The 102,076-nt window shown below is 43.3% G+C and overlaps 3 protein-coding genes and 2 long non-coding RNA genes across 61 annotated transcripts in view; 3 read left to right on the forward strand and 2 right to left on the reverse strand.

The window, feature by feature from the left end:
* Window positions 1-1,807, forward strand: part of CELF3 (CUGBP Elav-like family member 3) — an 11,204-nt gene extending 9,397 nt beyond the window's left edge. For 8 of the 50 annotated variants that reach the window (XM_040626638.1, XM_040626640.1, XM_040626631.1 and 5 more), the window contains exons 9-14: window positions 81-146; window positions 286-291; window positions 441-496; window positions 554-578; window positions 850-933; window positions 1,680-1,807. In XM_040626638.1, the coding sequence (XP_040482572.1) occupies window positions 81-146; window positions 286-291; window positions 441-496; window positions 554-578; window positions 850-933; window positions 1,680-1,807 (365 nt within the window). Of the gene's footprint in view, window positions 1-80; window positions 147-285; window positions 292-437; window positions 579-849; window positions 994-1,679 lie in introns of all 50 variants that reach the window. The other 42 variants (XM_040626656.1, XM_040626657.1, XM_040626649.1 and 39 more) reach the window with 10 other exon arrangements.
* Window positions 1,808-7,732: 5,925 nt separating this feature from the next.
* SNX27 (sorting nexin 27) lies at window positions 7,733-72,825 on the reverse strand. Of its 5 annotated transcripts, none has more exons than XM_040626744.1 (13): window positions 72,177-72,822; window positions 50,106-50,337; window positions 34,574-34,766; window positions 32,933-32,997; window positions 30,932-31,036; window positions 25,178-25,256; window positions 23,177-23,340; window positions 20,895-20,984; window positions 15,428-15,484; window positions 14,983-15,132; window positions 14,581-14,709; window positions 14,129-14,188; window positions 7,733-8,150 (listed from the first exon to the last, which is right to left on the reverse strand). In XM_040626744.1, the coding sequence occupies exons 1-13, from the start codon at window positions 72,485-72,487 to the stop codon at window positions 8,094-8,096; spliced, it is 1,692 nt and encodes a 563-aa protein (XP_040482678.1). In that variant the 5' UTR covers window positions 72,488-72,822; the 3' UTR covers window positions 7,733-8,093. The 5 variants fall into 5 exon arrangements, with proteins under 5 accessions (XP_040482678.1, XP_040482682.1, XP_040482680.1 ...); XM_040626745.1 differs by lacking the exon at window positions 7,733-8,150 and adding an exon at window positions 9,380-13,230 and having other exon boundaries at window positions 72,177-72,818; XM_040626748.1 differs by lacking the exon at window positions 30,932-31,036 and having other exon boundaries at window positions 72,177-72,825.
* Window positions 72,826-72,871: 46 nt separating this feature from the next.
* On the forward strand, window positions 72,872-79,855 carry LOC103667509. Its single transcript, XR_569770.2, has 2 exons — window positions 72,872-73,519; window positions 79,204-79,855. It is a non-coding gene; the product is annotated as an uncharacterized LOC103667509 (long non-coding RNA).
* Window positions 79,856-83,870: 4,015 nt separating this feature from the next.
* On the forward strand, window positions 83,871-87,190 carry LOC121102009. Its single transcript, XR_005833997.1, has 2 exons — window positions 83,871-85,935; window positions 87,161-87,190. It is a non-coding gene; the product is annotated as an uncharacterized LOC121102009 (long non-coding RNA).
* A 7,949-nt stretch (window positions 87,191-95,139) lies between these two features.
* The window catches only part of TUFT1 (tuftelin 1), a 44,864-nt gene continuing 37,927 nt past the window's right edge, over window positions 95,140-102,076 (reverse strand). For 2 of the 4 annotated variants that reach the window (XM_008695649.2, XM_008695651.2), the window contains 5 exons: window positions 101,399-101,493; window positions 99,177-99,282; window positions 98,006-98,089; window positions 97,274-97,374; window positions 95,140-96,704 (listed from right to left, as the gene is read on the reverse strand). In XM_008695649.2, coding sequence (XP_008693871.1) covers window positions 96,638-96,704; window positions 97,274-97,374; window positions 98,006-98,089; window positions 99,177-99,282; window positions 101,399-101,493 — 453 coding nt within the window. In that variant the 3' untranslated portion in view covers window positions 95,140-96,637. The remainder of the gene's footprint in view (window positions 96,705-97,273; window positions 97,375-98,005; window positions 98,090-99,176; window positions 99,283-101,398; window positions 101,494-102,076) is intronic. The other 2 variants (XR_569771.2, XM_008695650.2) reach the window with 2 other exon arrangements.

The raw sequence follows: 102,076 nt of genomic DNA on the forward strand, positions 1-102,076 counted from the left end.
CCCCCCCCCCCCCCCCCCCCCGCACCTGGCCTTCGCCCTGCGTCCTGCCCCACCCTCACAGTCAGCGCTGCTCTTCCCAGCCCAGAGCCCCGCGGCCCCCGTGGACCCCCTGCAGCAGGCCTACGCGGGGATGCAGCACTACACAGGTGAGGAGCCCAGGCCCCCCGACGGGAGGGGCAGTGGGGGACAGAGGCTGGGCTGCCGGGCGCCCCGCCCTGCCAGCCACCTCCTCGCGCTTCCTGACAGCTCCTACGGGTCCTGCCGTTAGGGGCGGTGCTCCCAGAGTCCCAGGTGGCGCCTTCTCGGACACCTTTCAGCCCTGTCCACCGCACTGGCCTGGGCTGGGGGGAGGGAGACGGGGCTGGCCAGAGGTCCCCGGGAGCCGGGGGCGGGGGGGATCTGGGGACGTCCACTAGCTCTCCGTTCTCCCACCGCAGCAGCCTACCCAGCAGCCTACAGCCTGGTCGCGCCCGCGTTCCCGCAGCCTCCCGCCCTGGTCGCCCAGCAGCCCCCACCTCCGCCCCAGCAGCAGCAGCCGCAGCAGCCGCAGCAGCAACCGCAGCAGCAGCAGCGGGAAGGTGCGGCCTGGGCGCGCTCCTCCCAGCCCAGAGACTTCGGGGATAGGAGCGCCCTTGTCCTGGGCCAGGGCCTCCCTGTCGCCTGCTCCAAGCCTGACTCTGGCCCCGTGTGTGGGAAGAAAGCAAGTGGGGAAGAGGTGTCTGGCGCCCTGGCCCGCATGCTGGGGGCTGGGACTGGAGGGTCCTCTCAGGGCCTGCTTTCTGTGGGGCCCTTGCCCCCTGAGTGTTTCCCAGTTGCTGAGCTTTTCCTCTTGTCTCTGCTGCCACCCAGGCCCTGACGGCTGCAACATCTTCATCTACCACCTGCCCCAGGAGTTCACGGACTCGGAGATCCTCCAGATGTTTGTCCCCTTTGGCCACGTCATCTCAGCCAAAGTCTTTGTTGACCGGGCCACCAATCAGAGCAAGTGTTTTGGTAAGAATATGACGATCCAAAAGATAAAATATGGCACATTCTTGCCAAAGTCCCAGCGTGGACAAGGTCCGAGACAGCTGAAGGCATTTATGGTCACAGCGGGCCCACACTTTGAAATCCAGATTGTCCCAGAGTCGGAAAGAGCCTTTCTTACACCCTCGGCAGCCCGTACCGGCTGCTGTCCAGGCCCAGCTCTTCCTCCAAAAACTGCAGCTTCACCTTTTCTCCTTGAGCCCTGGTCAGATTCATGCTCCATGACGACTGGAAGAGGCTCGGGAACGGGGTGTTTGGTTCTCAAAAGGAAGTCTTAGGGAGTGGAGTTTTTTGCCTTTGTGTCTTTGAAAAGTTGCTTCAGGGGAGAAGGAGCCCTGTCCTCTGCACTTGAGAAGTCATGAAGGGCCACAAGTGGTGTTCTCAAAAGGCAGGTCAGAGTTATCCGGGCTGAGGAAGGGGCTGCCCTTCAAAGAGTGCCGGAAAGAATGTCCTAGTGCATGTGAGTGGCTGGACCACATTCATTTACTCACCCTATCAATCAGCAGCTACCCGTCGAATGCCTACCGTGCGCCAGGCATTCAGGATCCCAGGAGGAAGTAGGGTGGTGCCGGGGAGCCAAAGAGCAGGCTCTGGCCCTCAGCACAGGCAGGTGAGGTGCAGTTGGGCTGGGCCTTACGCCCCTCTCACCTCAGGCTTTGTGAGTTTCGACAATCCGGCCAGTGCCCAGGCTGCGATCCAGGCCATGAACGGTTTCCAGATCGGCATGAAGCGCCTCAAAGTCCAGCTAAAGCGGCCTAAGGATGCCAACCGGCCCTACTGAGGGCCCCCAGGTGGGTCCTGCTCCCATCCTGTGACCTCTTCAGCTCCCTCACACTGAAGCCAGGGCCCTCACTCGGACCGCCCCCACCCTTGCTCCCCCAGCCTCAGGGATGCCCACCCCACCTCCACCCCAACTCTGGGCACTTGAAGCAGGGATCTGGTATAGCTCCTTCTGCTGTGTTTCAGTCTCCCGAGTCATTCTCTCTCTCTCTCTCTCTCTCTCTCACACACACATACATCCACGTGTGCGTGCGCACACACACACACACACACACACACACACACAAACACACACACGTGACCCCAGAGAGAGCCAGGTCTGTCTAGATCTGTGTCCCCTCCCCGGTCTTCCTCAGTATCTGGTCTCATTTGTCTGTGTCCATGTGTTTGTGTGTCTCTCTCTTTTTGGTTTTCCTCTGGGTCGGAGTGGAATTAGGGGAGTAGAGTTGGGGAAGTAAGGGGACTGGTATAAGGTACTGGAGGGTTCTAGAATCATGGCTCCTGGAATAACTATCCTTCTGAGAGGTGGGGACATCAGATCCTCAGTGCCCTGGACTCCAGGTAGTATAGACCCTGGACTGTTATGTAGTATAGACCCGTGGGACAGTGGAGCGTGCATAGAACAGACTGGGGGGAGTCCAAGCTTCAGGCCTCCCAGGAGCAGCTTCGGTTTAGGTGGAGGAGGCCAAAATGCTGGACTGCCTGAATTTCACTAAATGGGTCCTCTCCACCCCTTTGCCACCACTACCCTAGCCTCATGGCCACAGAGCTGTGAGCTTTGGTGACTTTTGTGTTTGTTTAATCTCCTTTGGACCAAACCCCTGAAAAAAACACAACCCAAGAACAATACCCACATCTTCTGTTTCTCCCCCTTTCCCCCCAATCCTGGCTGCTTAACTCCCCCCACCCTGGGGGCCCCCCAGCCCAGGGCCCGTGTCCATTGTCGGCCGAAGCCCCCATCCCCGGACCCCTGCTCCGGGCCCCTGTAAGTTGCATGGAACGAGCGTGTTGTCTTTGGAGCCGATTGTTTGTTATTTGGGGAGGGGGCCGCGGAGGGAAGCGCCCCGCAGCCCAGGGTCAGGGCCGGGGGCAGCTCGCGGGATGTGCTTGGTCAACAGTGGTTGGTGACTGTGGTCTGTGTCTGTGCATTTCTCTCTTGCTTTCTTTGTTCCTTTCTGAAAAGGAATGAGAGCACTCTAGGGGCTGGGGTTCTCAGCCCTCAAGTCTGCAGCCCTAAGCCCAGCCCCAGGTCCTAGTCTGGCCGCCTTGCTCTTCCTCCAGGTGTCTGTCTGTCCACTGCCCCTTCTCCTCCTTTCTCTTAGCTATCTCTGCCTGCCTGCCTGTTGTCTCACTCCTTTGCTTTGTCCCCTCCAGTCCCTGTCACCATATCTTCCAGCCTTTCTTTCTCTCACGGGCTATGTGAATATCTCCTTCTGAATATCCTTTGGTTTCTTATGTCATGGGGCCTCTCCCTCCCGTCTCCGCCATCATTGCCCCTTGTCCAACAGCTGGGGGGCTCCATCTGGACTGAGGCCTTTCCGATGACCTGCCTTCCCCAGGTGGCCCCATCCTATCCTGCATCAGCCAACCCAGCTACCTCTTCCCTGGCAGGGCCTGTGACCTGCATTGGCTGTGTCTTCCCCACAGCTTCACCCATGTCTCCTTCCTTCACAGGTCTGGAGACACCAGAGGATGGGGCACCACACGCCTCTCCCCACGTCTGGTCCCAGCCCTCTCTGCACACCTGCCCGGGGCCTCAATGGGGCTCTGGGGCAAAAGCTGCTTCACAGCCCTGGGGGAACAGGACACCGGCCCATTCCCACCACCCCGCCCCTCCTGAAGGGCCTGTTTCTTCCCAGGTGCCCTTTTGGCCTTTGTGAGGGAGCAAGGGACAGGCTCAAAGGCTCCGGGGTATCTGCCTTCTGCTGGGGCTCCTGTGCTGACCTTCTGTGCCCAGCTTTCGCACTTGCCTCCCCCACCAGCGGGCCTGTGGCCCCCGGGAGGGCAGAGGGGCCTCCCACAAGCTCCCCACCTCACCCTCACCCCAGCCTCTTCCCCACATTAGGGGTTTCTCAGAAGCTGGTTCTCACACTCCTTGCCACCCTCAGCTAGAGGTAGGATATCCCTGAACCTTGGGCTCCCAGCCCTAAAACTCACTGCCTCCCCCATGGGCCCCCTCTAAGGAGGGTGTGGGGGAGCCCTGAGGGCTGCCTCTCCACCAGTCAGCCACAGAGACCCTCCTCCTTTCAAGAGGAAAAGACCTCCCCCAACCCCTAAAAATGTTTACAGTCTCTGCTGGTCCCCTCCGTGTAAATACCACTACCACCCGTGCGTTATCCGGCCCGGCCCGGCCCGGACGCTGCCATCTCTCTTTCTGGGAGTTTAGACAATGTTTCCCTTGGATTTTTTCTCTCTCTTGATTTCTCCCTTTGCTTTGGGGGTGATTGGGTATTTGGGAGGAGGGGTGTGGGGAGGGTTACAGGGGTTTATTACCTGATCATTTTCTTTAGGAAGAGGTTTTAGGGGAAAGGGGTGGGGGTGGGAATGGTAAGGGAGACTGGGGGTCCATTTCAGACACTTCTCTATGCTTAACTTATTTATTTATTGCATTTTACTTTTAAAGAGTTGGTCTTTTCTGTCTAAATAAAGAAGAAAGTTTAAAAGCATCAAATGAGAGTCTTGGAAAATTGAGGGTAGGGCATTTTGCGCACTGGGGAGGGGAGGAAGGGAGGGAGGTTTGGGAGAGAGACCTGTTGGGAGGGTCCAAGACCTTTGAGCAGGTCCAGGCCTTGACCATGGCTTCATGATCCCATTCTTCCACCCTTCCTTGGGGCTTCATCCTGGAGTGCTCTGCAGCACTAGGCAAAGAGGGAAGCAAGCAGGCCCGCAGGCCTCTTGTATCCAGCCCTGTCACTCTGAAGGCTGGGGACTTGAGTCTCATGTTCCTGATCTCCATTTCTCCCTTGTTCATGGGGGTGAGCTGTCCCTGCACCCACCAGTGGGGACACAGGGAGCTAAGCTTTGCTGTGATTCTGTTGTAGGCCCTTAATGTACATTTCCTCCTTTAACCTCCCAACAACTCTGTGAGGCAGGATAGAATTTTACAGACAGGTTAAAAAGGGCTTGGGAGGGTAATTGACTTACCCAGAGTCACAAAGCTACTAAGGGATGGCTGCAGGAAGGAGGCCCAATATGTCAGACTCCAAAGCCCGTGATTCTCTCGTCTAGCAGGCTCAACTACCTGTTCTTTGACCCAAGGCAAAGATCCCAACAAGTACCAAGCAGGCTGTGGCAGCGATTCCCATCACGCAGAAGGTGGACTGCAAAAGCCCTGAGGTCCCTCCGGTTCAGTCCTTAGATTCTTCTCTGTGAACTACTTTGGGGATCGGTTCAGGGGGCTCACACAGGGGTAGTGTGTGACTTCACAGCATCTGGGCCACTTGCTTTCAGCAGCAACCTGCCACCTCACCCTCATTGCGCCCCCCACTTTAAACTTGCTTACATAACTTCCAGCCCAGCCAGCCGTAGGCCGAGCTGTCCCACCAGGATGCATGAATCCTTACCACCCACCCCAGCTCAGCCCCATACTTTGGCCTTCTCTTAAACTGCCCCAAACTGAGAGTAGTAAAAAGAGAAGCAACATGTGAAGTACCATAGAAACATATCTGTGGATATTGTTTCAGGGAAGAAAGTCTCTTAGATGGGCAGATATCAGAGATGGGGCCTTATTCAGAAGGAAGAGAATCCAGCCAGGAGCATCTGAAATCTCAAATATATAGGTGTGTGTGTGCGTGTATGCGTGTGTGTAAGGATAGCAGGAGTTGGTATCAACACTAGGAATTTTCCCTTGAACTGTCTCGCTGTGGCCTCACCACAGTTTCTGGGTCAGGACAGAGAGATGGAAGGTGAATTTTAGACCCAAGAGCATCTCCCAGGGTGACATACTGACTGGTGGGTTCTCCTGGGATGTGGGAGTTGGGAGGCAAAAGGACTTGGAAGTTTCCTCCTCCTGGTATCTTCCCTGATCTCAGGCAGCCCCTCACCAAACACTGAAGAGTATTTATTGTCACTGCTCATTGCTGTGCCCCTCCCTGCAAGGCTGCCGCCACATTTTCTCCAGAGAAGCAGTAGATAGAAGTTGAATGATGAAGAGGGAGACACGGAGGGGTCTTCTGGGGGAAACAAAATATTTTGGGGGCAGGGATTCTCCATGTCCTTTTTAAAAATGCTTTTAACCCCAGTATAGTTAGTGTTATATTAGCTTCTGGTGTACAATATAGTGATTCAATAATTCTGTACATCACCCAGTACTCATTATCTCCACGTACTTTGATGGCAAAACGTAGGACACTCGGAGACAGAAGCAGCAGCTCCGAACTTGTATCTTGTATAAACTGATTTCTTAGGCATCACATGAGCTTCAAATATAGTAAAAAGGGTATAAAGAAGGGTAGTTCTGTTAGCTCCCGAAGGTCACTACCACCTCTTCTGAGCAGGAGAGGCCTGAGCAGTACTAAAATGGGAAAGCGGAAGAAATAAGAAATGAGGACAATAGGATCCCCTAATTCAGACCAAGCAGGATGAAACTCAGCTGCTTCTGCTAAAATGATCAAGTTACTGTTTCAATGGTAATGGCAGCCTAAAGAGAAGGGAAAAGGAAAAGAACTTCTTAAGGCAGAAGAGTGGGGCTGACAGATTAATAGCAGGATTGGGAGAAGTCTTCCATTTATAGAAACGAAAACAGACATTTAGAAAAATATCCTCAGTTAGGGGGCTCCAGGGATGAGAGTGTGGCCGGGAAAAGCCCTGGATAATTCCTCCAATGCATCCCCCACGCCCTGGCCATATTTTGAGAGCTTAGAAACGCACAAACGTCAGGCAAGGTATTTTCATTTCCTCAGTGTAGACCCCTCAGAGCCCGTTCTGACTTGCAGGGTTTCCTTTGTCTTTTCACTCTCCTGCTAAAATGTCAAGACCTTCGCGGTCTTGGCTTCTAGTATTTGTGACTGCGGGCATTTCCACTTGTGGCCAAGACATCTCTTCTCCGAGTCTGACAACTTGAGTCGCCCTGAGCCAAGTGTCTGGTCCTTCGAAGATTCCCATTCTCTGGGTCTACTTCCCTGAGTAATCGGGCAGCTTCCTCTTGCCCCCCACAAATCGGGTTTCCCTCCAATATACTGCATCCTCTCATCCACTCGATGAGAATGACTCCCAGTTGGGTGTTTCTAAATGAACTTTTGTCCTGAACTCAGTCTGGGTAGTGCCTTCCTCCCTCAGTCTTCCTCACAAGTATCTAGCACCACTATTCGTCTCACACCTCCTATCCAATCCAACTGCAAAGCCTTACTTGTCCTCTCTCTCAAATACATTGTTGACCTTCGCACATCTGTCTCTCCGTCTCCATGGTCACAAAGTCCGAAGTCACCCTCGTACCACCAGAGCCCTCTGGTAGCCTCATCTGTCTCTACGGTTCCCTTCGTGCCCTCCTACAACCTGTTCTCCATAGAAGCCTTCTACAAATCCATTCACAGACAGATGCTGAGTCTGTCTTCTGCCTTTTTTACCACTCTATTCCCATCACCCTCAACAGTGCCCAGAACATTAGAAGGTGCTCAACAAATAATTAAAAAGTAACTACTGGATGTCTATATATCTAGATTTCTCACCCATGCCTAAATCATAATAGGTCCAAAGCTAAAACATTTCTATTTTCTAGCCACCTAGACATGAAACCTCAGGAGTCTTTACTCCTGACACATGCACTAATGTTATTACAAAAGATTTTACTTCCACAATTTTTTTCTCACATCCATGTCCCTTTCAATTATCACTGCCTTCACTTCCCAACTAATCATAGCAGTGTCCTAATTGAGCCTTCTATATGTATTCTGGAGCGCCAAAAAACAAAACTTTTTTTTTTTTTTAATGTAGAACACTTTATCCTGGCATTCAAGGCTCTTCAAACATCATCCATCTTATTCCTACACATCCCGATGTTCTAATCAAATAGGACTACTCATTGTTCATCTGGACAAGTTTGATCCTTCCCCTCCCCCCAAGGCTTTTCATTCCCAATTATAAGTGTCAGGCACATAACAGCTCAATAAGGTTTGCGGAAAACGTTGTTGTTGAAATCCTGCTCGTCCTACACGGTTCACCTTAAATGCCACTTTCTTCACGAAGATGTCCTTAGTTGCTTTCATCCAGAGGTCTTCTTTCCCCCTTCTTCCTAGTCCTTATGGCACTTCAACCTTCCACTGCCACGTATTATGTCATTCGTAAATCTCTCAGTTCTCCGCTGGGCTGAAAGCGGGGATGAGGTTCTTACTTTGCCTTCGTACCTGCTGTGGTATGGAACAGGGTGCCCTGAGCGTGGCAGAGAGCCAATCAGTGTTTGTTGACTTAAATTTTTGTCATTCAACTCTGGGATTCCACTTTCTATTTCTCTACAGATTCTTTCCTTGTTAAAGAAAAAAATTATTTCCCCATTATCAGATTTATCAGATTCCAATTATTTAATGCCGATGGCTGAGTGAATGAAACCCTGAACCAATGTCTCTCCCCAAACTGCATAAGAAATGTCAAACTAGTTTTTGCTTTTATAGTCTTCAATCAAGGAGCAAAAGCATATGGTCAGGGGTTATAAAAATAAAAAAAGGTTTACAAAAATAACAAAAATATCTGACCTAACACAAATGCTGAGCTTTTCAGAGCAGATTCAGCCCATGAATTAATGTACAGAGAGAAGCAGGTACTCTTTGGAGTAGGTCATTAGGCCACGGCACCGGATTCCTCTGTAAAAACAAAGTTCACCCAGGACCACCTTTATTCTCAGGGCTGTGGGCAGAGGAGGGAATATTATTGCCTATTATTATGTATTATTATTATTATTATTTTAAGATTTTATTTATTTATTTGACAGAGAGAGAGACAGCTAGCGAGAGAGGGAACACAAGCAGGGGGAGTGGGAGAGGAAGAAGCAGGCTCATAGCGGAGGAGCCCGATGTGGGGCTCGATCCCATAACGCCGGGATCACGCCCTGAGCTGAAGGCAGACGCCTAACCGCTGTGCCACCCAGGCGCCCCTATTATTATTATTATTATTCATTAGGTTCACATTCAGGAGATCAGTCTCCCGAGGTATTTGTAAAATCAAATAGTATATGTCATGTTGCTGGGGTAGGGGGACAGTGCTAAGATGTGTCCCAAGGGCTCTGCTAGGCTCCATCTGAGTAAGGCTGAGGGAGAGGAGTCCTGTGAGTCTTACCACGGATTGCGGCGGGGGGGGGGGGGCAGGGGGCTGGCATAATCAACTCCGACCTCTGAAAGAGGAGGAGGCATTTAATGGAGCCACTGGAAGCAGAACTTTAGGCGAGGGGCCTTCCAGCTTCTCATTCTCTTGCCCTTCTCTAGCTCCTGCCCTCAAAAGACTGCCCCACTAGCTACTTGGGAGAACCAGGCAGGTGTTCCTTCCCATTTTCAGACTGACCTTTCTAACTCCAATCTCAAAGGTCCCTCTTCACTTCTTCCCATGCAACCCAAAGGATGTGTAGTCTAGGAAGGCATAGACTAGATTCATCAATAAATCAATTTATTTAAAAGAATATGTTACAATTAATTACACTAAGTGACATAACCAAACAATTTTAGAGTGGTTAGCTCTAGAACAAGGAATGAAAGAAACACTGTTAGCCATTATGTGTCTGTGTATTTTCTCTTCACATTTCTTAAATCACAAATAAAAAATACAAGATACTGCAGTGAAAATACAATTAGAGTTTCTCAAATAAATTAAAAGTATGCATGGCTTGGGGAAAACTGAAGCCCAGCTCACTGGCTTAAAAAGGGGGCATGATATAAAACTGGTGTCCAATTTAGCAGTTGGCCAAGTGCCTCCAGCCTGCAGCACTCCCCTCTTTGCTCCTGCCCTTCCCTGGAACCCTAAACATTCCCCACACTCAAGATTATTGCTGAGGAGTGAGCTGCTGTCCTGGTATGAGTGAGGCCTGGCATGACGTGCTCAGGGTTAGGGGGAAAGGAAGGCAGGAGGTGAAACTGGAAGACAGGAGTCGAAGAAGCAAATCCACTGCCTCTCTTCTATCAACCATGTTGTCCTCCCTTCAAAAGGAAGCTAATGGGACACAATCAATCTGGTGAGGGAACCTAGCAGTATGCTGGGCTCCAACAGCCCAAATGGTCTCTAGACTGAACTGATCCAGCCAGAGAGCACAATGGAGAGAAGGGGGGGCACAGTAGTCCCTCCAGGTCTGGAGACTTCAGGTCAACCAGGATGCAGTCTCCGCAAGGAAAACTGCCTCCTAGGAGCCAGGCCGTAAGTTGGCAAATTCTGAGAGGAGAGAGAGGTGTCCCCTCCTGTCAATGCCCTGTACTGCTGCTCCAAGCACTAGGTCTGGAGCTACAAGAGGGGATAACCAAAGCTACCGGCCCGGGTGATGACAGGATGAAACCAGGCAGGCCAGGCCTAGGAGCTGCCCTGAGCACATATCTGGGCTGAGCTTAGGCTGAGGGCAAGGGGAGGGTAGGAAAATGGAAGAGTAAAGTAAAAATACAGAGAGCAGAGAGCCCAAAGCATGGCCCAAGGAAACCCTTCTGCAGGGACAGGTTTCTCAGGGCCTGCATTTTCTCCTGATCTATATAAAACTCTGAGCTTTTACCAAAGAGGACAGAAACTGAGTACAGAGGGGAGGACAACAGGAGATCAGGAAGATCCTGCTGGCTCTGCTGGGGCAAAGCAGAGGGGAGGGAGAGCCCCTCCATTTCCCAGAAACAAACTGCAAAAGAAGACTGAGCAGAAAGGCTCCCTGGGCAGAACCCAGGACTAAGAAAGAGAGCAGGGATTAGGGAGAGGAAGTACAGAGCAAGGGGGGAAAGGAGTGTCACACTAACACTGCTTCATGCAAAAAAGAGCTTGATCCTATGGAGCCACAGTGACCCTTGCCCTGGTCCAGGAGGCCGCCGTGGGTGGAAGAGGGGAAGGTTCCGTCCTCCATGGGCTCCCTCCTTCCCCCTCCTTGCTACAACAGGGTGCTTTGTTAGTGGTACAGCCACAAGTGGGGGCTGTCCCTAAACAGATTCTGCCCACAGGCCAACACCCATGGGGCCCTCGCCCAGTCTCCAGAGCACCAAGGGAATGAAAGCTCTGCCACGAAGGGACCAGAGCAGCATCCACCCAGTCCAAGGGGCCTCCCTGCTACAGGTATCCCCCGTGGGGGGGGGGGGGATACATCTCACAACGTGAGGTCAGGATTTGGGATATTGCACGGACTCCAGATTTGTTCATTCCTCTCCCACTCTGAGGGAATATGGGCAAACTGCTGCTATGTTTACAGTCTGAGCAAAGCTGGCGCCGAAAGCCTCTTTAGCATCTTGGAGCGGGGAATCAGCATATTTTCCTTCTAGGGTCCTTTGGCTCATTATTAAATTCATTTAAGCCAAAAGTAGTTAATCCTGTATCAAAACTTTCAAACCAGGGATCACTCTCTATAACGTAAAACATTCAGCATCCCTACGTTCTGTATTCTCTGATTCCACCTAGATTTGGAGAAGGGGAGGGGAGACAAGTGTCCTGTATGATCCCACACTGTCCTGGGGCAAGCAGTTGCCAGGATAACAGAGTGAGAGAGAAGGAAAAGTGGCCTCACAACGATCTGCAAAAACAAGTCACCAAAAAAGAAACTTTAAACCACCCCACCACTGCTCAGTAGAGTGACTAAACCAAATATGGTTGCCTCCCAGTTAGACAAAGCAAAAGATGCCACCCAATGGAGGTTTTTGTTTAGAAGGTAGAGAAGGGAAAAAGAAAAGAAGGCTCACAGAAGTGTTTTAGTTGCATCAGAGCCCAACTTTGAGCTCCCAATACAGTATCTTAGAACCTGGGGTTGAGAGTGTCGCCCCACCTGGTCGGCCCGGCCCCTACGTCCTGAGATGCAGCTCTCAGGTCACAAAAGCTCAAAGTGCAAGGTGAGATGAGGAGCTCTTTGAGGGACAAAAAGGTTTTCCTTCAGTCTCCTTTTCATTAAAAGTTGAGATCCAACTCAAATCAACCATATTCCTACTGGTCCTTCCTGGGTCCTAAGCTGGCTTGGATGGGCACTGGTTTGGTTGGCACAGACCACTGACTCATTCCAAGTTTCCCCAAGGCCTTGGGGATATTGTCAGATCCCTCCCCAATACGGCTCTTTAAGGAAGTTGCAGAGAATGTAACTGGTTATGGGTGGTTATTGGTCAGGAATGGGTAGGGAAAAGCTTAGATACTTAGGGCATTTCTTCCTTCTTTTCCCCCTACCTAAGTCCAATCTTTGTGCCTAAAGGTATTGGCTTCAACTCTGGTCCCTAGTACTCTGTCTGCTTCAGAAACAGCAGGGAAATGGGAAATTACAACCACAAAGTATTTCAGGTTCCTGCGGCATCAACCTCCTGAGCTGACCCTCCCCTCCATTCTAGGCCAGTGGAGGGAGAGCATTCGAGGGGCCCTCGGGAAGTGAGAAGGAGATGTGGAATGTGGCTAGAAAGCCATGAGTGGAAAGAGAGAGAGATGGACCAGGAAAGTTGTCTTGGAATCAAGGACCACACCAAGTCTTTAGACTCTCCCTGCAGATCTGCAAGCCTTGCTGCCCTTGAGAAACACATCTCTTTCTCCTCCCCAGCAGCCTCTTGGAAGATAAAGAAACTATGCTCCTTGCTCCTCAGACTCTATGGCAACCCATGAGCCAGAATCTTCACTCAATACAAAAAAGGGGGGAAAAAACCCAAGCAGGTTGTAAACTTTTCGAGTCCTTCACGAGGAGAGGTATTTTCCTGGTAAAATATTTTTTTTCCTTTTTAAAGTTTGTTTCAAAATAAAGAGAGCAAGAGAGAAGTCATGAATTCTAGTGAAAGGTGTGTAAAAACACAAGCTAAAAAAGGTACTGCCATCAATATGAAATTTAAAAAGAAATATATATATGTATATACGTGCAGCTAATTTGTGTATATATAATTTTTACATACATACATATATATGTCTGAACAGTGCAAATGGATGGAGTTCATAGTTCCAGTTTTAAAAATATAGTACAAGGAGAGTCTGTTGGTATGAGGCCCAGGTGAAAGGACAAAGATACCTTTGGCGCATTGTTGGGCTTATTTTCCTGTCTTAACTCAGCTGACTCCTGGTGCTGACCAACCTGTTGTTCTCTACCAGCTCAATTCCAGAGACATGAAATTCAGAGGGACTATTAATAGTATTTAGTTTAGGGCTTTTGAACATAATGACTTTTTTCCTTTTTCTCTTCTTTTGTGTTAATGGTTACTCTGTCTGACACAGGAGACGAAAGGGGTGAGAGGATGAGGGTGAAGAGGAGGGGGTGAGGAAAGGCTAGGTGGCCACATCCCTCTGCTGTGACCTCGCCATCTGGAAAATGTTCTGAAAGGAAAACAGAGACCAGTTACTGGGAAGCCTGAGGTGTCTGCGTCTCCTCCCACCTGGAAGCCACCCTCAGACAGAAACAGAAATATGCATGGCTAGATGTCTCAATCTGATTGGCCTCCACCTCTGCTATAACTTCCCATCTAGAAGCACAGCCTTTTAGACCCAGAAAGGAGCTTGGATATTAATTATCTGGTTCAGCCTTCCCATTTTATAGATGAGAGAAGACAAGAAAACTGAGATCTAGGGAGACTCATTTGTCCAACGTTGCAGGGAGGAAAAAAGCTGGAAAAAAAATCCTGATTTGATTCTCAGAGCCCAGTATTCTTTCTACTATACCAAAAATATAAATTTCTATAACCCTGACTTTATCTGCTGAACTTCAAAAACATTGTCTTTGAGAATCAGTAGCTAATTATTCAGAATCTTCCAAATTCTGCTCCAGCACTAGCATATACGGACAGCAGTGAAACAGGAGCAGAAACCTTCCCACACATACGCATTAGTGGTTAGCCCAGACAGGTTCTGTCACGACTCGTCTCGTCAGAACAGCTAAAACTGAGGACAGCTGCCCTTTTGGGTCAGGAACAGGCAGTGATTGTATTAAAAAAACAAAAGCAAAACAAAACAAACCATAGCAGAGGAGGGTCCATGAAGTCATGGGAGATGGAACAGCCTACAGCCGGGCTACCCAACGGACCAGGGGAGAAGCAGGGCTGCTTCTGCAGTCTGTTCAGCATCCAAAGGCTGGAAAATAACCTCCCTAGAATAAAGTCTCTAACTAATATTCCTATAAAGACTCAGATGGAACTGAAGGTCCCAGGTATCTATCTGGCCATATCATTTTCAATACACAAAAAGATGAAAAAGTCAATTCAAGATTGTTTAGAATTACCTCTTTTCTCCACTTGAGTTCACAGAACACCCTCTCGAAGCATTCATGCATATAATTAAACTGAAAAACAAAAACAAAGCAACATAGCAACACTGACTTCTCAAGACACACCACAGGGCCATGCCTTTGAACTCCTGCCCTCTGTCACCCCACCTCCCAAATGTGGCTCAGCCTAGAGAAAAACCCTGACAAGCACCACAAAAAAAAAAAAAAAACACCCAGGCCTGGGTTCATCTACTATTCTCTGGCTCCTTCTAGTGGTAGTTTTGAGTCAAACGGGACGTGAAACTGCCAATCCTAGTCAGCCCTCCAGGAGAGACAGGAAGATGCCGGGGGCTCTAGGGTTCAGAACACAACTGCTACCTCTATAGCTCTCCCCATTTATGCCTTCAGCTTGAGAACCTCAAACCCAATCTACTTTCCCCAAGACTGTTTCCCTGTCTACCACTCACGTATGGTGTGAAGATTTTAACCCATCGAGGCTTCTTCTCTCCTCGGGCATATTCAAAGCAGAATGCCATTCCTTCTTCATCTGTATCCCATCGCTGCATCTCGTCCCATTCAAACGCTATTACTTGGTTCTAAACAACCGAAACAAGAGTGTAAGTCTGAGAATGCTGAGGAGCTTAGCTAGGATGGTTCTGAACCAGACAGAAGTGAAATGATTCAAAGAAAAGGCTTTGACAGAAGAGTACGAGTCCGCGTGAGTAGCCAGGAAGGGAAGGATTGGTGTGGACCCAGTGCCGATTTACCTGCCCCGCCCAAAGAGCTCTGATTTCACCTCCCCTCCCAGCACGCGAGTGAGCAGCAGTGTCCCTAGCGCTCCCAGTCCCAGCCCCACGCTGAACTGTCACCTCCAGCTGTCCTTCTTCAGTGCAGGCATGCAGTTTAAAGTGCGTGATGCTGATGGCTGTGATGACGTGTCCCTTCCTCCTGGAGTCACAGGCACAGTGGGGGAAGATGATTTCATTGTAGCCCTCACAAGTCCTTAGCATGTTGAGGTACTAAAAAAAAGGGGGGGGGAGTGAAAACAGTGTTACTGTGGTTCACTGTGGTACTAAACCACCATGAAGGGCTGCTGGTGTGGCGCCACAGAAAGAACGAAAGGAATCCTCTCACCCAGCAACCTGAAGACCATGCCCTGGTCTCACACCCAGCCCTGAGAAGAGCCGTGGCTTGGAGCCGATCCTTCGTTCCACTTCCAGGGGCTACCTCTGTACTTCCAACCCCACCTCCTTTCTCCACCTCGTAAGTACACAAACGAGCCAGAAGAGGTGCTCTGTCCACAGGGGAACTCACAATGCCAGGATGCCTGCCTCTCCTTTCACTTGCCTCCGGGGTGGGAATCAAACCGATCTGCATGATTAAGGAAAGGGATCTCAGGTCTCCTCCCAAATCAAGTTATAATAAGGATCTCCGTGAGGAGAAGTAAGCGACCCCAAATCTCATACTCGTAACATGTTTAAGCTGAAAGAGACTGTTAAAGCTAGACCCAGAGTCTCCCACAGGAGACCTGCTTAAGGTCACAGGTGGCACAGTCAAGATTAGAAGCCAGATTTAATTTCTTGGCCACTGGTCCTTTCTCCATTGCCAACTAGTCCCCAAATCAGTGCCACCCTCCCCTGGTCTCCAGTACCTATGCCTCCTTAAAAAGCACATGGCCCAAACGGAGTGGCATATACAACCCTCAGAAGTATGGTGGTGTAAGACTGATTCAGAAAGGACTCCAACTCAGTTTTGTCCTTTCCCCTCTACAATGAAGACTGGCCTCTCTTTCACTCAACTCACTATTCTGAGTTGAGAACAGAGAGTAAAAGATGAGTGGGAAAGAGAACAGAAGAGAAATAGGGAAAAGATGACTTAAAAAACAAAGATGCATGGACTCTGACCCAGTTTCCTTTCAGGGACTGACCAGGAAATAAGCAAAGAGCCCTGAGTCCCCGCACACAGGAGAACAGAGCACACTGGGGACATGCAGGGACTGCTGGAAGGAAAACAAAGGCACGGCACACTAGCTATCTGCACGAGATGGCAGGAAATGGAACACACTGCAGAGTCACCTTCTGCCTAAGAGAGAAGAGACAAAGGGATGTAGGCACAAAAAGGACCCTGCGCAACTGTAGCTCTGGTACCCAGGAACGGCACCCAAGACCGTCGCTACTGCCCCAGAGACTCTCTGGAAGGACTCAAAGGCCCATGGAAAAAAGTCACACCACATGTGCCCTTCCCTACTTTGTATTTATTTCTGTTTAGGTAAAATAATGGCAACTTCAAAGGGGAAAAATTATAAAATGACACCAAGAACACAGCGACAGGGTCAATTCAAAAGTGCCACAATACCTGATTTGCGTCACTTTTCCTTTCTCATTTCTCCTTCATCACCCTACTCCATCCGCCTATCTCATCATCCTTCCTGTACTAGGGATAAAAGTAGATATTGCTTGGCCCTGCCATTAGCACTATGACCAAAAAGCTATCTCTGGCCTCTAAACTTTGGTATATAGGACAGGCAGTGCCATGGAATAAAACTCTTCTGCGGTTATAAGCAGAAACAAAGGTTGGGACAGGAAGCAGGACGAAGAGTGGCCACAAGCCTGGGCCCAGACTACCCTAGGCTTGAATCCTGGCTCCGTCACCTTGGGCAAGGTACTTGCACTCAAGATAAATTGCTAAACCCCAGGAGCCTTAGTTTCCTCTCCTGTGAAAAGGATAATAGTAATAGCACCTACATCACACAGTTATTTGTGACCATTAAAGTATTTAGCATAGTACTTAGTACATAATTAGGTATTCAATAAATGACAGCTTAAAAAAGTAATTTTAAGGACTCCATTATCCTCAGCCAGAGGGCTCAACTATTTCCTCTTTCAGGAATGCCCTGTGAAATGATGTATATGGAACTTACTCTTAAAAACTGCAGGGGAAAAAAGCACATGTGTGAGACAGATAAAGCATGAACGGCAGAAAAGTGGAACTTTGCTGAAACTGGGTAATGAATACATGGGGGTTAAATGTACTATTCTTCCAACTTCTTTACTTATTTGAAATTTTCTACAATAAGATACTGAAGGGAAAAAGAAGAGTGCCCTGTAAGCAGGCCTCCCAGTGCTCAATCCACGGCATCCTCCTAACAGTCGTGGGAAAGTCTGCATGCTCAATAAGCAGCAAATTCTGCTCAAAGATGCTTAGAACCTCTGCAAATGCTGGAACGTGTCACGCAGCCTTGGGACTGGTTCTGTTCACGTCCTTTACCAAGAAAGCATTACATGTAACACATTTGCTGAGACTTCTCCTCTTTGAGAGGCACCACTACCGTTTTAAGAATATTTCTGCCATATTCCTAATAGGGAGCTTTATTTCTTCAGAAGAGAAACACGTAGACAATGGGAGGGATTAGGAAAAGACATCAGATGAGGCATGGAGCTATGCATACCTTGAACTCTCTCTCTGTGACCTTGTTTAAGTTACTCTGCCCGGGGGCTTCCTCTCTGCCATCTGGAAATAAAGCTTTGCCCCGCTATAGGGAAAAACATGCTTTGAAGTCAGACAGAAATAGGTTCAAATTCTAGTTCCACTTCTGACAAGCTAAGTGATATTAGTTAAGAATCTTCATCTCTCAGACTCCACTTCCCCGCACACCTGCATGGTTGTTAGAAGGAGGAAATGAGAATGTACATACTGTGCCTCGGACAGTACCAGGCACACTACATGTGCCCCTTCTCACCTCTGAATCAAAATGCTGATTTTTCCCTACATATTCAAGAATTTAGTCCTTGAAAGCAAAGAACCTCTAGGGGACTTTCTAATAGTGTTAAGTTCCAAAAATAGCCTGAGTGGAAACTAAGGGCACCGGTGGCCTCGGTGTGACATGGGAAATGCAACGTTTTCAAAGATTCTCAGGTCAGGTAGTATTTCTCAGCTTTAGGTAAATCTCTACATGCCTAGATTTGCACAAAGCATAAAGATACGAGCTGTCCTCTGTAGTTGGAAAACCAGGGAACTTACAGACTGTTTAAGAATTTTGGAGTATTTTGTCAAGAGCCTACTTGATAGCTGGCAATCTGAATATTCCCATTTTATAGAAAAGAGACTAAAACTGAGAAGTTTGTGAATTGTTGAAGGTCTCACAGTGATTTGGCAACTAACAGCAGTGATTTGACCTAATCTTAGGCCTATCAACAATATTTAGTTGCTATCAAGATGCATGGGCTCAGAAGGGTCCATCTGAGTTGGAAGTTTCAATGTATTGAACATGACCACTGGGTAGGCTAATGTCCTTGAACACTAATACTTGAATACATGAAATTATACTTAAATAAAATTCACGCTTTTCAAACTTTGGTGGGATTTTATTTAAAATCTAATTGTAATATTATAGGGCTAGTACACATTTCTTTGTGGCACTAGGTTTTCAAGACAACAGAATTCCATAAATGTTTAAGCATATCTTACACTCAATTCCAATGATCCAAGGGGGAAACATCAACTGTACTTAAGGTTTGTTGTTGTTGTTGTTGTTTAAGATTCATTTCTTTATTTGAGAGACAGGACACACAGGTGAGCTTGGGGGGGGGGGAGGGGCAGACGGAGAGGGAGTGAGAGTCCTAAACAGAGGCACCTACGCAGGGCTTGATTTCATGACCCTAAGATCACAACCTGAGCTGAAACAAAGAGTTAGATGCTTAACCAACTGCACAACCCAACTGCCCCTGTACTAGAGTTCTTAACTTGAGTGATTACGAGATACAAATTTGAGTCTAAAAGTAATTTTGTAATAGATTACCAAGCTGTTAAATTCAGATCTTATATATTTTGCCATAGGACAACCCAAACCTATTTATATATTTTCAGCACCTTCTACTGTGCCTGGCACACACCTGGTACTCAACAAATATTTGTTGATGAATGCATAAATGGAAGACAGTGTGTACAGAGTACTACATGTGCGAAGAAACAATATGTATTCCATATTGGAATTATTAGAAGCCCTTATGAAATTACTTTGACTTGCTGCCTTTGGCAAAGGCAAAGAAGTATTCCAGAGGCTGATGGTCCCTTTAGTATTTGGTCCTTTTCACCAAAAAGATGCAAATGTGCTCGTCAGAATCACGCATTGATATACAGAAGACAATGCCATGATCTTAAAGAACAACTGGAAATCGAGTTTTGTGTTCTTTTTAAGATTTTATTTATTTGAGAGAGAGAGCAGGGCGAGGGTCAGAAGGAGAGGGAGAAGCAGACTCCCCGCTGAGTGTGGAGCCCAACAATGCGGGGAGGCCTGACCCCAGGACCCCAAGACCAGGACCTGAGCGGAAATCAGATGCTCAACCGACTGAGCCACCCAGGTGTCCCAAAATCGAGTTTTAAAATCCAGTTCCTCACATAGTAAAATTCCCTTTACCAAAATTCTGCCAAGAATTAATTCTGTTTAAAAGATTTTTGTCTATTTTAGCCTGTTGATATGCAGAACATTGGTAAATGGTTCCCTGATCTCTGGCAGTTTTCTAAGACAAACAGATTTATTACTTTTGTCATATAAGCGATAAAATAACTATCCCAGCTATAAGATTATGGGCTGCGTTCAATGGTTGACTTGTTTGTATTCTTACTCCAACCCAATTAGTTTAGAAAGAGAATATTCCCTCATAAAAAGTGCACACATAGAGGGTACAAAAGAAAGTTAGTGACCTATCAGCATCATCACCAATGCAATAACTGTCTTGTGTGAAATCATGAAAAACTGTAATTGGAAAACTTCCAACTATATGTGAATTTGCCAAGAAAGAAATTTTAAAATGCTATGAGTGAAAGTTTATGTAAGTGTTCTTTACAAATTTTACTTTTGACAATTTCCATCCCTGTATTTATGGCAGGTGCAAACCGAAAACTCATTTTAAAACATTTAAGGAATTTTGTAGGCAGCCCCTCTCCAACAGAACTTTCTGTGATGATGAAAATGTTCTGTATCTGGGCTGTCCAACACGGCAGGTACTAGCCATATGTGGCTATTAGACACCTGAAATGAGGCTAGTGCACCTGAGGCATTGAATTTTATTTAAATGAGTTTAAAATTAAATGTAAATAGCTACATGAGGCTAGCAGCTATTGAATCAAACAGCACAGCTCTAAGATACCACACTAACCAAAGGCACCACCGAGCACACATGTTTTAAGCAACTGCAGAGAAGGAAGTCATAAAAACAAATAATTTTGCAATTGCTAAATCACAAATAAAATACTTTTTTTTTCAAATATTTATTTGAGAGAGAGAGCAAACGAGCAGGGCAGATGTAGGGGCAGAGGGAGAGTGAGAAGCAGGGGCAGAGGGAGAGGGAGAAAGAATCTCAAGCAGACTCCCCTCTGAGTGTGGAGCCCTGGGCGGGGCTTGATCTCACGACCCTGAGATCACGACCTGAGCCAAAATAAAATAATTTCTAACGTTAAAAATAAAAATTCAACTTCAAAAGAATTGATATTTACATATTAAATGTTTTGCACATCTTTTGTTTTAGAACTTTTTATCAAAGTAAATACTGTTTGGTTATTGTCAATAATAAAGTTAAATACCCACACGTGGCAAAATATCTTCTTATATGCTAAATGGAGGAACATAATGGGCTTTACATGAAGATCTATATCCCCCTCCTTTTTTTTAAATTAATCAAGCCACTGAACAGTTGTAACGTCTTTCAAAAATCGCTAGAACAACAGGTTTAAGAGATAAGAAGGGGAACGTTATAAAGAGATTATGGGAACATAAACCTACCATGACCATTTTCCTTTGTTCATATAGCTTCTGTAATTGGTAGGACTTTTCCTCTGCTTTGATGTAACCTTTTTTCACATCATCAACAGCCTGTCACCACAAACAAGGGCAGGGAAGAAAGGAACATCAAAGTCATTATCGAGCATATTCTTGATAAAAATAAGGAGACGCAGCTTCATTTTCAGAAAAATTCTTATCCATTTAGACCACCATCATCATCACCAGTGAACTCTGCCACAAGGATGTATTTACTGGAATAAGTAGCGTTTACCGAGGGCCCAGTATGTGCTCAAGAATTGTAGGCACAAGAGGGATCTTGTTTCTCCTGTTAAGAGATTTAAGTTCCAGTTAATTTATACAGGTTGAAGCAATTAGAGAACACTGAAAGACACTATATAATTGTTAAAGGTAACTATGAGGTAGCAAAGATGTATGGTTTAGATACTGAGAGATACACAGTAAGAACAGCAGAGTTTTTGGCTAATCATAGTTATCAGGGAAGCCTGGCTGGACCCCAAAGGTTAGGCTGAACAGAGAAAACTACAAACGGAAGTCAGGAAACAGGAATGCATCTGAGCTTAAATACAGTTGGGAGACAGATCTGCCTGATTTAAATAAAGGGTACGTGTCAGGGGACAACAAAATAGAACACTGGATGGGTAAGTTAACAGATTATGAAGGATCCCAGAAAACAGGCACAGAAATTTAGATTTAAGGACAGCACTAAGGACTACTGGAGCTAAAATAAGCAATAAAAATTTGTGTTATTTTTAAAAGACAGACTGATTTGTATATGAGTGCCAAATGAACCAAGGTACAGAGAGAATGAAATAAGGGAGACTGATGATGTTATGGTGCTTTAAGCATGAAGTGAAACAAGACTGTAAGCTAGGGTGGTCGCAACTGGAAGACAGGAAGTGATCAATCTGAGATGGTACATGGACAAAAATCCCCAACAGCACTTGATACAGGCATGAAGGTACCTAGATATAATACGCTTATTCTTATTCTCAACTACGCCTGGTTCAGCTATATGAAACGTGCATCTCCTTCCCAACCTCACTCTACCCCAAGAAAAACTTTAAAAATCGAATAGAAGGGAAAACTCATCTTTGGGAGAGGAAAAAAAGGAAGGAAAAGAACAAACAGAATCATTTGTCCAGGGTACTCAGAACCCAACCTCAGTGATCTGCTACAAGGATGACTTTTGCAGGCACCAGGTTGGGGCCACTTGAACCTTTAATGGAAGATGGCTGATTTCTTTAAAGTAAAAATTATTCCCCATAGCCTTTTAAGGGAAAATATTTACATAACACAATGAGTTCAGAGTTGAAGTCAAGAAACTAGTTCAACTTCTAGCTCTGTCACCTAGCAAGGTACGCTTGAGTATGGGTCCAGGCATGGTATGGGGTGCGAATGCAGGAGGAAATGGAGCTAGAATCTCATCATCTATAGTAGGAAATTAAGAGATACCACTTGAATCTGAAAATTCAAGTAGGAGCAATATAACCAAGTCATGACAGAGACATGGGAGTAAATATAAAACAAAACAAAATAAACAACAACAAACCAAAGCTAAAGGGGGTGAAAATGGCTGTCTAAGAGGAGTGGAGATAAAGATAAGTGGAGTAACTAACATTTTTCATAACCTGTGTAGAACTATTTGATGCTTTAAACTCTATGTATGTAAATTTTGATGAAAAGTTTTTTAATAGGTACATAGCCATATGCTCATTTCCTGTTGTTTAAAAAAACAACATCTCAGGGCGCCTGGGTAGCACAGGCGTTAAGCGTCTGCCTTCGGCTCAGGGCGTGATCCCGGTGCTCTGGGATTCAGCCCCACATCAGGCTCCTCTGCTGGGAGCCTGCTTCTTCCTCTCCCACTCCCCCTGCTTGTGTTCCCTCTCTAGCTGGCTGTCTCTGTCAAATAAATAAATAAAATCTTTAAAAAAAAAAAATCTTTACTTCTTAAACTTACTTATCTTCCGTTAAGTGGGACAGAACATTCTATTTTATTTTATTTTATTTTTTAAAAGATTTTATTTTTAAGTTATCTCTACACCCAACATGGGGCTGGAACTCACAACCCAAATATCAAGAGTTGCATATTCTACTGACTGAACCAACCAGTTGCCCCATGACAGAACATTTTAAAAATGTAACTTAACTAAGATATAGGAGGCAAAGCAGTTTATCCAAGGACTCACCCTGGATTGTAAATTACATACTACATATAAGCAGAAAAAGAAATCAGGCCTTTCCAGGAAGATCAATTCACCTACCTGATGAAAAAAGTAGGTAACAGCAAGATCATTGTCATTTAAGAGGATTTCTTCTTCTGTGGTAAAAAGCCACTTTCGAATGGTTAGGCAGGTGCCTGGCACAGCTGATGTGTAATTCTGGACGTAGAGTTTATGAGGAAATTCATTAGGTGCCAGTTTACGTACTGAAGAGAAGGCCAAAAAAAAAAAAAAAAAAAAAAAAGAAAAGAAAAGAAAGAAAGAAAGAAAGCTAAAGTGAAAAGATATATAACGAATTTCCTCAGCACAAACTGTGTAAGACAGATCAAGTATGGCAGTCTATCCTTAACCAGAACATTGTCTTAGAACCATCAGGGAGCTCTCCTATGGGACCACAGAATAACCATTTCTCTAGCCAAATCTATCCTTCTTCTTTTTTCTTTTTTTTAAATGTTTTTTTATTATATTATGTTAGTCACCATACAGTACATCCCCGGTTTCCGATGTAAAGTTCGATGATTCATTAGTTGCGTATAACACCCAGTGCACCATGCAATACGTGCCCTCCTTACTACCCATCAAATCTATCCTTCTAACTATGACTATGGCAATCGAGCGTCAAACTGATGGAAATCTATCACCTGTATGACACACCCTTCAGCTAACATGTTGACTGTGCAGACAGCATCTATTCCAAAGTCAATTAAAATACCTTATCCATGATCTGTAAGTTACAGCAATGTCCACTGAACATCTTTAAAGCAAGCCTCTCCTCTTACCCACCCACCTATGGTGCATTCACAGTCTCTCACGTGGCAATTCTCAATGAACTGCTTCTCTTGTTAAGAGCTAAAAGGCTCTCCCCACCCCCCACCCCCAACTCTAAGACATTCATCAAGGTGAAAAGTATCTTCCCAGTAATGTTTCTTCCTCTTCCTAACAATGCACAGCATTAAACTATCACGTTTAATTTCTATGTTACTTTTCTTTGGAAAGGCTCAGAGTTTTCTTCTCAATGTTTACTTGACTTTGTAATACTGCAAAAGACAGATTTAATATTTCCCATTTTATTTGTTAACTAAAGCTTAGGAAAAAAGGATAAGATTAGACTCCAAGTGCCCTGGTTCCCTAGCAATCCTCTAACATTTATATCTGTCTAGTTAGACCATAGGGAGTTGGGAAGATGTAGAGTAATAAGGAGACAGCTGCTTCAGGAGGAATCAACCTTGTTCTACCTTACCAGGGACGGCGAGGTGACCCAAACCTACCAAACTCTCCCCCTTTCCAGATAAGAAAGGTGGGATCAATCAATATTATCTGTCATTTCTGGCCTTAGCATATATATATATATATATATATATATATATATATATATATATATATATATATGATGTGGAAAAGACCCATCAACTATAGGAAACCTATGGCATTAACAGCAAGCACTCAGACTTCCTTCCCTTTCTGATCTCAATGCAACCAGTGTGACCACCATCCCTAGTTTTTATAAAATAACATATGAGAAACTTCCTGTCACCATGCAATAGAATTTCTTAGAAAGAGAATATCTATTTACGTGGAAACTTAAATACATGCATGAAAGCAAAGGCTTTTAAGCAAAGTATCTCTTTCTAACTCCTGAAAATAAAAAGCTATTCTTAATTATCTACAAAAAACATAAAAGCACACTAAAACAAGTGTGGCTAAATCGAATATCCCTCTTTTTGGCTATTTCATTGGAATATATTAATTTTGAAACTCTGATTTTAAAAAATGTTATGAAGTATCAGTGCTAGGTCTAAGTAAATTATACTTACGAAAGAGGAAAAAGGATTGACAGTGATCAGACACCCTTTTTACTTGGGCTTAATAGGATTTGCCTGGTCTGCTTGTAGGAGACAGTCCTAATGAGTGGGTTCTCCCCTTCTGCAAGCTCTTATATTCTAGGCAAATATTTTCAGTCTGACAGCTTCTGGGGGCTTCAGTTTGATAGTATTAGAATAAAATACCCACAAACAAAACTTAAATCAGCTGACTGGCACTTACCAAAGGAATGATTGATCACTTCAAATAAGGCAAAGTAATTCACCGTCGTACTGTCCATGCCAACTTTTGCTGCAATAGCCTATAGTGTAAACAGGACAGATTCATTTTAGGGTAACTAAATCAGACAATACTATGGGAAGAGATAGGTGTGTGCGTGTGCAAGGGGAGAGAAGGGAGGAGTTTTGCCATCTTGGTTTCACATGAACTAAATTCATGGTCTACAGCTATTCTTCTTTGTATGTATGTGTACATGCACTCACGCACACATATGTATAAAATAAAAGGGGAAAAATACCTGTAGTATTTGACCCAAACAGTTATGATCTCTAAATATGAGTTTCCCCCTTCAATTCAAGCTGGTAATAATCTCTCCTTAAATATCATCTTTTCTCTCTAAAATATGACTTCATCCCACGAAGGTCTTTTTTTTTTTTTTTAAAGATTTTATTTTTATTTATTTATTTGACAGAGATAGCCAGCGAGAGAGGGAACACAAGCAGGGGGAGTGGGAGAGGAAGAAGCAGGCTCATAGCGGAGGAGCCTGATGTGGGGCTCGATCCCATAACGCCGGGATCACGCCCTGAGCCGAAGGCAGGCGCTTAACCGCTGTGCCACCCAGGCGCCCCGACGAAGGTCTTTTTTAACACCACTTAGAAGTCATGTGCTTGATAAGAACAGATCTTAAGAAGAAAATAAATTCTTAAATATCCACTCTTACACATTTAACTATATTTAATACGGGCTGTTAACATACAAAATCTTTATCTTTGGTTCTTGAGCTTAAAATAGGTTGTCAGTTTTGTTCATGCTTCAAAATTATTCTTATTTATTTTTTGGATGATCCATGCCTCGGGCTGGGGACTTCCATTTCCTAAGAATTATCACCATGAATATCCACATGAAGACAGTAAAATGTTGGGACAACAGAAGCATATTAAACAAATATTAGAGGGTGCCTGGGTGGCTCAGTCGGTTAGGCATCTGCCTTCAGCTCGAGTCATGATCCCAGGGTTCTGGGATTGAGTCCGGCATCCGGCTCCTTGCTCAGTGGGGAGCCTGCTTCTCCCTCTGCCTGCCACTCCCCCTGCTTGTGCTCTCTCTCTCTCTGGCAAATAAAATCTTTTAAAAAGAAACAAAACAAAAACAAACAAAAAAAAAAGTATTAGTCCTTCTTTCTAGGAGCTCATATGACAAAAAACAACTGAAAGACTCCATGTGCAAATAAATGAAAACTGAAATTACAGAGGACAACAAAACTCAAAAAACACAAAATAGTACCACAATTCTTTTTCAAGATCAATCCCAATATAAATAAGGTAGTAACTGAACAAGATAAAATTGTTAAATATTAGTGTCTCAGTAAACCAAATATAATTATATCCTTCTTCCCAGATCTACTCACATATCAAAACTAAGTTCATCGCTAATGTGAGACAGAAACTGGAGATTATAAATGTTCTAAGTCACCATTCTATACTGTACTGAACAGAAACTGAAATGCTTTCAAGGTTTGGAAAATGGCTTATAGCTACAAATCTCAGGATGAGGAGAAAAGTGCCAAAGAAATAAATAAGTAATTGGCCTTGCTAGGGAAACACTGGGAAAAAAACCAAAAAAACAAAGAATACAAAACATGAGCAACTTATAAAATTAACATTTTCCTTGCAATCATTGCACCGTTTTGTAATTTCAGAAATACCTCAAATTCTGCACATACCCTTTGCCATGGTATATAGTACATGAGTAAATTATGGGCAACAGATTTGTTTCTTTGCTACAAAAGAAAAATAAACATTAATATCCAGAAATCTGCCTCCGAAAGTCTTGATCAAATCAGGATTAAAGATAAACAAAAAGGCCTAAAAGTAAGGATTAGATCTAGCACCCAGATCATGACCTTTAAATATAATTTCTCAGAACAGAGAACCCAGAAATGGACCCTCAACTCTATGGTCAACTAGGGGCGCCTGGGTGGCTCAGTCAGTTAAATGTCTGCCTCTGGCTCAGGTCATGATCCCAGGGTCCTGGAATTTAGTCCCGCATTGGGCTCCCTGCTCGGCGGGGAGTCTGCTTCTCCCTCTCCCTCTGCCTGCTGCTCCCCCTGCTTGTGCTGTCTGTTTAAAAAAAACAAAACAAACAAAACAAACTCTATGGTCAACTAATCTTCAACAAAGCAGGAAAGAATATCCAATGGAAAAAAGACAAGTCTCCTCAACAAATGGTGTTGGGGTGTTGGGAAAATTGCACAGCACATGCAGAAGAATAAAACTGGACCACTTTCTCACACCATACGCAAAGATAAACTCAAAATGGATGAACGACCTAAATGTGAGACAGGAATCCATCAAAATTCTAGAGAAGAACACAAGCAGCAACCTCTTTGAACTCGGCCACAGCAACTTCTTGCTACACATGCCTCCAAAGGCAAGGGAAACAAAAACCAAAATGAACTATTAGGGACTTCATCAAGATAAAAAGCTTTTTGCAGAGCAAAGAAAACAGTTGACAAACCCAAAAGACAAAAGACAACCGACAGAATGGGAGAAGACATTTGCAAATATTTTATCAGATAAAAGGCTAATATCCAAAATCCATAAAGAACTTATCAAACTCAACACCCAAAAAACAAATAATCCAGTCAAGAAATGGGCAGAAGACACGAACAGACATTTCTCCAAAGAAGACATACAAATGGCCAACAGACACATGAAAAAATGCTCAACATCACTCGGCATCAGGGAAATTCAAATCAAAACCACAATGAGGTACCACCTCACAGCAGTCAGAATGGCTAGAATTAACAAGGCAGGGGACAACAAATGTTGGCAAGGATGCAGAGAAAGGGAAACCTAACCTTACACTGTTGGTGGGAATGCAAGCTGGTACAGCCACTCTGGAAAACAGTGTGGAGGGTCTTCAAAAGCTACCCTATAACCCAGCAATTGCACTTCTAGGTATTTACCCAAAAGATACAAATGTAGTGATCCAGAGGGGCACCTGCACCCCCATGTTTAGAGCAGCAATGTCCACAATAAGCCAAACTGTGGAAAGAGCCCAGACATCCATCAACAGATCGATGGATAAAAAAGATGTGATATACATATAAACGGAATATTACTGAGCCATCAAACAGAATGAAATCTTACCATTTGCAACGACATGGATGGAATTATTACACTAAACAAAATAAGTCAGTCAGAGAAAGACAATTATCATATGATTTCACTTATATGTGGAATTTAAGAAACAAAACAGAGGCTCATAGGGGAAGGGAGGGAAAAATAAAATAAGATGAAATCAGAGAGGGAGATAAACCATAAGAAACTCTTAACTACGGAAACAAACTGAGGGTGCTGGAGGGGAGAAGGGTGGGCCGATGGGGTAACTGGGTGATGGGCATTAAGGAGGGCACGTAATGTAATGAGCACTGGGTGTTACATACAACTGATGAATCACTAAACACTACCTCTGAAACTAATAATACACCTAATACACCATATGTTAATTAACTGAATTTAAATTAAATTAAATTAAAATATATATATATAATTTCTCACTGAAAGAAACCAGGACTCCTTGAGGGAAGTGGCTGATTCTAGATCTAGGATGAGAAATATACAAAGATGAGGCCAGAACATCTTGTTGTACCAAAAAGCAACAATGCTATCACAAATAAGTAGCATCAAAAGAATACAGAAGCAGACACGAAGGAGCTTCCCTGGCCAAAAATGGAATAATCTGAGCATCAAAGATAATATATGATTAAATCACATTAAATACCTAAAAGCCCATGATAATAAAATAAAATAAAATAAAATAAAATAAAATAAAATAATTATCTCATTGGACATCACTGGAATCAACTAGGACACCAATTCTTTACTCTGAAAATTGGCAATAAAAAAATCCAATATTTATCCTCCCTTTCCTACAAACTCTATTTTAGGTTTGTAGGAAACCTATGTAACTACATAGCCCTAGTTAATAAGGAAAAGTTCTTTACAGAAGAATTCTACCTAACAAATATGAAGAAATGACAGATTCAGAAAACCAGTACTTTGCAACCCTTAAAGAAATCAATGGTTAAGGCAGCAATCATCGATACATACACTCATCTGATTATACATCAATGGAAAACCTGACAATAGAAAGCCCAGATTATCACCACCTAAACCCACTGATTACTATTAGTATCACTAAAAGTGGGATAACCAGATACTCTGTAACTTCTGTTGAGAAGCAATAGGATGGATATATATATCACCACTTATGAAGTATTCTTTTTTTTTTTTTTAAAGATTTATTTATTCGACAGAGATAGAGACAGCCAGCGAGAGAGGGAACACAAGCAGGGGGAGTGGGAGAGGAAGCAGCAGGCTCCCAGCAGAGGAGCCTGATGTGAGGCTCGATCCCAGGACTCTGGGATCATGCCCTGAGCTGAGGGCAGACGCTTAACGACTGAGCCACCCAGGCGCCCCACTTATGAAGTATTCTTATTAAAAAAAAAAAAAAAAAAGCTGAACCTGAAACTAATCGAGCCTCTAGAGCAAACTTCCATTTATGCAAAATATCAGGAGAAGATGGACATAAGAAATGACACAGATAAACAGATAAATTCAGAATGTGGGACACTGTATAACACAGACCCAATTTCGGCAACAAACCAATAACATGGAAATAAAAAGTTGGGGAAGGAAGACTGCTTTATATTAAAACAAACATAAAAACCAAACCTGGTTTAGATCCAGATTTTAACAAACCAACTATAAAAAATCATTTTCAGACAGTTGGGAAAATTTGACTATGGATTTGATATTAGTTAATGCGTAGAAAATACTGTTAATTTTTCAGGTCTTATAATGGCTTTGTGTTTATATAAGAAGAATGTCATTTTTTTAGAGATTTATCAATATAAATCCCAAAAGTACACAGGTCCAATAAAATGGAGTTTGCTTTAAAATATTTAAACTAAGAGGCGCCTGGGTGGCTCAGTCGGTTAAGGGTCTGCTTTCCGCTCAGGTCATGATCCCAGGGTCCTGGGATAAGGCCCCATATCAGACTCCCTGCTCAGTGGGGAGTCTGCTTCTTGCCCTTCTTCTCCCTCTGCCCCTCTCCCCCTGCTCATGTTCTCTCTCTCTCTGTCTCAAATAAAATCTTTTTTTAAAAAATTAAACAAAGGAAAAGGAAAAAAGGATAGGTAATACAAATGTGGCAATATCTTGATGATTATTAAATATGAGTGATGGAAGAATGGAGGTTCACTGTACTGTTCTGTTTTCAGGTATGTTAAAGTCTTTTACAATTAAAAAGAAGGGGGCTAGGGGCGCCTGGGTGGCACAGCGGTTAAGCGTCTGCCTTCGGCTCAGGGCGTGATCCCGGTGTTATGGGATCGAGCCCCACATCAGGCTCTTCCGCTATGAGCCTGCTTCTTCCTCTCGCACTCCCCCTGCTTGTGTTCCCTCTCTCTCTGGCTGTCTCTATCTCTGTCGAATAAATAAATGAAATCTTTAAAAAAAAAAAAAAAAAAAAGAAGGGGGCTAATCACAACCACTATGACCCAGGCTATATACTGTACCTTTCTTTCAAGGAGGGCAAAGTACTTTCACATTAATAGTAACATCAACAAGAGTAGCTAAAATTTAATAAACTTATTATATGCCAGATAGTCCAAGCACTTTATATGTATTAACTCATTTAATCTTCCTTCGCTTTATACAATCCAACGTTGAGTCTACTTGTTCAAGTTTAATTTACCTGATATACTTGGTCTGTAGTACTGTTCTTTTTAACCCTGACTGTAACTGCTGTTCCATCTGGTAGTGCTACTCTCAGCTCTACGTCGGAGACACCATTGTAGTTCTGGGGGAAAAGACACAGAGACAGAATTTATGACCCAGCATATCCTCACTCTCCTTGTAACGTGCTAGCTAAACAACAACCTAAACGTGATAGAAAGCAAGTTCCAATGAAAAGGGGTAAAAAAATTAAAGTCAATACATTTTACAAGTCAGAAAGCTGACTTCAGGCTGCAGCTGAAGTTAACCTTTAAGATGAACAGGGAGGAAAGAAACATGTTAAAGCCAATGTGTTCACATTTCAAAACAGAACACTTGTGTGAAGCAGTCTAGGTCAAACACAGATGAGATTTTTGGCTTACTTCCAAACATTCAGAACTTGCAAATGAGAAAAGAAAACAACTGAAGGCAGTAGTTTTGAGAAACATTCTCTGGTTAGGCACGCTAGATTGGCTCAAGTGGTACCCTAAATTCTTTTGTAAACCCTGAAGTAATCATGATACCTCTGACAGGAAAAATGGATGAAATGCAGGAATCTGAGTTAGTATAATGCCCAATTTTCTTCTAGAGAAGAGTAAACAATTCTTACCCCTTAATTCAAAAGATCCTTCTTTCTTATTGCTTTTCATGATTAATATATTCCTCTAACAGATTTTTTTTTTTTTAAAGTAGGCACCATGCCCAGCGTGGAGCCCAACTCGAAGCTTGAACTCATCACCCTGAGTTCAAGACCTGAGCTGAGGGGCGCCTGGGTGGCTCAGTCGTTAAGCGTCTGCCTTCGGCTCAGGGCTTGATCCCGGCATTCTGGGATCGAGCCCCGCATCAGGCTCCTCCGCTATGAGCCTGCTTCTTCCTCTCCCACTCCCCCTGCTTGTGTTCCCTCTCTCGCTGGCTGTCTGTCAAATAAATAAATAAAATCTTAAAAAAAAAAAAAAAAAAAAACCTGAGCTGAGATCAAGAGTTGGATGCTTAACCAACGGACCCACCCAGGTGCCCCTCCTCTAAGAGATTCTTGACATTCTAAGTTTTATTAGAGAGAAACAACTATTTAAGAGCAAGTCAACTTTCATTTACCACTTAAAAAATATTCATCATCTAAAACCATCCTAAGCATTACTTCATTATAAGCCCTTGTCTGCAAGAAACTTATAATCTAGTTGGGAAAATAGATATACACATATAAAATAATTAGTAGATAATGCACTATTTAATACAGCAGCATTACATATTCATTCTTCTACTCCATTAACATTTATTAAGCACCTACAATATGCTTGACATTATGGTAAGGCACTGGGAATATAAAGATGATCAAGATTTAGCCCTTGTTCTGGAGTTCTAATGTATAATAGCATGGTGATCAGACTTAACAATACTATATTGTATATTTGAATTTTGCTAGGAGGGTAGATCTTAAGTGTTCTCGCCACACACACACACACACACACAAAAGGAAAGAAAGAAAGAAAATGGTAACTATGAGGTAACAGATACATTCATTAGCTTGACTGTGGTGATCTTCCACCATGTATACATGTATCAAAACATCAAGTAGTATACTTGAAATACAGACGGATCTTATTTGGCAATTCTATCTCAATAAGACTGAAAAAAAAAAAAGACTTAGCTCTTACCTATAGGTAGTTCACAGTCTAGTGATAATTTGATGATATGTATAAAAAATTAGAGAATGAGAGAGCAACAAGGTGATGACTGGGTGGTCCTGACTGCGAAAGTTCTTAGTGGAATGAAAAACCAATGCCCTGAGTATCAGGGAAAGCGTCAAAGAGAAGGTGAACCTAGCACTAGGTCTTGAAAGATAAGCAGCGTACAGAAGAAAGGGAAATTGAAAAACTAGTCATTTGGGGAATTCATGGCAATTCAATCTATAATCGATATCTTTATTTTCCCCCACAAGGAGCCAAGAGGTAAACAGTCACTGAAGGGAGTATTCACATACCTCATCTGATTCTGATAGGAACTCCTGCATGATGTCACTCTCACCAATGACTCGTATTGAGCACACTGTAGAAAGCAAAAATAGAATCTGGCATGAGGCCCTAAAATCAAGACTTTAAAGTCAAGAACATATCGAGTTTTAAGTGTAAATCTTCAGTAGCAGGCAATGCAGAGGTGATATGCCATTCCTGACATATGACATGTTAAGGCACAACAAACATTCACATAAATATGAACTAGAACAGAGGAATGATAGGATGTTCAAAGATGTAGCTTGCTAAAAATATTAAACATAGCCAAAGGAAGTCACCCCAAAAAAGAGAAAGTTCAGTAAATTTAACTTTGCAATCTCATGTGAACTAAGACCAAGTCAGACAACAGAGCAAGGATACAGTCAATTAGGAATAAAGCAAACACAAAACTGAAATACAAAAGGGAAAATGTCTGCTTGGCTTAGGAATCAGTCCAGTCAGAGAACCACAAGCAGTTAAAACCACTTTGGAAAAAATGTGTAGGTAATTAAGTATTAAGCTCAGCACATCTTCTCACCTCACTAACTTTAGCTTCAAGAAAACCAAAAAAACGAAAAAGAAAAAAAGGAAGGGAGGAAGGAAAGCAGGTAAGTAGCTACTTGTCTAAATCTAAGAAAGTTAATTTCCTGACACTCATGAGAATGTTAAGTTATACTGATGATTTTACTTCATTTCATCAAAAAAAATTTATGCCCTTTTTCATTTCCCAAGGGCTGTGTTTAGAGGCCATTCCATGTTAGAAAAAAGCTAAAAACAGATGAGGAAGTCTCACTAACTTCTACAAGGGAAATACTTTTTTCTTCAGGGATAGGGCCCTATACTAAAGTTAAAAAAAAATTCAACTAGGTCAATTAGTTCCTATACAAGGACAAAGAATTAATAAATATCACGTAAGACCATTATTCTATTAAATTAGTATTTTTTTTAAAAAAAAGCCTGTTGCACAGCTGGCAAATTACATAACTCCACAATGTAGTGAAGCCAGATCTCTTCTCTGAGCCACAAAATGAACCATCTTATTCTGGAGATCCAGGTCATTTCTCCTTGCCTTTCCAATAAGCAAATGTTTCAACATCCACATCCCAGATTTCTGATATACTATTTGGAAGTCCTGAGATAACAAGCAGGTTTCAATACTTCAACCTATAATCTGCTTAGATCAACAGCACCTTAGATTACCTACAACTTGGCACCTGTAAGAGGAAAAAGGAGTTTTCAAGTAGGATACGCCAGTGAACTGAGAATCATTTTAACAAAAATGTTTTAAATAATGTCCACTTAGTTTCCAAATCAATGCAGCATGTTGATGTGTCTGTCTGTATGTGTTTGCTGGCAAATAATACAACCCTATAAATAAAGGTCCCTAATGCATCAAAAACTACACACTTTTCTGTTGTTAAGTGCTCACCAAGTCAATGAAATAGACTATTAATCCCTGGACATTTCAGTCTCGGCTTCAAAGCTCAGATCATTCAACATCAACGGTCAGAGAAATGTGATTTACTTTCACTATTGAGTTTAAGGAAACTTAGCTACGGAGTTTAAGAGTTGTAGCATATACCTAGACTCCATGTCTACTTAAGATAGTAGAGTTTAATAGGCCAGCTTACCTTTTTCTAGATATTCTTCCAACCCCCGACGTCGGGCATCTAGTTGCTGTTCTGATAAAGAGAACGGCCACTTTCCTGGAAGTCGGGGAAATGTAAAGTTGGCAAACTCTCTCTTCAGGTTCTGGTGTAGGATGGCAAACTCCCGGTACCGCTTAGAACACAGCTGCCTCCCTGCCATATAAACATTGTATACCTGGTGAGGGGAAAGAACAAAAAAAAAAAAAGAAAGAAAGAAAAGAAACACAAAAAAACCTACTTACTACAAATTAAATCACAGAATCATCTAAAGTCAAGCTCAAATACTGGTAAAGTATCTGCTATGTACTTAACAGAGATTGTGTTCATGGTCACTGTAAAATAAGACTTACTTTTAATAAACATGCGAAAAATGATATGTACAACAGAGTGTTCCTCCTTTCAAGTGGCCCATGATTTTATTTTTGCTATTAAAATTACCTCCAACACGTTGTTTCAAATATCTTCAAAGGCAATTATCAGCTTTTAAGAGTGGATTTTATTTTCAGAAATTTAAGTCATTCAAAGCCAACGTGGTAAATCTAGTGAATGAACAAGCAAGCAAACTTAGAGATGTACAAAGTGAGGGTTGACTAGAAAGCAATGTGACTGATATCTGTGTGTGGCCCAAACCTCAAAGGAAGTTCTAAAAATGATGTAATAGTATCATTTTGTTAGCAAAATGTTTTCGTTGCAAAAACTCCTTTCCTGAAGTCAGATATCTTTAGTTTTGTTCTTCCTTCCATCATTAAAACAGGGTTAACAAAAAGTTGAAGAATAAATGTATTCTAAGGACGACCCTGTAATTACAGAGTTAATACTCCTCAAGAAGAAATGGTTAGATTTTTGTCTGTTGGTCACAGATACATGCCAAGCTTCTAGAACAGGGTGTGGAACATAGCAGGTACTCAGTAAATATCTGATGAAGAAATAAATGGATATATGTGAAATTCTTGAATATGTACCCTCATAAAGGAAAGTGACAGAACGTACAATCCAAAAACATCTAATAATCCAAGTTACTTTGTATTCTCAGAATATAACAAATGAGGCAGAGATGGAAAAACTGGCCCCAAATCACATTTACTGGTTTTGCAAAAATCATTCCAAATTTTAATTGTGCACAAAACAGATCATCTACTCAAGGAATCAAGAGTTAATCACTGAGACTGTATAGGCCAAAACCTTTCCTTCAAAGCTCAAGAAGTATCTTTCCCATGCTTCTGTGATTTAGGACGTATGAATTAAATGCAAAAATAAAATAATTTATTCATTCAAGACTTCTCTCCCATAACTCTCCACCTGTTTCCTCCCCAATTAAAAGCAAAGCCACTAATCACTATGAAACAGTCTCCAAGGATGTCTATGATCCTGATCAATGAGCTTTCTTCCTGTGATTATCACTCAAAGTTGTAATGAATCACATATATTAGCAAGTATTCCCATCACTGCCTCCTGAAGTACAAATGCATAAAACAGAGAACAGCATTCCCCTTAGACAAGACCCCAGTTCTCTTCAGGGCAGGCAGTCTTATGAAGTCTTATTCAGTCAATCTGGTCTTGTATACTTCCTTCTCAAACTAAACTATCCAAATTTCTCAATAACATCACCATTCCGTTGCTTAAAAAGCAAGTCCATAACACTATGGGTGATACATATCAGCCTGAGTTCCTCATACTAGGTAGGAAGGAAGGGAGGGAGGTAAAACTAGCTGGTGACACTGCTGGTTCAAAGATATTCCCCAATGTCTTTTTCCAAGGAAGAGTAGAGTAGGTCTTTGATAATGCACATGAAGACTACGACTGCTTTCTCCCAAGGTGATCACTTGAGTGACCTCAAGTCCAGTAAAACATTTCCTAGGGTAAAAAGAATGCTACAGCCTGAGAGGCTTTTGTGATAATTTCAACAAGAAACCTGAAAAGTTGATTCAACTTTCAGTTTCTTTATAAAGTGAGAAGAGCAATATCAACTAGCCTCTCATCTACCTCCCCACCACTCCCAATTTAAATGTGGCGTCAAGGCAACAGAAATACAAATAATCCGGATGCTTGACAGTTCTGTAATACTTCAATGCAGGTCGGAATGGCTTCCACAAGAGCCAAACCATTTTTAAATTACTGTGTTTAGCAAATGAGAAACATACAAAAAGATCACCAAAGATTGTTTTGTTCTTCACTGGTCCTTAAAATTAACCAAGGTCTACTAGTATTCATATTTCCCTGGTTTGGACACACTTGTCCGCAAAAAAAAATGACTGATTCACTGAGTGCATGCTGAGGTCTTCTGCCTAAAACTCAAGAATGTCCACAGTCTATGAGAAATGCCCATAGTCTCGGGATGCCTATGTGGCTCAGTCAGTTAAGCGTCTGCCTTTGGCTCAAGTCATGATCCCAGGGTTCTGGGATCGAGTCCTGCATCAGGCTCCTTGCTCAGCAGGGAGCCTGCTTCTCCCTCTGCCTGCCGCTTCCCCTATTTGTGTGGTCTCTAATAAATAAATAAATAAAATCTTTTAAAAAAATGCCCATAGTCTCATTACAAACGAGAATGTCTATCAAAAAATATATTCTCTGGACTTGAAGAGGAACATAATCAAATAGGAACTAAAGAAATACACAGGCAGGCAGTGCTTCTAGGATCTTTCTACCTTAATTTAAACCCTACAACTGGCTGGCTCCTCAATGGAATTAGATGAAGTTAGTCTAGCTTGCAATAGTACACTAAATTTTATGATCACTGGTCACTTTCTTCTCCAACTGACCATATCCCAAAAGACTTCAAGTTGGAATGTTCAGACTGCAAAGCCAGTTGTCTGAGGTAACAAGTTTCTTTCCTTTCTTTCCATTCCTTCCTTTCCTTCTTTCTTCCCTTCCTTCCTCTCTTTCTTTTGTTTCATACTGGGGGGGTTATTGAGGGCTTCCATTTTCACTCCTCAATAGATTGTATGTATTTATCATATGCTTCTTCACTCATTATTGTATCCAATTCTGAAGGATTACTGAGTGTTACCTTGATCAGCCAACCATCTTCGTAAAGGATTTGTTGACAAGTCTTGGATTTTCTGCAAGAGTTTCATTAATTTCAGTTACTTCTCCTGATAGAGGAGAGTAGAGTTCAACAGGGAAAAAATATGGGTGGGGAAAGTATAAAACTTATCTCTCAGTGATCTAATTTTGTTTCTCTGGATTCTGCAGGTCAAAGTTTCACTAAAATTCAGCTTCGAAATAATTTCTAGTATGTAAATGCTGAAAATCCACGCCATGCCATTTCTCTCTCTAGCCTCATGACTTAATTCTATGTAATGAATGCCAGAAGATGGTGACTGACAAATTCTTTTCTTTCGCTTTTTTTTTAAATAGGCTCCATGCCCAATGTGGAGCTTGAACTCACAACCCTGAGATTAAGTCTTGTGCTCTACTAAGTCAGCCAGGTGCCCTGTAACTGACAAAATCTTACAATGAGTACAACCCACTGCAGGGAAAGCAATTCTATTAACATTTGGGCTCTGTATTCAGTAGCAAAACTGAAATTCCAGATATCAGAGATCTCCATTTTGTTGGTTCCTTAGACCCCCCACCTATAGATTTCTTAAGGCTTTGAAATGGTAATGTCTCATCCTATGTAGGATCTGAATACTAAAAAGTTCTCATTTTCTCAAATCTCTAGTAAGTGACAGGAGTTGTGCTATTAAACACACAGAAGAGAATCTCCTTACATAATGCAAAAGTGATTAGAAAAAAAATAGAATGATGACATTTTGGCAATATCACCCAAGTTCAACTTCCAAAAGTCAAATAGATGCTGTCCTGGTTCCCGCTATTGCTCTGGATGAATCTTCAATGTACATTATGACCAACAAATTGTTTCCAACACCACCCTATTTAATCTTATGTTTAGCTGAAAATTCATCTTAAAAAAACTACATTATTTGCCATTCACAAGCTGCTTATAAAGTAAAAGGAGATACAGCACTCTTAGTTGATTTCTGGGTAAAATGTGTGTGATCCTTAACTCCAGGATTTTTCCCAAATGCTGAAGTATTTAGGCTTTTTCTTGAAACTAAAATGCATAAAAGCCACAATATGCTCTTAAATAACTTAGGTTTCTTGTGTGTGCGTGCATGCACGCATATGTGTATTTTCCCTAAGATGGATCATATATGGTCTCTGTTACTTTTTTTTCTTTATTTGGACCTCAGGTGTACAGAACTGGATTAATCATAATCCTTGGTTCACAACACAGTCTCATTATGGCAAGCTCTTTGTTTGGATATTTAATCAGTATTTTTCACCTTGCAAAAAGTACACTATAAGCTAAGACCCTAACAATAATTTCTTTTTTTTTTTTATAGATTTTATTTATTTATTTGACAGAGAGACAGCCAGCGAGAGAGGGAACACAAGCAGGGGGAGTGGGAGAGGAAGAAGCAGGCTCCCAGCGGAGAAGCCTGATGTGGGGCTCGATCCCAGATCACCGGGATCACACCCTGAGCCGAAGCCAGCCGCTTAACGACTGCGCCACCCAGGCGCCCCACCTGACAATAATTTCTAACCATAGTCCGCCACCTTGATGCCCTCTCCCTGCTTCCCTGACCCCCAAAATTAACATATTCAATCATGTTCATCATTCCCTTGCTTTTCTTTTTATGGTATTTTTCTGTATGTATAAGTAATCCTTAAATTTTTATTTTTTATTTTAATTTTTAAAGAGTATTTTAGTTTTAATGGAATATTACAAAAAGAAAAAAATCTTGCCATTTGCAAAGATGTGAATGGATGTGGGACTAGAGGGTATTACGCTAAGGGAAATAAGTCAATCGGAGAAAGATAAATACCATATGAATTCATCATATGCAGAATTTAAGAAACAAAACAGATGCACGTAGGGGAAGGGAAGGAAAAATAAGATGAAAATTGAAAAGGAGGCAAAATAAAAGACACTGAACTCTAGGAAACAAATGAGGGTTGCTGGAGGGGAGGTGGATGGGGGGGAAGGGATAATTGGGCGATGGGCATTAAGGAGGACACTTCATGTAATGACCACTGGGTAGTTATATGCAACTGATGAATCACTAAATTCTACCTCTGAAACTAATAAAAAAAAGGGTGGGGGGGAGTATTTTAGTTTTATAAAAAGGTTATCATGCAGAGTGAGACCTTTCATGGCTTATTTTTTTCCCTTAGTCTCAACCACAATGTTACGTACCTTTGTGGTTTATTCTGTTGTATATAACAGTTTGTTGTTTTGCTTTTAAAATATCTGTTATCCTGTTGATGGGCACTTGGGTTGCTACTGGGTTTTTGCTATCATGAACAAATACTGCTATGAGCTTGTATACATGCCCTCTGTTGTACATATATAAGAGATTCTCTTAGGTTTACTAAGAGTAGAACTGCAAGGTTATAAGGTATGGGAATAATCAACCTAAAGAGATAACATCAATTTATACTCCTTTCAGTAAAACATAAAAAGATCCTCTAATTTCTTGCCAATGGGGAACGGGTGTGAAAAGATTTCTCACTGTGGTCCTACTTTACATTTCTCTACTGTTTCATCTAATAATGTTGATCATCTCTTCACATATTTATTGGCCATGTGAGTGTCCTCTTCTATAAAATACACATTCATATATTTTGTTCAGTGTTACATTGAGTTTTTGTGCTTTTCTCATTGATTTGTAGAGTTCATTATAAGTTCTTGACAATCTTTTTCATTGTATACTGCATCTTCTACTGGGTCATTTGTCTTCTCACTTTATTATGTAACTTAATTTTTAAAAATTTCTCAGTTTTACGGAGTCCAATTTATCAATATTTTTATAACCAATGCTTTCTGTGTTAAACTCTTTGCTATACCCAGCATCAAAAACCTATTTACCCATACTTTCTACTAAGAGCTTTTAATTTTTTTATTTTGTCATTTAAGTCCTTAATCCACCTGGAATCAGATTTTATAAAAAGTATGAAGCAGGGTTCCACTGGTATTTCTTTTAAAATCATGAATATTGAAAATGAAATTTTAATTGAATTACCTATAAATAAAAATATTCTGTTTTTATAGGATAATCTGGGAACTTCTGAATGGTCTGGAATTAACCTCCCACACTAAACACCTAGAAAACTGGGCAAAACATAGGAAACAACTATTTTTTGGACACTGGACAACAGGCAAGTAAGAACTGTGATCCCTGAGAAAAGGGAAACAAAAAAGATGAGCCCTACCATAACCTAGGGTTTCTGTCTAGAGGTGGCTCCTGAACTGCACCTCGGACAGGGCATCCAAACAGCATGGCAACTTCACTGAGTGTGGAGACAGAGACTAGAGCTCAGGGAGGCCAAAGCAGCTAGAATTTGGACAGAGTACACAAGAGGTGGGGAGCGAAAGAGAGACAGTGCTCCAGAAATTTGCATAGGATCCCCGTGAATTCTGGCTGAATAGCAATTTGAGGAAAGAACTATTACCAGGGTGAGCTGTAAATAACAATTACTGGAGTTCAAAGAGCATCTGGAGTCATTTGACTTCCCTACAGCCAGAATAGAGCTCTCCCTTGAATCTCCACGGCATTCAAAAGAACTCAAAAGTGCCATGCTTTAGGAGTAGAGCTAAATTAGCTCTAAGAGTAAAGGCTACTCTATGCTCACCTTAAAAGAGCTTAAAGACAAACCTGAAAAAGGATCAAAGTAATCTATAAGTAACTTAGCTGCATGCCAGCAAAAAAGAAAAAGAAAAAAAAAAAAAGAGAAAAAGAAAAAACTCTAACATTCTTTAAAGGAATATAACCAAATCTAACACACAGTAACATTAAATTAACAGGGTGCAATACCCCATCAAAAATTACTAGACATATAAAGAACATGAAAATTTGACCTATAACCTCAAGAAAACTCAGTCAGTAGGAGACTCAGAAATGACAGAAACAAAAGTAGTAGCAGACAAATACATTAAGCAGCTCTCACTGACTGCTTCTGTTTAGGATTTAGGAAGCTGCAAGAAAAGTAATCCCACTCCAGAGATAAGAGATTTCCCATGCACTTATAAGTCTTCCCCATGGGCGTCTTGTGTTCACAAGAAAACTAGAGACAGAGCAGGACACTAGAAATGGGCTACTGTGGCAGTGCAGGCATTAGAGAGGTGCTTGGCAATTGTTGGGGGAGAGAGACAATGCCCCACCTACCTCCCCTAGACCCTTCTCTTCTATTAAGCAACAGCCTTAAGCCCTTGGGGGGATGGGCAGCAAATCCTCTCATTCAGAGGGCACTGGCAAAGATCCACTGCTTCTGGGGAAAAACTAAAAGCAAAAACCCTCTACTCCTTACTCCTGGTGAGAGGCAGGAAATCATCTTAGGCCCAAGTTCCTTTTTTTTTTTTTTAAGATTTATTTATTCATTCGACAGAGAGAGAGACAGCCAGTGAGAGAGGGAATACAAGCAGGGGGAGTGGAAGAGGAAGAAGCAGGCTCCCAGCAGAGGAGCCTGACGTGGGGCTCGATCCCAGAACGCCAGGATCACGCCCTGAGCCGAAGGCAGCCACTTAACTACTGAGCCACCCAGGCGCCCCAGGCCCAAGTTCCTATACTGATACTAAGTAGAGTCTGCTACAGCTAGAGGAGGGACAAGAAACTCTTCCAAGACTAACCACAGATACAAGGCAGAGTTTAGCTGTGATAAGGAAGAAGGGCAGAAAAACTAAAAAAAAGTCTCACTCCCAAGACACAGGCACAGGGTCTGTGTGGACCCTGTCTAAGATGGAAGCTGGACCAGATAACAGAGAACTCCCACTACAAATCTAGCCTAAATAAAAAAACAAGAGCAGTCCACCAATGGGGGATAGGCAAAGGTGGAGAGAACTTGTCTGTGGTACAGGCAATGCAGGGGCAGCTAAAAGTTGAGAGGGAGGGGAGAGCAAAACACAGAAAAACAGAGCCTCTGACCCCAGCCCCCACTCTAAGCATAAAGCTGCCTAGAGGAATTTGAAGCCTATGACACAATAAAGATACCAAAGCCAAAACAACACCCAGATCCCCGAAAGAAGAAGACATGTGCATATTTTCAGGTTCAAATACTATTTACTTCAGTCTCTACTTTTCTACACATGATGCCTGGCACTCAATCATATATTACAGGACAAAAAAGTAAGACAAAGAAAAACCACTTATGTCAAGAGGTAAGGCAATCTCAGAGATAGCTAAGTGTCAAAACTATCAGGCAGGGACCTTAAATAACTATGATTCATACATTAAAAGATCTAATGGAAAAGGTAGACAACATGTGTAAACAGATGGAGAATTTCAGGGGAAATGATAGAAATAAAAAACATGATATCAGAGATGAAGAATTTCTCTGACAAGTTAACAGTAGGCTGGACACAGCTAAGGAAATAATCAGTGAACTTGAAAACAGGGTTATAAATATTACAGAAAGAAAGAAAGAAAGAAAGAAAGAAAGAAAGAAAGAAAGAAAGAAAGAAAGAAAGAAAGAAAGAAAGAGAGGGAGGAAGGAAGGAAGGAAGGAAGGAAGACAGACAGACAGACAAACCAGAATAGAGCATCCAAAAGCTGTAGGACAATATCAAACAGTCTAACATACATGTAATTGGAATCTCAGAAGGACAAGAGAAAAAGAACATAGCTAAGAAATATTTGATGACATACTGGCCGAGAATTTTTGAAAAATAATGACACCAAACCACAGAGCTATAAAATTTAGAAAACCCCAAGCAGGATAAAGACTAAAAAAGACCTAGCTTTGAAGTTTAAAAACTTTGAAGGTCACTATAAAGGGTTAAAACTACATAAAGAGGAACAAAACTAAAATAAGCAGGCCTCTCACTTCTCACCAGACACTATGCAGGCCAGTAGACTAGAGTCACATTTTTAAAGTACTGAAAGAAAAAAATCATCAACTCAGAATCTTCTACCAGGTAAAAATATCTTTCAAACATAAAGGCGAAATAGACTTTTTCAGACCAACAAAAGCTAAGAGAATTCATTGCCCACAGATCTGCACTATAAGAACATTAACGGAAATTCTTCAGGCAGAAGCAACAGGAATCCAGATGGAAACTGAATTTACACAAAGGAATGAAGGACACCAGAAATGGTAAATATGTGAGTAAATATAAAAGAACCCCTTCCTCAATTTTAATCTCTTATATTGTTTAAAGCAAAGATAACAACAAAGTAACATGGAATTTATAACACATACAGAAGTAAATGTATGACAACAGCACAAAGGACGAGGGAAGGAAATGATATATACTGTTGTAAAAGCCTTTTATTATATGAGAAGTATACTATATTATTTAAAGGTAATATTTATAAAGATGTATACTACAAACCTGGAACAACCACTAAGAAAATAAAACAATAAATTATATCTAATAATACAATAGTGGAGATAAAATAGGATCATTAAAAAAACACCCCAGGGGCTCCTGGGTTGTTGAGTCAGTTGAGCGGATATCCTGACTCTTGATTTTGGCTCAGGTCATCAACTCAGGGTTGTGAAATTGAGCCCCATATCAGGCTCTGTGCTGCTTGGGATTCTCTCTTCCTCTGCCCCTCTTCACTCATGCCCTCTCTCTCTCTCAAAACAACAACAACAACAACAACAACAACAACAACAACAGCAACAACTCCATTGGGGCGACTGGCTGGCTCAGTTGGTAGAGCATGCGACCTTGCTCTCAGGGTTATAAATTCAAGACCCAAGGTAAGATTACTTAAAAAATAAAACAAAATCTAAAAAAATACTCCATTAATCAAAAAGAAGGCAGGAAAGGAGGAAAAAAGGAATAGAGAACAGATGAGATACAGTTAACAAAGAATAATATGGTAGTTATAAACCTAACTATATCAATAAATCAAATGAAATATAAGTAGACTACAGACTCCAAATAAAAGACTAAAATTGCCAAATTGGATAAAAAAGCAAGACACAGGGGCGCCTGGGTGGCACAGAGGTTAAGCGTCTGCCTTCGGCTCAGGGCATGATCCCAGTGTTATGAGATCGAGGCCCACATCAAGCTCCTCCTCTAGAAGCCTGCTTCTTCCTCTCCCACTCCCCCTGCTTGTGTTCCCTCTCTCTCTGGCTGTCTCTATCTCTGTCGAATAAAAAAATAAAATCTTTAAAAAAAAAAAAAAGCAAGACACAAGTATATGTTGTCTATAAGACACTCACCTTAAGTATGCTATATACGTAAGTAAACGGATGGAAAAGATATCCAATGAAAACAATAATCAAAAGAAAGGTGGGGGGCACCTAGGTGGCTCAGTCAGTTAAGCAGCGGACTCTTGATTTTGGCTAAGGTCATGATCTTGGAGTTCTGGGATCAAGCCCTATGTTGGGCTCCCCGCTCAGTGGGGACTCTGCTGCGGGGGGGGCGGGGGGATTCTCCCTCTCACTCTGCCCCTCCCCGCCACCCCACGTGCACAATTTCTCAAATAATAAATCTTAAAAAGAAAAATAAAAGGTGAAGCAGCTATTAGTGGCTATATGATAATATCAGAGAAAGACTTCAGAACAAAGAGTATTATAGAAAATAAAGAGATATTTCATTCTCAAAGGAGCCAATTCATCAAGAAGGCAACAGCTTCATTATATATTTAAAAAAAAAAAATTGAGGGGCACCTGGGTGGCGCATTCGTTAAGTGTCTGCCTTCGGCTCAGGGCGTGATCCCAGCGTTCTGGGATCGAGCCCCACATCAGGCTCCTCCGCTAGGAGCCTGCTTCTTCCTCTCCCACTCCCCCTGCTTGTGTTCCCTCTCTTGCTGGCTGTCTCTGTCAAATAAATAAATAAAATCTTAAAAAAAAAATTGATGGGGGGCGCCTGGGTGGCACAGCGGTTAAGCGTCTGCCTCGCTCAGGGCGTGATCCCAGTGTTATGGATCGAGCCCCACATCAGGCTCTTCCGCTATGAGCCTGCCTCTTCCTCTCCCACTCCCCCTGCTTGTGTTCCCTCTCTCGCTGGCTGTCTCTATCTCTGTCGAATAAATAAATAAAATCTTTAAAAAAAAAAAAAATTGATGGAACTGAAGATTCCCCTAAAGACCAACCTTCCAGTGATAACAACTACAAACTCTAGACAAAATGCAAAAGCCAATTACTTGAAGGATTCTGAATACTACACTTAAATGGAAAGAGACTGCAGAGGGGAGTCAAAACATGGAGTACCCCACAGGGCTGGGAGGAGTTCCTGCTTTTAGGGGGGTCTGCTCTGATAGTGGGCATCAGTCACAAAGCAGCCTGACTTAGGCAACTAAAATTCCAATAGAAACTCTGACATTTTGCTGTCTGGAGGAAAGAGAGAAAAGATTCTAGGCAACCATGGCTGCCACCAGAATGAGTGGACAATTCCAGAAGAGAGAAACAGAGAAAAGGATGCCTTAATTCTGTGAATGAAGACCACATACTTCTCATACTGATCCTTCCCTGAATGATATACATCGAGAACAGACTCCAACTAGCATAGAAACATCCGAAAGAACTGAACTGACACGTGAAGTACAGCCCACAGGTGGCACTGCTTACAGTTAATTGCCAGGTAAAACAAAACATCAACATTTTTCAGAGGAATATCACACAACTCTGGGCCTACACAATGCAACATTCACAATATGCAAGATACAATCCAAAATTACTCACTGTATAAAAGAACCAGGAGGCTATTCCCTTTTCAAGGGAAAAGACACTAAACAGAGGACAACCTCAAAATAACATAAATATTGAAATGTTCAGACATAACCAATGGAACAGAATACAGAAACAGAACTATATATATATATATATATTCAATTGATCTTCAACATTTAATAAAGCCAAGGTATTTCAATGGGGAAAAGATATTCTTTTTCAACACAGGTTGCCGAAACAGCTGGATATCTATATGGGGGGAAAAATCTTGACCCTGGGGCGCCTGGGTGGCTCAGTCGTTAACCGTCTGTCAGCTCAGGTCATGATCCCAGAGTCCTGGGATCAAACCCCACATCCGGCTCCCTGCTCGGTAAGCCTGCTTCTCCCTCTCCCTACTCCCCCTGCTTGTGTTCTCTGTCAAATAAATGAAAATAAAATCTTAAAAAAAAAAAAATCTTGACCCCTATATCATAGTGTTGATACAAGAATCAACTCTGAATGGATCCCAGACCTAAACATAAGAGTGAAAACTATGACACAGCCACTTTTTGGGGAACAGTTCGGCATTTCCTCAAAAGGTTAAAACATAAGAGTTACCATATGACCCAGTAATTCCACTTCTACGTAATATCTAAGAGAAACGAAAACATATATCCACATAAAAAACTGTACATACATACTCAAAACAGCATTATTCCTAACAGCCAAAAAGTAGAAATGACCCAGATGTCCATCAACTGAAGAAGAGAGAAACTAAATGAGGCACATCCAGACAATGGAATGTTACTAGGCTGATACATGCTACAACATGGATAAACCCTAGAACACATTATGATTTCATTTATACGGAATATCCAGAACAGACAAATCTATAAAGACAAAGATTTGTAGGGAGCAGATGGGAGGTTTGGAGGATGGTGGCTAAAAGGTATAGCCTTTCTGAGGTGATAAAAATGTTCTAAAATTGACTGCGGTAATGGTTGCACTACTCTGGGAACAAACTAAAAACCACTGAATTATGTATACCTAAGGTGTACAATTGCTGGTATGTGAACCACACCTCAATAAAGTTTTTGTACAGAGAGTTAAAACTATAAAACTTTTACAAGAAAACAAAAGATCTGTGTCCTTGGGTTAGGCAGATGTCTTAGAACATGAATTACCCATAAATGAACAAAACAGACAAACTGGACATCAAAATTTAAAATTTTGTTCTTTGAAAGACTCTGTTAAAAATAAAATAAAAAGGATGTCCTTCGACAGATGAATGGATAAAGAAGATGTGGTTCATATACGCAATGGAATATTACTTAGCCATCAGAAAGGATGATTACCCACCATTTGCATCAACAGGGATGGAACTGGAGGGGATTTGCTAAGTGAAATAAGTCAAGCAGAGAAAGACAATTATCATATGGTTTGACTCACATGGAACATAAGGAATAGCGCAGAGGACTGTAGGAGAAGGGAGGGAAAACTGAATGGGAAGAAATCAGAGAGGGAGACAAACCATGAGAGACTCTCGACTCCGGGAACCAAACTGAGGGTTACAGAAGGGAGGAGGGTGAGGGGATGGGATAATCGGGTGATGAGTATTAAGGAAGGCATGTGTGGTGATGAGCAATGGGTGTTATACCCAACTAATGAATCACTGAACACTACATCAAAAATTCATGATGTACTATATGCTGGCTAATTGAACATAATAATAAAAAATTAAAAATAAAAATAAAATAAAAAGGCAAGCCACAGCCTGGGAAAAATACCTTACAAAACACCTCTCTGATAAAGGACTCCAAATACACAAAGAACTCTTAACAACAAAATAAGAAGATAAGCAATTTAAGTTTTAAAATGGGAGGGGCGCCTGGGTGGCTCAGGTCATGATCTCAGGGTCCTGGAATCGAGCCCTGTGATCAGCTCCATGCTCAGCAAGGAGTCCACTTCTCCCTCTTTCTCTGCCCCTGCCCTACTTCTTCTCTCGTCCTCATGCTCTCTCTCTCAAATAAATAAAATCTTTTTTTTAAAAAAAAAAAAAGGTTAAACTTTCATTTACCATATGACCTTGCAATTCCACTTCTAGCTACTCAGGAGAAATGAAAACATACATCTACATAAAGCCCCATATATTAATGTTATTTCATGGCAGCTTTAGTCATAATAGCCCCAAACTGCAAACAACCCAAACATGCATCAACAAGTCACTGGATAAACAAATTGCAGTAAATTTATCCAATTAAAAATTAATTGCAATTAAAAGGAACAAACTACTGATACAGGCAACATGTATCACTCTTAAAAAGACTACACTAAATGAACAAAGCCAGACACCAAAAACTACTTATTATATGATTCTGTTGATTTGACATCCTAGAAAAGACAAAATATACTAACAGGAAGCTGATCAGTGGTCGACAGGGATGGGGTTATGAGGAGAGGACTGACTGCAAAGGGTCACAAGGGAACTTTCTGGGGTGGTGAAAATGTTCTGTATCTTGATTGTGATGATGGTGATTATAAAACTATGTACATTTATCCAAACTCATGAAACTGGACATTCAACATGGGTGAATGTTAATGTAGGTAAATTATGCTCAATAATGTTGATTTTCATAAAAGGGACAATCAGTAGTTTCATTCCTTTTCTGAAGTCTACAGAGGTTCCCCAAGGTCTCAGGTAATTCCCAAAGGTCTCAACTTCCAATCTGCTCCACTTTTAGGAGCTGACCTTGATTTCTACTTTTTACACGCCTTATGATTCAAAGTATAGCACCTTCGAAACACAGAACTGTAAACTTTGTGTAAATGGCTCTGAGAATCCATAGACCAAGCTGACATAAACTATGCTATGTGCTATCATCATCAGCTAAATTAAAGATGCAGTCGAACATCACTTGATCTTTCTGAACTTTTCTGAATTCTTTGCTTGCTTTTCTCATCTCTCCACTAAAAAGAATTTATCATAAATGTCCTGTGGCTCATTCCTATACAGGGAACAAATCCCAGTTTCAGAGACTGCAACTTTAGTCAGCAGTGCGGCCTGAAACACGTGTAGTCTGTTTGCCGATACCTAACACAACTCACTGCGCTTTCTACAAAGAATAATGAATTTCTCATATCAACACTCCCCAAATAATCAAAGGCTAATAAAGCACACCTCAATCAAGAGAAAAAGTAAGTAGATTGGGCTACCAGCAGCTATTAGGTTTTGAGGAACAAGCAAAGGTACTCAAAAAAGGGCTGGCACATGTCACCCAGAACTCAGGGTGGGCTTTCCTGCACATCTACAACAGCAGCAGGCTGGAAATGCACAGAATGGTTCATGTGAACTGGAGTCAGAGTATAACTAGGACCCTGCGGAAAACCAAGTTAATAATTCACGCAGATATCTCCAAAGAAAACAAAAAAGAACAAGACGTGGAGAGGAGTGTAAGGCATTTGTAGGTCCTGATGTGGACAAATTCTGTATTACCCAAATGTTTTGGAAGACACCACCTTCTGAAATTCATCTTCCTCTATACCTCTACAGAGTCAATTGTAAGTAAGAGACTGCTATTAGCAAAAAGATATGGCAACCAATAAAAGAATAAACAAATAAAACCAACTTAACACATGCTTACAACAGGCCAGAATGCAAACTTAAAACTGTCTGGAAAGAAAATGGAATTATACTTAAGCAGAAATAGAAATCCTCTTCATTACTGTACTTCACCCCCTGCAAAAAATTATGGTCAGTGTCTTTTATTTATGTGTGAACCCATCTTCCTGGTAGACAAACTGATCTAGGTTGCGGTGATTACTTCTAGTGCTCTAATATATATCATAAATGACGAGGCTGGGGGGAAATAAAAGCTAAATGTTTTGAGGATTGATTTGGGCTGACACTCACCACAAACTTCTCACCATTCTGCTCCACATGTTTGTATGTGGGGACCGATATGGGCACTGCTTGCTTTTCTGTGTAATCATAAAATGATTGTCCCAACGAGTCGTCACTGGGATCTAGGTTATCTGCCTCATGTGGAGGTACAGATAACACTGTCAAGATCAATTCCTTCTCGCCTGCTCGGATCAGGTCCACCACCTGCTTGTGTGTCGCCCCCTCAACATTCACGCCGTTCCTAAGGGGAAAAAGCGAAAAAGAAATCCCATAAACCAGAAGGGTCCAAACACCTTATATCTCCACCCTCCTGCCCCGACTCCAGTGTCACGCAGTATGAACCATAAAATCAAGATTAATTTGGTTCCAGAAAAGCTGTTTATATTTTTATAGATCATAACGTGAAAAAGTGTTTGTGAATTTATGGCAGGGAGAAAAAATGGAAACAGGTGAGAGAACCTGCCCTTCCTCTATGCTAGAATCCCACACACAGCTTCAGGAAAGCACATGGGGAAGTTGCAGAGGAAACAAAGCTTTCAAAGCTAATTTCCTCATCCTAACCAAGCATGTATACAATACAATCAAAGTGTCTTCTAACAATGCTGCCATTTGAACTCTACTTAGTTCTTTTTAAACCTCCTAAAATTTCTGTTAGAAGAAATTTTTCACAAAATGCATTCCTTTAATTTGTAAAGACTCGAAAGTATGACTCAAGGTAATTTTCACATCTATAACTGATTTCACCCCATATCTCCAAATCAGGCAATTTAATTTTCCTTTATACCAAGTTTCATCACCTTGGGAGTTAGGTGGTATATATCTTCATACAAATAATTTCTTTTATCACTTGGTTCTTAAAAAGGCAATTTTGAAATTTCATTATGTGAACCAACTTCCTTTGTCCTCCCAATTATATCAATTAATCCCTCTTAGCATTCTATCTACTATTCTTTCTGTTCTGTGCTATCTCACTTAAAGCCCTGTGTCATCAGTTCAAACTAAAAAAACCTACATCTGAAGTTATATAGTAAATCAACCTACTCATTCTCTTCCCTGTTTCACTAGATAAAAAAGCTGCAACTAGGAAAAGTACAAGGTTTGGAAGAACAATAATTTTGTCAAGAAAGATGCTGAGTTTCACAAAATTCACTCAGCAAACTGAACTACCTTCCTACAATGCTGACCCTGCCTGCTGTCTCAGCAAAAACCACTAGGCAGCTAGCTGACCTGGAGGTTCCCTCCACGGCTATCCCCCGAGAGTTAGGAAACATACACCTGGCTGGCCTTTAGTCAATGTGATAAAAGCTTATCTACTACCCTTTAGAGTTAAGCTCTTTTTCAGTTGCAAACCATTAGGGATTTTTCCTTCCTGAAAATGATGCTAAGTTTAGTAACAGGCCTTCCACAAACTTTTCAGTCACTGGAATTGTTTCTGTCAAACTCTGGTATCTGAAACATCCATTTATATAAACAGAACAGGCAGGAGATCACCCTGCTAAGCCTCCTTCCTTTTGGGTTTAACAATCTAATCAGTAAAATCAGCACTCTAGACATTTCACAAACTAAATCTAACTTATACACACAAAAAAATCAGTAATTTTACAATTGACTAGCTATAGAAAAAAATAAAAGCACCCCTTCCACTGATGGAAATTTGGGCTTTTAAAATTTGGATCAGGTCAAACTAGTAATCAGAAAAAAAATGCTCAACTCTGATCACACAGCTAGATAGTAAAACAGAGAAAAAATGGGCTTTAAAGCTATGGGTTCAAATCTTGGCCCTGCCTTTGGTACAGGCACTGGTCTTAACTAAGTCATTTAACCTTTCTTAGCATTATTTTCTGCATCTGTAAAATGGGGACAATAATAAGCCTCTAAAAGGATTGTTGTGAGGATTAATGTAATGAAACATGTAAGTCACTGGGAATAATACCTAAACACTTGCATTAGAAGGTATAATAAGAAAGTAGTGTGTAGCTGTTGAAAAAATGTTGGCTGAAGAAGAAATGGAAACCTGAAGTTGGGGATTGCCAAAGGATTTCATCTAAATCTTTAGTCTTATTAGTAGTTCTGACAAAATGTTTTGCTGGCAGAAGAAATAAAATTGAAAAAGCAAAAATTAGAAATCAACATAGAGAACTTCATCTACCGCAAGGAATCTTAGCTTACTCATGAATACCCTTAAAAAATTTTTTTTAACAAAGTAGGGAAAACTCACTTTAAGACACTGAAAATCTTGGATACTAGAACAAGATTTTTATGTTAGTATAATCAATTTTATGAAGTACACATTTATTAAAAAAAGTTTAACTACTATGCTCAAATCTTATGTTTCAGCTCCCCTGTTTTTTCCCCTTTAAAAGATCTTTAATCTGGGGTATTCTGTCAATAGGCCAGGGGTTGCTGAACACCTATAGCATTTGTCTGTATAACTGTATTTGTGCATATACGTATTTTTCCCCCTGAGTATGGGGTCCACAGCTTCCACTGGCTTCAAAAGTTCTTAACCAGAAAGATTAAGAACTATTGCTTTCAATGCACACTTCTCCACCCATTCAGTTTTCAAGTTAGACTACACTGTTCCTGGGTCACTTAAAAAACAAGCCCCAAAAGTCATCAGAGAAACTTAACTGAAGCTTACTCCAAGAGCCAGGGAGCAAGGGAGTTTGCTTAGTTTCACTTCTTTATCAGAAAGACCAAGCTTCAAATTGACTATCATCCCAAGAACCGAAAGAAAGAAAGAAAGAAAGAAAGAAAGAAAGAAAGAAAGAAAGAAAGGGAAAGAAAGAAAGAAAAGAGAAAGACAGGAACGAACTACCAGTGTCACATTCTAAACACACTTGTGCTAATGTTTATTTGGTTCAACTATAAAAGGAATGCTATACATTCCACAATTTAATACAAGGCTGGAAATTCCTTCATTCTTCAAAGAATGAAATGAGGTCAGTAAAAACCCCAGGACGTTTAATTTCAAAAAGGGCCTTCCCTCCTCAAGAATTAAGAGGCCTTCACAATCATAAAAATGTTTATATGATATCCTCTTTTCCACAAGAATGCCACTATACCAAGCTCTAATTAAGTGTGGCCCAAATTTGGACAATTCTAAAGACATAAATGTAAACTATAAATTCTGCAATAAAGGAAACTTCCAGCAGTAGACTTCTGGTTCAAAGCATGGGTTCTAGAGTCAGACAGACTTGGGTTTGAGTACCATTTGTGCCATTTAACAGATGAGACGTTGATAAATTATTCAATCTCACTAAACCTCAGTTTCCTAATCCATAAAATGGTGCTAATAATACCTATAGCTAACAGAATGAGAACTAAAATGAGATAAAGCTTTAGAACATGGTAACCATTCAATAAATGATAGCTATTCATGTGATAGTATTATCAGTTGGGCAAGCAGGTTAGTAGCATATTGGCTTCCTGATGACACAAATCCTTTCCATCACCGATCTCCCTTGCCTTTCTTCTTTGTCATATAATCTAGCTGGAATTCATTTGAAAATAAATGATCAAGCTCTCAACCTACACTGACCCATCACAAGAAGGGAATCATCTTCATAAGACCACTGCATCAGAGAACCACCTAGTCCTACACCACACAAAAGTAACTACTTCCCAATGCGTCCTACTCATCTATGTTCTTCTATAAAGAAAGGGAACGGCTTGGCGTGCTTGGGTGGCACAGCGGTTGGGCGTCTGCCTTCAGCTCAGGGTGTGATCCCGGCGTTATGGGATCGAGCCCCACATCAGGCTCCTCTGCTGTGAGCCTGCTTCTTCCTCTCCCACTCCCCCTGCTTGTGTTCCCTCTCCCGCTAGCTGTCTCTATCTCTGTCAAATAAATAAAATCTTTAAAAAAAAAAAAAAAGGAACGGCTTAAACACACTATCAAAACATTTTCAGCAGATATGTGATTAAACAAATACAACCAAATGTTAATTATAAAATCTAGGTGGTAGGTATGCAGGTATTCACTGTGTATTTCCTTCAACTTTTCTGCATGTTTGAAATTTTTCATAATAAAATGTGAGGGGGAAAAAAAAGGCTAGTAAAAAACTGCAACAATCCACAAATAAGACCAAAATTTTGTTTAAGTAACTAGATAATACCTAAAACTTACTCTGTGTTTTCAGCATTATAAAAATATACCTAATAATTTTTTAAAAATTCTCATTTTTTACATAAGACCAAAATCTAGCCCAATCAGAGGCCTTCAGCTAGCTAATAAGAGTGGCTTTAGATAAGACTCTTGTTCAACTAAAGTTAGCCAGCTGGGGAAATTGTAAAGCTAATATAAACACTCTGAAAAGCAAGAAAAAAAGCTCTAAATAGTCAGGGTTTGTATACTGTGAAGGAAGTTTCAGTATATACTAAATATGGATGGAAACATGACGGAGCCAATCACTAAATGCACCATAGCAAGGAGCCATTCTGTGTGGTAAGCAGAATATCATCTTGACCCCCTGTGACATTTAAGAAAGTAATTAAAGGGCAATTAGTCCCTCAGAGGCAGCCTGTAAAAAAATAGACAATAAATTCCTATAACTGCAAGCAATATGATATAGTTTTCAATTATGTCTATTAAAACACAGCGGCTACATGCCCACAAGTATGGTTAAAATAAAAAAGAGGACAAAACCAACTTTTGCCAAAGATGTAGAAGAACTGGAATTCTCATACATTGCTGATGGGAGCATAAAGCAAAAACAATCTGGCAATTCCTTATAAAATTAAACACGTATTTACTATATGACCTAATAAATGCCATTCCTAGGTATTTATCCAAGACAAATGAAAACATATCCACACAAACAATTGCTGTTGAATGTTCACTGAGGCTTTATTCATAATAGTCCAAAGCTAAAAACAGCCCAATATCAAAAGGTGAACAGATTAAAAAAAAAATTGTGGCATATTCATGCAATGGACTGTTACTCAGCAATAAAAAGGACCAAATTACTGATATCCACAACAACATGCATGAATCTCAAAAACACAATGAGCAAAAGAAGTGAGACAGAAAAGGGCCTGATTGATTTGATTCCATCACCTACTTGAAGTACCAGAAGAGGCAAAACTATTCTACAGTGGTAAAATCAGATCAGTGGCTGTCTGGGGGCAGAGGTAAATACCGAATGCAAAGGAACACAAGGAAGCTTTCGGAAATGAGGGAAGTGTTCTATCTCTTGATTGGGGTGGTGGTTAAATGGGTCTATACCTTAGTCAAAACTCAAACTCTGCACTTTAGCTGTGTGCACCTGAGCTGTGTGCATCTGATCATACGTAAATTAAACCTCAATACAGCTGATTTAAAAATAAAAATTACTGGGGCACCTGACTGGCTCAGTAGGTGGGGCATGTGACTTTTTTTTTTTTTTTTTAAGATTTTATTTGTTTATTTGACAGAGAGAGACAGCCAGTGAGAGAGGGAACACAAGCAGGGGGAGTGGGAGAGGAAGAAGCAGGCTCCCAGCAGAGGAGCCTGATGTGGGGCTCGATCCCAGAACGCCGGGATCACGCCCTGAGCTGAAGGCAGATGCTTAACGACTGAGCCACCCAGGTGCCCCAGGGCATGTGACTCTTGATCTAAGGGTTGTGAGTTCAAGTCCCATGCTGGGTATAGATACTTAAAAATAAAATCTTTAAAAAAATAAAAAATAAAACCTTTAAGCACGCAATTTTTGTTCTTAGGATCGTGAGTTCAAGCCCCACATTTTAAGTAATCAAGAGATTACTTAAAAATTAAATCTTAGGGGCGCCTGGGTGGCACAGCGGTTAAGCGTCTGCCTTCGGCTCAGGGCGTGATCCCTGCGTTGTGGGATCAAGCCCCACATCAGGCTCCTCTGCTATGAGCCTGCTTCTTCCTCTCCCACTCCCCCTGCTTGTGTTCCCTCTCTCGCTGGCTGTCTCTATCTCTGTCAAATAAATAAATAAAATCTTTAAAAAAAAATTAAATCTTAAAAAAAATTATTATACAATATCCTCATTTATAAATGTGAAATAGTAGTCCTTCATCAGAGTGAAACATAATCCCTATTCTACTTTTAGATTACTCTGAATAAAGACATTGAAGTACATCTAGCAAATGGACCATACAATTCTTTTTCCGGATTTTTATTTTTAGGATTTATTTGAGAGCAAGTGAGCGAGCATGGGATGGAGCACAGCGGGAGGGAGAGAGGAAGAAGGAGAGAGAATCTCCAGCAGACTCTGCACTGAACACAAGCCCAATGCAGAGCTCAATCTCACGACCCTGAGATCACAACCTGAGCCAAAACCAAGAGTCAGACACTTGACTAAGCTACCCAGGCAGCCCTGGACCAATTATTCTTAAAAAATATCTACAAAGATTATATGTAACATAACATGGAAAAGTCCTTATACTATGTTAAATGCAAAATACTGTCTATTGTGATTATGAGCACATAAAATACTTTTGCCCAAGAAAAGGCACAATGTGTAAAATACGAAAATAGTTGAATTAGGGTGACTAGAATTATGAGTAGTTTTTAAGAATTTTACATATCTGTTATTTCTTCAATTGCACAAAGCTTTTTAAACAACCTCCCTACTTTCTTCACAATATATCTTCTTAGAATTTGGGTGAAGACTCAGAAGTTGGAGAAAAACAGACCCCCAACACATCAGAAGAGAGACACTTCCTTTGACTTTTCACTGGTTCATTGCCCAGTTAGTGGGTACACAGCAATACTAGACACCAGACTATAAAAACAAGGAATTACTCTTGAAATGTGAAGATCTGTCCTTTCTAAGTTTGCAGTTAAAGCAACTGACTGGCTTAGATTGGCTCCTTTTCATCTAACTCTGCCTCCTTGCTATCTTACTCAGGCAAACAATCAAGTCAGAGAATATTTTTATTGACTAATTGTCTTAGCAATCAGGCTGTACTTTGCCCTTAAACTCAAGATTAGAGATTCAAACATGCGTAAGCCGAACATTGCCAAAAGAAGTGAAGCTTGGATGCATCTACACAAAATTACTACTCCGGACCACTAAATAAATTTTTTGGAATTTGTTTCAGAAATAATAACATTTTGCATCTTACATTTTAAAACACCTAATTTATTGATAGGAAAAGAGAAGTATAACTAGAGAATGTAAATGGCCAAAGGTTTCTAAAATGTTTGAGCTTTTTCCAATAAACAGCAAATCTTGTCAACAATTTAAAAAGTACAAAATTATGGGGTGCCTGGGTGGCTCAGTAGTTAAGTGTCTGCCTTCGGCTCAGGTCATGATCCTAGTATCCTTGGATTGAGCCCTGCATCAGGATCCCTGCTCAGCTGGGAGCCTGCTTCTCCCTTTCCCTCTGCTGCTCCCCCTGCTTGTGCTCTCTACCTCTCTCTGTCAAACACATAAATAAAATCTTTTTTTAAAAAAAAAGTGGATTATAAAATGCAACTTCTAAAAGGTAACAGGAGATAATCTAGGGTATGGCAAAGAGATTCTAGATATAACAACAAAAACATGATCTATGAAAGAAAAAAATTGCTAGGCTGAACTTTGCTCTGTGAAAGATACTGTTAAGAGAATGAAAAACAAGCCACAGCCTGGAGAAAAAAAATATGGAAAATGCATATCTGATAAAGGACTTGTATTCAAAATATAGAAAGAACTTTTAAAATTCAACAATAAAAAAACAAATAACCCAATTACAAACTGGACAAAAGATATGAACAGACATCTCCCCAAAGAAGATATACAGATGACAAATAAGAATATGAAAAGTGGGGGCGCCTGGGTGGCACAGCGGTTAGGCGTCTGCCTTCGGCTCAGGGCATGATCCCAGCGTTGTGGGATCGAGCCCCACATCAGGCTACTCCGCTATGAGACTGCTTCCTCCTCTCCCACTCCCCCTGCTTGTGTTCCCTCTCTCGCTGGCTGTCTCTATCTGTGTTAAATAAATAAATAAAATCTTTAAAAAAAAAAAAAAAGAATATGAAAAGTGGGGCGCCTGGGTGGCTCAGTGGGTTAAGTGTCTGTCTTCAGCTCAGGTCATGATCCTAGGGTTCTGGGATCAAGCCCCATGTCAGGCTCCCTGCTCAGTGAAAATCTAGGGGAAAAAAGAACATGAAAATTTACTCAACATCATTCATCATTAGAGAATTGCAAATCAAAACAAGATACTACACACCTATTTGAAAAGCTAAAATCCAAAAAAACTAATGACACCAAATGCTGGTGAAGATGTGGAAACAAGAGCAACTCATTCACTGTTGGTGGGAATGTAAAACGGTATGGACACTTTGGAATACAAACTGATAGTTTCTTAAAAAGCCAAACAGTTTCAACCATAAGATCCAGCAATCACTACTAGGTATTCACCCAATTGACTTGAAAGCTTATATTTATGTGAAAACCCGCACACAAGTGTTTATACTGGCTTTATTCATAATTGTCAAAACCTGAAAACAATCAAGATACGCTTTGTAAGTGAATGGATAAACCAAACTGTGGTACATCCAGACAATGGAATATTCAGCTACAAAAAGAAATGAGCTATGAAGTCACAGAAAGACATGGTGTAGGGGGAGAGACCTTAAATGCATATGCTGAGGGAAAGAAGATAATCTGAAAAGGCCATATACTGTATGATTCTAATTATATGACATTCCGGAAAACGCAAAGATCAGTGTGTTGCCAGGGGCGTGGAGGGAGGGGAAGTATGAATAAGTGAAGCACAGGGGATTTTTAGGGCAGTGAAACTATTTTGTATGACACTGTAACAGCACAAACATAACATAATACATTTGTCAAAACTTATGGAACTTTACAACACAAAGAATAAACCTTAATGTATGCAAATTTTTTAAAAATCAGCTAGTAGGTTGGGAGAATCCCAGACTGTGACAAGAGCATTTAACCGTATTTCAAATGGATATCAAACAACCTCACTGAAGGGAGTGGGGGAAAAGGTACAGACCTAAGACACTGGAATGAATTCTGTAAGACAAAGGCAAAAGGGACTGCACTATACTCTAGTCGATAAAATTGCTTCCCCAGGGTACAAGTTACCAACTGCTATACGTGTATACTGGAATTGAACAATTAAGTAAATGAATGATGAACGTGGGGAGCCAAATTTCTCACTGTTGAAGTGGAAACGTACAGATCTGCAAGGGGGGGCGACAAAGAATGCATATGGTAATGGAGTGACGCTACAGGCTCAGTAAGAACTCATGTGTACCGTAATATACAGATGGTCATGTACAGAAATGGTTATAGACATCTGTACATACAGGGGTTAACACACACGTATATTCTTTGGCCGTCAGCTGAGAGGACCTGAAAGAAGTTATACCCTAGTAGCTGCCACCACATCTGGCACCCAGATCTTGATTCCTAATACTATTCCCCAATAAAAAGAACTAGGACCCTTTGGAGAAATGGTTGATTCCAGGATTGGGGCATGAAATACACAACATGAGCCTGGAGCTTTTGGTAGTGCCAGAGAGTAAAGAAATACTCAAAAACAAAACAAAACAAGCCAAACATTAATGGGGGGTATGGCAAAAGGCACAGGGGCCGACTGAAAGACCTACCAGTGGTCAAAGCTGGAACAACTGGAGCAATAAAATAAAGCGGTATTGGATTATATAACCCATATTATAAAGTAAGTATCCATGAGTCCATAATGATATAAATGACTGAATAAATTAATACATGGGGGAGAAGAGGCATCCTTCTCCTATGCAGAACAATTCTAACTACATTATACAGATACTACACTCTAGAGGAGGGGAGCATAACTCCCCACTCCTCAAGTGTAGGCCACACAGAGTGTGACTCCTATCCAAAGGGTACAGTAGGGGAGAGGGGCTGAGGAGAATAAATTTACAGTGTAGAAACCTGACAAACACCACTTCTGCCAGATGATCAACATCACAAATCATAATGATGGTACATACCCTTCATATGAACGAATGAAAATGGTACTTTATAATTTTCCTCCCCCAAAAACAAAACCCCAGTCTAATTGTGAAAAAAAAGATCAGACAAATTCCAATAGTCAGGCACCCTATACTACACCTGACCAATACCCAAAACTGTCAAGGTCATCAAAAACAGAAAGACTGAGCCAAAATGAGCTTAAAAAGACACAACTACTAAGTGCAATGTGTTATCCTGGATGGGATTCTGGAACAGAAAGACATTAGGACTAGACACTAAAGAAATGTGAACAAACTATGGGCTTAAGTTAGTAATAACATATCAATATTGGTTCATTAATTTAAACAAATGGACCACACTCATGTAAGATGTTCATAAAAGAACAAAGTATATGGTGAAGGTGGAAGAAGGATATATGTGAACTCTGTTTGATTTTTCTGTAAATCAAACGTTCTGGAAAATAAAGTATTAATTTTAAAAAATCAACTTCATATAAGATGCCTTAAAAAAAGACAGCCAAAATACCAAAAGTAGTTTCGTTAGGATGATAGGATGGGGGATTATTTTTATTTTCCTTTGTCTCCAAATTTTCTCTAACACATTACAATACTTTATAATTTAAAGAATGAATTTTATACCACACACCTAGTAGAATGAACAAAATCCAGACCACTGACAACACCAAACGATGGCAAGGATATGGATTAACAGAAACGCTCCTTCATTGCTGGTGGGGATGCCAAATGGTACAGCCACTTTGGAAGACAGTTTGGCAGCTTCTTACAAAACTAACATACTCTTACCGCCTGAACTAGCAACTGTCCTCCTTGGTATTACCCAAGGGAGCTGAAAACTTGTCTACACAAAAACCTGCACACAGATGTTTATAGAAGCTTTATCTATTGGGGCGCCTGGGTGGCACAGCGGTTGGGCGTCTGCCTTCAGCTCAGGGCGTGATCCTGGCGTTATGGGATCGAGCCCCACATCAGGCTCCTCCGCTATGAGCCTGCATCTTCCTCTCCCACTCCCCCTGTTTGTGTTCCCTCTCTCGCTGGCTGTCTCTGTCTCTGTCAAATAAATAAATAAAATCTTTAAAAAAAAAAAAAAAGAAGCTTTATCTATTATTACCAAAACTTTAAAACAACCAAATGTCCTTCAGTAGAGGAATGGATATGCAGCTAATTTCCTAAGGGCAAGGACTACGTGTTATTCAACTTTCTATCCCGTGTCTAATCCCATGTTCATCAGGTAGTAAGCACTCATTAAAATGTTTCCCCGAAGGACACCTGGGTGGCACCTGGTTAAGCATCTGCTTTCAGCTCAGGTCATGTTCCCAGGATCCTGGGATCGAGCCTCGCAACAGGCTCCCTGCTCAGGGGGAGCTTGCTTCTCCCTCTCCCTCTGCTGCTCCCCCTGCTTGTTCTCCCCCCGCCAAATACATAAAATCTTTTAAAAAATTTTTAAAAATCCTCCCTGAATGAATGAAAAAATTATTAAGACTACCAGGAAAAACATTAAATAATGGTTTTCCTTCATGCACTTCCATAACTCCAATCCTTATTTTTAACTTTTATACTGGTTTCACTGTTTAGGGGGAAGTACTAAATACATTATGCAAGCTCTACATTTTCCAAACTTTAGTATTAGTGATCATCTTGCTTTCTATTATGGGAGGTAGTAGAAATAATGCTTAAGAGTAAAATACGGCATTCAATTACGTAAGCAATTTCAAAGTGAGGCTGTTTTCTTTTACTCAAATGTGTTGCAAATAAAATTAACGAATTGTTGTTATTAATTTTTAAATATAAACACTGACTCCAAGGATAGCAAAATGAGGTAAGAAATAAACATGCTGACATTTAAAAAGCAAGTCTTTATTTCATGTGAATTCTGGGAAAAATCTATTGTAATTATACTGTTCACCTCATGAAAACAAAATGCACCACACTTAGTATGAAAAAATTAAAGCACAATGGGTTCCCTCACATGACAGAGGCTAAAGAATTACCAGTAAGGTCTTAAAGAAAGTTCTGATGCTAAAACTATATACAACACTGACTTATTTTGTTTTGATAGGACTGTTTTTCAATTTTTGCCTTTAAACATTTGATCATCATGTAGTAACGTGTGGTTCTATTTAAATGTAAGGCTGGATGTGAAAACTGGATTACTCCTTTATACTGTGGGGTAATGAATGTTAGATAGGGGTAAGAAAGTTGCTAGTAGCCACTATGGTTTCCCTAGGCTGACATAGCTTCCTACGTACACTACTATTGCTGAGAATCCCTCCCTCAGTTATTGACCAGTAAACAAACATATTCAGTTTTAAATCATTTCCCAACACCAACTCAAAGAGTTTGAGATCTGCTGTATTTTGAACCACTGCCTACATGGCCAATTTAAATGCAACCCCCAAATGTTTTTAATTTGGTATACTGATCACAGCGAAAGTTAATTAAAGAATAAAATCTACCAGCTTTATCAACAATCTTAGATTGTAAGTGACACAAGTTACCAAACATCGAATCTTAATTTTTTTAAAGTTCTATTTCACTACTATTTCTGGACTGCTACATGTGATTAAAAGCATGGCTCCTCCTGTGATCTGGTAAGTTTGTTCTAGGCCTGCACCCTGAATCCTAATACCTATTTCCTAAATATTTAATTACTCTCAAGAGGTACTATACACGAGTGTATAGAAAGAAATGTAGGGGGCGCTTGGGTGGCTCAGTCGGTTGGGCATCGGTTAAGTGCCTGCCTTTGGCTCAGGTCACCACCCCAGAGTCCTAGGATCAGCCCCGCATCAGGCTCCCTGCTCAGCGGGGAGCCTGCTTCTCCCTCTCCCTCTGTCTGCCACTTCCCCTGCCTGTGCTCGCTCTCTCTGTGTCAAATGGATGAATAAAATCTTAAAAAAAAAAAAAAGAAAGAAAGAAAAGAAAGAAGTACAGATGTATCAGCTCAAATATCTTCATTTATGAGAGACGGCTTTTAAAAATCTGTAACAATAAAAATCAGTTAACAACAGATATACTTTTGAAGGGATACGTCCTTCAGCAGTCAAATACCACCCTTTAATCCAAATTAAATGTGGGCAATTACTCTCAGAAGCTGAGGAACACAGACTATAGTTTCTGTAAGCTGTGGTCTATTTCAACACATTGAACAAGAAGAAAGGTACAATAAGACCTTTCCTGAATCAGCAATATGAAGAATAACTGGGTAGGGCAGGGAAATCTAAAATAATCTACCAGCACATAACTCATAAAAGTGTCACATTTCCTTGGATTCAAAATACCAGCTAGAGAACAAAACTCATCGCTGTTTCCAAGTAAAGATAGATGCAGGTTACATATCTTGAGAAATCAGATCCAAAAAGTAGTTTTTAACCCTACCAAAATCAAAATGACAGTAATATTGCGTAAAAAAAAAAAAAAGTAAGTAACCCATGATGTATTCAGTAGACAAATGACACACTTTACAAATTACAAATTTTATAGATGATTAAACTGATCAGTAAAAGAAGTGGAAGAAGTTTCCAAAACCTTCACATTTTCCAAGATAGCCAAAAATTATTTTAATCAATCTCTCAATTTTTAAAACACACTAAATAAACATAACTAAAACCAGATAGACATATAAATATAAAAGTACTGCAGTATTTGGGGGGAAAAAGACAACTTCCTGGTTAATCTCCTTGAACAGTTCTCTAAGAGTAATCAGCTGCTTGAACACAGCTGGGAGAATATCCACACAAGCAGCTGACTCTCTGCAGACACTCTGTACTTTTCCAAAGAGAAGTAAATTAATTGTGCTTCAAGTCCACAGAATACATAGATCTGTCATTCTAGTTTTGCTCTGAGGTCTGACGCAAGACTCTACAGTTTTAGATAGCTTAAGCAAAAATAAATCATTTTTTTAAAAGATGTTTTCATAATAACTTAAGTTCATGGAAGGAAGTACCCATAAGAACAAAATACAGTTCCTTACTCTGCAACTTTAATACCTTGCAAATAGGTGTACTTCCTCAACTATTATGAGAACCTTACTTGGTTAGCAGGGAGCACACTAAGTAAAAATAAGAGACTACATACATACTACCTAGCATATGACTAAAACCATATCACACAAGTTAATCCTGAAGTACCCTTCACATTACTGACAGAAAGCAAAAATTTACTTTGTGGTCATCACCAATTCTTATTCAAGGATCTTTGTATGGATTTTCATTCAGAAGGTAGACGGCAGGTATAAACCTTAGTTTATTTAAAGTTGTCTCTCTACAGTCTTCAGTCCCCTCAACTCCCAACAATATGCTGTATGCAGAAACAAAAGATTTAAATTAAAGGAGGCATCTTCAAATCAGAGGAGCAAGCTAGGAATTCTTAGAACAGCTAAAACAGAACATCATAGGGCAGAGCACAGTGGGCCTACAGCATATAAGGATCAAACTTATCAACTGTGAACACAACAGTTAAGTACACTCATTTAAAACTTAAAGTGTGGCAACTGGGTGGCTCAGTGGGTTAAGCATCCGACTCTTGATTTCAGCTCCAGTCACAATCTCAGGGTTGTGAGATCCTCATGGAGACCCGCATGGAGCCCCGCACCCAGCAGGGAGTCTGCTTGAAGATCTCTCCCTCTGTCCCTCTCACCCTGCCTCTCTTTTCTCTCTCTCTCTCCCAAATACATAAATAAATTAAAAAAAAAAAAAAAACCTTAGAAAGAGAAGTGGATATTCGACAAGCTGGACTAGAATGTGAGGTAAAACACATACAAATTAAAGGCAACCAACTCCTCACCAGCTGTTCCCAGCTCTGGGTGTTAGAGCTTAGTTGTTCTTAGTTCCCTTCTTTATATAGTACAAGACAGCCCAAGAGACTAGATGCTCTGAAATTCTTCTAATTCTAATAGTGATTTTCCTCCTTGGCCTTGGAAGTTATTCAACCTCTTCGGGTAAATAATTAAATAAAAACTAAATTCACAGGGAGTCCTAGGTATTAATGCACATTTAATTATATTCTGACCTCAAAAAGAGAAAAGAATCCAAACTTCGTAGCACTGCATTCAAAGACCTTTTTGATCTAACTTCAAGCACAACTGTCTACAAATAGCAACTTTAGATTCCTTGTTATCCCAAGAACTTTTCATATCCTCCTCCCTTTAGTTTCCTCAACCTATAAATTCCTTCCCGCTTCTCTACTGAAATTACACTTGTCCTTCAATCACAGTTTAAAAGCCTTCTATGACTGATCTACCCACCAATCATCTCAACCATATTCACTCTTTCCTTTAAACTCCATAGTGTTTTTCCTTTATCTCCATTAATTCATTTGCTTTACACACAGTAAACTATACATTTTCCCCACCACAGTGTTTTAAGCTTCTCAAGGACAGAGATGTGGGGACTCTGTGACTCATACAGGCCTAACAATAATTTACACATAGTTTGCGCTTAATTGCAAAATCAGATTAGGTGATATATCAGTGGGCCAACACCAGAAAAGTGATACCCTAAATCACTGTTTCTCAAACAGTAGATCATAACCTAATAGTCATGAAATTAATGTGGCTCACCATCAGCATTCAAAAAACAAAACAAAAAACTCTGAAATACCGAACAGACTAAAAAATGCCAGGGAGCACAGTAACACTAAATATGGTTTTCTGAAACTTGCTTCGGGTGGGGTTTTTGTATTTATATTGGTTCTAATATAAAATATATCTCCTACAGAGACTTGCAAATTTTTAAAAAATATTTTAAAACTACCTAAATATTTTCGGGGCGCCTGGCTGGCTCAGTTGGTAGAGCATGCAACTCTTAATCTCAGGGTTGTGAGTTCAAGCCCTACAACTGGGCATGGAGCGTACTTAAAAAAAAAATCTTCAATATTTTTTTTCCACATGTGGGGCTAGAAGTATACCACCCATACATACACTTTTATAGAACTGCCCAAGTAAAGCACAGAGATCATCTATATAGTGGATAGTCAAAAAGAATGATCCTAACTGGCTCTAACCTAAACCTACAACATCCACTGTGTCAGTAATGCCATCATCTAACAAATAAACTCACCACAAATCATGCTCCCAAAGCACAGGGCAGCAATCATAAATTTTAAGTGTCTGATTGTCAATTGAGTCTCTTTGCTTATCATAAGAATTACTCCCGGGGGCGCCTGGGTGGCGCAGTGGTTGGGCGTCTGCCTTCGGCTCAGGGCGTGATCCTAGCGTTATGGGATCGAGCCCCACATCAGGCTCCTCCGCTAGGAGCCTGCTTCTTCCTCTCCCACTCTCCCTGCTTGTGTTCCCTCTCTCGCTGGCTGTCTCTGTCAAATAAATAAATAAAATCTTTAAAAAAAAAAAAAAAAAGAATTACTCCCAATGGGACTTATCTTAAAAAATAATTATCCTTGAGAGCATGGTAACAAACCCTCACCTGAAACAAACTAGTCAGTGGGGGCTGAAAAGAAGCCTTCTTCACAATAATTTATATGACCTGGACACATCTTCATGTTACTAACAACAGATCTTTTCGTGATAACAGCACTGTTGTGGCAGTGATTTCCAAGAGGAAGATAAATGCTATTTTCAAATTTAGTTTTATTTGTTTGCTACCTCAACTACCTAGGGAATTAAAAGTACTTCCTGGGGCTGCAATTATGATTATGTCAGGCTCTCCTCACTGATAACCAATAAAGATATCAACAAACAAGGGCAACGAACAGCCATTTTCCCTGTCACCCATCCAATTTAACAATCAGAGAGACAGGGTAAAAAATGATACAAGACAGTTACATTTCACAACAGAACCAAAGCTCAACTGCTTTCCAAGTTTATAGGGATGTGACTAAATTTTAAGAATTTTAAGTGAGTATTCAGTCAAGAACAGTCAAGAATATTAACAGTCAAAAATAGCTGAGAAAACAAAGAAATGGAAAATACACTGCATTTAGAATCCAAAGTCCTAGGTTTAATTCTGGTTAATATTCGTTAGCGCAACACCCAGTTTCCTCTCTTATGAAAAAGGGACAAAAATACTCATACATTCATTCAGCAAATATTTTTTGAATAATACCTTCTATATGCCATTAGACGTTTGGCTAGGGAAACAACACAGATGTATATAGTCCCTATCCTCAAGGAATTTATATTCTTCCTATCTCACAAGGCTGTTGTGAAGATCAAATGTAAAAATACTATGCAAATTGTAACACTACATAAAGTGCAAAGTGAGGGGTGCCTGAGTGGCTCAGTTGGTTGAATGTCCGACTCTTTTTTTTTTCTTAAGATTTTATTTATTTGAGAGAGACAGAGATAACAACAGAGAGCATGAGCAGGGAGGAGAGGGGGAAGCAGGTTCCCCACTGAGCAGGGAGCCCTGTGCGGGGCTCGATCCCAGGGTCTTAGGATCATGACCTGAGCTGAAGACAGTTAACAACTGAGCCATCCAGGCGCCCCAATGTCCAACTCTTGATGTTGAATGTCTGACTCCTGATTTCCACTCAGGTCATGATCTCAGGGTCTTGAGATCAAGCCGTGCATCTGTGCTCAGCAGAGAGTCAGCTTGAGGTTCTCTCTCCCTCTGCCCCTCCCCTCCTCGTGCCCCCCCTCTAAAATAAATAAACCTTTAATTTAAAAAAAGTGCAAAGTGATATAATGATTTTATTAACTTGTCCTCACTCTTCACCACATACCTTTATTACAACATTTAGAAAGATTCAATAAAGTCTAGATAAGCAGATATAATAGTCCACTGTCTTACTGAATTGACTTTCTAAGGGCTGGAGTTCAGGAGCCTAACAAATCACTATTTGTTAGTATAGTCTTAGCTCATGACTCTCAATATAACCACGAAGATAAGATGAACTGAGAATTCAAGGCCTGGAACCTGCAGTGTCGCTCCAGGTATGGGTTGGGTATGTGGGTTGCAAAGGGAGTGAAAAATAAAGACTTCTACAGCCCATGCAAGACCTACTGAATCATACATAACCCTTAAAGGGTGAGTCCAAGAATCCACACTTTTAAAAAACATACTCAGTGATTTTTATTCTCACTAAAGCTTAAGAATCACTACCATAAAATTTTCCTTTGATCAATAACCATGATTTCAAACACCATTTCTAAAATCTACCTGGAAAATCTTGGCCAAAGAGAATTCACCTACAACTGAGAAAGCAGCTCCTGAGAAGGTACTGGCAGTCAACATTAAATGACTCACACTTAACTCATAAAAATACTTCTTGTGGCAGCAACCTCTTTAGTCCAAACTTTAATATTAAATGAAGTCAAAAAATAAAAAAAAAAAGAATGCCCATGATATATTCCTAAGTTATTAAAATGAACACCCAATAAACAAATATATATATATACCTTTAATTTTTCTTATGGTTTAACTTTAACAAGGGAATCGCTTCTTGGTCTTTTGGCTAAGATCAAGTGTAACGTTAACAAAGGAAAGTTGATGGGTATATTATCTTGAAGCTATGAAGAGGGAAAGCATATACTCTATCCAGTACAAATATATCATGAATTTAAATGCTTCACGTCAATATTAGGGGTCCATGCTTATTAAAGACCACACTACCCAAATACCAAAGAGATAAAACAAACTAGTCAACAGATAAACCTAATCCCTTAAAAATAAAGATGGTACCACAACTATAACCCTCCTAAAGGCACCTCTCAAGAAATCAATCAAGAGCCCTTGGAAATACTTTAACCTTAAGAAAATTAACCTGAAGTCAAATGTTACTTCACATACTATATAATTAGTGCAAAGACCTATTTATTTTGGTTCTACTTATTGAAAGCATCCCTCCAGGTATATACACATCAAAGGGAAACATTCAATATATGTTACACTGGGAAAAATTACAAGGTGGAGATTAACATTGCTAGTACAAAACTTTCCATCTGCAGTAAAATTTAGAGCCCAGAGGGCTTGTTCACAACCTACTACCAAGCCCTGTAACATGACTCTTTCCAAACCGGTTAGAATCTAGTTGCTTTTGAAGGGAGAAAGGACAAACTGAACCATACTGAATTTAGTTTAATGACTGTTCTAAGATTCAATCAGGACAGGGCGTTTGTAAGGTAAACTTTAAAAGAAATAGAGAGAAGCCAATGCTCTTACTTTTGTCCAAGCTTTTAATTCCTTAAATCTCAAAGTTACTCAGTTCTTTCCACAACTCAGTTGTCCAAATGACTACAATATATGAAAATTGGAATAATTTGTGTATAGGAGGAAAGCGTCTAAAAAAGGGACAAGTCTTAGTTAAACAGCAATCATCAAGGTCTTCACGCAAACTATGTCCACACAGTAATAATCTACCTATGCCTAACCCTGACCCCACTTTGGCACTTCAATAACATGCAAAACTTTCCTGGGACAACAGAGAGGTGACTTAAGGAACTTGTAGGAGACAAAGAAAAGCTCTAAGGAGTGCTGCCTGAAGAATGCCTTAGGGAAATTAGCATCAACCTAACCAAAATCAAAACAAGTAACAGACACAGATATCCCTCAAGAATCATGTCTGTTTGCTAATTTCCTCCTCTCACTTGAAAACCTAAGGAGAAGATGCAGACTTTGGAAGAAGGAAAGAGACCGTATAGCTGAGGTCTCAGAGAATTTGCCAACTTGCTTGACTCTGTGTTGCAACTATCACCATTTCCACAATAGTTGCAAAGAAGCTTCACAGAATTTGGAAATCGAAATACAGTTGGAAGGTGAGAAACCATTGCCAGGAAGAAGTCTCATCATCACAACCTTTCAGAGTAAGTTTCTCTAAGTAAAGAGCATTCTTTTGTCCTGCCCACTTTCTGGTCATTTCAAAGACAGAGTCTCTGCTCACCACCAAGTATGCTCCAAAATCAGTGTTTTCTCTGTCGAAGGAGGAATGGGCATAGACTGGAACACGGACCTGAGGCAAGTCCTTCCACCTGTCCTAGGGGATCATCGGAGGTCTCCCTTACAGTACCTAATTTATGTCTAGACTCTGTTACAAAATCACAATAAAGGCAAGAAGCTACCAACAATGTTAGTTGATATATATATACATATATATTTGAAATGGTTGATCATGTTAGCTGTAGTCATCTACAGAATTATTTTTGGTTTAGTTCCTTTAGCTCTTATAAAGAGTAAACTACTTAGAACTTTATGATAAATTCATAATTTTAAATAAATACTTCAATTTTAAATTTAAAAATAAACAGCTGGATCCAAAGTTAACTTCCAAAGGGAAAGGAAAATGACAATTCCAAGAGCTTCTATCAGAAGGAAACATCAGCCACAGATTCCGAGTTATCTAGAAAGAAAAGAATTAGATGCCCAGGTATGAAGCAAAATTTTGGTCACTACTGCATTCTATATCTGAATGCCCTAGCCCCCAAAGATTAAGAACGTATCACGAGAGAATAAGAAAAGAGCACATAGAACATTAATGGAAAAAGAAAGCATACATGGAAGGTTTAATAGTTCCAAACAGTTACTTTGGTGAGCTACTCTTTCTTCAGGTGGAAGGTAAGAGGCAACAGAATGAGTGAATTCCACAGAGTAAGAGTGTCAAGGATAAGAGCAAGGGACATAAGGTAAATTAAAAGGAATGGACTCCTCTATAGGCCAGACCCTCAAGATACTAACCTCTTTGAAACCTTGAGCAAACCTACTGTTTTACTAAAGGAGAGACTGAAGGTTGTGGAAATTATAATGAAAATAACATTTATTAAAAATGAGAAAGACGTCATGAGGGCAAATCCAAGTACAAGGGACAGGGCAAAAGTGTGAAAAAATAAGGTTCAGTAAAAAGGCAAGAGATACAGGACCGAAGACTGCTGAGGAGAATGGAGGTTATGAGAGCACATACCACCTACCAGTCAACCAGCAATCACTACACAAATTTTAATACAAAAGTACAAAGCCACCAAGGTAAAACCTGGATGAGAGTGGTGGCAGAGGTCTGCACAGAAACTGCAAGGCAGGGCAGCATCCTGCTGGAGCTTTAAGGGATGCAGTGGGGAGGTAAAGACGAGGAGTATGAAGGGGGAGGGGCTGCAGTAGGGAAGAGAATGGGTTGCAGCAGGAGCCTAAAAAGAGAAGGGAAAGCAGCCTGGAGGAGATAAAGAATAGGATAAGGTCGAGCGTGGGATCACAACAGGATAAACTAAGAGAGAGAATGGAAAGGGCATGCCTGGAAAAAGTAAAGAGGTCAAAGACCCAAAAGAGGGGTATAGTTTGGGGGGCAAGCAGGAACGAAGGAGAGCTCCACCATAATCCTGACTAAAAAGAAGCAGGAGTATGGTGCAGAAGTGAAGGCGGGGGGCGGGGGGGGGCCGAATACGGATGCTTTCAGAGGGATGTGGAGATGGGAGACACTAGGTTCAAAAGCCTGGTGTAATACGGGACAACAGTGTAAAGAAACTCCAGTGTCCAAGACACCGTCCCCGAACACCAAACAAAAACAAAACCAAAAGCAAGCAAGCAGGGGTCAGAGAAGGAGGTACACTCTTGGGAGTGTGAATCCAAAAGGGAGGGGAGGAAAGGGACACAAGGCAGGATAGAAAAATGCAGGGGGTGCTTAACCACAGGAGAGGGTAACTAAGGAAAGCAAAAGGAGTGTAGTGGAGGGATGATATTCCCGGAGGAAAAGTGGGAGCCGATCACAGGTCCTGCCTACTCGGTCTAGAGGACAGAGGGACGGTCCATGGGGGTTGACGGCAGCAGTGGAGAACAAACTACGATGCTAAAGATGAGAACTTGGGGAGGACACGGCAGGGGCCGGGTCAGAAAAGGAGATGCTGTCAGCGAGGGGCAGAAGTCCATTAGGAGGGCAGGGAGGTGCAGAAAGCGGCATGCCCGGGGGGGAAGCAAAAGGGCAGGAAAGAAGGGAGAAGAATGGGGGCAGGGGTAAAAACAGCGGGGGCGCAGGGACGTAGACTGGTTACAGGAGGGAGGTGCGGGTCACGAAAACCCAGGGCGCGGGTAGGTGAAAGGGTCAACCCCAAGAAGGTGCGGGGCCTGAGAGGAACAGAGTCCCGAGCACCGGTTCAGGGGCTGGAGGGGGGAGGGGGGACGGTGCGGCCTGAAGGCGACAGGGGTAGAGGGAGATGCAGAGACGGCCGGAGGGGGTGGGGCGGGGTGGGGCGGCGGGCAGCCCAGATACTCACACCTCCAGGATGCGGTCCCCCTTGCGCACCCCGGCCCGGTCGGCCGCCCCCCCGGGCAGCACGGCGCTCACATGCTGCAGCGGCGCGTACAGCTCGCCGTTGATGCTCCGCAGTTGCCCGCCCTCGCTCACTTGGCCCCGCACGTTGAAGCCGTAGCCGGACTCGGACTTGACGATGCGCACGACCCGCGGGCCGCCGCCTCCCCCGCCGCCGTTCCCGGCGCAGTGGAGCCCGGATCCCCCACCGCCGCCGCCACCTCCGTTTCTGTGAGGGGCTGAGGGGTGAATCCCTTCCCCGTCCTCGTCCGCCATCTTGCGAGCGAGCGAGCCGTACCCCCGCCCCCCTACGCCTCCACTCCCTCCTCGCGCGCGCTCGCCCTGCTCAGCAGCCGCGCGACCCTCGACGCGCGCGCCCGCTCCGCCGCCCGCGGGACCAGAGTCCGCCACAGAGCTGCCGGCGGGGGTAAACGGGAGGCCGGGGGCGGGGGGAAAAAAACGGACGGTTGGGCCCCGTGGAGCCTCTTGGGAGTTGTAGTTTCTGGACTGTGGGGGCAGGGGAGAGGGCAGGGCCCGGGCCGGAGCGGAGGTTATGTGACGCAGTTGGAGAACAAAGCCTATCGGGAGTTGTAGTTTGAGCAGCTTACACAGCACCGAGCGCGGCGGACTGATTCAGCTGTTGACGTGGGGCAAGTTTTTTCTTCTTTCATTTCATAACTCATTTCGTAATAATATTAGGATAAACTGATGTTTGTGTTTCGACAGCCTTAAGTTGCAACCTTAAATTATAACAACTCATTTGTTCAGTACCTTCTGTGTTCACATATATTATTTTATTCTGTAGCCCCAACAGCCTTGTGAGCTGACTGGATCATGAATTTGTTTCTCTCTTTCACTTATTCGGACACTGAACCGTAGAGAGCCCAGAGTCATCCAGCTGTTAGGTAACAGGAACTGAGGCCCGGTTATCTTTTCGCAACTTCCATGTATTGCAACTACATAAAAGCTAGGCTCCAACTCTACGAAAAGTGTCTGCAGGGAGAACTCGGGTCTCAACAATTGAGACCTGGGTGGTAGAGGGGCCAAGTAGTACTTTATATTGGGCAATGATTTTGAAGTTACCTTTCTTTCTAATTTATTTTATTGCCCCCAACAGCACAGCAGAATTCTTTGCCACTGGCAGCAGTTGCTGTTTTTCAGCTACCTACCCAAATGTACGCCCACGGATAGTGTGCAGAATGCCCGGCAAAGGCCAGAAAAAAGAGCAAGAGCAACAATAATGAAAATAGCTTACTTAAGCACTTAGTACTCGAGTCTGGTATTTTATTTTACCCTACTGACTGGCTGGTAAGTTAGTCTGTTACTGTTTTTTGGATGCCGACAAAAGACACAGAATTCCTGGGTCGGAGACAAAGGACTATTAGGACACAGGAAGGGACATGAGCTTCAGCACGTTTATGACAATTCCTCTCCCCGCAAGTCTTATGGGGCTGACGTGAGGGCTCACGTGAATGCCGTGCACTTACTTGGTGGATTTACAGCACAGTTGAGGGAACACTGAGTTTGGGGAGCCTACCATGCTATGGGAAGTAGTAAGCAAACCTGTTCTCCGTCCTGGAGGGAGACATTACTTCATTTCTTAAAGTTGCTCGCTATAAACACAACCTTGAGAATTGACCCTGGTAAACAGCAGTCAGGGTGTTGCATTTTCGGCATACTCAGGAAGATGAGTAGAAGCATGACAGACCCATGAAGGACTGTTTCTTTCAACATCACTATGTGCCAAACATATTCTAAGGACTTTCCATCTATAATTTTATTTAATGTTCACAATCCCATAATGTGCCCTACTTATAGATGAATAAACAGGCATAGAGAAGCCACACAGCTAGTAAATAATCCAGGAGAAGCAACAGGGATTTATAGTTTTAAAAAGACAATAAAAGTGGGGCACCTGGGTGGCTCATTCGGTTGAGTGTCTGACTCTGGGTTTCAGCTAGGGTCATGATTTTGAGGTTCGTAGATGGAGCCTCTGGTTGGGCTCCACACTCAGTGCAGAGTCCGCTTCAGATTCTCTCTCCCTCTCTCTCTGCCTCCCCCATGCTTGCTCTCTCTCCCTCTCTCTCTCTCTCTCAACTAAATAAATAAATAAAATCTTAAAGCAAAGTAAAAGTTACCTTGCAGAGACAGGTCTGATGACTTATAAAAGCAACAAGCAGCCCCCTGAAAGAATTTGTGGGCTGTGTATGGGTTTCCAGCAATTGCTCAGGATGTGGGGGAGGAGAGTAGTAGAATAATTAAGACATCTCACAAAATGTGGGATGAGGATTCAGTTATTATGTTAGAACATAAAAGTTAGTATGACCTTATTTTATAACCAACCTAATGAAGAAGGGAGTCAATTAATTGCACAAATAGGGGAAATAATACAAGTTGGAGTAAGAATTTTGCTCTACAATGATACTGTACAATCATTTGGTTTGAACTGAGCTCTGAATGGGAAGGAATTTTTTTATAATAAATTTTTATTATGTTAGTCACCATATAGTATATCCTTAGTTTTTGATGTAATGTTCCATGATTCATTATTTGCGTATAACACCCAGTGCACCATGCAATATGTGCCCTCCTTAATACCCATCACTGGCCTATCCCAATCCCCCACCCCCCTCCCCTCTGAAGCCCTCAGTTTGTTTCCCAGAGTCCACAGTCTCTCATGGTTCATTCCCCCTTCTGTTTACCCCACCTTCATTTTTCCCTTCCTTCTCCTACCGATCTTCCTGCTATTTCTTATGTTCCATAAATGAGTGAAACCATATGATAATTGTCTTTCTCTGCTTGACTTATTTCACTTAGCATAATCTCCTCCAGTCCTGTCCATGTTGCCGCAAATGTTGTGTAATCGTTCTTTCTGATGGCTGAGTAATATTGCATTGTATATATGGACCACATCTTCTTAATCCAATCATCTGTTGAAGGGCATCTCGGCTCCTTCTACGATTTAGCTATTGTGGACAATGCTGCTATGAACATTGGGGTGCATATGGCCCTTCTCTTCACTACGTCTGTATCTTTGGGGTAAATACCCAGTAGTGCAATTGCTGGATCATAGGGTAGCTCAATTTTTAACTTTTTGAGGGACCTCCACACTGTTTTCCAAAGTGGCTGTACCAACTTGCATTCCCACCAACAGTGGAAGAGGGATCCCCTTTCTCCGCATCCTCTCCAACATTTGTTGTTCCTGCCTTGTCAATTTTTGGCATTCTAACTGGCGTAAGGTGGTATCTCAGTGTGGTTTTGATTTGAATTTCCCTGGTGGCTAATGATTTTGAACATTTTTTCATGTGTCTGTTAGCCATTTGTATGTCTTCATTGGAAAAGTGTCTGTTCATATCTTCTGCCCATTTCTTGATTTGATTATTTGTTTCCCGTGTATTGAGTTTGAGAAGTTCTTTGTAGATCTTGGATATCAATCTTTTATCTGTAGTGTCGTTTGCAAATATCTTCTCCCATTCCGTGGGCTGCCTCTTAGTTTTTTTGACTGTTTCCTTGGCTGTGCAGAAGCTTTTTATCTTGATGAAGTCCCACAAGTTCATTTTTTCCTTTTGTTTCCCTTGCCTTTGGAGATGTATCATGAAAAAAGTTGCTGTGGCCGATATCAAAGAGGTTGCAGCCTATGTTCTCCTCTAGGTTTTTGATGGATTCCTCTCTCACATAGAGGTCTTTCATCCATTTGAAGTTTATCTTTGTGTATGGTGTGAGAGAGTGGTCAAGTTTCATTCTTTTGCATGTAGCCGTCCAATTTTCCCAGCACCATTTATTGAAGAGACTGTCTTTTTTCCACTGGATGTTTTTATTTATCCACTAAAGACATTAAAGAAAGGAAAAAGGGAGCTTCCACTGAAAGAGCTATTTTTTTCATTTGTTTATTTGACAAAAAAATGTACTGAATGCCTGCTCTGTTCTAGACTCAGCAATGGTGGCTAGGGATACAAAGATAAATACGATGTTATCTACAAACTCCATGAAGGGCAGTATGACATGGTGAAACTTGCAAATGCACATACTCCTTGATGTGGCAGCTCCACTTCTAGGAATTCGTTCTACTGTCACACTTGTACATGTGTGAAGTGACATTTTTGTGAAGACAGTCATTGCAGTTTTATCTGTATTTGCAAAAGACTGGAAATAACCTAATGTTCATTGGTTAACTAGGATACAACCACAATGGAAAGCTGAAAACTGAAAATAAAGGATAAGAAGCTCTTTATGTGCTGCAATTAAATGTTCTCCTGGGTACAGTGCGTAAGTGAAAACAAGGCGCAGCACAGGCTGGAGAACGTGACGACATTTTTGTGTAAAGGGGGAACCACAGATATGTTTTTATCTCTCGAAGTATTTATATCCCTAGAAGTATTCACAAGAAACTAATAATATTGATCGCCTCTGGAGAGGGGAACGGGACGGCTGGAGTGGGGACAGCGGTTGGAGGGAAACTTTTCATTATACAGCTTTTTGTAGCTTCTGAAATTTTAGACAGATGAATGTGTTACCTATTCAAAAAATAAATACATAAAATATGTCGAAAGGATCAGATTGGAAGAAAAAGTGATCAGAGCATCAAAATAAGAAACTAAAATAAGACACCATACTGCTCACGAGAACTCACAATCTAGGAAGAGAGCAAAAGAAAAAACAATTACAACACCGGCTCTGGGTCTCCAGAGTAATGAGAGTTGTGCTAGAGGTCTGCACGAGCTGGCAAGAGTGCTCATAGGAGGGGTCTTGAAAATGGAATCACTAAGCTGAGTAATCATGGATGAGAAGGGTCAGCAAGGCAGAGAAGGATGGTGTGGTCAGGTGTTTCTGACAAGAGGAACAGTGCACTGAAATGCAGAGACCTGAAAGAACATGGTGCAGTGTGAGAACTGACAGCAGTCAGTAGGACTGGAGGTGTAAGAGGGGAGGTGGGCAAGAATCACATCTGAGAGGATTTCAGATATTGAATATCTTGTCCAGGAGTTTTAATTTCACTCCCAAGTATTTAGGGGCCTCTGAATGGTTTTGAGCAGAGCAGACGTATTATTAAATCCATGCTTGAGAAAGTTCATCCTGCAGGAAGTGTGGAGAACAAAGTGAGCCAGGAGGACCGGTTGAGAACTAGGTGCCCTGATTCCCACAAGAACTGACAAGAGGGAGGCTTAGGCCATGGTGACCAGAGGGCCTCACCAGGCAGAGAGAACTTGGCACCACTTGGAGCTCAGATGTGGGGGCAAGGCGGGAAAGAATGGCCTAAGAGCCCAGACTTGGTGGTGTGATTTCCCAAGACCAGGCAGAAGAAGAAGAGATTCGAGGGGAGGACAAAAGAGTTTAGTTCTGGGTACGAGGGATTTGAGGGGTCTGGGGGAGATCCAGGACGGACAGATGAGTAATTGGTTGGATGCGTGAGTCTGGTGCTGGGGAAAGGGTCTGCCCGAGCATGTGTTGGTGAGCGTGGGCTCCGGGTGGTGCGTGGTGCTGGAGGAGTGCACCAGGCAGAGCGGGAAACAAAGTGATTAGGGGGGCCAAGGCCAGAACCTGGAGAATGCCTCCCTCCAGCCGTTCAGGAGACTTCAAGAGAGACCTGGTGACACTGAGAAAGAGGATTCCGAGAGCAAGAGCAAGGTGTCCTTGGAGAGAGTGGGGTCTTGGAACTCGCTGAAGCTGCCTTTGGAAAGGGGACCCAGAAAGTATGCAGAGCACTTCCAACCCAAGAGCTTCCATAGTCCTCACGATAGCCATGTCAATAGAAGCATCCAGAGGAAATGAGGCTTAGCTAAGCAGCAGGCCCCAGTCATACTGCTAGTTTATAGCAAACTGAACCATGAACCCAAATTTTCTGACATCACGGCCAGGACTCTCTTCACTACCCAGCTTCCTTTTGGTTAAAGAGAGAAAAAGGTTCTGGGGTGCCTGGGTGGCTAAATCGATTAAGCATCCCACTCTTGATTTTGGCTCAGGTGGTGATCTCAGAGTCATGATACGGAGCCCTGCCTGGGACTCTGTGCTCAGCATAGTCTGGTTAAGATTCTCTTTCCCGGGGCGCCTGGGTGGCACAGCGGTTAAGCACCTGCCTTCGGCTCAGGGCGTGATCCCGGCGATCTGGGATCAAGCCCCACATCAGGCTCCTCCGCTATGAGCCTGCTTCTTCCTCTCCCACTCCCCCTGCTTGTGTTCCCTCTCTCGCTGGCTGTCTCTATCCTGTCGAATAAATAAATAAAATCTTTAAAAAAAAAAAAAAAGATTCTCTTTCCCTCTCCTGCCCCTCGCCTCTGCTAGCTCTCTCTCAAATAAATAAATAAATCTTAAAATTAAAAAAAAAAAAAGAGCGGTGCCTAGGTGGCTCAGTGGGTTAAGCGTCTGCCTATGGCTCAGGTCTTGACCCTGGAGTCGCTCCCTGCTTAGCAGGGAGTCTGCTTCTCCCTCTCCATCTGCCCCTCCCCCCTGCTCATGCGCTTGCTCTCTCTCTCAGATAAGTAAGTAAAATCTTGAAGAAAGAAAGAAAGAAAGAAAGAAAGAGAGAAAGAAAGAAAGAAAGAAAGAAAGAAAGAAATTCCTCCTACCCTTTGTGATGTAAAAAGTCAGCAGGTTTCCATTAGGTTTTGTGTGGGCATTAACTTAAGTGAGAACCCCACCTTCACACCTTTGCTCGTCTGTGTACGGTCCTTTGATCCTAGATAATCTGCCTCTTCTCTTTNNTTTTGTGAGTCTAAATTCTACTCCTCCTTTAAGCTCTAGCTTAAGTCTCTCCATAGAGCCTGCCTTGAGGATTCCAGTTCACTCTGACTTACCTTTTTTTCTAAATTCCTGTGGCAGACACACCTTGCAGGGGCACCCCCCACCACCATCACCTCCCGGTGAGTCACACGCTTGTGTAATCTCCTCCCCTTGCCTGTGGGCAGGACTTGTGACTTTCTTCTACGCAACAGAATGTGGCAAAGGTGACGTGTGTCACTCCCATGCTAACAGTTACGTTATGTAACACTTCCCAGCAAACTAGGATGAAGGAGTCTCCCGCTGGCTCTGAGGAAGAAAGCTGCTGTGTTCTGACCTGCCTATGGAGAAGGCCCACGGCAGGGAGCTGCAGGAGCCTCTAAGAACGGAGACTTGCCCCCAGCTGACAGCAAGAAAGTAGGGGCCCTCTGTCCCGTGCCTACAAGAAGTTCTGCCGCTGACCACATAAGCTTGGAAGGGGATCCTGGGCTCCCCTAAGGAACATAGCCCAGCCAACGCCTCGATGGCAGGCTTGTGAGACCCTACAGAGGACCCAGCTGAGTCCAGACTCCTGACCCACAAAAACTATGAAATAATACATGTGTGTTGTGTTAAGGGGCTACGTTTGTGGTCATCTGTTGCATGGCAGCAGAAAACAAATGTAATTCCTGTGTATTTATGACACTCAGTTTCAATGGTGATCATTTAACGTCTAGTCCGGCTTTACCTTTCCAGTCTGAACGTGAGTTTCTGGAAAACAAGGAACTTGTCACACGTGACTTGTGTCCTCAGAGAGTGGGAGAGTGAGAGGCACAAGAGAAGGAGTATTGATGGAATCTTAGTCCAGAAAAGGACCAGAAAGTGTCTAATAACAGCTGCTGTATGGGAGTAAAATGAGTGATATGTGGAAAACACGTAACATAATGCTTAGCATATAGTTATCATTAATATATATACTAATAGATACCACATCTAGCCCCATTCCCTCATTTCGCTGATGAAGAAATAGCTCCCTCCACTACCACTCTCTGACAAAACAAATAGACTGAGCAATGTATCACGTCTTGTCAGAGGTCCCTCAGCACATCAGTGGCCAGAACTCAACACTAAGAAAGAAAAATGAAGTGGTTTAAATGAGGCAATAAAGCATGTCATTACCCATGGACTCATGGGTTGAAGAAAACAAAAAAGAGAGTCCTTTTTTTACACCCTTTTCCTAATTCTGAGTCTTCTATCCTCCTCACTATTTTTTCTGTACTTTCTCCATGAAGACCACATGAAAAATTATTTATTTATTTATTTTTGGTAAATTGAGTCACTGATTTGCAAGAGTGAATAATACCTGCAGAATAAAGGGTATATGAATCAAATTTCTTTTAGTTGCAAGTCACAGAAACTTAATCGAAACTAGCTTAAGCAAAACAAAGAGAATTTATGGGTTCACATAACTAAGAAGGACACTGGGTATTCATGTTAACTGTAGCTGTGTAACAAACCATCCCAAAACTTAGCGGCATGAAACCACCATTTTATTATGCTTATGACCCTGTGGGTCAGGAATTCTGATAGGACACATAGAGATGACTGGTTTCTGGCCCATACTGCCCGGGGCCTCAGCTGGGAAGACTCAAAAGCTAAGGGTGACTGGATGGCTGAGGTCATCTGGGAATGTTTTACTCCTGGCAGTTGAGGCTGGCTGTCTGCTGGGACTTCAGCTGGGGCTGTTGGCCTGACCCCCACACATAGCCTCTTCATGTGGTTTCTTCTTCTTGGCTTCTTCAAGCGTGGTGTCTGAGTTCCAAAATCAAATGTCCTGGAAGAATTAAGCAGTAGTGCATGGAATTTTTATGACTCAGCATTGAAAGTCACATGACATCACTCCACCATATTGCTTTGGTCCTGGTGGTCAGACAGGTCTGCTCAGGTACAATAGGAGGGGACACAGACACAACCGCTAGATGAGAAGAGTGTCAATTTTGCAACATAATCAGAGTATGTGGGATGGGATGTAGCAAGTGGCCAACTCTGAAAAATACAATCTGCCAAACTGGGATGGCTCCTTGATTTAAGCCAAGCACTATGGGAACCACGGCCGTAGGGACAGACACAGAGAACCCAGGGCCACCTCATTCTTTCTCATCTGTCTTTCATTTTTGTTCATCTCTTCTTCTCTTTATCTATTAGTGAGAAACACCTTATTTTTCTCAAAATCCAAATATTTCTCAGGGAAGAACTTTGACCCTTTCATGTGCCCATCACCTGGACCAATTAAAGTTGCCTGGACAGAGAACTAGGATTGTCCAAACCTGGATCACTCACCCACGTCACAAGCCAAAAGAAAGCTGTGGGTAAACTATACAAAGTAGCCAGTACCATCTACCATGGGCTTCACTTAGGTGACCATTGGCGTCAGCTTGGTATGTAGTTATAATTATGTTACTTCTCTAGCAGCAACCAGTAGTTGTGATATTTCAGAGCCCTTCACCTGGCCATCTTCATATCATGCCCTTGTCTCCCACTTTGCTACATACCACCTCTCCAAGATTTGCTGGGCTTCCTATTGGAAGGAAAAGCTCCCTGGCTCTTACAGCCACACTGGCTGGTTTTTTTCCATCAGCCCCTCTCACCACACTTGTTCTGTTTCAGAGGGTCATTCCCAAATAACATTTTTCACCGTCCTTCCAGTTGTAACTCCCAAGGCAGTTGTCACTGTGTTATCTGGGTCTCTCTTCGTTTTCTCCAATGCCCCCCACTTTTTCCTCAAAATCAAACTTAATTTTCCATGGGTCCTTTTTCCCAGAAATTACTTCCCAGAGCCAACAGTTCAGAAATAATACAATAGGTTGGGAGATCGCATAGCAGAAAGACCAGTCCTGAGTCACTAGCATCATCCAGTGGAAAAAGGGAGTGAGACTTGTGTCCTCTGCATTCCTGCTTAGCTGTAATCCTTAACATGTCATTCAGTACGCTTTTGGCTGCAAGTACAGAAAATTTTAAAGTGCTTTAAACAACAAGGAAATTTATGATCTCACATAAATAGCAAGATTAAGGTGGGGAGTTCGAGTGTTGATTAACTCAGCAGCTTATTCATATCGTCAAGGATCAGATTCCTTCCATCTCTCTCCTCTGCAACTTCAACATTTGGCTGACTCCTCCCATGGTGGCAAGATGGCTTTTGAGTTCCAAGCGTCACACACACGTGACCACTTTAAGAAGCAGAAAATAGGAAGTTTCTTCTTGTGTCTACTCGTAAAAGCAAAGGAACTCTTTCTAAAAGTCTTGCATCGGTTTTCTCTCATGTCTCATTGGCCAAAAGTGTATCACTTAAACCAGTCATTGGCAAAGGAACCGAAATTACTGTGATTGATTCAAACTAATCAAGACTTACTCATGGAGCTAAGAGTAGTCCCTGCAGAGCTTGCCAGTAAATAGGAGAACAAAATCGGGGCTCTGCCGAAAGAAAGAAGGGTGTGAGGGATATAGATTTGAAGACGCAGCCTGTCATATCGATGCTCTTATCTTCTCTTCAACTTGGTTTCTCCGACTGTAAACTAGAGATGACGATGCCTACTTAATCTATACATGGAGACACTTTAAGAAATAAGATTTTGCAGGATACACTTACAAAACAGTGTGGCTCAGACGGTTAAGCATCTGACTCTTGATTTCGGCTCAGGTCGTGATATCAGAGTTGTGAGATCAAGCCCCGCATGGGGCTATGTGCTGGGCATGAAGCCTGCTTAAGAGTCTCTCTCTCCCTCTCCCTCTGCCCCTCCCTGCCTCTAAAAAATAATAATAATAATAAAACAATGAGGCACATGCTACAACGCCGATGAATCTGAAAGATGGGCTAAGTGAAACCAGCCAGTCACAAAAGAACAAATATTGTATGATTCCACTTATATGATTCCTAGAGTATTCAAATTTATACAGAAAGTGGAATGGTAGTTGCCAGTGGCTGGGGGAGGAGGAAATGGGGAGTTAGTGTTTAATGGGTACGGAGTTTCAGCTGGGGAAGAGGAAGAAGTTCTGGAGGTGGATGGTGGTGACGGTCGAACAACAATGTAAATATACTTATTGCCACAGAATTATACACTTCAAAGTCGTTAGAATGATAAGTTTTATGTCTATTTTATCACAATAAAAAATTTAATAAAATAGTGAGGCTGTTTAAGATATACAATGAAGGAACTTCACTCAACTTGAAAAAGGTACAAACGTATAATACAAATTCATGGTTCTCTCTGATAACCTAATGTTGAGCTTTTGCCCATTTTAATTTGTGGGTGAGAATCATTTCCTAGCCTCGGCAATCACTACTTTCCACATCATGTCTCATCTTTCCCTCTTTTCTCATACCCGCTGTCGTCTTGACTGGCGTGCAGATGAAGAAATTCCATCCCCCAAAAGTGCCCTGCAAGGCAACCCCCACACACAGAATGGAACCAACTATGAAACCTACTTCCTTTCCCCTTGAAGGTTACCTGCCCCTTCCTTCGTCTCCTAGTCCTCTCTCAGTACAGCTGGGGCTCCCCACACCCATGCCAAGAGCCTTTGGGCCAAGGAGGCAGAGAGGAAGACCTGGGGCTAGGGAAGGCACAGGCACTTAGCACCAGCGGGTGCTGGCAGCGCTCACAGAGCCTATTTACTGACAACACATATCTACTAATATTTCCTAATCCCTCAGATGTTTGCAAATGAGACCAAGCTGTGAGGAGCTGTGCAGAGAAGTGAGTTGTGTATCCAACCCCAACAACCATTCGTGGAGGGCCACGTCACTCCACCGGAAGCTAGCAAAGCCGCACCCCATGTCCAGTGCCCAGAGCTGAGTGCTTCTGTTACATAAACTTATAATCAGAAGTCTCTGTTCATATGTAACCTACTCCCTCCAAACAGTCTTTTCCAAAACATCTAGATTATGAAGATCTTCAACAGGGAGCACCCATCACTCCCTTAAATGCATGTCCCAGAGCTCAATCACATGATCAGAAAATTTCTCCTTACGTGTCATCTTATTCTTAAAATAGGTTCTAGGCAAATAGCCTCCATTAAAAGCTTTGAATGCTGTGTGCCTTCCAAAGCACAGACATCGAATGTTAGCAGTTTTCTGCATTTAGCTCCTGATACCAGGCAGTGCTCCAGGGCTCCCTTCAAGAAGGATTTTGTTTCGTTCTGTGAGCCTGGTCAGTCACCTCGCAAGACACTGTGCTGGTTACAGGAAAGAGAATCCACTTCCGTTCAGCTGGCATTGGCTGAGTATCCACAACGGGCCAGGCACTGGGCCAAGGCTGGAGACACAGGGATAAATCATTAGCTCTGCCCTGCAGGAATTCTCAGGTCTGGGGGGAGAGGCAGACATGAAAACAAACAATTATTGCAGAATGGGATAAGTTTTGGACCAGCTGCTATGGGAGCACTGATTAACTGTTGGGGATTCTCTGGGGAGTCGGGAAGACTTCGCCAAACCGTGTCATTTGAGTGGGGTTTTGAAGGTTGAATAGAAGCTTGTTAGAAAGCTAAGGCAAGGCAGAGAGTGCCAGGCAGAGGGAACAGCAAAAGCAAAAGCAGAGAGGTGGGGAAGGACACAGTCTGTTTTGGAAACTCACAAGGTGATAGAGGTGCAGAAATGAGGCTCGATGAGTAAGGCAGCGAGCAGCTTAATCCCAACCATCACCCCTTCATGGCCCTGGGTGTGGAGGCAAAAAGGAATGGAAGCTGTAACTCTACTGCTGATAATTAAGCAAGATTCCCTTTCTATACAAGACTCAGGCTTAAGTTTTTGTTGTGCGGGTGCTGTAGAAGTTTTGCAAGATTGTAATTTACAATGGGAATTGTCTTCTCAAGGAATCAAGGTCTCTTATACTTGAAAAGGCCCTTGGGCAGGTCATCTGGAATCTATGGGCTTTTGTGATGATCTGGAATGTGATTATTGCTGACTGGAATTCTGGAAGAGGATAAGCCAAGCCAGTACCCAGGCCTCCTCGACATCCTCACTGAGCTTCCTCTCCTTTCCACACATTAATGTGTCCAGGCTGGTGCTCTTCATTCGATGACACATGATAGTTTGGGTTATTTTACGCTATCTCAAACAAACAAACAAAAATAGTGGTAGCTTGGCTGAGCTCTTTGGAAGCTTCCAGAACTAATTCTTTCCTGAGTAAGGGCTTACTAAACATGAGCAAAATAAACTGAAACTTCTCAAGTAGCTTTAGGAAACGCTGGTCTAACACATGAGCCTCACAAACAAGGTTTTAAAATCACCTTTTAGCCTGCCAAACTTTTTATCAGCCTGTAAAATGCTCCCAGCTCTTCTCAAAGCTCTGCCTCTGATGATGTGAGCTGTAGGCAACTTAAACTAGGACAGGGATACATTTTCAATTTTTCATAAAATATTTACTTTCCTAGAATCCAATTTCTTTTTAGCCCTGGTCTTTCATCTTTTTGATGCTAGACTTAATTTGCAAAATTGCTCCCTTGTCTCACCCCAACCCTGCTGGCTGCCCTTTGCTAAAGAAGTGAGTTTGGCATTTACAGCAGGAGAACTCCGGGACCCCAGGGAAGGTCCGGGAGAGAGCCTACCTCTTCTCTTCCTGTGGGGCCCACCACGGCCACCTGCCCAGGTGCTCGAGGACCTACTGCCCTCTTGTGGCTGCAACGTGCAGTGCAGCGGTACTACCCTCTGCTTGGCAAACAAAAAATTCTTCTCTATTTTTCAGGTTTGCTGAGTAAACGTGCTCTGAAAGCGTTCCCCCACGAGACCCACGCCATTTTAGAGCTGAAAGGGACCTTAGTCCAACCCCCATTTTTTTTTTTTTTGGCTTTCTTTTTAAAGAGAAGGAACCCAAGGATCAGAGAGGTTCTGTCACTTGGCCAAGGACGCATCCCAGTTAGAGAAGTAGCCTGGAATGGAGCTCCCATCCTCATTGGAAGACAAGGAAGGAAGAGGGAGTTGCCATTTGAAGCTTAGAAGGACACGATGATGCTAAGGAGTTGCAGACTTGGTGAACCAGGTGAGCAGAGACGACCTGACGGGCTTCTCTGCCCCTGTCCGTGGCACCCCCACCCCATCTTCTGCTCCCCAAGGAAAGCTGCTCTGTAAGTGCATACAGGTGTTGGATAAGGACCATCCCCTGCCTTTTTGGGGCACTTTCTTCGGCCGAGGACCCAGCATTCCAGTGTAGGAGATCTAGATTCTTATCCAAGCTTCCGCCTTGAGCGACTCACCCCCACCCCCAATTTGGGCCTCAATGCTCTCACCTGTAAAGTGAGGAAGTTCTGTGCTTTCTGTGGTTTCTTTTAGCGGTGTTCATTTATGATTGTGTGTTTGCCCCTTGGCCCACAAACAGCGGTGGCACTACCAAACTGGTAGCAACTTGAGGGCAGAGCGTCTCTCTTCCTGTTCACATCCCCAAAGCCTAAGCCTCTACCTTTGACGTGTTAGATGCTCAAAAATATTAACAATAATTAGCATATCCAGGGTCTGCTGTGTGCCAGACCCATGGCACGTGATGCTTCCACACGGCTTTATGCCGCGCACCGCCACACCTGTGAGGTTAGAAAGCACAGCACCAACCACGAGAGCTGTGGGATCAGGTGGCCTGTGACTGGCTCCTGGTTCTACACTTCCTGCCTGTGCACCCTTACTCTCTCTGCATATCCATGTCCACATCTGTCAAATGGGAATTAAATGGCAGTGCCTGGCACATGGTTAGCATGCAGTAAATGTTATTAGGTAGACATTATCATCTCGATTTTACGGATGAGGAAATCTAAGCTAAGAGAGACTAAGTTTTCCAAATGAGCATGGCCAGTAAATGAGAGATCTAAGATCATAAGCAGGGGCGCCTGGGTGGCTCAGTCGTTAAGCGTCTGCCTTTGGCTCAGGGCGTGATCCCAGGGTCCTGGGATCAAGCCCCGCATCAGGCTCCCTGCTCTCCTGGAGCCTGCTTCTTCCTCTCCCACTCCCCCTGCTTGTGTTTCCTCTCTTGCTGGCTGTCTCTCTCTCTCTCTCTGTCAAATAAATACAATCTTTAAAAAAAATAAGATCATAAGCAAGATCCAAAGCCCAAGCCGAGCTTAGGCTCTGTGCTACACTACTCCCCTACGACTAAGCCAATATCAGAACAAATGAATGAATGGAATTCTTCATTGCTGGTGGCAATGCCAGTCGTTGGCACTTGACTTTTCCATGGAGAAAGTATTAGTATTCAGAATGTGCCTCCTCCTCATTTCCAGGAACCAACCAAGAGAGAAGATGAAAGCAATTAAAAAAAAGAAAGAAAAAAAAAGGAAAAGAAGAGAAAAGAAAAGAAACAGAAGTAGAACACCCTCTTCAGCACAGAGGAGAATACAGGTTTCTTCTCAGCCAGTGAAGACTTACTGAGCATCAACTTCGTAAAGGCAGGCGCTGCGGGGACGGGAGATAGCCCTGACCTTTAAGAGCTTGTAGTCTAGTTGGGCAAACAAACATAAGCAAAGTCTGGATTATAATGTTTACACCCGAAAACGGGGTGGTACAGATTATTTGTGTTGCGTTCAGAAAGGGAACACACAGCACAGGCTTGAGGATTCTGGGAAGCCTTCCTGGCAGAGGAACCCAGGCCATCTTGAAGTAGGAGTGAATTTCCTTGAGGTTATCTTTGATTCTTTTCTCTCCATGTCCTGCGTTCAGTTGGTCGGTCACCAGGACCTAGCCCGTCTTTCCAAATGGCTCTCACAGCAGCCCCTTACTTTGCAGTTCCGTGGCCATTAGCCCAGGTCCTTCTCTCATTACTTCATGCCTGGAGGTGCCCTCACAGTCTGTTAACTTGTCTCTCTGCCGGCAGCCTTTACCTTTTCAGTCTGCGTCGTCCACCTCTTCGGGATTAGCCTTCATTCCCACTTCCCTTCAACTAACATTTATTGAGCATCTACTGTGTGCCAGGAACCATGCTTCTATGCACTAGGGATTCAGTGTTGAACAAGAGAGGTGAGGAAGACCCCTGTGCCCCTGAAACCTACACACTAGTTTTAAAAGTCTCCATCGGAGACCTGTTGCTGTAAAGATTAGAGTCCGGACTCTGGGGGCAGTGCCCACCCTAGCTGCTTCCCCTGCCCGCTAGTCCCCCACTACTCCTCCAGCAGGACTCTTCAACTGTGCTCACCATCCCCCACACAGGCTGATTATTTCTAACTTGGGCTTTCTTTTTGCCCTTCCTCCTGGGACCTACCTGCCCGAATCCTTCAGGGTCTGCTTCTAACCCCACATCCTCTCCACCCTTCTCTCACAGCACTACTTGCCTTTCTCATGTTAGCATTCCACACGTCGTTATTTTTCCTCTACCCACCCGATGAGATGGTAAGCTTCTGGATTTTTCCATTCTGATCTCCCTTAGCACCTGGCACAATACTGTGCAAGTAATAGGTTTCTTTCTCTTTCTCCTCCTCTTCCTTTTTAATTCCTAATAATAAAAACTAACACCTGTAAAGCACTTTACAAAGCGTTTTCATGTACATTATCTTCCATACGCTGTACAATATCCTTGTGTTGATGATCAGTAAATATCTAACAGGCTAACGGGTCAAAAGAAGAAGGCACTCCAGGTGAAGGAAATAACACCAGAACACGTACAAAGACAGGAATGATCCCCACAGGAGCCAACGGCGGTGTGGGAAGCGGCCTTGCTGGAGAGAGAAGAATGAGCGCCATAGGAAGTTTGGAAAAGGAAGGGTCAAGATAACACAAACCAGGGGCGCCTGGGTGGCTCAGTCCTTAAGCGTTAAGCGTCTGCCTTCGGCTCAGGGCGTGATCCCAAGGTCCTGGGATCGAGCCCACGTCAGGCTCCTCCGCTATGAGCCTGCTTCTTCCTCTCCCACTCCCCCTGCTTGTGTTCCCTCTCTCGCTGGCTGTCTCTCTCTTTAAAAAAAAAATAATAATAACACAAACCAAACAGAAAAACAAACCACGCTGCACTAGCATGGTGAGTGGGTCAGAGTATTTATTTCTAGCCTTTTTAGAAACATTCCTTCTTTTGCAAAGCTGTAGTTAAGTGTCCATAAAATGTGCCCTACTTTTTGTCACTTGGCATGCTAAGCACTGTTCCCTGATGTGACGCAGTCCTCATAAAGGCCATTCGTAGTGAATGCATAATATCCCAGGGAAGCCACATCCTCACGCACTGGACCCATTTCTCTGTTGTTGAACTCGTGGTGCTGCCCGTTTTACTCTATGACAAGAAGCACTGCAACAAAGCTCTTGCGCAGAGAGGAGACAGAACAAACCCAGGTCTTGAGCGAGACTTCAGAGTGCTCCGCGAGCACCTGCCCGGGCCTGCGGCGCCGCTGACTTGCCTTTCACCTGAACTGAACACTGATCCTGTGTTGCTTAAGCCGGTTGGACTTGCAGCCCACGTTATCCCCCGACACCCTTGTCTCCCGTACTGCTGTCACCGTACTGGAATCCTCAGGCCGAGGCTAGGTGGCGGCAGAGTGGGAGCTTAGGAAACGCGTGTATGAACTACCCATTCGTACACCGACCAGTGGTCTAAGGCGATCTTCGTATTTTTATATTTGCGCTCATCACTAAAAATGTTACATTGCACTTCTCAGTAAAAATGCTACATTTTCATCATCTTTGTCACTAATAATTCCTCATTCACTTTTGGCCTCCTTTAGCTTAATTCAGAATTCCACATTTTTGTGAATTAAATTTTTTTATTGAGGTATAATTGACATACACCTTCATGACCTTTAGTGCTAAAATTCTAAATGGATCTCCTCTCAGAGTTATTCTATTTTTTCCTACAGTTAACTTGTAATATTTAATTAAGTGGGATTTATTTAGGTGTACTGTTTAAGGATAGAGCCCTCTACTCCCTCCCCCACACCCCAAATTTTAACCAACTGTTCAAATGCCTTTCTCCCCATTGTTCTTTTTCTTTTTTTTTTAAAGATTTTGTTTATTTATTTGTCAGAGAGAGAGGGCACAAGCAAGGGGAGGGGAAGGCAGAGCAGGCTCCCCACTGAGCAGGGAGCCCCTGCGGGGCTCAATCCCAGAACCTTGGGATCAGGACCCAAACTGAGCCAAAGGCAGCCGCTCAACTGACTGAGCCACACAGGCATCCCCCCATTGTTCTTTTTAAATGCTAATATAAAATTGGGTCGATTTTTGCCTAGCCAGTCTGTTAAATTGATGCGTAAGCTATATGTTTTACTATCAGCCAAGACTAACACTCCTCCCAGTTAAGCTCTGCCTTCGACATTTTCTTTGCCATCTCCCCTGTTTATTCTTTCAGATAAATTTTAAAATAATTATATCCAATTCTAAAAGGACTCTGTTGGGATTTTCACTGTAATTACACAAAGCCTGAAAATAAATTAAGAAATAATTGACATCTTTACAATTTTAACTTTGCCAGCCAGGGAAATTTTTCTTCAATGACTTTTCCCGTATTTGGTCATTGTCCTCACATCGCTCGTTGACATTTCCAATAAAGGTGATTTCTAGGTATCTTTTTTAAGATTTACTTATTTATTTGAGAGCAAGTGAGCGGGGGCGGGGGGGAGAGGGAGAGGGAAACTCTGGCTGACTCACTGCGAGCTGCGGGGCTCGATCCCACAAGCCTGAGATCGTGACCTGAGCCGAAGCCAAGAGTCTGACGCGGAACCAACTGCACCACACAGGCGCCCCAATTTCTAGGTATTTTATATTTCAGGGTGTTTTCTAGTTGGGCTACTACTGGTGTCCGCAGGGAAACTTGGCAACCGGACATGACAGTGCAGTAGCCTCTCTCCCTGTCAGTGCGTCTTTTGTTTCTTGGCTGTCTCCTACAAACCCGCCCACAGACCTGAGTTCTGCCTGCTGGAGCCAGATTGGAGTAACCTGCGCCTCCTCCTACAGGAGAGAGTTTCATCTTTAGAGACTGTCCTGCTTCCCATCAGCCTTTTTTCATCCTGGCTGAATAACCCCGGCTGATAGGATGAAACTAGTATTTGGGAAAGATTCACATGATGGTGGTAAGGGGGATGGGCTTGGGGTAGGTTAGACTAAAAGGTAGGGAACCAGCAGGCACTGGCTTCCGAGGCAATCCAGCCTTCAAGACTGGCTGAGACAAGGCTGTGGACGCACGAAGAGGCGAGGCTGAGAGATTTTTCAAACAAGGAAACGTCAGGACATGTTGACCAACTGGACACAAAGGACAAAGGAATGGAAAGAGGAGTCAGGGATGGCTTTAAGATCTCTCGCCTGAATCACTGAGGAGAGTGACTCTTTTTACAAAGAGAAAGAGAATAGGGAGAGATTTTGGAAGGTAGTCAATTTCTGTCTTCCTGACGCTGAGATTACAGTATATCGAAGGAGAGAGGTCTGTCCTATAGACCAGGTGTGAGATAAGAGAGAATAGGTAGATAGATGATTGACAGATAGATAGATAGATAGATATAGATACAGATATAGATATATATATTGGTCTCAGCTCCCAGTTCCTGGCACAGATCTCCCAAAACCCTTGTAATATCCTGAGTGATAAGAGCATTGGGAACATTTCTTGTTCTAATATTTGGTTTTTGGCCCTGGTTCCTAACACAGGGCTCCTGTAACCCTTGTGAATTCCTAAGTGATAAAAGAACACCAGGAGCATCTTTGTTCTGGCGAGGCGACTCTGGGCAAGCTCCTGGATGAGGGCTGGCCCTCAGAAAGATCAAGCCATGATTAAAAGCTTGCCATTTGCAGCCTCATCCCCCATTCTTCCGAGAAGGGAGGGCCTGGAAATGGAGTTAATAACTGACCATGCCCGTTTGAGAAAGCCTCCCAAACCCCCAACAGTATGGGGTTCCAAGAGCTTTCAGGCTGGCAAACACGTGCACATGTGGAGGGTGGCGCACGCCAGCTCCAGGGGACAGAGACTTCTGCACTCGGGACCTTCCCAGACCTCGCCCTAGATATCTCTTCATCTGGCTGTCCATCTGTATCTTTTACTATGTCCTGTAATAAACTGGTAAACTTCAATGCTTCCCTGAGTCCTGTGATCCACTCTTGCAAATTAATCGACCTAAAGAGGGGGTTGTGGGAACCTCCAATTTGTAGCCAAGTCAGAAGTTGTGGGAACCTGGGGACCTGCTACTTGCTATTGGCGTCTGAAGTGGGGGCAGTCTTATGGGCTGAGCCCTTACCCTGGGGGATCGGAAGCTGTCTCCAGGCAGATGGTGTCAGAATGGAGTTAAATGGCAGGGCACCCGGCGGGTGTCCTCAGTGGTTTGGTGTGGGGAACAGCCTACCTGGTCAGTGACCAGGAGTGTCAGAAGTGAAGTGCCCTGCGCGGGTGGGGTAGCACAGAGGAAACATAGGTAGGAAACGGAGTTTTTCCTGCACACCAGTGTTTTTCACATTTTCCCCCCACGGATGACAGGCTGGCTCACACACAAACACGTACAGATAGACATAAAACAGGTGTAAGGGTCCCCAAACTCCTGCAGACCTAGTACCCAGAATACTGGGGAGAGGGAGGAAAGCCCTAGGTGTGTCAGCAGCACTGCATTGGCCGATGAAGTGAGGAGTGTGAATGGCTTCCTTCCCTCTCAGCGGTCAGATCCTGTGGTCTACAACTTGCTGACCAACAGCTCATCAGGAAATGCATTATCCTTTTTTATTTTTTAAGATTTTATTTATTTATTTATTTATTTGACAGAAAGAGACAGCCAGCGAGAGAGGGAACACAAGCAGGGGGAGTGGGAGAGGAAGATGCAGGCTCATAGCGGAGGAGCCCGATGTGGGGCTCGATCCCACAACGCCAGGACCACGTCCTGAGCCGAAGGCAGACGCTTAACGACTGAGCCACCCAGGCGCCCCAGGAAATGCATTATCCTGTCACCGTCCACCCTCAGTCCCATGTCCCAAAAGGCTCCAGGGGAAGAGAGATTCCGGCAGAAAGGCCACGCACATTTTAAAGTTCAAAGAAGTCTGCTGCCAACCCGCAGAGCACGTGGAGCTAGAAATTATGTGCCTGTAAAAAACATCTCCTTTGTCCTCAGCCTGGGGAAAGAGGGTCTAGAGAATATTTAGGTCTCCAACTTTGAGTTTCAAGGCCATGGTGCTTAGAACTGGGACAGGGAAGATAGGACACAGTCTCTCCTTGTGAAGCCAGAGCGCTAAATCGAAGCATGGAAAAGAGGCCAAGGGCCCTAGGCTACCATCTGCTGCTGGGTGGGAGCCTGAACAAGCTGTGGCCCAAGCTCTGCAGCGCTGGCTCGAGGAATGAGGAAGCCCCACCCAAACAGCCCCGCGTCCTGAAGAGCTCATTAAAGAGGAAAAGCTGCTCAGGCACCCCAAGGGACATTGCCCTCCTTGGTCAAATTAAGTTGTTTTAAGCCATATCATATCAGAGCATCTTTCCAGGGTAAATCTTGGAACACTTCATAGTGAAAGATTCTTTTCAATAGAAATGAAGATGCGCGTATCAACTTTGGGCTTTAGAAATTTAGTTTTTTTAAAAAAAACTTGCCGCGGGTAGGGGGATGGGTTGAGTGATGGGGATTAAGAAGTGCAAAGAGGAGCACTGGGTATTGTATGGACGTATTGAATCGCTGAATTGTACACCTGAAACTAATATTATACTGTATGTTAACTAACTGGAATTCAAATAGAAACTAAAATAAGTAAACATTTAAAAAGTTGCCATGCACCTCTTGGTTGAAATGCCATGTCCCTCCCAGGCTTTTTTCTGTTTGCAGAAGGGGCCACACGAAGGGATACGGGAATGGGGGCCCTTGCTCAGGAGGCAAGCGGTGCTCTTGCAAGCTGCTCTTCCCGCGTTGGGGCTGATGCTCCAGGTTTGCGGGAGCTGGTTGCTGAGAGCTGCGTGTCAGGGCAGCTCTCAGCGCCCAGCTCAAAGAAACAGGCCTTCGAGGCAAAGGTCCCAGGCAGGCAGATTCAATCTTCCCTCCGCAAACTATTCAAGTAGCACGGGAAGAGTCGGCTTCCCAGCGCGCTAACCCAGGCAGCAAGGCGGCTGCCGAGACCAGGAGCGGCTCGCGCACCGCCCCTTCCGCAGGCTCTGGGCTCTATCTGCTCCTCGGTCTCCGCTCTCCATTGAAAAGGTTGCTAAGATATAACTGAGCTTCCCCACCGCTTTCTCTTCCCGTAGTCCCTCCTCAGCCTCTGGGGCCAGCCCCTGCTCCTTTCAGTGGTGATACAACCAGACTGTGGCAAATACACAGCAGAGGTGTGTTTTGGTCCGAGGACTCTCTCCAAGCCCCAGTTCTAGTCTGCAGACTACTTATCTCCAGTTCGAGTCTCTGCTCATCCCCCCAAGCCCTCGAGGCCTGGGTCCAGAGCCTCCCTTTCCCGTATGGCAGCGCCGCCTTCCAGCCTTGCCTTGCGTCTCAGCACCACAGGCAACCCCACCCGCCTCCACCCTCTTCACACTCTGTGAACAAGCAGAGTCTAGACAGACCCATGCCGAGCAAGACGAGAACCCTGGGCTGTCAGAAGACAAACGCAGGTCTGGAATGGGAGGTTTCCAATACGTTCTGAAACCCCAGGTGTGAATTAGCTGACAAGCAGAAGGGGGAAGAAAAGTCCTAAGAGAAGAATTTCCATTCTTTCCATTGAAGGAGAAAGGGGAACTAGAAAGAAGGGGCCAGGGATAAAGGGGGCTGCATTTCTAGTTTCTTTGGCCTAGAAAAGATTTGTGTAAACTTGGCTATGCCCCAGGGGGCTCTGCAGTCAACTACATTCCTGGCAGAAAGAAAAAGATCAGTGGACTAACTGAATGATGCCCAGAGAAAGCCAAACACGAAACCTTTAAACGGCTGCTGTCAGCGTTTCCAGAGAGCTTGGCGTTTCTGCAAAGAGCCTGGAGTGGCTCCACTTCCTCCCTTACTCATTGGTGAATCTCTAAGTAATCACAGGACCTCTGCTGTGACCAGTTCTTCTCCAGTCGAGGAGGACACACTCGCCAAGCGTAGGGCCCCCACAAAGCCACCACCCCAGACAAGGTCAAAGTTAGGGGCCACCGTCTACAGTGAAGACTCAGCCCGCAAGCTGAGCTGCTTAAGAGGGATAGTCTAAAACCTCTGAATGCCACAGTCTTTTAGTATTTGGGCTGTCTGGCCCACACCTTCCAGATGCGGGTAACAGGGCGCCCATCTTCAACAGGCACTAAAATCATGTTTTTTCATCCTCCCAGAAAGTTGGGGGTGGGGGTCGTGGGGGGAGGAACAGGCCAGCAGCTCAAAGAGACACATTAATATATTTTATTAAGTTTGCCATACAAAGAATATGCCACAGGAAAAAACATCAGAACTGGAAGGGCCCGTGGAGATCATCCGGACTCCCTTGTTTTACAAACGAGTACAGTGAATGAGGAACACCAGAACAGCGTTCTGGACAGCACCGGCGCTTCGGCCCAGTCCTGACACACAGAGTTCGGCCTTCTGGTTCCGAGCCAAGGAGAACCTCCAGACTTGACCCATGTGGACTTTGAATGTTCCTGTGCCCTACAGTACCACTTTCTGATGCTTATTTCCTCCGTGAGGCTGCAGGAAGAGCCCTAAAGAAAACACGATGAGTGTCAGGGCCATTCGGAGCCAGGAAAACAGACTGACTGTGGAACAGAAGGTGCAGAGGGCTTAGGGGAAGAACTCAATCCCTCCCCAAAAGAGTCCCGATCATCCCTGTCCCCCAAACAACACACACTCGGAGCCCAAAGCCTCACGGCAAACATACTTGCCTCCCTGAGGTTCAGAGCAGGTTGGAAGGAGGAAGGGAAAGAGGCGGGTACAGGAAAAAGAGAAAAAGATCTACTTCTGAAATCAACAAGTTCAGAGGGAACACATTTTTCCCTGCACGGAGCAAATCCGAACACCACAAGAGAAGGCTGTAAAACTCTGGTATTACATCAATCGTGAGATGTAAGGAGAAACACCGATAACTTAGCAAAATAAATACAATGAGAGTTTCACTGAGATGGACGTAACCCAGCGAAAACAGTTTTGAGGCTCTTGAGTCAAGAAGACCGAGGTGTACCTTGCACTGCATCTTGGAGGAAACCCTAAGAGATGCTGAGAGCCTTCCCAGCAGAGAGAAGTCACGCATAACTCCCTGTGGCCCTACGGAATGTTTCCACTAAAAGCTACTCCCGGAACGTACATTTCCTTCTCCTAGGAAGACAAGGCTGGCCAGTCAGAGCTGAGGCTCACTGATTCTGCCCAGGCCATGACAGGTCGTCCAGTGTCTGTCTGTAGGAGGCCCGGGTCAGCAGGGGCTGAGGGCGGAGCGAGTGGAAAAACAAACAATGTGTTGCTAAGAACTGAGCTGTTTGTGGACATCGCCGTGGACATCGGTGCCTCTGGCTTCACTGGGTGAGGCAAATCTCGCCACCTCTCCTGACCCACTGAGGGCCTGGACTCTGGGGCCGCTGAACTCCGGTCTACGAGAGAAGGGAGGCTCCGCTACAGAGAAAAGTAGTAACTACGGGAATGAGGCTACCGCCCCGGCTCTTGCTGGCAGGTTAACGTCCTCCAAAGGGCTGCAGTGTCCAGAGGAGGCGTTCACCCTCTGTCTGCCCAGCATACAGGGGACAGGAGTTTGGAAACAGTGGGACACATGAACCCCCAGCCCCGAGTGCAGCCAGGGATCAGTCAGGGAGATCAAAGTCGGGGCGAACAGCCTACGGGTGTGTCGGGCTTCTCCGCAGGCGAGAGGCAGCGGCAACAGCAGCACCCGGCTCCTTCGGCTCATGTTTCCACCACTCGGATAAGAGGCATGGGCTTATTAGGGCTGGGGGGCTTGGATATCCTGACGCTGAAAGAAAGTCGGGAACGCTGAGTGCAGCTTGTCGCCCGCCCCACCCACGGCCACCTCCCGCGTTTGCCCCCGGGGTTCCACACTCTGGTGCCAGCTGAGGCCTTGGCTCTAACGCTTTAAAAGTAACTGTGAGCAGCATCTAAGAGGAGGTGGTGGGCCAGGGCTGATGGAAACACAGGGAGCACATAAACCGCTGAGAAGCGGGTCCAGCTGTGGTTCTTGATTTTTTCAAAGTCTGGGACCTTTTTGTGAGTCTCTTGGAACCAGAAGGCCCTCTCTCTGGAAATACGCACTTGCTATACCTTCATGATTTATGCTAACAATTTCAGGGGGTCCATCCGGATCCAGAGGCCGTTCACGGGCCTCCTTGGGGTTGTGCTGTCAGGCTCTACTCTGACTTGGTCAGAAAATGGTTCAGGCGGAGAACAGGTCAGATTAGAGACTGAGAGCGTAAGTGGGATTTAGAAGAGCCTTGCCCTTGCCTCAGTACCAAAGCTTTCCTTCCCAAAGCTCCGTCCCTCTTCCCTCACTTCTCCCCCGGGCCCCCCACAGGCACGCCTCCTCACCTGCCCAGGTTCTCGGTCTTGGTCCAGGTCTGGGTGCTAAAGTGGCCATGACTGATCTGCTTTTCTATCAGGTGTTCCATCCGGTCATGCATCTCTAAATTCTGTAATACAAGTTCTGGGGTCAGAGTTGGCCATTTGTGACATTTCACTAGCTCACTCTGGCCTCTGCCCCTCGGTTTGTCCTGCAGTCACAGCCACCCCTACCATGCACGCTACCACCCAGTGCCCTCTCCCCCATCCCTCCTCTTCACCACCCCCGACCACCCTCCTCCTCCAGTGCTCGCTCCTGCCTCCTGCCCTCAAGAATTGTGTGTGACACTGATCGTTCCCTGCTGTCCTCCCGAGCTCTCGACAAAGGCGGAAATTAGACTAAGAACTCGTGAGCGGATCGAGGCCACCGCCTTAGCTGTGGAGAACACAAGGCCCCTCCTACAAAATGCCTGTCCCTCCACAGCCCAGCTCCACTGTCGCCTCCTCCGCTGGGCTCATGGCACACGGCTCCCCCGGGGATGATGTGCGCATTTAGAGCGGGGACAGGTTTTACCGTCGTAACTCCCTGAAGTTTCTCGGAAAACACTGACTCAGCTGAACTGAATGTCAACAATCCTCCCAGACACTCACTTCTGAGCAGCAGCCAGACAGGACGAAGACCCTTCAGACTCTCTCCCTCCCTATGTACAGTCCTGTCTTCCAAGAGCCTGCTCCCTTTCCAGGGCTGCCCCATGCACACACCTCTGCTTCCAGGTAGGCGATTTTCTCCTTGAGCTCCTGGATGGTGCTGTCCTTTGACTGGACCACAGCTTTTGAATTCTGGAGCTACAAAGATGTGGGAGACAGTGGGGTTCATTTTGAAATGACTCAGTACGCACTCACAGAACTTTACCCTGCTGCCGGGGAGCCAGCAGAAACATAAGGCAGACTTTTGCACCTCTTACATGACTTGCTTAGCTTTTCTAGAAAAGCCCCAGTTCAGTCAATATTGAGCTCTTGATTATCCCAGGCGCGAGGGGAGGGGTTGTAAGAACACCACCCTGATGATCCAAAACCATGGATGGCTCAAAACCCATTCCACTTGATGTTGGGAAATACGAATTATTTATTCATTCAAGAAATATTTGTTGGGGCACCTGGGTGGCTCAGCTGGTTGGGCATCTGCCTTTGGCTCAGGTCAGGATCCCAGGGTCCTGGGATTGAGCCGCACATCAGAATCCCTGCTCAGTGGGAGCCTGCTTCTCCCTCTCCCCGTCCTTCCCCTCCACTTATGCTCTCTCTCTCTCAAATGAATAAATAAAAATCTTAAAAAAAAAAAAAAAAAGAAGAAGAAGAAGAAGAAAAGAAATATTTGTTGAGTGCTTACTATGTGATAAGCTCTGTTCTAGACACTGGGAAACAGCAGAGAACCAAACAGAAAAATCCTAGTCCTCGTGGAGCTGACACGCAGCAAATACGCCCTCCCAGTTAGGGGGTTTTAAGTTCTCAAGACAATTCTGCCAAATGCCATATCCTGAGTATGCTCCCTAAAGCTCAGGGGTGGAAGGCAGAAAATCGGCCGTGAGGTACAAAGGTTGATAATCTGCACACAGATAAGTGAGTTTATTGTGACTTCATTATTCATTTACCAGCGCTCTTCAAAGTGTAAGACAGACTAAACTTTTCCTTCTTTTCCCACTGGAAAGCAGAAGGCAAATGCCTAAAATTATAGGGGAAAGATGGGACAAAAGCAAATCCCACTCACCCAAACCTAGTAATTGGTAGCCATTAATGTTTTAGCATAAGGAATAGAAGCCAAGCTCTCCAGGAGAATAAACAGCAAAAGCAGGGGCTCGACAGGGAAACAGGGCTGGGCTCCACGTGGCAGCTCCCCGAGAGAGGGCGCGTGCGCGGGGACACCGGCCCCGCCTACCTGCTCTATCATTTGCCGCACTTTGCGCTGCTGGCTCTTCAGCATGTCATCCAAGTGGTGGATCTTCTCCCGCAACGCAGCCACTTCCTTTTCCAGCCTGGCGGCCCTGGGCGTTAAGACCAGAAAGCTGAGGCAAGGGGAAGAGATGCCTTCTCCACCCAGTCACAGGAGGAACCTTGGGCTTGGGGGCTTCCATGAACTGGATCCCCTCTGCCTGATGCCCCAGTGTCTGCCGTTGAGGAGGAGGTGCTCGGGACACCTTGGGACGGCACGGTGGGAGCGTCACTAGAGATCAGCTAGTCTGCACGAGGAAACTGTCTCTCAGAGAGGGACGGATGGATAAGTCACTCTGGAAAGCTCTCGAAGGTACAACTAGAACCACTAGGTAGATGTCCAGGGAAGCAGCCCTTATGCTAACACAGGACAGACTTTCTCAGCATTAAAGCTGTCAGAACGTGGACAGCCTCATGTATGACGTGCTCTTCATTTCCTGGAAAGATTCAAGTGGGAGCTGGGAGTATGACACCCAATGCCATCAAGCTGTTGGAAAGGACTCTATGTCAAGAGGGAGATAAGATTTAAGGGTCCTTAAAGCCTCTTCACACAAGTGTGTTCCTGAGTCTCCCGATTCCCAGACACTGCCATAACCTCTGCATCTTCTAAATCGGGCCAAGATCCCCAGAGGTCCGGCGACTAGGCAAGTGTCCAGGAGTTCACACCTCTGAAGGACCGCTGGTGCCCATCTCTTCTGCTCCTGCCTGAGGAAGCTGACGGGTGCCGCTGCCAGAAGGAGGGCAGAGCTCCTGGTGCGGGTGGAGGCGGGGTACAGTGCAATCTGAGCCCCGACATCCTCCCTAAGCCTCAAACAATCTAGGAGTCCACCCTCAGCTCTCCAGTGCCCTATTGCTCAGTCTCCTTTTATTTAGAAAATCAATTTTTATGGTGCACAGCCATCACTTGCCATTCCCAAGCCTCCCTTTTGGATTATCTGAGTCTTTTCTGTTTCTCCTGCTGCTTCCTCTCGGTCACCTGCTCATGAGCACCACTGCTGAGGAAGGAGGAGTGCGGAGTACTTTAATACAATTCCGTGATGACGTCAAGCCCAAAAGGAGACTACAATAAAATGTCTGCATTTCCCATGCCTAGATTGAGGTTATCCCAAAAGAGAGAATATGCCCCCCATCGACTGTGGGGTCCAAGGGGGCAAGAATCATGTCTGCTGGGGCACCTGGGTGGCTCAGCTGGTTAAGCATCTGCCTTCGGCTCAGGTCATGATCCCAGGGTGCTGGGATCGAGCCCCACAGCAGGCTTCCTGCTCAGCGGAGAGCCTGCTTCTTCCTCTGCCTGCCGCCCCTCCCCCTGCTTGTCTTGTTCTCTCTCACTCTGTCTCTGTCAAATAAATATATAAAATCTTAAAAAAAAAAAAAAAAAGATCATGTCTGTTAATCTTAGAATGCCTTAGAAGGCCCTCCAGGTGACACCTGTTGAACTTAGAAAGATCCAACTTATACCATGGACACAGCAGGCCCAATATGCTGGCGTCAGCTTTGATTTACCATTTGAGATCTTATTTATTAATTGCCAGCAGCATAAAAAATTTCCAAATTCTTAAAGGTCCAAAGTGGCCTACTCTTTGCTCTGTAGGTTTCACCGGTAGGGCCTCTGATCTCTGATCAGAGGGAATCTGTCAAAACTTGGAGCGGGAAGGATCCCAGAGGCCCCCGCTCGCCACTGCTGACAGCCGGCTCTCCGCTGGAGGAGCTTCGCGTGACCGGAAGCTCAGGATCTCTTCACGGAGCTGCTCTTGTAGTTTTTGAAGCCTGACTCGTAGGAAGTTATCTGATTTACCCTCAAACAATTCACAGTCGGTGTTTGTCTTTGGGGGAGGGAACCGTGGCAACACTACCACATCCACGTCCGGTGGGACGGCTGCGGAGTAAGGTGCCACGACGACACGGACTTCAGCAGCTCTCACCTGACCTTGGCTCTAACACCACGCAGGCCTTTTCTCCAAGGAGAACGACCTCCCCAGAGACGGCAGCCTCCCAAACAGTATTTCCCTCGGCGGGCCCCACCCTGAGCAGCCGCCCCATGAGTCAGAGCGGGAAGATCTGACATCAGCACCAGCTTCCTCCCCAGGCCTGCCGCCACGGGAGCTGCAGGCTGCATGGCCCGCCCTCCCCTCCCTGCACCCCAACTTCCCGGTGAACAAGGGCCCTTACTTTTCTCGTTCTGTTTGGCAGTCAGTGTTCTTGCTCTGAAGTTCCTCCAGGGCTCTTTCCCCTTCCCTAACCTTTGCCAGTAAGGCCTGATGTTCCTGGATAGGCCGAAGGGAAGAAAATCTAGGATAAGAGGTGGCAACGGTTTCCGTTTGGGGTGAAAGGGGCCTGAGGGCTGGGCTCAGCCCCTATTGGGCCTGGGACAGCTGCCAAAGAGCAGCAGGCCAAGCTGGTTTGCTGGGGCGCCCTCCCCTGTCAGGGATAACCCTTCCCACCCTCGGCATACAGAAACTTCCCAGCCTCACCCAGCTACCTGGACAGACAGCTTGGCCCTGCATTATCCAGGCCCACCTGCCGGCTATGGCTACCGGTCCCCGGGGAAACCAGGCCCAGTGACTCCTTAAGAGCAGTTTTGTCTTTTCTCTTCTTTTTTCTTTTCTTTTCAAAAGCCCATAAAGGGCAGCTCTACAAGAACCCAGCTGAAACAGAAATGGGTTCAACTCTAGTTATCAAGGGCTAAGCTCAGCTGAAAGACTTCTTGTTCCTTAAAGGCTAAAAGGTTCTCGAAGGTATTTGCTAAGGAAGTTATGCAGTGTGTTTTTCTGGACCTGCTCAGAAAAGCAGACTACAGTGGTCTCAGTCAATTCCAGGACACCCCCCCCCCCCCCCCCCCCCCCCCCC

This window comes from Ursus maritimus, unplaced genomic scaffold (assembly GCF_017311325.1).
Source record: "Ursus maritimus isolate PB19 unplaced genomic scaffold, ASM1731132v1 scaffold_12, whole genome shotgun sequence".
Classification (NCBI taxonomy): Eukaryota; Metazoa; Chordata; class Mammalia; order Carnivora; family Ursidae; genus Ursus; species Ursus maritimus.

Bases quoted from the DNA above. Each gene is read 5' to 3' on its own strand.
- SNX27 (XM_040626744.1), bottom strand. From the start codon at position 72,487: ATGGCGGACGAGGACGGGGAAGGGATTCACCCCTCAGCCCCTCACAGA. The intron at 50,338-72,176 runs GTGAGTATCTGG...TTTTCCCCTTAG, and splicing joins GGGGACCGCATCCTGGAGGT to GAACGGCGTGAATGTTGAGG. The intron at 34,767-50,105 runs GTGAGTGTCAGC...TCCCCTCACCAG, and splicing joins AGAATGGTGAGAAGTTTGTG to GTATACAATGTTTATATGGC.